General features: G+C 41.3%; 8 protein-coding genes across 13 annotated transcripts in view; 1 reads left to right on the top strand and 7 right to left on the bottom strand.

Annotated features, from left to right (window-relative positions):
• Positions 1-1,256: 1,256 nt before the first annotated feature.
• On the bottom strand, positions 1,257-44,334 carry LOC141556874 (zinc finger protein 519-like). Its single transcript, XM_074291777.1, has 6 exons — positions 44,125-44,334; positions 43,589-43,640; positions 20,847-20,897; positions 15,885-16,011; positions 3,786-3,870; positions 1,257-1,651 (listed from the first exon to the last, which is right to left on the bottom strand). Exons 2-6 carry the CDS (start codon positions 43,616-43,618, stop codon positions 1,609-1,611), a joined length of 336 nt encoding a protein of 111 aa, XP_074147878.1. The 5' UTR covers positions 43,619-43,640; positions 44,125-44,334; the 3' UTR covers positions 1,257-1,608.
• On the bottom strand, positions 6,567-15,398 carry LOC141552178 (uncharacterized). Its single transcript, XM_074284636.1, has 2 exons — positions 15,372-15,398; positions 6,567-11,875 (listed from the first exon to the last, which is right to left on the bottom strand). Exons 1-2 carry the CDS (start codon positions 15,396-15,398, stop codon positions 10,211-10,213), a joined length of 1,692 nt encoding a protein of 563 aa, XP_074140737.1. The 3' UTR covers positions 6,567-10,210.
• LOC141552177 (uncharacterized) lies at positions 39,365-43,526 on the bottom strand. Its single transcript, XM_074284635.1, is given in 3 exon segments — positions 39,365-40,380; positions 40,382-41,004; positions 43,517-43,526. Coding segments are annotated over 3 exon segments (1,146 nt in total). The 3' UTR covers positions 39,365-39,867.
• Positions 44,335-51,300: 6,966 nt separating the features above from the next.
• Positions 51,301-61,911, bottom strand: LOC141543290 (uncharacterized). The gene is made up of 8 exons (XM_074268328.1): positions 61,885-61,911; positions 60,850-61,040; positions 60,493-60,623; positions 59,850-60,393; positions 59,626-59,677; positions 57,535-57,661; positions 56,138-56,233; positions 51,301-53,690 (listed from the first exon to the last, which is right to left on the bottom strand). Exons 1-8 carry the CDS (start codon positions 61,909-61,911, stop codon positions 52,288-52,290), a joined length of 2,571 nt encoding a protein of 856 aa, XP_074124429.1. The 3' UTR covers positions 51,301-52,287.
• A 1,379-nt stretch (positions 61,912-63,290) lies between these two features.
• On the bottom strand, positions 63,291-92,328 carry LOC141556768 (KRAB domain-containing protein 5-like). 4 transcript variants are annotated; one of them, XM_074291516.1, is made up of 5 exons: positions 92,083-92,328; positions 91,184-91,235; positions 87,809-87,935; positions 86,041-86,136; positions 63,291-64,008 (listed from the first exon to the last, which is right to left on the bottom strand). In XM_074291516.1, exons 2-5 carry the CDS (start codon positions 91,211-91,213, stop codon positions 63,755-63,757), a joined length of 507 nt encoding a protein of 168 aa, XP_074147617.1. In that variant the 5' UTR covers positions 91,214-91,235; positions 92,083-92,328; the 3' UTR covers positions 63,291-63,754. The 4 variants fall into 4 exon arrangements, with proteins under 4 accessions (XP_074147617.1, XP_074147598.1, XP_074147607.1 ...); XM_074291497.1 differs by lacking the exon at positions 63,291-64,008 and adding an exon at positions 80,721-83,250 and having other exon boundaries at positions 92,083-92,320; XM_074291506.1 differs by lacking the exons at positions 63,291-64,008; positions 92,083-92,328 and adding exons at positions 80,721-83,250; positions 91,408-91,898.
• Positions 92,329-99,002: 6,674 nt separating this feature from the next.
• Positions 99,003-110,939, bottom strand: LOC141543226 (uncharacterized). Its single transcript, XM_074268193.1, has 9 exons — positions 110,835-110,939; positions 110,311-110,532; positions 109,739-109,937; positions 109,367-109,627; positions 107,790-107,839; positions 105,164-105,290; positions 104,087-104,194; positions 103,720-103,815; positions 99,003-101,297 (listed from the first exon to the last, which is right to left on the bottom strand). The coding sequence occupies exons 1-9, from the start codon at positions 110,937-110,939 to the stop codon at positions 100,063-100,065; spliced, it is 2,403 nt and encodes an 800-aa protein (XP_074124294.1). The 3' UTR covers positions 99,003-100,062.
• A 1,472-nt stretch (positions 110,940-112,411) lies between these two features.
• On the bottom strand, positions 112,412-131,278 carry LOC141556870 (zinc finger protein 28 homolog). Its single transcript, XM_074291763.1, has 6 exons — positions 130,991-131,278; positions 130,153-130,203; positions 128,027-128,153; positions 126,385-126,480; positions 116,718-116,809; positions 112,412-113,008 (listed from the first exon to the last, which is right to left on the bottom strand). The coding sequence occupies exons 1-6, from the start codon at positions 131,105-131,107 to the stop codon at positions 112,988-112,990; spliced, it is 504 nt and encodes a 167-aa protein (XP_074147864.1). The 5' UTR covers positions 131,108-131,278; the 3' UTR covers positions 112,412-112,987.
• Positions 131,279-141,413: 10,135 nt separating this feature from the next.
• LOC141556672 (uncharacterized) overlaps positions 141,414-142,989 on the top strand; it is a 10,848-nt gene continuing 9,272 nt past the window's right edge. The window contains exons 1-2 of one of the 3 annotated variants that reach the window (XM_074291217.1): positions 141,414-141,640; positions 142,468-142,519. In XM_074291217.1, the coding sequence (XP_074147318.1) occupies positions 142,490-142,519 (30 nt within the window). In that variant the 5' untranslated portion in view covers positions 141,414-141,640; positions 142,468-142,489. Of the gene's footprint in view, positions 141,641-141,821; positions 142,296-142,467; positions 142,520-142,989 lie in introns of those variants that run through there. The other 2 variants (XM_074291200.1, XM_074291208.1) reach the window with 2 other exon arrangements.

Below are 142,989 nucleotides of genomic sequence, written 5' to 3'. Positions count from 1 at the left end.
TTCCTCATATATATATTTTTTAAGTTAACGAAGGGCCTCTTATCTCCATCCTAGCTACTCTTGTTTCTATGTAATGAAATGTTATAATTAAGGAATATATGTCCCAGAAAAATAAAATCAATCATAAATAAATACATGAATTGTTTTGCCCAGAACCACATCATCTGCAGAGCAGTCTCGGGCCCTCAGTGTAATAAGAGAAAGCTCTATTTCATTTGTCTGGAAACTGCTGCCATGATAAAACTTTGTTCCAGCTTCTCAGGAAGCCAAACACATCTTTTCTTTATATCATCACACTAAACTTCCCCTCAGGATATGTTGTGCTTCCCAGCTTTTCACAAACTCTTGGCAATTTTTTTTTTTTTTTGCACATTATGTATCCTTTTCCTTTCTTTATGACCTTTTTGGGATACAGGCCTAGTAGATGAATCAAAGAGTATGTGCAGTTTGCTAGCCCTTTGAGCATAGTTCCAATTTGCTCTCCAGAATGGATGGATCAGTTCACAACTCCACCAACAATGTATTAATGTCCCAGTTTTCCCATATCCTCTCCTACACTTATTATCATTTCTTTTCATTTTAACCAATCTAAAAGTTGTGTAGTGGTATCTCAAAGTTCTAATATGCATTTCTCTAATCAATAGTGATATTGAAGTGGGAGGGAAACTGTTCTCTTTACTGATGCTATATTCCCTTTATTGAAACTGTATTTCCTTTTTATCTGTGATCCCTTTTGGAGTGTCAGCCCCTCCTGGAGAAGGCATATCCCCCCCCCCCAGATAAATTATCTTTCTGGGATGCCAGAGCCTTTGATTCAATTAGAAATCCTGGTCAAAAAGCACCTCTTTGAAGTGTTGTTAATTCCAATAGATCTGGCCTAGAAATTGATAAGCATCTAAGCAAGGGAATCTCGGCTCCTGAAGCCCAAGACTCCTTAAAAAGGGCAGTTTCTGGGTTCACTCTTTGCAGAAGCCAAAGCAATTTGCCTGCTGGGAAGGCATTCTTAGCACCAGATTCCATTTCTCTAATAGAAGTCAGTCTCTTAGAAAACTGGTTTCTATCCAACAATAAACTTTCATTTTTGCAATTTATAATTTGGGATAAGTGAATCCTTTCACTTTAAACCTGCGGCTAACCAAAAGGGAGATTTTTTTTAAATTTTATTTGTAAATTTTTTTGACATTATATATGCATGAGTAATTTTTTTTATAACATCCCTTGTATTCATTTTTCCAAATTATCCCCTCCCTCCCTCTACTCCCTCCCCTTGATGACAGGCAATCCCATATATTTTACATGTGTTACAATATAACCTAGATACAATACATGTGTGTAAATACCATTTTCTTGTTGCACAATAAGCATTAGATTCTGAAGGTACACGTAACCTGGGTAGATAGATAGTAGTGCTAACAGTTTACATTCACTTCCCAGTTTTCCTTCTCTGGGTGTAGTTGTTTCTGTCCATCATTGATCAACTGGAAGTGAGTTGGATCTTCTTTATGTTGAAGATATCCACTTCCATCAGCATACATCCTCATACAGTATTGTTGTTGAAGTGTACAGTGATCTTCTGGTTCTGTTCATTTCACTCAGCAACAGTTCATATTAGTCTCTCCAGGCCTCTCTGTATTCCTCCTGCTGGTCATTTCTTACAGAGCATTAATATTCCATAACCTTCATATACCATAATTTACCCAACCATTCTCCAATTGATGGACATCCATTCATCTTCCAGTTTCTAGCTACAAAAAGAGCTGCCACAAACATTTTGGCACATACAGGTCCCTTTCCCTTCTTTAGTATTTCTTTGGAATATAAGCCCAATAGCAGCACTGCTGGGTCAAAGGGTATGCACAGTTTGATAACTTTTTGGGCATAATTCCAGATTGCTCTCCAGAATGGTTGGATTCTTTCACAACTCCACCAACAATGCATCAGTGTCCCAGTTTTCCCACATCCCCTCCAACATTCATCATTATTTGTTCCTGTCATCTTAGCCAATCTGACAGGTGTGTAATGATATCTCAGAGTTGTCTTAATTTGCATTTCTCTGATCAGTAGTGATTTGGAACACTCTTTCATATGAGTGGAAATAGTTTCAATTTCATCGTCTGAGAATTGTCTGTTCATATCCCTTGACCATTTATCAATTGGAGAATGGTTTGGTTTCCTATAAATCAGGGTCAGTTCTCTATATATTTTGGAAATGAGACCTTTGTCAGAACCTTTCCTTTTAAAAATATTTTCCCAATTTGTTACTTCCCTTCTAATCTTGTTTGCATTAGTATTGTTTGTACAGAAACTTTTTAGTTTGATGTAATCAAAATCTATTTTGTGATCAATAATGATCTCTAATTCTCCTCTGGTCATAAATTCCTTCCTCTTCCACAGCTCTGAGAGGCAGACTATTCTCTGTTCCTCTAATCTATTTATGATCTCATTCTTTATGCCTAAATCATGGACCCATTTTGATCTTATCTTGGTATATGGTGTGAAGTGTGGATCCATATCTAATTTCTGCCATACTAATTTCCAGAAACTGGTATATTTTCTTAGGCACTTCGGCCCCACCCCCTATCTTACTAGTTCAGATTTATTTGGAAGTCCTTTAAACAGTCCTTTTCATTTTTTACTCCTTGTTTAAGTTTACTGGATTATCATTTCCTGGTTATGCTTTAACTTTGAAATCCCTTATTCTGCTGGAATTGCCCTGGCAGACTCAGTTTTGGGGATTATTTTTTAGAAACAACTAGAAATCAGACACCTGTCCTGGGACTGACAGTCTCTCTGATCTGTTTCTCCACTCCTGTAACCCCAGTTCCTTAATTAGTACTTCAGCATTCTTAAAAGGACCTTGCAGTTTGGTATCAGGCCTCTAAAAGTTCTAGGTTTGCCTGCCTTGGTCTAACTGGATAATCTGCTCAGAAATCTGATCCTTTCTGCAACTCTGTCTGTTCCTCTAGGTGGGAACATTCCTCCAAGCCTCACCCTTCTCCCCTGGAGAGGGTTGCCCTCTCTTGAGTCCTGCTCTTCTGCTAAGGCAGAGGCTCAGTTAAATGCACACATGACCACAGAGCTAACTCACAGTGAACTGTCCATCTCAAACTGAATTCTCTGGCTGAGATGCTCCCCAACTGCAGAGGACCTGACATGATTGCAATAGGGAGCCTGTGTATTGCTGATTAACTCTGGGGTTATCAAGGAGAGACTTGTCCTTGCTATAAGTCCTTGCATTGTTCTAGCTTTATTTTGGTTTTTATTTGGTTTATCTACTTCACATAGGGTTGGTCAAAATTAAGACCTTCTAGAGGAAGGTAATTCAAGGATTGGAAAAGTTAGGAGAGACTGTGGAATGTTGTGCCACAGTTCCCTTTTAATGTCCTGATATAGTTTCCCTAATTGTCCTACTCAGTTCCTCTGCCTCAGGTTAAAACCATTCCCTCTTAATGTCAGATAAGTTAAAGGTCTTACCTAAGATGTAAGACCATCATTAGAATATCAGGAGCCTCTCCAGTATCTCCCTCTATTATGTCATCCTAGATGCCTCCCCCCATTAGGTCATCATTCTTGTTACACTATAAAATAATCTCGTATTGGACATTCATTGCTGGATTCTTGGAGACAATACTCTCATTCAGCCCTAGGACCAAACCATGGATCAATTTGGTCCCAGGAAATCTCTCCTATTAAATAAATTATTAAATACTGCCTAATCTTTATCTTGCCTCATTTTCTCCAGCATTACAATTTTACTTCTCCTGTAATTTGCTTTCCCCTCTTACCTTAATTGTTGCTCTCTCCTTCGAGGACATCTAAAGGACCCTGTCTGTTCAGGTGCCACATGTTGGAGTCCAGGTCCAGTGAACACTGAGAGTGTGAATGAATACCAGAGGCCAGGTGGAAATTATGCTTTGTGATCTCCATTTATTAATCTTCATATTTTATATTATTTATAATAATTAAGGCTTAACATGCCTTGTAGGCTAGTGTCACAACATTACCAGCTATCTTCAAGTGATATCACATCCCTGCAGGGTTAATGCACAATCCATACTTAGACATTTCAGTATCCACCTTAACTATCAATTCCAAAATACTTATCAACACAGAATTGCAAATAGCCTAGTGTGATGCTCACCAACCTTAACAGAATTATAAGTAGTTGTGATGTGTTATCAATACCAAAGTACTTGCCAAAACAGAGTAGTAAATGGAAGAAATGATCATACTAATGTATTTGCTTCATGTCTGACCTTAATTCATTGTTAAAGGGTAGATAGTATGGTTAAAATGCCTTCTTCCTGTTGCAGGCATTCACCATCAGGATTATCCTGATTTTATGAAATATTCCTTAAAAATTAATAGAGAGATAATTTGCATTGCCAATAATTTGCATTGCTATGTAATGCCAGAAAAATAGAGGCAAGATAGAGATTAGAAAGTATTTTATTTGAAAGGGAGAGATTTACTGGAACCAAATGGCTGCATGGTTTGGTCCCAAGGCTGAATGAGACTATGGTCTCCAAGAATCCAGCACATCAATGTGAGTTCTGAATAATCTATATACATGTGGCTTAGACTGAGGGGTAGATGGCAGCAGGGGCAGAGTCAGGGTACTGAGAGCAGGAACAGGACTATAGATCTGCTTCTGACAGGATGGGGAGCCATGTCCATGCCCAGACCTTTTGAGCTCCCAGAGAAGGTATGATCTCATTTTGAGCAAAGAGAAGGCCCCTGAATACTGCACCCAGAAGGCCTGAGGAGCTGCCCTCCAGGTGAGTGAGGAGAAAGCAGGGTCATCAGAGCTGTGGTTACAGGAGGCTTCTAGGAGCTACCTTGACTTAAAAGCTGGGTTTAGGGGAGAAGGACCAGCCTGGGAATTTTTTTATCAGATGTCTTTTGGCAGTGGCTTCCCAGATTAGTCACTGAATCTTGTTTTTCCTTTTATAAAATGAGTGGTTGCGCGCTATGACCTTGAAGGTCCAGACTTCCAGGGATCATCTGTGATCCTATAAGAAGCCATTGTGAGGAATTTGGGAAGTGCCCCCTACCTTCCAGGCTCTGGGTAAAGCACCAGGAACAGAAAGGGATGCAAAGGACACCTGCTCTCATGGTGGTCACAGACTGGTGGGGCAGACAGTCATAGCAACTATGTAGAAACCCACTGTGGACCAGAAAAATTGGAAAACTTCAGTGCCTTACTAGGTCACTAATTAGTGAGAATAGTGGTTTAAGGAAAGCACCACTGGGAAGGAAATAGTCAAAATGAAATAAAGTAATGAGTTTTTATACAGCAACTCCTATGTATCATGCACTGTATGAATACTGTATCATTAGACCCATTTTACAGATAAAGAAACTGAGGAAAACAGACTGCCTGTAACTTGACTAGCAAGGAATTCTACTAAAAGTGTCAAATTATTTGTTAAGTACTGTTAAAAACATTTTTTTTTTGAGTCATGACAAGTGTTACATTAAATGACCAGTGTACTTAAAGGTCAATTGCAAGTATTGATTTATAATCTATTTTTAAAATAATGTTTAATATTGAATTTAATGTTGAATTTCTTCAGATATTACTTTTTTTTCTATCACTGAAATGCTACTGAATGACAAACCTATGTTGCCAACCAGTTCCTTTAAGAAACTGTCAGATAAAAGAAGAGTAATATAAACAGATGGTAAGTTCAAATTAGAAACAACCTTAAGATTTCAATGATTGGCACGTCAAAGTCAGTTTTGTAGAAAGGTTGGGGTCTTCTATGATGATTTCATGATGACCTCCACTGGGCATTCCTTGTGACCATGGTTTTCAAGTAGCCTGCCATCACTATGTAATGCAGACCCAGAGGGGCAGCTAGATGGCACAGTGGATAGAGCTCTGACCCTAAATTCAGGAGGATGGGAGTTCAAATGTGACCTCAGACACTTCTTTGCTGCATGATCCCTAGTCAGACACTTAACCTCAATTGCCACCAAAAATTAAACAAACAATAATGCAACCCAAATAACATCTAGCTCTGGTGATTACAAGTCTGATGAGATGTGATTACTGGGTAACCAAGGAATGAGAGAACTACTCTCTTGCAACGAGAGACAGCCACTAATGTCTTTTCATGCCTATGGCCATTTGCATATGAATGTCTAATCTTCCTGGAATTTTGGAAGCAATTTTGCCCTAAGTTGAGAAACTGAAAGATGTTGTACTTAGAAGCCTTGAGTTTGATGTAATCACCGCATGATCTCATAAAGCTGTGTATTCCTGGTCATGATACTTTGAAATCACTGCAGAAAGATAATTGTAAAGGAAGATAGATGCACCTAGAAATTGATCTAGAGGACAATTTACCACTTAAGGTAGCACTAACGAAAGTTTGGGTCAAATCAAGACAGGTAAAGAAGAACTCTAACCAAACTCACAGTTTAAGTAAAGTTGCAAATTACAAAATCGATCCTCAAAAGTTAATATTTCTAGATAATAATGAAAAAGAAAAAGTAGCAATAATTGAAAGAGAAATCTCTTTTCAAATAAATAAAATATATGCATAATATCTGGGGATTAACCTTCTAAAGAATCTCAAAGACTTGCATAGATTCAATGACAAGGAAATCATAAAAAAGAAAAGAAAAAAAAAGACAATCTAAATCTAAAAGATTATCCACAGCTCTTGGCCAGGATTCAATACAACAAAAATGACATTACTGCCCAAAAGAATATCCATTTTTAATATTATACTAATGTTGTGAATGAAATGTTACACATAGGGTGTTCCTGGGAAAGACCTTAGTACACATCAAACCTTAAACATTTTTTTCTTCTGGGTTTTTTTTTTTTGTCCTTTTTTTTTTTTTTATAATAGCTTTTTATTTTCAAAATACATGCAACGATGGTTTTCCACATTCACCCTTGCAAAACTTTGCATTACAAAATTTTCTCCCTCCCTTCTTACCTCCCACTTCTTCTAGACAGCAAGCAATCCCATACAGGCTAAACAAGTGCAGTTCTTCTAACCATATTTCCCCATGTAGCATGTTACCCAAGAAAATCAGATCAAAAGGGGAAAAAATGAGAAAAAGAAAAAAATCAAGGAAGCAACAACAAAAAAAAGTGAAAATCCTGTCTTAGGAGTACCCCATGGTACTCTCTCTGGGTGTAGATGATGCTCTCCATCCCAAGGCTGTTGGAAGTGGGAGAATCACCTCACTGGCCTTAAATACATATTAACTGTGGGACCCAGAAGCAATTCCTTAACATTTGTCTCAAATTATGAGAAATGAGGATAATGGCTTTGGAGTAACTGAGCCAAGTGATGAAGGAGAGAGAAAGACAGAGACAGAGTGCTGGCATCCTCAAGAAAGGAAATTTGGGAAGGGGTGGGGTGCAGTTTATGACTTTGAGGAGAGGTAAAAGGTTTTGCTTTGGACATGGTAAGTCCTTGTTGCAGTTGGGGTCATAATTCAAGAAAAATTTACTGGTTATACTCCTTACCCTCCCCACACTTATTATTTATTTACTTTTACAATTACATGTACAGATAGTTTTCAACACTCATTTTTATAAGATTCGTGTTCCATATTTTTCACCCTCTTCCTATTCCCCGTCCCTTCCCAAGAAAACAAGCAATCTAAAGTAGGACAACCATGTTAAGCATATTTCCTCATAAGTCATATCATGAAAGAGGAATTAGAACAAATGGGAAAATGATTGGGAAAAGAAAAAAATGAAAATAGTATGTTTGTGCTATATTCAGACTCTATAGTTCTTCCTCTGGATGTAGACAGCATTTTGCAACATGGATCTTTTGGAATTGTCTCAGATCACTGTATTCCTTAGAATAGCAAAGTCTATCAAAGCTGAATCAGCTCCCCAATGGAGCTATTACTGTGCACAATCTTCTTGTGGTTCTGGCATCAGTTCTTGTAAGCCTTTCCAGGTTTTTCTGAAATCTGTCTTTGTTCTCAAAGCATCCTGATGCCACCAGAGCCTCATGTCTTGCTCTGCAAGTGAATTGGTTTTAAGTGAGGCAGAACTTTGCAAAGTTACTAGCCTCACTCGATCCTTCAGTCAGCCCAGGGGCAAGAGATAGACCCAGACAACTGGTAAAGGCTCCCATTTCTGGCTAATGTACAAACCTATTGAGAATGACAGATTCTAGGGTCTCAGAGTTGTGTTTGTCCATTGGTAGAACAAAGAGATCATAAAATTAAAAGATTTTACAAGCTAATTTGTTGTAGTCCAGTTGGTATCATCTTTGGCAGTTGCCTCTCCAATTGTCAAGGGAGTCATATGCTGATCAAAGCATTTTCTGAAATTTCTTGGTGTCCTCTGTTGGGATAATTGACATTGCTCATAGTTCACATGAAAGAATTGTAGAACAAGGAAGATGAGATGGACACATGGGAAAGAAGAGCACTGATGAGTGGATAGCCAGAACAAGTGCCCTTCAGATGGTAGGAGAAAGTAAGGAAGGACTCCATCATATTGAATGGATCTTTTGTGAATTTATGTGAAACATAGGCAAGAAATACACAGGATGGATACAGACATGAATCTCCATGGTTGCAAGAAATTTCAAATTGAAAAGAGCACTGGTTTTTGAGGGAGTCACTGATGTTGGGTTTTGCTCCTTTCAATCCATCTCTATTCATTTCCATATTCCCAGGTTCCTCTGAATTCTTCCTATCCAGTTTTTCATGTGACATCATTAAAATATGTTCATCACCACAATTTGTTTAGACATTCTCCAACTAAACAACACTTATTTTGTTTCTTTTTTGTACCTACATTATGTTTTGCTACCAAAAAACCAAACCAAAACAAAACAAAAACAAAAACAAAGTAAAACAACACCTGTAACCTCTCCCTCAGAGGTTACTGATTGTCAGTCTTGCCTTAACCTAGGCCTTCAGAAATCTCTGGCTGTTATGGGCCAGAACTTCAAACAAAGGCTTCTTACAAGGTACTAAGTCAGTGGAATTGATAGACAATAGTGATCTAGTTTAGCATGCTTCAGTATGATAGATTTAATCTTACAACAAATAATGGTTTCCTAGTGACATAATGATTGGTGTATACTCAGTGTAGAACATATAAGCTAGGAGCCTCAAGCAGGATTCATTCCGGGAGATTCAGAGGCCAAGAGTTCAAGCTCTCGGAACCAAGGAGAGAGATAGGCCTCCAAGAAAACTAGCTGAGCCCCAAGTGAAGGAGACAAGATTTTGAAAGAGATAATAAAGGATTTGGACTTTAACACCTGGCTGCACTTGTGGTGATTACTAAACTGAAACAAAGACTCCTCCCAGACACCCCCAAGGAAACCAAAGAAAAAGAAAACATTACATCTAGCCACTGCCTCAATGAGCAGTGGTTCTCTTGTCCAACAGAGCACCCAAACAAGTGGCTTGTTAGCTTTATTCTAGGTGATCACATCCTGTACTACTCCTGCACTTTCCCACTGAACTCCTACTGCCTCCACCTACTTCCAGGTCCCCACTACTTGTATTGGGAATAGGAGGTCACACACACAGCCAATAAAAAAAGGAGCCATCTCCTGTTGATGATGCAGTTTCAATGTGACCAGAGCTTCCCTCTCCTGAGGCAGTCCCTACTAGCTGTAGAGGTTACATCTGGGTGCCTCAGGCATCAAAGCTTCTTGACTTCTTCATTATGCTATGCGAGGTTCCTCTCAAGACCCTTACAAACAACAACAAAAAAAGCCACCACAATGATTATTTTAGTGTAGCTAGAACCTTTGCTTCCCTCATTCCTTAGAGTTCAAGCCTTGCAGCAGAGTCTCTGTGTCACAAAGTCTGAACATTTGATCAACTTTCAATAAATCTTAATCAGATGGACCAATTCATAACTAAATACATTATATTATTGTGCCTCTAATTCTGTAACCCCCCCAACACTTTTTCTAGCTTTTAGGGTCATCTCTGCCTATTTGATGGATGTAAGCTGAAACTTCGGAGTTGAAACCTTTCATTCCTAAAGGAATCTTAATAAAAAAAAAACAAAACACATTTTCTGCCTGAATATGGCAAGAAATCTATTTCATGAGCTGCATAGTTATATATTTAGGAAGGATGTGCAAGTTTTCTCATTCAACAAAGCTCTAGCTTGATTGAGAATTTCCCATATTGTGCTGAGTCTCCCAAATGCCAATCATACCCAGAAAACTTAGTGATGTGACCTGAATTATTAGCCCTAATCTGAACCTGAGGACCCAGGAATAAGTGGCACATAAGTCTTTCCACATTGGTTATATCCATAAGGTTTTTCTCCAGTGTAGATTCTCTGATGCATAGAAAGATAACCCTTCTGAATAAAAGTTTTTTCACATTGGTTATATTTATAAGGCTTCTCCACAATATGGATTCTCTGATGTATAGTAAGAGCTCCTTTATGACTAAAAACCTTTCCACATTGGTTACATTCATAAGGTTTCTCTTCAGTGTGGATCCTCTGATGTACAGTAAGAGCTCCTTTATGAATAAAAGCCTTTCCACACAGGCTACATTCATTAGATTTGTCTCCAGTATGGATTCTCTGATGTCGAGTAAATGCTCGCCATCTTATAAAAGCCTTCCCACACTGGTTACATTCATAAGGTTTCTCTCTAGTATGGATTCTCTGATGTACAGTAAGTGCTCCCTTTCTTCCAAAAGTCTTTCCACACTGGTTACATTCATAAGGTTTCTCTCCAGTATGGATTTTCTGATGTCGAGTAAGCGCTCCCTTTGTTGTAAAAGCCTTTCCACACTGGTTACAAGTATAAGGTTTCTCTCCAGTGTGGATTCTCTGATGTACAATAAGAGCTCCCTTTTGTATAAAACTCTTTCCACACTGATTACATCCATAAGGTTTCTCTCCAGTGTGGATTCTCTGATGTACAGTAAGAGCTCCCTTTACTGTAAAAGTCTTTCCACATTGGTTACATCCATAAGTTTTCTCTCCAGTGTGGATTCTCTGATGTTCAATAAGCGTTCCCCTTCTTATAAAAGTCTCTCCACATTGGTTACATGTATAAGGTTTCTCTCCAGTGTGGATTCTCTGATGTCTAGTAAGAGCTGCTTTTTGTATAAAACCCTTTCCACACTGATTACACCTATAAGGTTTCTCTCCAGTGTGGATCCTCTGATGTAGAGGAATACTCTGCTTATATTTGAAAGTCTTTCCACATTGGTTACATGTATAAGGTTTCTCTCTAGTGTGGAGTCTCTGATGTAGAGCAAGAGATTCCCTTCTTATGAAAGCTTTTCCACATTGGTTGCATTCATAAGGCTTCTCCCCAGTGTGGAGTCTCTGATGTACAGTAAGAGCTCCCTTTTGTCTAAAAGCCTTTCCACACTGGTTACATTTATAAGGCTTCTCCCCAGTATGAATTCTCTGATGTACAATTAGAACTTCCCTTCTTCTAAAAGCCTTTCCACACTGGTTACATTCATAAGGTTTTTCCCCAGTGTGGATTCTCTGATGTACAGCAAGAGATTCCCTTTTTGCAAAAGCCTTTCTACACTGGCTACATTTATAAGCTTTCCCTCTAGTGTGGATTCTCTGATGTGTAGTAAGAGTTCCCCTTTCTGCAAAAGCTTTTCCACATTGGTTACATTCATAAGGTTTCTCTCCAATATGGATTTTTTTATATTTATCACAGATATCTTTCAAAGTGAAATTAGCAGAACCATCACTGATGAATCTTGGCTTGAGACTTTCTACCACAGAAAAGCTTTCTTCTGTAGCATGTTCCTTTATTTCTAGTCTGAATTCTCTTTCTGGAAAAAAAAAGACAAAGAATAAAACAAATACAAACACTACACACACATACAGGCATGTGCTCACACAGACACACACATTTATATCCCCTTCTCTCTATCAGCAGAACAGAAATTCAGTTATTTTCTAAATCCCCAGTTAAAGATAAAAATCCTAACTGGGCACAATCAATCACTTTAAAAAAATCCCATTAGATCGAATGCCAAGATGACTTCATTTCTAATGACCTTGGTGCACAAATATATTAAATCCTCACAATAAACCTGGGACAATATGCAAAGCGCCTTCCCTCTCCCTTGGCGCTCAGTTCTGACCATCAGTTCAGAATAGTTGAGTACCTTGATCCAAATCCCAGCATCTGAGACAAATTTACCCCTATGAATGGGCGATCTCGGCCTATAGTGCTTGACAAGTTAACTCCACTGTCAATTTTTCCCATCACTTACTGGTGATAACTATCATTTTTTTTTCTTTTACACTATTTGAGGTCACATTCAGAATACTAAAACTAATGGTTTTTAATGTGTTGATTTTTCATATTTTATCTAAGGCAAAAGTGATTTTCTTGTAGTGTATTACTTTTTTTTTTGATGTAATCACTACTTATTTAAAAAAAAAAAACAAAAAAACAATTATCATCATATTCCCCTACTAATCATTTTAACAAACAGAATTTTTAAAAAATCCATCAAAGGGATTTAACCCCAAAATTAGTCAGTGCCACCTTAAGTGGTAAATTATCCTCTGTGACATGTATGTGCATCTATCTATCTTAACAACTATCTTTCTGCAGTGATTTCAAATCATCATAATCAGGAATAAGCTGCTTTGGGGGATCATGCAGTAATTACATCAAAATCTGAAGGCTTCTCATCAGTTTCTCAACTGAAATTGCTTCCAAAATTCCAGAAAGTTTGGACATTCAAGTACAAATGGCCCCAGGTAGGAAAGGACCCTTAGTATCTGTCTCTTGTTGCACAAGAATAGTTCTCTCATTCCTGGGTTACCAAGTAATCACATATGATCAAGCCAGTAGCCACCAGATCTAGATATTATCTGGCTTTCCATTCTTGCAGCAGTGAGGGCAGGCTACTTAAAAACCATAGTCCCTAGCAATGCAGAGTAGAAGACATCATAGAATTGTAATGGAAGTCTACAACCTTTCTATAAAAATGGACCTTGAAATGCCACTCACTGAAATGCTAAGATCATGTTCTAATTTGGGTGTATCCTCTGTTTATGTTACTCTTCTATCTGGCAGTTTTTCAAAGGCATTGGTTGGCAACATGAATTGGTCAGTCATGATGTAGCCATTTTACCAGTGGTAGAAAAAAACAGAAAATATCTGATGAAATTCTCTTCTTTTAAAGGTTGCTTTGCATTATTAAACATCGTTTTACACACACACACACACACACACACACACACACACACACACACACACAAAGGAATACTTGCAAGTGACCTTTAAATGCAATTTGTACACTATTAGTGCTGGAAATGTCATGAGTCAATAGAAATTTAAATCTTTTTAATAATAATTAGCAAATAATTTTGACTGGTTAGAGTTTTACAAAGTGAAATTCCAGCTCTCCAGTGGTAGAAAAAACAAAGTAGTATCTGAAGAAATTCTATCTTTTTAAAGGTTGCTTTGCATTATTAAACATTGTTACAAAAAAGGAAAGGACAATTGGGGAGGAAATAGTTAAAATGAAATAAAACAGTGAGCATTTATACTACACTTACTGTGTGTTATGAAGAGGATAAATATGGTCTCATATTATCCTCACGAGAACCATAAGACTTAGGTGCTAGTATTAGGCTCATTTTAGAGATAAACTGAGGAAAAGAGATATTCTGTAACTTGACTAGCAAGTTTCTCAGATGGGAAGAAAACTCAGGTCTTACTGATTCAAGACCTAATCAGCATTTTTTTCTACTGTCCCCCCAGTTCTATTCTAATTCTGAAACTAATATGATGAAAATGGTCAAACATGTGGAAAATAGAAAAATCAGACATGCTTTCCTTAAACCACTATTAACCTCACTGATTAGTAATTTAGTAAGGCACTGAATTTAAACAATTTTTCCTGATCCACAGTTGGTTTCTACATAGTTGCTGGTAGATTATCTGCCCCACCAGTCTGTGACCTCCATGACAGCGGATGTCCCTTGCATCTCTTTCTGTTCCCAGTGCTTAGCCGAGGGCCCAGCATGGAGCAGGCCCACAGAGTTTGGTGACTGGAAGTCTTAAGAAATGGCTCACCTTGGACAACCTGAGCTCTTTTGGCTCTTTCTGGAGAATTCCACTGTCTCAGATTCCAAGCAGTGATTCTTATAGGATCACAGATGATCACTGGGAGTTGGGACCCACAAGGCCATGGAGTGCAAGCCACTCATTTTATAAATGGGAAACTGAGATTCAATGACTAGTCCAGGAAACCACTGCCAAAAAATATATCTAAAAAAGAATTCCAAAACTGAGCTTTCTACCCCAAACCAAGTTTTTATTTTATGGTAACTCCTGAAGGCCTCTTGTAACCACAACTCTTTTTTCCTCACTCACCTGGAGAGCAGCTCCTCAGGCCTTCTGGGTGCAGCAACCAGGCTACTTCCCTTTGCTTAAAATAAGAGATCACATCTTCCCTGGGAACTGGAAGCCCTGGGCATGAAAAGCAGTTAGAGATGAAGGACAGAAGTGTGAAATTTAGATCTCTTTATGGAATGGGGTGAGGATCCAGAGCTGCTCCATTTTAAGATTCATCCCGTTCTATTCAAACGTGAGTCTATGGTCACCAACTAGTGCTTATTATCCTAGTAACCCATGAGAGGGTTTGCCCCATCATACTGTTATACAAGGGATTCTGAGAAAGAAGCAAATGCTCTTCCCCCTGTTGGGTTCCATTGAGGCAGAAACTTCTAACCCCATACCTGGGTAAAAAGGGTTCTTGAGCCTGAGTGGCCTCGGCCAGATCAAGAGGGACCTTAGTACTGGAACCCCTTCTTCATAGAAGGACAGACTTATTCCATAGGTTCTATTATCTAGAAATTAGCTGCAGCTGGTAGGGCAATGGAGGGAAACATGGCCAGAGAGGCATGAGTACCACTGTTTAAATTAATCCTTGGATGGTCAATAGCTATATATCCTTTGCTCAGTATAATCAACTGTTTGCCTTAGTTTCCTCAACTCTCCAACAGGGATAACAACATCACCTAATTTTCAAGGTGAATATATTAAATAGACACAATATTTTGTTTTATCTTTAATCTTACAAACAAGCATTTCCACAATTTAGTAAAAAAAAAAAATGATTGAACACGAAATGATAAATCTACAATTTAAAACTTCCTGATCCTTTCAAATAGACAACAAAATTATAAATGTTTTTCCTTCACTTTCCTGCCCCCACCCTCGAGATGTCTGCCACTGTACACAAATATATATGGTACATGTATACAACCATGTAGATACACATATATGTCAAATTATGCTATACATATTTCTAGTCATCAGTTCTTCCTTTGGATAAAAATAGCATCTTTGTTCATTTGTGCTTTTTCATCAGTTTGGTTACTTAGAATAACAACTTACTTGCTGGAAGTTGTTCTTACACAACATTGTTGCCACAGTGTTGTACAGAAAGCAGGTGGCTCAGCACCTGGCAAAGGAAATGCTTCTTCCCTCCCATTTCTTTCCCACCACCTGTGCTAGAATTTGAGGGCAATAAGAAAGAAGATTAAGGACAACTTACTGGGGACAACTAGATAACTAGGGGATAAAATGTATGCCCATTAAAAAGAATAATATTCCAATTGCTAGACTCATCCCAAAGAGCAATGGCGCGTAAGGCAAAGCTGCCGGAGACATTTTCAGAGTTTGGCAGATGAATTTGTGTCCAGTTAGAGTCGGCCAAAATAACCTCTGAAATGTGGTCCTGAGATGTCGTCCAATGTAAAGACATACAGGACGACCCTGTTGCTTGGACACAGCAGACCAGCACTTTCTCCTTTCTAATTGGTACTGCTCCCCCAAATCCTGCACCCTAGTAAATGATGATATGCCCTTTGATTGCAGATTCAGATTTAGCAGGGGAAAAGTCCTTACCCAGGGACAGCAGGTTCCAGGCATTCTCCAGCATGACCCCCTTGTACAGCTCCTTCTGAGGAGGGTCCAAGAGGCCCCACTCCTCCTGAGTAAAGTCCACAGCCACATCCCTGAATGTCACCCACTCCTAAAGCAGCAAAAGTCATGAGATGTAGAGCTCAGAGACACTTCAGAAATAGGGTTGGGGGAACTCTAACCCTTAATTTACAGCAGGAAACAAAGCAGAGAAGGGATCTGCTCAAAGGTCAGACCATTTCTGAGTGTCAGATCAACTCTGGGAACCAGGGTCAGTAAGAGTCTGACTGAATTTTGCCAAAATCATTGTATAGTGTTGTGACTGATGGTGTGGAGTTTGTCTCCAAGGGACGGCAGGTACCAAAAGTGGGGGTCCAGACATGTGAAGAATTCACCATGGCCATTCTCTCTGAGAAAAGGAGGATTTATTGAGAGGAATAGGTTACAGACCAAGTGAAGGGATACGATAATGGTAAATGTGAAATAGAGTGGGAGAGCCTATGAGAGACAAGGTCCTCAGTGGAACTCACAATTACCCAGTAGAAAGGGAGCTCCCCCCTGAGGCTGGGGCCGGCCCTCAGCTGGCAGGCTAATCTTGAAAGGGTGAGTTATCTGTAAGGAGAAGTGGGGTTGGGAAGCAATGAGAATTAGAGGAGATAACATGTGACACAAGGTAGGGGGAAAGTAAGGAATAAGACATCAAAAGGCAGAGTGCCCCTCTGACTGAGGGTAGCCACTATAGGATGGCCCACAAGTAGGTCTTGTCTGATATAAAATGGAGACCACCCTAACTTAACCTGGGGCCATCTCTTGGAGCAAAGCAAAAGTTTATTATATGTTCTCGAGAAGATTATCTCCCATTTGGGATACAAAGTTTGAGAGTAGGTGTTACAGAGCTCCAGCACAAAAATTCCCCATCCACCCTGCTGACCTTTAATCCCATTGGCTGGGCTTCAGGCCTAAGGGAGCCCTCCAGAAAGCAAAAGGCAGCCAATTAATTCAGATCTCCCCTAACTAGACAACACCTGATTTGGCAATGGAGAGTGGAGAGATTTTCCAGTGAATTACTCGATTCTATGGGGGGTGAAACTTGGGCCTGTGTTAGCTTTGAGGTGGGAGGAGCTTTACTCAGTTTTCTGAAAGATCTCACCCCATGCCATTCAGAGGGATAACTGTTCTCTGATTCTTTCCCTCTCCCCCTCCAAGAGAAGCTACTACAAACCTCTTTCCTTTATAAGCATCCCACAGTCCCCCTTTACCAACATGAGGTGGGGCTAATGCACTCCCAACCTGCTTTGAAGGAGAAAGCTCAGTTACCTCCTCTTTACTCACTGCCTCTACTTCTTTGGGGCTTCTCTGGCTGAACTCTCCACTCTGTCTTTGAATTGAGGGTCTCCTTCCCCCCCAGTCCCCTGTCCATCCTTCTGGGCCCTGTGGCTTCTTCTATGAATTGCCATGTTAAGGGAATGAAGAACCTCCTTCCAAAGAAAATAAAAGAGAACAGGCAGGGAAAGAAAATACACAAAAGTGAAGTGAATTACAATTAACATTCAAAGAAAATCTGCCCCTGGCTTAAGGAAAGTGTACAGAAGGGAAAGAGCCTGCCCATGGACTTAGGCCCTAAGGATGACAGTGTGTGGGACAAGACCTCCGGCTCCAATACATCAAATAGATGAAGGAGAGTTCTCAAGGCAAAAGCAGAAAGGCATTTTATTATGATCTCCAGAGAAAGGGCATCTCCCTCCCCACAAACAGTTAGGCAAGGAGAGGCAGCCCAGTTAACAGACAAGAATGATAGAAGGGTCTGGGCTAACACTCTCTATAGGCTGGATCTTTGCCCTGATTAGCCAGGACAAATGGCCTCCCATTCTAAATCACAAATGAGGAAAACTTTCAACCCAACCACATCTTTAGGATTACTGAATTACCTTACATGGGAGGTTCAATGCCAAGGTGGCCCCAGCAATGTCTCACAAAGCAAAGATCCCATCCTTGTAAACCATGTGATCTCTGGAGAGAGAAAGCAGGCCCTGGGCCACAGCGGACCCTTGCTCACTGTCTCCATTTTGTGAAACAGCTTTCACAGTTCACTTCATTCCATCCCCCCTCTCTTCAGTTGAAAGCTTCTCACATCAAAATTTATACATTTCTTCAATTTCTTGATTACTTCATTTTGGGGGTCTTACCTATACTCCAGTTTTCTGAATGATATTAGTGAAAAGTTGCATTATGCAGGAGGGATATAACAGCTTTCACAGTTCAATTCATTCAATAGGGACCCCAGAAAGACAAGGTAAAAAAAAAAAAAAAATGGACCCAATCATGAAGGAAATTCTGGACAGAGAAAACGAAATTCCAAGGGGAAAAATCCACAGATCATCCACAGAAACACGAAACACAGAAACAAACAAACAGAAAAAACAAAACCTAGGGCTACAAACTGCAAGGCTGACAATGGTTACCTTTAACAATTCAATTCAGACTGGAAAATGAATGGATGCCCATCACTGGAGAATGGTTGGGTAAACTGTGGTTTATGAAGGTTATGGAATATTACTGTTCTGTAAGAAATGACCAACAGGATGAATACAGAGAGGCCTGGAGAGACTTACATCAATTGATGCTGAGTGAAACGAGCAGAACCAGAAGATCGCTGTACACTTCAACAACAATACTGTATGAGGATGTGCTCTGATGGAAGTGGATATCTTCAACATAAAGAAGATCCAACTCACTTGCAGTTGATCAATGATGGACAGAAATAACTATACTCAGAGAAGGAACACTGGGAAATGAATGTAGAATACTTGCATTTTTGTTTTTCTTCCAAGGTTATTTTTACCTTCTGAATTCAACTCTTCTTGTGCAACAAGAGAACTGTTCAGTTCTACATACATATATTGTATCTAGGATATACTATAACATTTTTTTTTTCCTTTTCTGAGGCTGGGGTTAAGTGACTTGCTCAGGGTCACACAGCTAGGAAGTGTTAAGTGTCTGAGATCAAATTTGAACTCAGCTCCTCCTGAATTCAGGGCTGCTGCTCTATGCGCTGTGCCACCTAGCTGCCCCTACTATAACATATTTAACATGAATAAGACTGCCTGCCGTCCAGGGAAAGGAATGGAGGGAAGGAAGGGAGAAATCGGAACAGAAGTAAGTGCAAGCAATAATGTTGTAAAAAATTACCTAGGCATATGTTCTGTCAATAAAAAATTATTTAAAAAAAATTCAATTCAGAAGAAAAAGGTCCTACACAATAGAAGATAGATCTTCTCATACAATGGAACTGACTAAGTTTGGAATGGTAGAAGACAAATGCAAACCAAGGGGAAGGGATAGAAGAATACGTTCCAGAGAGCAGTGGAGCTGAGGGTGCAGTCCAGGGTAACCTATCCTGCAGATGAAGAATAAGGGACAAAAAGTATATATTCCACAGTAAAGGGGAGTCTAACATCCAGTAAAGGAGACTGAGAAGGTGTCAAAAAGTAGAAGGAAAGCCAGGAGACAGTCATGTCCTAAAAATTTAAAGACAGAGTCCTAGAGGAAAGAGTGATCAATAGTGTGAAAGGGTGGAGAATAGGATAGAAAAATGGAAATTGAGAAGATGAGTTCCATGGACTTAGAAAGAGAAGACCAACTGGGAGAGGAAGGAGAAGAGATTGAAAAGGTGCAGAAAGGAAGGAGGCCTAAAGAGGTTCTACTGATGATATTCTTAGAGGAGATAGGGGACTTCACGCTGAGACTTAGGGGTTTAGTCGCTGAAAAGGCAGGATTGAGATTTTTAAGAGAATGTGGAAGAAAAATAAAGGAAGAAGAGAGAGCAAATATCAGGAGGCAATGTTCCCAGCTATGGAGCCATGTTCTCCCTGACACCCTCTGTGATACATGGTATTCTGAAAGGAAAACAGTATGGGAGAAAGAGGAATCAGTGGGGTTGACCTAGAGCCAGTGGCAGAAAGCATCTAGAGGGCAGAGCTCAGAGTGGAAACATTGGAGTGGAAACATTGATTGTGTGAAGTATACAGGGGAAAGAGAAAGACCAGAGGAGTAGAGGTGCTATTATTGAGAGAATGAGCATGTAGGTTAAACAGAAATGGAAAATAGACAGAGAGGAGAAGGGGAGAAATCCTCCTTGGAAAGAGAAAGAAAAATGAATGAAATTAAAAAACTGATGAACAGAACTCTAGTTGAAGAGCAAGAGAGGAAGGGAAACTACAAGAGAACTAAAAAGAAAAGGGAGATGGATAAATGTAGAATGAAATGAAAACAAAAGCGATGAACAAATGTCTAAACAAATTGGAGGTAAAAAGTTGTGACATCTTCTAAATGGGACAACAGAGAAATACGCATTTCTTTGTCACATATGGAACGTCTATAAAAATGAACCACTGGGATATAGAGATGCTGCAGACAAAGGTAAATAGGCAGAAATAATTCATACATCCTTTTATTCCCTAAAGAAATAAGAATAGAGATTGATTCAAGGATCCCTGAAAAAAGATATAAATATAAATGGAGAATTACCAGTGACATATTCAACAATAACTGGGTCAGAGAACAGATCTCAGAAATGATAACATTGCACAAAAAAAAAAAAAATTATAATGTTTAAACAATATTCCCAAATTTCTAGGATTCAGCTAAAGTAAACCTCAGGGGGGAAAGAGACACAATCACACATTAAGCATTTAGAAAAAAAGATTAATTAAATCTGTATTCAAAAAAATTGATAAATCTAAAACAAGGATAAATGACAAGATATTAAAATCTCAATGAATCAGTCAGAAACACAGAAGAGATGGGCAGGGTTGTTCCTACTGTGTTAACATAATAACTATTTGTGTAAAGGAAAAATCCATGGTATCGCCACATTCACGCACCATCCTCCATGTCAAGCCAAATGCTTGTGATGGTTGATGTCAGGTCTGGGTGGACCGCACTCACCTGAGGAGGTCGGAGGCTCCCGGGGCCCATTCCCTCTGGCTGCAGGCTCCTCTGTACAAAGAGAAGTAACCAAGGAGACCATTTTGTCAAGTTCCTCCCTCTGGTCCCCAGTCTTTCTTCACCTCAGAGTCCTGCCGTCCCACCTTTTATGGCCCCACCAATGTAGCCACAAAGGTCTGAATCGGAGACGTCACATCTAAGGTTCTAAATTCTAGGCTTTTCTGAGGGTGAGACAGCCTGTGTCACCTGGAAAGTCCAGAAGAATCCAGGCTGGGGGGCACTGAGCCTGGGAGGGCTGCGGGCTCGCACAGGTGGAGCTGGGGCCTGGCGTCCAAGTGCAGACAGGAAGCCCCAAGCGGGAGACCGGACGGGCAGCAGCCCAGGAGGCCCGGGTTCAGTTAAGGGGGAGCAGGAAAGAGCTTTGGTCACTGGGTCCGAGCGGGGCTCCTGGGGGTCGGAAGGCGGGACTCGGGGATCCTTCAGGGAGTGAGTCTGGAGGAGAATCTGAGTTTCTGAGCAAGAAGAGAGGCCAGGGAGAAGGGACGCCTGGGTCCTGATCACAAGGCAGAAATCGGGACTCCCGGAATTCCCGGGGCAAAGTCGGAGGTCTGGGAGGCAAATCTGGGCGGGGGGAGCCCGGAAGTGCGGCACGTGGTGGAGAACTCTCCAGCAGCAAAGTTTAAGGGGGCGCCCCGGTAGAGTTGGGGGATACTCTCCACGAGGTGAGAGGAGGAGGAGACGCAGAGGGCGGGACAGCCCGCGGAAGCCCGCAAGGCGGGGGGACGCCGGCTCCGACCTACCTGGGGGCTGCACGCACGGTGGCGGCTTCCCGAAGACAAAGCGATCGGAGCTCCCCGGGACAAGGAGAGAGCCCGGAGCTCCCCGGGAAGGGAGGACGACCCAGGGGCAGGCAGAAAGATCGCCGCTCCGAGACTTCCGGCTCTCCTCCACCCCCTCTGCAGGGTCCTCGGGCTCCTCCGAACCCGCCCCGTCCATCCCCCAGGAGGGTGGAGCCTTCTCCTCTCCCCAGCAGGGCCAGGACTGCAGGCCCCTGCTCCATGGCCTTTTCTGCTGCCAACTCCTCCCAGACCTCCCCACTTCCCCCTCCGCCCCGCCTTTTCCCCTTCTTTCTATCTTCCCCCCCTCTCCGGAGCTCCCTCCACTGACTCTCCCTGAATCACAGGCTCGTTCATATTTACTCTGCTTTTTTTGAAATGGAGCCAATTTTGACTTCATATTTTCCCACTTTTCTTCTTCTTTATCACTTTACTATCTTTTTATGGTCTGCTCTCGCGCGGGCGCGCGTGTGTGTGTGTGTGTGTGAGTGTGTGTGTGTGTGTGAGAGTGAGTGTGTGTGTGTGAGAGTGAGTGTGTGTGTGTGTGTGAGTGAGTGTGTGTGTGTGTGTGTGTGTGTGAGTGAGTGAGTGTGTGTGTATGTGTGTGAGTGAGTGAGTGTGTGTGTGTGTGTGTGTGTGTGTGTGTATCTATGCATTTTTCTAATCTATTCATGACTGCTAAAATTCATGTTAAAGTTGGGCTGTGATCTGGTCTAAGGGGACACTTGCCAAGCTTCTTGCCTTGGGGTTTGGGCCTGGCTGCTGACCCGGGGCGGCCGGAGTTCTCAGTCCTGCTTGGCTGGGGTGCAGCCTGCTCCTTCCTGGCCTTGGGGCCCCCTGTGCGGAACAGAACCTTCCCCTGATCCCAGGGAGACAGAGCTTTCCTGCTGAACTTCTGGGCTGGAAACATGTTTCACCGTGTGCTTATGTCGGTTCTCCCTCCCCCGGGGATTTCATTCTTAGGCATTATTTTATAATCTGAAGTGAAGCTGGTAGAGTCAAAGCCATGCTTGGCCATGTTGGCTCCACCATGTTGGTTATTCTTTGGACTGGGAAACAAGAGTTCTGGAGCATACATTGGGAGGGGAGGACAGAGTAGGAAAAGGGCCTTGGAGAGGTTTGGTTGGGATAAAGGAGGAAAGGAAGCCATTAGAAAAGAAGGGCATGAATTCATCATTAGTGATCAGAGTTTCGGAATAACGGGTAAGAATAGAGTAGTGTAATGCCAGAGAAAGTGAGGCAAGATAGAGATTAGAGAGTTTTAAATATTGTATTTGAATGGGAGAGATATATTGGGACTAAATTAGGATCCATGGTTGGTCCCAGGGCTGAATGAGACTATACTCTCCAAGAATCCAGCACCCAGCCAGCAGCCAGAAGCACCGGCCAGTTCTCAATGACATATTTATACACAGTAGCTAAACAAAGGCAGGGGGGTGGAGTCCAAACTGGTGAGTGGGAATCTCCAGGAAGGAACCATAAATCCGGTTCTGACAGGCTGGGGGGTAGGAACATAAATTCTAACAATCTAGGAGTTAAGAAAATGTCTGAATGCAGACACAAAGTCTGAAGTCCCCTTTCTGAGATTATACATTGACAATTTATAACTTTAGAGCAAATAGCCCTGAGTTATATCAGTCTTAATGAAGGGGGGGGGGGGAGTTGTAATTAAGGGGATTGAGGCAGAACACTTAAGGAAACTCAGGACAATAAAAGAGAACTGTGGCACAACAGCAGAAGGAGTGGAAATCGGGCTCCAACTGGGAGCAGTGGTGGGAGAAATGATCATTGAGGGAGACAGGAGCATTGATTGGAAAAATGATCATTGAGAGGATTGCTCAATGCTCTCCACCCAAGTCCATCTTAGTAGTAGGTGGTGTTGTGTATCGGGGGTTTGCTATCCAGGAAGCAGGGTTATAATCAGTGGAGAAGGGGAACATGTAGGGTCCAGTATGCCCTTCCCAATGAAATTTGGACCCTCCCCCAAACCAAGGAGCAGCCATCTCAGAAAGGGACATATTGATACTGAAGAAAGAGCTCAGGAGATTTATTATGATTATAAAAGTCCTTTTATAATTGTAACATTTACTTTCATAGGGACTCAGTGTGGGTGCCCAACAGATAATTCACTGAATACCTATTTCCCTAAATGTACTCTTATGCTCATGGGTCTCTTTATGGGGCAGCTCCTTTAATAACTACCCTCCAACCCTTACAAACCAATCTATCTCCACAGGGTGTTTTCTGTAGGGTAGCTATTCCCTACAAAGAGAAAAAAAGTAATATAGGAGAGAAACTAGAATGGAGAGAAATACAGAGTTGGTAATCATAACTGTGAATGTGAATGGGATGAACTCTCCCAAAAAAATGGAAATAGCAGAGTGGATTAAAAACCAGAATCCTACAATATGTACTTTGAAATTTGACACAGAGAGACATACAGAGTAGAGGTAAAAAGCTACAACAAAATTTATTATGTTTCAGTGAAGTAAAAAACCAGGGGTAGCAATTCTAATCTCAGATAAAGTAAAAGTAAAAATAGATCTTATTAAAAGAGATAAAGAGGTAAAGTATATAAATAAAGGGTGCCATAAATAATGAAGTAGTAAGGATACTAAATGTGTATTCACAAAGTGGTAGAGCAGGCAATTTCCTAGAGAAGATTTTAAGCCAATTAGAGGAATACACAACAAAACTATTCTAGTGGGGGACCTCTGTAATGTTCTTCTCTAAATATAATGTCCTCTGGGAGGTTTCTCGGGGAGTTTCTGGAGGCAGCCTTAGTTTCAGTCCAGATCAATAATCACCTCAAATTCAGCCAGGAGTTAAAGTCTTCTTTTTAAGTCTTGTCTCCTTCCTTGGGCCTGGTTAGCTTTCTTAGAGACCTATCTCTTTCCTTTGTTCCTGCTGCTAGTCCTTTGCCTCTGCCACCTTCAGCCTCTAGCTCCCTCTGAATCTGTAGCCAGCACAAAGGTGGTGGAATATGGAATGAATTTGACTCCACCTCCAAGAGTGGGCTTCTGCTTTTGTGGGCTCCTCCTTATATATGCTTTCTTAAAGGTGTGAATCTTGTGGAACTCTAATAAGTACCAAGTACATTAGTGAACTAGAGAACTGTTAAGTACCATGCTAAACTAGATAATTATTGTTTCTATTAATTCCAGTGACTTAGCACCTTGTAAGAATCCTAACAGACCTCAACCTTCCCCTCTCAGAATCAGACAAATCTAACCATAAAATAAACAAGAAACAAGAAAGAAACTAAGGAGGTTAATAGGATCCCAGTAATCCTAGATATGATTAATCTCTGGAAAAATTGAATAAGGACTGAAAGGAATACATCTTTTGTCAGCAGTTCCTGACACCTACACAAAAACTAACCATGTATTAGGGCATTAAAACCTCACAATCAAATGCAGAAAGGCAGAAATAGTAAATGATTCCTTTTCAGATCACAATGCAATACAATTATATTCAAAAAAGGCCAAATAAAAACCAATGGGAAATTAAATAATCTGTTGTGCTATGGCAACTACTTCCCAGTGGCTGCTGGATATCTAACTCAGACCTGTAGATCTTTTCATGTGAGATGATGATGATGATGATATAAGGAAACTGAAAGGCAGTTGTGTTCTCTGACGTCTCTCCTTTTCCCTCTTGCCTCCAATTCATTTCATTCCCAATAGACAAGGAACATCTGTAAAGGCTGCTTTGCAACCCTTTCAGGTGTTATGATTTACAGCTGTGGAAACTGTAGAAGAATTTATCTGTCCCTTAACTACACTTAGGCATGATCCTTAACAATAATCTAATTATAGAGACTGAGTAAAAGGACAAATCACAGAAATAATCCATAATTTCATCCAAGGAAATAACAATTAGACAACATACCATAACCTATGAGATATGACCAAAGCAGTTCTTGGAGAAAATTTTATAACTCTAAATAGCTACATAAATAAAATAGAGAAAAAGGAGATCAATGAATTAGGCAAGCAACTAAAAAAGAAAAGAATATTATTCAGTGGGCAGAGGCTCCTTGGCATGGCATGGCATAGCCTAGCATGGGATGTTTCGAACTTCTGCAAAGAGAGGATTTTAGATGGGCTGTTTTATAACAGGAGCTTTGGTTACAAGGAGAAGGGGGCTAGTGGGTGGAGTTCTACAAGCTGGGTTTCAGCTTGGGCTGGAATTTGAATAGAATTCAATGACTTTCAGGACTGGGGAAGACTTAGTACAAATCAAGCCATAAAAATTTTTTTTTTCTTCTGTTTTTTTTTCTTTTTTTATAATAGTTTTTTTTTTTTCCAAAATACATGCAATGATGGTTTTCCACATTCACCCTTGCAATACCTGTGTTTCAAATTTTTCTCCCTCCTTCCTTCACCTCCCACTTTCGTTAGACGGCAAGCAATCCCATACAGGCTAAACAAGTGCAATTCTTTGTTATGACCATCTTGATTGAGAGCTCAAAGTATATGAGCACTTTAATCTTAGAGGCAAGATGAGTGAGGTGGGAGAAAAAAGTTCCAATTTATTATGCCATACAGCCGTGCTAATATACATTTTTACATGATCAGCTCATGAACAGTAGGCAATCCCCAATCACCATTCAGAGAAGCAGCTCATGGATTTTGCATATGCATGGTATCAGCCAATGGGAGGAGAGCCAATGCAGCCACATCAGCCACTCACTCACAGGTGAGAGGCCATATCAAGGCACTCCTGCTTACTAGCAATTATGCTGTGACCCTCAGGCCAATCCCTTTCCCATGTCATGCATCACTGCTCCTGCTCAACAAGGGCATTTCTGCAACATGGCAGAAAACTGTGCACCAAAGGTCGAGGTGGCCTCTGAACTCCCTTCCAGCAGGATTCACTACCCTAGCAATTCCCCCTTTTTATCTGTTAGATAAAAAATCCTTTCTTGAGCTGCAATCTCTGAAAGGATGGTGGAGAAAGATCTATAAAGACATCCTAATATTACAGGGCAACAACAAAGCAGTAACCCACATAACAACACACAGGGCAATCCACGATTCTAATTTTAACCACCATGAAGAGGTTTTAGCAAACCACTGTATGATTTTTTTTCAGCACATTTATTGGGATTCAAATCTTTATGAGAATTTTCTCTATGTCAGATGCTAGTTTATATAAACTTTCTACATCACCTTCAATTGTGTTATTGAGAAATAAACCATTCAAATACCTCTAGATATTGTCCCAATCATAATCTTGTCCTGTATGATTATACAGCAAAGGGGTTACACAATCCTTTGTTTATCTGTAGTCACATTGTCATTGAGTCTGGAGTTTCAATAATTCTACTTCTGTTCCTATTTCCAATGATACTTCATTGGAAAGTCTTTTATCAGCTGATACAATTGTTCAGCTATCTTAGCTTATGGGGCAAAACCTGCTGAGCCATTCCTAGCTAGTTCCTCTCTCTCTCTAGCTTGTACTACACTGTTTTGTACATTAGATATGGACGTTGCAAGAGAGACGGGGGAAGCTACAAGTGAAACCCACAGAGTGATGCCTCATATCACCCAGCTGACACATCTCTTTTTTCTAATGGGACTGAGATCTGTTTCCTTCTTTTGTATTTATGGTATTGAACATGATACATTTCTCATTTGTGACAGGAAGCATTGATACATGAGCTCTAGTGACCACAAACACAGCCTGATTTTCAATTTCAGTATCCAAGCAATCACTGACTGTACAATTCCAACAAGTAACATTGTAAAAACCTAATGTTTCCTTGGTAACAGTTACAGTCTCCCCACATGAACAGATATTTCCCTCCCAGACAGGCTTTAGTGCAGAACTGGTATTCAATTCTCGTGCATTTGTGCAAGAACCGAGCCCAAGATGTTTTTCCATGTGCCAACTACCGGCCTAGTTCTTGAGTGACCAGAATGGGTCCCATGGAGGCTTGTGAGGGGCCAGCCTGATGATGTAGACACACCGCTGCCATCCTCCCATGAGTTTGAGGATGTCACTATGACAAGGTGTCCCCTGTATGTCCAGCATGTGTCACATGATACCCCACCCATGAGACAATCCTAGGCCATGGTGGGTCCAACCCACATTTTGGCCTCTGCTGTTTGTCCTGATTGTGTGTAACACAAACCCATATATAAAGAAAGCATCTTGCTAGGGTCTTGGGGGCCCGTCTTCTTCTCCTATTGGACAATTGCCTCTTTTTTTCTCTTCTATTCTATGGACAACTTTGAGATGTCTGGTGGGGATCCACTGCTGAAGGTTTTGTCCTGTGGAGAAACAAGCAGATTCTGGTCCCTACATAGAACCCTAGAGGGTCCCTCCCATCCTTCAGTACCCTTTTTCATTACTATGGTCTCATTCTTAGGGGCCTTAAGTAAGAAAAGTTGTTATTTTTTATGGGATCTCTGTCCCTGTTTACGAGAGAGTATTCATAGTTGGACTTAAATCACTTGAATCAAATTTTAAGTATTTTATTGTATACATTACTTTATCTTTCTGAGTGATCCTACCTCCATCTCCCTATTTTCATTTTTTGATAAATCTCTTGAGGCTTTGATTAGTCTTTTCTACAATGGCCTGTCCTGTGGGGTTGTAATGAATCCCAAAAATATGTTGTACAGAGAATTTCTGTAAGAACTGTTTTAATATGTTTGAGTTATATGAGGGTCCATTATCAGTCTTGTGTGGGATACCCATAGAGGCAAAACAGTGAAATAGGTGATTTATTACATGTGAAGCAGCGACTTCCGGCCAAGATGGCAGCGTGGAGGCAGACAGCTGCTTGAGCTCCTCGTTTTCTCTCAGAACTTACTTCATGACAAGCCTCTGACTTAATGCTTGACCCAGAAAGAAATCCACAAATAATCACCAAGAGAAGACATCCTTGAAAGTCGCCAGAAAAGGTCTGTGTTTGCTCGGGGGAGGGTCAATCAGACTGGGCGCAGACTGAGGGTAGGCAGCCAGAGCAAGACAGGCAGCTCACACAGCTCAGACCGGAGGGGGAGGGGTGTGATCTCTGCCCTTTCTGTGAAAGGGCTTTTGCCCCAGTGTGGATGCTCCGTCTTGGCAGCAAGCCAGGAGCGGCTAAGAGGGTGTAAACACCGGAGGTGAAGATTAAAACCCCAGAAAGCCAGCATCTCTCAGAGCCCGGCCACCCCCAACCCCCACCTGGACTGACTCGGTGAGTTCTCGGAACCTCAGAGCGCAGACTCACTACAGTCACTGCTGTTCTGTTAGTGGCTCTCTGCTGCCCTACCCCCAGTCTGTAGAGGAAGCTCATTAATACCATCCAGCCCCATCCCCCGCAAAACAGACCAATTGTTTCTCTTGTCAGTTTGTTTTCTTTGATTCCTACTCTGACAAAATGAACAAAAAATTCAAAAGGGCTCTAACCATTGACAGCTTCTGTGTGGAGAGGGAGCAGACTTCAAATGCTGAGGACACTAGGAACAGACTGTCCCCAGATGTATCCCCTGGGAGGGATATAAGCTGCTCCTCAATACAAAAGAACCTCATTGAGGAAATCAAAAAGGCTCTCACAAGAGAGCTGGAAGAGAAATGGGAAAAGGAAAGGGAAGCTTGGCAAGAGAGCCTGGAGAAGTCATCCCATGCATTCAAAGACAGAGTGGCTAAAGAAATCAAATCATTGAGAAACAAGATTAGTGAGCTGGAAAAGGTAAACAACTCCAAGGAAAACAGGATTAGTGAGCTGGAAAAAGAAAACAGCTCTCTAAAAAATAAAATGGATAAAATGGAAAAAAAATCCATAGAAGATAAAAACTCAATTGGGCAATTACAAAGAGATATAAAAAAAGTGAGTGAAGAAAATACATAATTGAAAATTAGACTGGAACAAGTAGAAATTAATGACTCAAGGAGAAACCAAGAGGTAGTCAAGCAAAACCAGAGAAATGAAACAATTGAAAAGAATGTCAAGTACCTTACCAGAAAGACAACAGACCTGGAAAACAGATCCAGGAGAGACAATTTGAGAATAATCGGACTCCCTGAAAAATGGGAGGAAAAAAAGAGCTTGGACACCATTTTCGAGGAAATTATCAAAGAGAACTGCCCAGACGTTTTGGAAACAGAGGGTAAAATAGACATTGAAAAAATTCATCGATCACCTACTGAAAGGGACCCTAAAATCAAAACGCCAAAAAATATAGTGGCCAAGTTCAAGAACCATCAGACAAAGGAAAAGATATTGGAAGCTGCTAGAAAAAAACAATTCAGATATGGAGGATTCACAATAAGGATAACCCAGGATCTAGCAGCGTCCACATTAAAAGAATGCAGGGATTGGAACATGATATTCCGAAAGGCTAAGGAACTTGGTATGCAGCCAAGAATAACTTACCCAGCAAGAATGAGCATCGTTTTCCAGGGAAAAAGATGGACATTTAACGAAATAAATGAATTCCAACTATTTTTGATGAAAAAACCAGACCTACATAAAAGGTTTGATCTTCAAATACAGAACTCAAGAGATTTCTAAAAAGGTAAAAAGAAATCTTGAGAACTATACTTCTGTCAAAAAAATATGTAAAGAACATATGTACAATTTGTCTTAGAAACTAGAGGTGAAAAGGAGATTATATCATAAAAAAGTGTAAAGTGGTGGTACTACATCTCATGAAGAGGCAAAGGTAACCTATTATATCTGAGAGAAAGAAAGGAGGGAGATGAACATAGCTTGTATCAATAGGCATATTCGATTTATGGTGAAACTTCTTCCACTTCATTGAAAAGTGAAAGGGAAGGAGTAAGCTAAGGGGAAGGGAATACAGAAATTTCGAGGAAAAGGGGTAAAATAAGGGGAGGAACTTTAAGGTGGGGGAGGGATCCTAAAAAGGGAGGGCTGTGAAAAGCAAGTGGTGTTCACCAGTTTAATACTGGGTAGGAGGGTAAAAGGGAAGGAAAGGGGAAAAGCATAAGCAGGGGTTAATAGGATGGCAAGCAATATAGAATTAGTCCTTCTAACCATAAATGTGAATGGGGCAAACTGCCTCATAAAGAGGAAGCAGTTAGTAGACTGGATTAAAAGTCAGAATCCTACTATATGTTGATTACAGGAAACACACCTGAAACAGGGTGAGACATTCAAACTAAAAGTAAAAGGGTGGAGCAGAATCTATTATGCTTCAGGCAAAACCAAAAAAGCAGGAGTAGCCATCCTCATCTCAGATCAAGCAAAAACAAAAATTGATCTAATTAAAAGAGATAAGGAAGGGCATTATATCCTGCTAAAGGACAGCATCAATAATGAAGCAGTATCAATATTAAACATATATGCACCAAGTGGTGCAGCATCTAAATTCTTAAAAGAGAAATTAAGAGAGCTGCAAGAGGAAATAGATAGCAAAACTATAATAGCGGGAGATCTCAACCTTGCACTCTCAGAATTAGATAAATCAAACCACAAAATAAATAAGAAAGAAGTCAAAGAGGTAAACAGAATACTAGAAAAGTTTGATATAATAGATCTTTGGCGAAAGCTAAATGGAGACAGAAAGGAATATACTTTCTTCTCAGCAGTTCATGGAACCTATACAAAAATTGATCATATACTAGGGCATAAAAACCTCAAAATCAAATGCAGTAAGGCAGAAATAGTAAATGCATCCTTTTCAGACCATAATGCAATCAAAATAACATTTAATAAAAAGCCAGGGGAAAATAGACCAAAAAATAATTGGAAACTAAATAACCTTATACTAAAGAATGATTGGGTAAAACAGCAAATCATAGACATAATTAATAACTTCACCCAAGAAAATGACAATAATGAGACATCATACCAAAATGTGTGGGATACAGCCAAAGCAGTAATAAGGGGAAGTTTTATATCTCTACAGGCCTACTTGCATAAAATAGAGAAAGAGAGGGCCAACGAATTGGGCTCACAACTAAAATTGCTAGAAAAGGAACAAATTAAAAACCCCCAGACAAACACAAAACTTGAAATTCAAAAAATAAAAGGTGAGATTAATAAAATTGAAAGTAAAAAAACTATTGAATTAATTAATAAAACTAAGAGTTGGTTTTATGAAAAAACCAACAAAATAGACAAACCCTTAGTAAACCTGATTAAAAAAAGGAAAGAGAAAAAGCAAATTGATAGTCTTGAAAATGAAAAGGGTGAACTCACCACTAATGAAGAGGAAATTAGAACAATAGTTAGGAGCTACTTTGCTCAACTTTATGCCGATAAATTCGATAACTTAAATGAAATGGAAGAATACCTTCAAAAATATAGCTTGCCCAGATTAACAGAGGAAGAAGTAAGTAGTCTAAATAGTCCCATCTCAGAAAAAGAAATAGACCAAGCTATTAACCAACTTCCTAAGAAAAAGCCCCCAGGACCAGATGGATTTACAGGTGAATTCTACCAAACATTTAAAGAACAACTAACTCCAATGCTATGTAAACTATTTGAAAAAATAGGGATTGAAGGAGTCCTACCAAATTCCTTCTATGACACAGACATGGTACTGATACCTAAACCAGGTAGATCGAAAACTGAGAAAGAAAACTATAGACCAATTTCCTTAATGAATATTGATGCTAAAATCTTAAATAAGATATTAACAAATAGACTTCAGAAAATCATCCCCAGGATAATACACTATGACCAAGTGGGATTTATACCAGGAATGCAGGGCTGGTTTAATATTAGGAAAACTATTAGTATAATTGACCATATTAATAATCAAATTAATAAAAACCATATGATCATCTCAATAGATGCAGAAAAGGCATTTGATAAAATCCAACATCCATTCCTACTAAAAACGCTTGAGAGTATAGGAATAAATGGACTATTCCTTAAAATAATAAGGAGCATATATTTAAAACCTTCAGTAAACATCATATGTAATGGTGACAAACTAGAACCTTTCCCTGTAAGATCAGGAGTGAAACAAGGTTGCCCACTATCACCATTACTATTCAATATAGTACTAGAAACTCTAGCCTCGGCAATAAGAGCCGAGAAAGAGATTCAAGGAATTAGAGTAGGAAATGAAGAAATCAAATTATCACTTTTCGCAGATGACATGATGGTATACTTAGAGAACCCCAAAGACTCTGCTAAAAAGCTATTAGAAATTATTCAGAATTTTAGCAAAGTCGCAGGATACAAAATAAATCCACATAAATCCACAGCATTTTTATACATTACCAACACAATCCAACAGCAAGAGATACAAAGAGAAATTCCATTCAAAATAACGGTCGATAGTATAAAATATTTGGGAATATATCTACCAAAGAAGAGTCAGGAATTATATGAGCAAAATTACAAAACACTTGCCACAAAAATAAAGTCAGATTTAAATAATTGGAAAGACATGCAGTGTTCTTGGATAGGTCGAGCGAATATAATAAAGATGACAATACTCCCCAAACGAATCTATTTATTTAGTGCTATACCAATCAGACTCCCAAGAAACTATTTTAATGACCTAGAAAAAATAACAACAAAATTCATATGGAAGAATAAAAGGTCGAGAACTGCAAGGGAACTAATGAAAAAAAAGTCAGAGGAAGGTGGTCTAAGTGTACCTGATTTAAAGCTATATTATAAAGCAACAGTCACCAAAACCATTTGGTATTGGCTAAGAAATAGACTAGTTGATCAGTGGCATAGGTTAGGTTCACAGGGCAAGATAGTGAATAAAAATAGCAATCTAATCTTTGACAAACCCAAAGATCCCAAATTTTGGGAAAAGAATTCATTATTTGACAAAACCTGCTGGGAAAACTGGAAATTAGTATGGCAGAAACTAGGCATGGACCCACATTTAACACCACATACTAAGATTAGATCAAAATGGGTCCAAGATTTAGGCATAAAGAATGAAATCATAAATAAATTGGAGGAACATGGGATGGTTTACCTCTCAGACTTGTGGAGGAGGAAGGAGTTTGTGTCCAAGGGAGAACTAGAGACCATTATTGATCACAAAATAGAACATTTTGATTACACCAAATTAAAAAGTTTCTGCACAAACAAAACTAATGCAAACAACATTAGAAGGGAAGTAACAAATTGGGAAAACATTTTTACAGTTAAAGGTTCTGATAAAGGCCTCATCTCCAAAATATACAGAGAATTGACTTTAATGTATAAGAAATCAAGCCATTCTCCAATTGATAAATGGTCAAAGGATATGAACAGACAATTTTCAGATGATGAAATTAAAACTATTTCCACTCATATGAAAGAGTGTTCCAAATCACTATTGATCAGAGAAATTCAAATTAAGACAACTCTAAGGTATCATTACACACCTGTCAGATTGGCTAAGATGACAGGAACAAATAACGATGAATGTTGGAGGGGCTGTGGGAAAACTGGGACACTGATGCATTGTTGGTGGAGTTGTGAAAGAATCCAACCATTCTGGAGAACAATCTGGAATTATGCCCAAAAAGTTATCAAAATGTGCATACCCTTTGACCCAGCCATACTACTACTGGGCTTATACCCCAAGGAACTACTAAAGAAGGGAAAGGGACCTGTATGTGACAAAATGTTTGTGACAGCCCTTTTCATAGTGGCTAGAAGCTGGAAGATGAATGGATGTCCATCAATTGGAGAATGGTTGGGTAAACTATGGTATATGAATCTTATGGAATATTATTGTTCTGTAAGAAATGACCAACAGGAGAAATACAGAGAGGCTTGGAGAGACTTACATCAACTGATGCTGAGTGAAACGAGCAGAACCAGAAGATCATTATACACTTCAACAATGATACTGTACGAGGATGTATGCTGATGGAAGTGGATTTCTTCAACATAGAGAAGAGCTAATCCAATTCCAATTGATTAATGATGGACAGAACCAGCTACATCCAGAAAAGGAACACTGGGAAATGAGTGTAAACTGTGAGCATTGGGTTTTTTTTGGTTTTGTTTTTGTTTTGTTTCTCTTCCCAGATTATTTTTACCTTGTGAATACAATCCTTCCTTTGCAACAACAACAACAACAAAATTCGGTTCTGCACATATATATTGTACTTAAGATATACTATAAGATATTTAATATGTATGGAAATGCCCACCATCCAGGGGAGGGGGTGGAAGGAAGGAGGGGAAAAACTCGGAACAGAAGGGAGCACAAGGGATAATGTTGTAAAAAAAAAAAAAATTACCTATGCATATGTACTGCTAAAGAAAATGTTATAATTATAAAAATTAATTTAAAAAATGCTTAATAAAAAAAAGACTATGTTGAAGCAGGAAAAAAAAGGAAAAAAAAAGGAATGTTGAAATTTGTTTTTACATGTATTTGGCAAAATAGAATATTATTGGAAAAAATTATCTTCAGATTCTGTGGCAACGTGTTAGCATGCTGGATACCTTAGAATCAGCCCAAGTCAGGATAAGCAAAATCTTTATTCTTGGTCCTTAGTGGTAGAAGTGAAGAGAGTGGACCCATAGGATCTCTGTGACCTCACCCCCTCATCTCTCTCTCGAAGTGATCCTGGCCAGTTTCCCTCCACCTCCTAGTCCCTCCCACAGTTCTCTGTATACACCAAACAACTGGGCTAGCACAGGATAGTGGGAAGGGCCATTTTCCAAGCTTATTCTTATATTGTCCAATTGGTAATTAGCCTCAAGTGCTCACTTGTCTAACCTCAGTGCATTAACTCAAAAGTTTTAGCCCTTTACAAGATCCCTTCATTCATTTCCCAGGTCTGAAAATATGTGCTTCCAATGGGAATTCATCTTTTTATTTGGAAGTGGACAGCATGCTTCACTATTGGTCCTTTCCCCCATTAGAGTTTCACAAATTCCAAGAAGGATTGAGACAATGATCCAAGGGAATTTCATCTAAAAATTTCAGTGCCACCTTAAGTAATAAGTCATTGCCTGACTTGGTAACAAGATATTTTTCTTCTGGAACAATATTTTAATCTAAACATCTGCCTTTCTGCAGTGAGTCCAAAGTATCATGATTATGAATACACTGTTTTGGGGAAGCAAGCAGTGAATCAAAGTCTGAATGCTTTTAAGTGCAACCAACATATTCTTTCATTTTCTCAATTTGACATCAAATTATTTCCAAAGTTCTGGGAAGGTTTTACATATTCAAGGGAAATAACCCCAGGCATGCAAAGTTCCTCAGTGGCTGTCCCCTAGTGCACCAGGATAGTTCTCTCCTTGCTAGATTCCCTAGTCATTGCATCTCATTAAACATGGACTCAGCTGAGTCCATGGTCTGAGGAATTCTCAGTGTAAATAAATCCATTTTTGCCAACAAACTTGAGCCTGTATTCATTGGGGTTTGCAAATTCTTTCCCAAAGCCTGCAAACTGACCAGGGGATCCCATTGCTATCAAGGGATCTCTCAACCCTCATTTCTCATTTAAGCTGGTATTACTCTTTATCCACTTAATTTTCTTTCTTTTTTTGTTTTTTTACAATCAGATAATACAGATAATATTCTGTAAGGGGCCTTTAAATGGGTGCCACAGTGCATCGGGAGATTGAGGCCCGGAAGTAATTTCTGTGGGTATTAGGACTGCCCTTGGGCGGGATCCTGGCCATATTGAGATAGCTTCGTAATGGGTGACTCTCTCACTGATTGGCTGTGTGTGTGACCTCACAGGCCCTATGTAAGCCCACTGCAGGCAGCAATCGCCCTCTTTAACCTGGCGTTCTTCACCTTGGCTTCCCAGCCTGGGTGGCCAAGCCAAGATGGGTAGCCAAAAGAGGTAAGGGTTTTGGTAGTGAACACATGGGTCTTCTGACCAGGTGTTCACTCGGGAACCAACAAGTCAGAGCATCAGTTAGGGCATTATGTGAGTAGGTATAATAAAGGCTTTTAAGATTACACGTGGTTGTTCTTGAGTGCGCTACTGGTTATTAAGCTATAGATTCAATAGATTGTGGCCAGAGACCTTTGAAGGCCTCAGAGGAGGCGAGCCGGGTAGAGTTCACACTGCAGAGGACAGTGGTCAAAGGTACTCTGGTGGGTCTAGGACAGACTAGTAATTGTAACTGCCAGGAGAGCACATTACAATATTCAATACTCATTTTTGTAAGATTTGTGTTCCAAATTTTTCACTCTCTTCCTATTCCCTGTCCCTGTCCAAGAAAACAAGCAATCTAATATAGGTTATACATGGACAGCCATGTTAAGCTTATTTCCACATTAATCATATTGTGAAAGAGGAATCAGAACAAAAGAAAAATTAAATGTTAAAGAAAAAATGGGGGAAAATTAAAGGGAAAATGTTTTTGCTATATTCAGACTCTATGTTCTTCCTCTGGGTGTGGACATTTTGCAACATGAATCTTTTGGAATTGTCTCAGATCACTGTTTTACTTAGAATAACAAAGTTTATCAAGGCTGATCATCTGCACAACAGTGCTGTTAATGTGCACAATGTTCTTGTGGTTCCAACATCAGTTCTTTTAACATTTTCCAGGTTTTTCTGAAATCTATCTTCTCAAACAGCCCTGACACCATCAGAGGCTCATGTTTTGCTTTACAAGTGAGTTGGATTTATGTGAGACAGAACTGTAAAGTCACCAGCCTCACTCTGTCCTTCAGTCAGCCCAGGGGCAAGAGACAGACGCAGACAACTGGTGAAGGCTCCCATTTCTGCCTAATGTATAAACCTATCAAGAATAACAGATTGTAGGGGCTCAAAGTTTTGTTTTTCCACTGGTAGTACAAAGAGATCATAAAATTAAAATATTTTACAAGCTAATTTGTTGTAGTCCAGTTGGTATCATCTTTGGCAGTTGCCTCTCCAAATCTCAAGGAAGTCATATGCTGATCAAAGCATTTTCTGAAATTTCTTGGTGTCCTCTGTTGGGATAACTGAAATTGCTCATAGTTCACATGAAAGAATTGTATAACACCGTCAAATAGGCTAGAATGACAGGGAAAGATAATGCACAATGTTGGAGGGAATGTGGGAAAACAGGGACACTGATACATTGTTGGTAGAATTGTGAATACACCCAGCCATTCTGGAGAGCAATTTGTAACTGTGCTCAAAAAGTTATCAAACTGTGCATACCCTTTGACCCATCAGTGTTACTATTGGGCTTCTATCCCAAAAAGATCTTAAAGAAGGGAAAGGGACCTGTATGTGCAAGAATGTTTGTGGCAGCCATCTTTGTAGTGGCCAAAACTGGAAACTAAGTGGATGCCCATCAATTGGAGAATGGCTGAATAAATTTTGATATAGGAATATTATGGAATATTATTGTTCTGTAAGAAATGACCAACAGGATGATTTCAAAAAGGCCTGGAGAGACTCACATAATCTGATGCTGAGTGAAATGAGCAAGAGCAGGAGGTTATTGTATACTTCAACAATATTATGTGATGATCAATTCTGATGGACGCAGCCATCTTCAATAATGAGATGAACCAAATCAGTTCCAATAGAGCGTTAATGAACTAAACCAGCTACAACCAGCGAAAGAACTCTGGGAGATGACTATGAACCACTACATGGAATTCCCAGTCCCTCTGTTTTTGTCCACTTGCATTTTTGATTTCCTTCATGGGCTAATGGTACACTGTTTCAAAGTCTGATTCTTTTTGTACAGCAAAACAACTGTTTCGACATGTATACATATATTGCATTTAATTTATACTTTAACATATTTAACATGTATTGGTCAACCTGCCATCTGGAAGGGGAGAGGAAGGAGGGGAAAAATTAGAACAAAAAATTTGGCAATTGTCAATGTTGTAAAATTACCCATACATATATCTGGTAAATAAAAACTATTAAATTTAAAAAGAAAGAAAGAGGGAAAGAATTATAGAACAAGGGAAGATGAGATGGACACATGGGAAGGAAGAGCACTTATAGGTGAATAGCCAGAACAAGTGTCCTTCAGATGGTAGGAGAAAGGACTCTGTCATCTTGGATCCTCTGTGAATTTATGCAAAACATAGGCAAGAAATACACAGGATAGGCACATTCATCTCCATGGTTGCAAGAGATTTCAAATTGAAGAGATCAGTGGTATTTGAGGGAGTCACTGATGTTAGTTTTAGCTCACTTCATCTCCATTCATTTCCATATCCCCAGACTTCTCTGAATGGTTCCTATCTGGTTTTTCATGTCACATCATTCAAATATATTCATCAAAATTTGTTTAGACATTCTCCAAATAACATCTTTTTTTTGCACCTATATTTAATTTTGCTACCAAAAAGAGAGAGAGAGAGAGAGAGAGAGAGAGAGAGAGAGAGAGAGAGAGAGAGAGAGAGAGAGAGAGAGAATATAACCAAAAAACCACTGCAATGGCTACATTAGTATAGCTAGAAGCTTTGCTTCCTTTTATTCCTTAGAGTTCAAGCCTTGAAGCTGAGTCTCTGTGCCACAAAGTCTGAATATTTGGTAAACTTTCAATAAATCTTAATATCAAATGCCTCTTCGTAACAATTGGACCAATTCATAGCTACGTTCATTATATTATTGTGCCTCTAATTCTGTAGCCCCCTGGTACGCACGCACGTGCACACACACATACACACACACACACACACACACACACTAATTTCAGCTTTTGAGGTCATCACAACCAATTTTATGGATATAAGCTGAACCTTCAGAGTGGAAACCTTTCATTATTAAAGCATCTTAATAAAACATATTTTTTACTTGAACATGGCAAGAAATCTATTTCCCAAGTGACAGATATTTATTTAGGAATGATACACAAGTTTCCTCATTCAACAAAGCTCTAGCTTGAGAGTTTCCCATATCTTCCTGAGTCTTCAAGTAGCCAGTCATACCCAGAATGTGATATCACCTGAATTATTATCCCTAATCTGAATATGAGGACACAGGAATATGTGGCATTAAATGATAGGGTTCATCTTCAAGCTCCTCTTGATCTTCTCAAATGGTTTGGAGCTTAAGAGACCCAACCCTAACTTCAATGGAAATTCAACCCCTTTCCTCTGGCTCCCAAACTAGGGAAATTCCCATTTTGTCATGCTGCCTTTCAAGTAGATGACCAGAAGAAAAGGAATGCTCCAATATGCCCAAGAAACTGTCTGCGAGCCAAAGGCAACTTTTACTTCCCTTCCCTTCCCTAATTTTCTTCCTTATTTTAATGCCTTTACATTTCATCACAGAACTGGCAAAAACCAATCAGATTTTTAAATAAAATCCTTTCCACACTAGTTAAATTCATAATGTTCCTCTCCAGTGTGGATTCTCTGATGTCCAGTAAGAGATGGCCTTTTTCTAAAGGCATGTCCACACTGGTTACATTTATGAGGTTTCTCCCCGGTGTGGGTCTTCTGATGTACAGTAAGAGCTCCCCGTTTTCTAAAAGTCTTTCCACACTGGTTACATTCATAAGGTTTCTCTTCAGTGTGAATTCTATGATAGTCAGTAAGAGGTTGCCTTCTTGTAAAAGTCTTTCCACACTGGTTACATTTATAAGGTTTCTCTCCAGTATGGATTCTCTGATGTATAGTAAGAGTTCCTCTTTGTCTAAAAGTCTTCCCACACTGGTTACATTCATAAGGTTTTTCTTCTGTGTGGATTCGCTGATGTACACTAAGAGTTTCCTTTCTCCTAAAAGTCTTTCCACACTGGTTACATTTATAAGGTTTCTCCCCAGTGTGGATCCTCTGATGTGCAGTAAGAGCTCTCTGATTTGTAAAAGCTTTTCCACACTGATTACAATTCATAAGGTTTTCCTTCGGTATGGATTCTCTGATGTACCGAAAGACTATGTTTATATTTGAAAGTCTTTCCACATTGATTACATTCATAAGGTTTCTCTCCAGTGTAGATTTTCCGGTGTCCAATAAGAGCTCCTATTTTTGGAAAAACCTTTCCACACTCGTTACATTTATAAGGTTTCTCTCCAGTGTGGATTATCTGATGTGCAGTAAGAGTTCCCTTTTGTGTAAAAGCCTTTCCACACTGGTTACATTCATAAGGGTTCTCTCCAGTGTGGATTCTGTGATGTACTGTGAGAGCTCCATTTTGTCTAAAAGTTTTTCCACATTGATTACATTTATAAGGTTTCTCCTCAGTGTGGGTCCTCTGATGTACCGTAAAAGCTCTCTGATTTGCAAAAACCTTTCCACACTGGATACATTCATATGGTTTCTCTTCAGTATAAATTCTCTGTAAATGTCTAGTAAGAGTTCCACTTTCTCTAAAAGCCTTTTCACTTCGGATATATTCATAAGATTTCTTTCCAATCTGGAAAGTATTTCCCCATTTGGGCAATTCACATGGGTAGACAAAGTGGATACAAAGGCATAGAGCAGGGCTTATACAGCTCAGCACAGAAATTCCTCACCACCCTGCTAATCTTCAAGCCCATTGGCTGGGCTTCAGGACATACAGTCAAGTGAGGCAATCTGCCTGGGAAGTCAAAAGGCAGCCAATTAATTCAAACCTCCCCTTACTAGAGAATACCTGATTTGGCAATGGAGAGTCAATTTGTTTTCCACTGAGTCACTTGATTCTAGGGAGTTGAAACTTGGGCCTGTGTTAGCTTTGAGGTGGGAGGAGCTTTGCTGAATTTTCTGAGATCTCACATCCCTTTGGGAAGGATAACTGATCTCTGATTCCTTATGTCCCCGTCCCAAGAAAAGCACAAACCTCAAGCATCCCACAGTCCCCCTTTACCAACATGAGGTGGGGCTAATGCACTCCTAACCTGCTTTGAAGGAGAAAGTTCAGTTACTTCCTCATTACTCACTGGTTTTACTTTGGGACTTTTCTGGCTGAGCTCTCCACTCTATCTTTGAATTGAGGGCCTCCTTCCCACCCAGTCCCCTGTCCATCCTTCTGGGACCTGTGGCTTCTTTTGTGAATTGCCAAGTTAAAGGGATAGAGAACTAACTCTTCGGAAAGAAAATAAAAGAGAACAGGCAGTGAAGGAAAATACACAAAAGTGAAGACCAGCCTGAGGGAAGTGAAGTAAACAACAATTAACACTCAAAGAAAATCTGTCCCTTGCTGGAAGCAAGTATGGAAGGGAAGACAGCATGCACATGGATTTAAACCCCAAGGATAACTGAAAGACACAACTGGCTAAAAAAAATGGTCCCAATCATGAAGGAAATTCTGGACAGAGAAAATGAAATTCCAGTGGGAAGAATCCACAGATCACCCACAGAAAAACCAAACCCAGAACCCAAAAACATAACCCAGGGCTACAAACAGCCAGGCTAGTAATGGTCACTTTTAGCAATTCATTCAGATGGAAAAAGTCCTACAAGCCATGAGACAGCCCTTCTCATACAATGGAACTGACTGACTTTGAAACAGTGAAAGACAAATGCAAATCAGAGACAAGGGGAAGGGATAGAAAAATGGATTCCAGAAAGGAGTGGAGCTGAGGGTGCAGTCCAGGATGACCTAGCCTGCAGATGGGAGCAGAAGAATAAGGCACAAAAAGGAAATATTCCACAATAAAGGGGGAAGTCTAACATCAAGTAAAGGAGACAGAGAAGAAGGGGTCAGATAATAAGACATAATTGTGTCCTAAAAACTTAGAGAACAGAGAATCATGGAGGGAGAGAATGAAAGGATGGAGAACAGGAGAGAAAAATGGGAATGGAGTACATGAACTCCATAGATTTGGAAAGAGAAGAGCACCTGGGGAGTGGGGGAAGGAATGAGGAAAGATTGAAAAGGGCAAAAGGGAAGAGCCTTGACTTTGGAGATGGGAGGGGGTTCCACTACAAAATATTCTTAGAGGACAAAAGGGACTTCTCCTGAGGCTTAGAGGTTTGGTGCCTGAAAAGCCAGGACTGGGATTTCTAGGAGAATGTGGAAGGAAGGTAAAGGAACAAGAGAAGGCAAATATCAGGAGGCAATGTTCCCAGCTATGGAGCTGTACTCTCCCTAACAGTTGCTGAGATACACAGTGTTCTGAAAGGAAGGCACCATGGGAAAGAGGAACCTTGGGGGTTGGCCTAGATCCAGTGGCAGAAGGCATCTATAAGTCAGAGCTCAGAGTGGATACCTTGGAGGCTTTGAAGTGTATAGGAAAAAGAGAAAGACCAGAGCAGTAGGGGGAGTATGACCCAGCAAAATAAATTAGGCAAAACAGAAAAGGAAAGTAGACAATGTCAAGAAGGAGCACAATTCTCCTTGGAAAGTGGAAGAAAAATGGATGAAATTTTAAAAATTAATGAAAAGGACTAGTTGAAGGGCAAGAGAGGAAAGGAAACTACAAGAGAACTTAAAGGAAGGAAAGAGATGAAGAAATGTAGAATAAGATGTAAGCAGAAGAAATGAACAAATCTTTAAAGCAATTGGAGGTAAAAGCCTTCAGGCATCTTTGAAATGGGGCAACAGGAATATGCCTATTTCCTTGTTACACATGGAACTTCTGTAAAGATTAACCATTGGGGTAAAGACATCCTGCCGACACAGGTAAATAGGCAGAAATAATTCATACAGCCTTTCATTCCTTAAAGAAATAAGAATGCAAATTGATTCAGGAATCACTGACAAAAGGCTGACCTAAATCACTGACCTAAAGAGAGATCTTCCACTGATATATTAAATAATAACTAGGTCATAGAATACATCTCAGAAACGATAATATTGAAAAAAATAAAAAGGACAATGATTAAATACTATTCCTAAATTTCTAAGAATCTGCTAAAGTAATCCTCAGGAAAATGAACTAATAAACTTAAAACAAGTATAAATGTCAAGGTGTTAAAATTAAAATCTCAGTGAATCAGTCACAAACCCAGAAGAGCAGGGCAGTGTTGTTCTCACTGTGCTGACGGAATGGCCACTTTTATAAAGAGACAGTCCATAAGTTATTGCGGCTTCCCACACTTTCCCCCATGTCGAGGGAAATGCCTGTGATGGTGGATGGTGGATCCAGCAGGTCTAGCGGACCGCACTCACCTGGGGAGGTCGGAGGCTGCCGGGGCCCATTCCCTCTGGCTCCAGGCTCCCTCTGTACAAAGAAAAGGAACCACGGTGACTCCAACTGTCCCTAGTGTTTCTGTACCTCAGAGTCCCGCTGCCCCCCCCTTAACTGCCCCACCCATGTGGCAGCCCCCAAAGGCCGGAATAACAGAGGTCCCACGTGAGGCTTTTAATTCTGCGCTTTTCCGAGCACAGGATACCTGCATCCCCCGGAAAGTCCAGACAAGATCCAGTCCGGGCCAGAGCTCCGAGGGTTCGGGGAGAAGGGGGCCAGGGACCCAGGGGAGGGAGGGCTGGGAGGCGAGCAGCCGGTGCTGGCGAGGAGTCCAGGCCACTAGAGAGACAGCAGAGCTCCGGGGGGGGGGGGGGGGGGGAGAAAGAGAGAAGGGGGGGAGCTCATCCAGCAGCAAGGCTTAAGGGGGCGACACTGTACCAGGTCAGAGGAGGAGGAGCCCCAGAGGGCGGGACACCCCGCGGAAGCCCGCAAAGGGGGGTCGCCGGCTCCGACCTACCTGCGAGGTGCACGCGCGGGTCTGGCTTCGGGGAGACAAAGCGATCGGGGATCCCGGGAAGGGAGGACTACCGATGGGCAGGCGGAGAGACAGCAGCTCCAAGACCTCCCAAATGTGGAGGGTCTTCCTGGTCCGCAGAGCCCCGTCCGGTCCGTCCCCCAGGAAGGTGGAGCCTTTTTCTCCGCACCCCCAAGGGCCAAGACTGCAGCCTCTGACCCCCGGCACAATGGTCTCTTCCGAACCCAACTCCTCCCAGGCCCGCCCACTTCCGTTACCGCCCTTTTCTCCATCTGCCCCACCCCGCCCCCCCTCCCTGGAGCTCCTTCCAGTCCCTCTTTCTGAGCCACAGACCCGTCCACATTTCAGCTTTGGTTTTACGCGTTGCCAACTTTGACTTCTTTAATGAGTACTACTTTTGCTTTGCTGAAATTCTGATTACTACCCCTGCTTTTTTTTTTTTTTTTTTCATATACTTCTAACAACACTATACAAACAAAAACATTTCAAAGACCAAGAACTTTGAAAATTGCAAGGGCTCTGTTCAATGCAATGACCAACCAGGATTCTAGGGGAGCAATATGAATGAATGAATGAATGAATGAATGAATGAATGAATACCTATTTTTCAACAGGACTGAAGTGAGAATTTCTTTTGCTTGACTTTGCATGTTTTCTATGAGAGTTGGATTTGTCCTTTGCTTTTTGCAATGAGTGAGAAGTGTAAGGGACAGAATACAAATGCTTGTGCATTGAAAAAAAAATGATAAAAAATAAAATGAATATAGGGGGAAAAAAAGATAACTTACATTTGTAAAGTCTCACACAAGTTTACCAAGAAGCAACTGCACAAATGTATCCCTAGGCAGGAAGTTGTTCTGAAAGAAGGATTTGGAAGTTTGAATGGACTGATCACAAGCTTAGCATGAAGAACCACTAGGATGCAGTTATCACTTTATTGCCATCTTGGGCTGCATGAAGACAGGCAGGGACAGGGAGGAGATGACAGCCCTGTGCTGTTGTCAGACATCATCTGGATTGCTGAATTCAGTTTTGGGTGCCAGGGTTTAAAGAGGCCTTCATAAGTTTTAAGGTATATAGCAGTGCATTTCCAGAAGTAAGAAGAATCTTGAGTTCAAAGTACATGAGGACTTGATTCCTGCTCAGTCTCAGAGGGCAGAGCTGGCAGCCATGAGGGGAAGCTACAAAGAGGGTAATCTAGGCCTGATATCAGGGAAGTTTGTAACAATTAAAGTGAGCCCAGAGAGGAATGGGCTATCCTGAGACATGGTGGGTCCCCCTCTGTTTGAGGCCTCCAAGAATTGTCAATGAGAAGCAAAGAAAAGAGAGCTGAAGCTCATGGGTCATCAGAATGGCGGGACCATTTATAGCATTTGTGATGGCAAAATGGGGAATAAGCTGGATAATAATAATAGCATTTGCTACTTTACTGAGAGTTAGTGAACTACCTGTTCTGTTTCTGAAGTTGAATTTGAACCCAGTCCTTTATGACTCCAAGCTCAGGACTGTATCTACTATGCCTCCTAGATGAACTTCAGTAGTTCATTTTCTAATTGTGGACTTCATGTTCCTGGCAGAAGACTGAAGCAGGAATGTCTAACAGATTGCTGGATTGAGGAAAGGGATTTCAGGCAAAGGGATATTAGTTATATTCATAAGATTTCTCTGTAGTATGGCTCATCTGATATTGAGAAAGAGAAGTCATATGTAAAAGCATTTCCACAGTGGTTATATTTATACTGTTTCTCTTTGGTATGGATTCTCTGATGTACAAAATAGCTCTTTTTTGCCTAAAAGCCTTTCCACACTGGTTACATTCAAAGTATGTCTCCAGTACAAATTCTCCAATATACAATAAGAGCACCCTTTTCTCAATAATACTTCACACATTGGTCATATAAGGTTTTCTTTCCAGCATATTTCTTAGGGAGCTTCTGGAGGCAGCCTTAGTTTCAATTCAGTTCAATAATCTCAAATGCAGCCAGGAGTTAAAGTCCAGATCCTTTATTTTCTCCTTCAAAATCTTGTCTCTTTTCTTGGGCCTGGTTAGCTTCCTTAGAGGCCTATCTCTCTCCTTGGTTCCGAGAGCTCTCTGAATGTCTCCATCCAGCACAAAGGTGGAAGTAGGAATGACTCTTCTCTATATCCGAGAGTTTCTGGGTTCCTATGGGCTTGTGGGAGCTCCTCTTTACATATGCTCTTGAAGGTGTGAAATCTAATAAGTACTAAGTACATAATTGTTAGGTTCTTACTAAATGCTAATGAGATAATGAGATATTAGGTTCTCACTAAGTGCTAAGTCGGTACTTAACAATTCTCTAGTTCTGGCCTTTAAAGGGAGTTTTATCCCTTTGAACTTCTGGGGAGGAGCTTAATGTTTAAAAGGAGCAAGTTCCTTGGTAGAAGTAATCTTCCCACAAGCCCTTGTGTTATCCCATGCCCAATCTCTGGAAAGATAAAAGAGAGTGGCACTCTGGAGGAGGAGGAGTCTACTCTAGGTCAGAGTTGGTGACTCTCTACAGGAAGAATCTGGCCGAGATTGAGTTGAGACAAACCCCCAACCAAAAATTAAACTTGAAATACAAAAATTAAAAGGAGAAATCAATAAAATTGAAAGTAAAAAAACTATTGAATTAATAAATAAAACCAAGAGTTGGTTTTAGGAAAAAGCCAATAAAATAGATAAACCTTTGGTAAATCTGATCAGAAAAAAGAAAGAGGAAAATCAAATTGATAGTCTTACAAATGAAAAGGGGGATCTTTCCACCAATGAAGAGGAAATTAGAGAAATAATAAGGAGTTACTTTGCCCAACTTTATGCCAATAAATTTGATAACTTAAGTGAAATGGATGACTTCCTCCAAAAATATAGGCTCCCTAGATTAACAGAGGAGGAGATAAATTGCTTAAATAGTCCCATTTCAGAAAAAGAAATAGAACAAGCTATTAATCAACTCCCCAGGAAAAAATCCCCAGGGCCAGATGGATTCACATGTGAATTCTACTAAACATTTAAAGAACAATTAGCCCCAATGTTATATAAATTATTTGAAAAAATAGGGGATGAAGGAGTCCTACCAAACTCCTTTTATGACACAGACATGGTACTGATACCTAAACCAGGTAGATCGAAAACTGAGAAAGAAAATTATAGACCAATCTCCTTAATGAATATTGATGCTAAAATCTTAAATAAGATATTAGCAAAAAGACTTCAGAAAATCATCTCTAAGATAATACACTATGATCAAGTAGGATTTATTCCAGGAATGCAGGGCTGGTTTAATATTAGGAAAACTATTAATATAATTGACCATATTAATAATCAAATTAATAATGAGATTGAGTTGAGACAGCAGATCTCCTCCCAGAGAGTGGCAGTTTCTGGAGACAACAGAACATTTACACATAATCACTTAGCACCTTGTTTCAAGTTCTGGCCCATAACATCTCCCATTTTCTTTTGATTTAGAACATAAGGTGGTCATGACCTCCCTGACTTCTCAAAGAAGTGAGAGCCCCCAAAAAGAAGGTGATCACACTTTCCCTGACAGCTCAAAAAAGAAGTTAAAACACCATAAAAAAGAGGTGGTCACACCCTCCCTGACATCTCAGGGAGATGAAAACACCAAAGGAATTGGGAAACCAAATCAGATTAGCAGGTTTCTGAAAGGGGCTCACACTTAAAACAGCTATACATAAATCCATCAATATGGGAGGTATTACACATAACTACATAAATTACATAAGCACATAGCAGTATAACATAGGCTAGAAGTGATGTAACAAATAACATCAATTAACATGAGGATTTATACATGTCTATAAGTCCTAGAAATAGTCCAAAAGGAATCTATTGTCATTTATTAGTTCATGTGTCAGGAATCCAATGATTCCTGCTGGTTTTCAAGTCCTGCAACAGTCTCATCTTGTGTTAGGGAATCCAATGATTTGTGCAGATTTTGTTCTTAGGTCTTCTCCTTTGTTTCCAGATTTTTCTATCTCTCTCTGATGGACTTGTTGGCACCCATCTGATTCCTTCTCCATCTGAATAAATACAAGCAAACCCTTTCTCTCAGTCAATCTATGTTGTCCCTTCTATTTACCACTTTCTAAATCTCTTCTCATCATCTGGCAATTACATTGGAGCTGCTTGCACTGGACACTTCCCTGTTGGTTTAAAAAACCTGTATTCTCCCCAATTGTAATCCCTTTCTGCCATGTGATTGCTTTTTGGCTGATAGATCACATCAGAGTCCTGACCTTCCCAAGACTCTCTGGGTATAAACTCAGATGACATCACGCCCCATCTGTCTTTTGTATGATATCTTGGAGCTGGACCCTATCCCTCATTTTCCTGGGTCAATCTACATTCTGAGGCCCAGTGGAAACCCTTGTGGCATTTTGGACATAGGGTTTTAGGTCTTCTCTCAACCTGTCTTCTCACTCTATCTCCATATCTACACTGAGCTCTTAGATGTCCAACTTTTCCACACTGAAAGCATTGATGAGTTTCTCTAGAAGTCCCTTGCCAAGAGAGACCCTTCACATGTTAATCATAGTCTAGATATAATAAGCATTTGTGCCCACTGTGGCACAGCATCTTATGATGTCCTCTAAAGGATCATCTTTGTGTAATCCCCATATAATTCTTCTGCAAACCTCATTGGCACTTTCCTTAGCCAGATGTCTGGTCATTATTTCTGTAGCTGCATTTTCTCCGATGGTTCTTGTGATAGCTATTTGCAAACATCCAATAAAATCAGTAAAAGGTTCATTGGGACCTTGCTCTATTTTTGTGAAGGCTTCCCTTCGATCTTTTTGTCCAGGGAAGGAATGCCAATCTTTTATTGTAGCCTTAGAAATTTGCTCATACACTGTTAAGGGATAATCTGTTCTGAATTCTCTCCATACTGACCTTCACTTGCTAGTTGGTTAAAAGTGACTTGTACATTAACTCCTGCTTGCCTATTGTGTTAGGCTTAAATCCTACATAATTCATGATACTCTGAAAGCCATAAGTTTTTTCCAGGTTCTAAACATCTCCTTGCTATGGATTCCAGTCACTAGGGGTTAGGATTTCATAAGACAAATTATCTAGTAATATATTAACATAAGATAATGTAGCTCCATAAAGAGTGCGACCTTTTTTCAAATCCTTAATTTTTTCCAGATCAAAAGGATGTAACTTATTTTTTGACCTAAAGAGTCAAGCTCTTCAATCACAGGGTATGCATTTATAAAATCAGATACATCCTGTCCATTTTTTGCTTTAACCAGTACCTTTTGTAATCTTGTCATAGACTGCTTAATAGTTGATTCTATTTGTGTCACTGCCTCTCCTCCTCTTCCTTCTCCCTCCACCCATGAAGGGTTAATTGAGGGAGGTAAGTCATAGGATTGGAAATGATTTAATTTCTTCTGCTGTGAATTCTTATCTGATTCTTCATCCTTTTCACCTAGTTTAGTTGGATCCTGCCCCTCCTGCTCTTTCTTCTTTTTCCCTAGTCTAACACATATAATTTCCTGAAACCAGTTGTATTAAATTGTATATATTAAGCATATCTTTGGAAATTGAGTCAAGTCCATTTTTATTGTAGTATTGACAAAGTTGCTCTCCTAATTTCTACTCCTCTAGATCCAATTCTTTTTCCAGAGAACCAAGGAGATGTGTACTGTACAGTTTCTAAAACTTCAGTGATCTACTCCCAACTTATAATCAAACCTTGGCTTTTCATAACCTTGACAATGCTCTCTACACATTTTCCTTGAAGAGAAACAGAAGGCTGTTTTCTAAACATCGGTCCCATTTCAGCTGAATTTCTACTTTAGCTCTTTAACAAAGTTTCCTTGTTATACTCACCCTAATTTCTGGATCACAGATGAAAGTTCTTGGTCCCACATTCAGGTGCAAAAATGTAATGTTCTCTTCTCTAAATTATAATCATTCTCTGGGAACATGTTCTTGGAGGGATTCTGGAAGCATCCTTGGTTTCAGTTCAGTTCAATAATCTCAAATGCAGCCAGGAGTTAAAGTCCAGATCCTTTATTTTCTTCTCCAGAGTCTTGTCTCTTTTCCTGGGCCCGGTTAGCTTTCTTAGAGGCCTATGTCTCTCCATGGTTCTGAGAGCTCTCTGAATGTCTCTAGCCAGCACAAAGGTGAAAGTTGGAATGAATCTTCTGTGCCTCTGAGAGTGGGCTTGTGGGAGATCCTCCTTATATATGGTCTCTTAAAGGTGTGAACTCTAATAACTACTAAGTACATATCACTTAGCACCTTGTTTCAAGTTTTGCCCCTAACAGTTGACTAGTAAGTTGACTTTCCCTTTTTTGTAAAATTTTTGCATATTGAATTACTTTTATAAGATTGTTCCCTAGTGTGTAAGAGTTCTCTGTTCTGGATAACTATTTTGGAATTGGTTACATTTATAAAGTTTCTTGCCAGTGCATTCTCTGATGTCTAGTAAAAGATTCCATTCTTAATAAAAGCCAGTCCCCACTAGTTACATTTATAAAGTTTCTCTTCAGTGTGGATTCTCTGATGTACAATAAGAGCTCCCTTTTTCCTGAAAGTCGTTCCACAGTGGTTATACATAATAAGTTTTTCTCTGCTGTTGATTCTATGATGATCAGTAAGAGTTTTCCTTTTTATAAAAGCTTTTCCACACTCGTTAGATTCATCAAGTTTCTCTCCAGTGTGGATTCTCTTAGGAACAGTAAGAAAGCAATTCCTTTCTTCTAAAAGCCAATCCAAACTGGTTACATTTAAAAGATTTTTTTCCAGTGTGAATTTTCTCATGCATTAAAGAAATTCTCTTTCTGTAAAAGCCTTTCCACACTGCTTATATTCAGTTTCTCTCCAATACGTATAACCTTATATCTAGCAAGAGCTCCTGTTTCTCTGAAGTGCCACTTATTGAAATGGTAAAGTTATTTTCTAATTTGAGAGTATCTTCTGTTTATGTTACTGGCAGCTTCCCAAAAGAATTGGTTGGCAACATGAGCTGATCATTCCAAAAAAGTTTCAGTGATAGTATTGCAACTTTACCAGTGTAATACCAAAGTAATACCTAAAGAAGTTCCATCATTTTACAAGTTATTTTATGTATTAAACATTATTTTTAAAAGTCCAACATTAAGCAATATTAGTAATAGACCTTTGAGTACATCTGCCATTTAATGAAATTCTTGTCATGAGCCAATAGAAATATAAACATTTAAATAATAGCTGTAATGGGCCAGAATTCTGGAGAAATTCTTACAACAGGGTGTTAACTCAGTGGAACTCATAAGACAATGGTTATCTAGTTTAGCATAGTGATTAATAGTTCTCTAGTTCAGTACATGTATTTAGTACTTAATATAGTTCTCATAGATTCACACCTACTATGATGTAATGATAATAGAGTATATAAGTTGGGACAAACTCAGGCAGAGACATGCATTCCATCTCCCACCATGATGGTGGCTAGAGGTCAGAGCAGAGCACAAGCCCTCGGACTCAGACATGCATTCCATCTCCCACCACCACGGGGAACTGGAAGGGAATGAGGGAAGACAGAGGACTGGAGGTTGAAGCACAAGCTCCCAGACTCAGGGAGACTTCAAGACAGAGACCATTGTGGCAGTCCTCCTGCCTCCCCCACAGAAATCAAGACACATTCCAGAGGACCTCCAGAAAGCTAGGCCAGGCCCCAGGCAAGGAGATAAGACTGTGATGGAGACAAAGATTTTTGCACTTTATCTCTCACTATTCTCTGCTGAAATGAAGGCTGCTCCAGGAACCTCCAGAAAGCTAAACAGAACCTTATAAACTCTAACCTGAATGCACCTTTAAAAAGTTAAATTACTTTCCCAAGGCCATAGGGTACAATACATAAATTCAATCCATGTCCTCTGACTCCAAAAGTAGTGATTTTCCCATTGCACCAGCATGCCTTTCAAGCAGGTGAACAGAAGAAAAGGAAAGCTCCAATATGCCCAAGAAGCTGTCTGCTATCCCAAAGCAACTTTTATTTTCCTTTCTTGACCCTCCCTATAGCATTACAGCAAGACAAGGCTAAGTAAGGAAGGCATCAGCACCACATCTTCTCTTAATATTCTGTCCCTGATTCATTTTCCTTATTTTAATCCCTTTACATTCCATCACAGACTTGGTAAAAACCAATCAGATTTTTCTATAAAAGGCTTTCCACACTGGTTATATTCATAAGGTTTCTCTCCAGTGTGGATTTTCTGATGTCCAATAAGAGATGCTTTTTTTCTAAAAGCTTTTCCACATTGGTTACATTTATGAGGTTTCTCTCCGGTGTGGGTCTTCTGATGTACAATAAGAGTTGCCCTTCTTGTAAAAGCCTTTCCACATTGGTTACATTCATAAGGTTTCTCTTCAGTGTGAACTCTCTGATGGTCAGTAAAAGGTTGCCTTCTTGTAAAAGTCTTTCCACACTGGTTACATTTATAAGGTTTCTCCCCAGTGTGGATTCTCTGATGTATATTTAGAGCTCCCCTTTGTCTAAAAGTTTTTCCACAGTGGTCACATTCATATGGTTTCTCTTCAGTGTGGATTCTCTGATGTACACTAAGAGTTTCCTTTCTCCTAAAAGTCTTTCCACACTGGTTACATTCATAAGGTTTCTCCCCTGTGTGCATCCTCTGATGTGCAGTAAGAGTTCTCCGATTTCTAAAAGCCTTTTCACATTGATTACATTCATAAGGTTTCTCTACAGTATGGCTCCTCTGATGGGCAATAAGAGCTACCCTTTGTCTAAAAGTCTTTCCACACTGGTTACATTCATAGGGTTTCTCTCCAGTGTGGATTCTCTGATGTATAGTAAGAGGTCCCTTGTCTCTAAAAGCCTTTCCACATTGATTACATTCATAGGGTTTCTCTCCAGTGTGGATCCTCTGATGTACAATAAGAGCTCCCCTTTTGGGAAAAGCCTTTTCACACTGGTCACATTTATAAGGTTTCTCTCCAGTGTGGATTCTCTGATGTTCAGTAAGAGGACCCTTGTCTCTAAAAGCCTTTCCACACTGGTTACATTCATAAGGTTTTTCTCCATTGTGGATTCTCTGATGTACAGTAAGAGCTCCCTTTTGTCTAAAAGTCTTTTCACAATGGTTACATTTATAAGGTTTCTCCCCAGTGTGAATCCTCTGATGTACAGTGAGAGCTCCGTTTTGTCTAAAGGTCTTTCCACACTGGTTACATTTATAAGGTTTCTCCCCAGTGTGGATCCTCTGATGTACAGTAAAAGCTCTCTGATTTGCAAAAGCCTTTCCACACTGGTTACATTCATACGGTTTCCCTCCTGTGTAAATTCTCGATAAATGTCTAGTACGAGCTCTACTTTCTGTGAAAGCCTTTCTGCTTCGGTTATGTTCATAAGATTTCTCTCCAGTGTGGATCTTCTTAGGTTCATCACAGGTCTCTTGCCAAATGAAGTTAGCAGGACCGTCACTGACAAATCTTTGCATGAGAGATTCTACCACTGAAAGGCTTTGCTCTGTAGTATGTTCCTTCATTTCAAGTCTGATCTCTTTTTCTGGGGAGAAAAAAAAAGAAAACAAAAAATAAAACAAAGACAGACACTCCACATGCACACACATGCATGCAGGCATGTGCCCACAGAGACACACTCAGACCCACACATTTATTCATTTATTTCACTTTCCCTCTGAGTAGAAGAGAAACTCAATTGTTTCTTATTTCCTCAAATAAAGAGCAAAATCCTAACGGGGCAGAATCAATCATTTAAAAAATCCCATTACCTGACATCCTAAAGATGATTGCATTTCTAATGAGCTTCATGCACAAATAAAATGGATCCTCACAATAAGCCCATGACAACAAAGAAAAGGCCTTCATTCTCACTGGGTGCACAGCTCAGGCCATCAGCTCAGAATGGTTGAGTGACTTTAACTCAAATCCCAGCAGCAGAGACTGGAATTTGTACCTTGTGATTAGAAATGCTCTGCCTATAGCACTTCACAAGTTAAATCCATTGTTAATACTTCCTACAATTTTTTGTGATCACTTCTGATTTTATTTTCTATTACATTGTGTGAGGTCACATTCAGAATACTAACACTTTTTTTTTATGAGTTGATTTCTCACATTTCATCTAAGGGGTGAGTGACTTTGTTCTGATCGATTACTTTTTTTTCATGTAGCCACTAATTTTTTTTAAAGCCTTAGTTATCCTTTTAACAAACACAATTTTTAAAAATTCCCCAAGGGATTTAACCCAAACATTTGTCAGTGTACCTCTTACATTGTAAATTGTCCTCTGGGACTTGTATGTGCATCTATCTACCTTACCAAGTATTTTCTACAGTGATTATAAACTGCCATGATCAGAAATACACACCTTTATGAGATCATGCAGTGATTAAATCAAACTCTGACAGCTTCTAAGTGAAACACATTCTTTCAGTTCCTTAACTTGACATGAAATTGTTTCTAAACTTCCAGGAAGTTTTGGACATTCAAGTACAAATAGCCAGAGGTATGAAAGGACTCTTAGTGTCTGTCTTTTATTGTATCAAAATAGTTCTCTCATTCCTGGGTTACCAAGTAATCACATCTCATCAAACCAGTAGCCACCAGATCTAGATATTATCTGGCTTTTCATTCCTGCAGCAGTAAGAGCAGGCTACCATGGTCCCTAACAATGCAGAATAGAAACAGATCATGAAATCATCATGGAAGTCTACAATCTTTCTACAAAAATGGCCATTGACATAGCACTCACTGAAATGCTAAGGTCATTTTCTAATTTGGGTGTATCCTCTGTTTATATTACTCTTCTTCTATCTGGAAGTTTCTCAAAGGCATTTATTGGTAATATGGATTGGTCAGTCATAATGTAGCCACTTTACCAGTGGTAGAAAAAACAAAAATATCTGATTAAATTCTACCCTTTTAAAGGTTGCTTTGCATTATTAAACATTACTACAGAAAAAAAACATTTGCAAGTGACCTTTCAATGCATTTGTGTACATTATTAATACAAAACTTGTCATGAGCCAATAGAAATATAAATCTTTTTAATAATAATTAGCAAAAATTTAATTGGTTAGAGTTTTAAAAAGTGAACCTCCATCTTTCCATGACACCTTGCCTGATTCTTCTATTTTCCACATGCGTGAAATCATATCAGTTTCAGTATCAGAATAGAGCTGGGGGGACAGTGGAAAAAGTGTAGATAGGGCCTGGAATCAGCAAGAACCAAGTTTTATTCACATCTCAGAAGCTTGCTAGTCCAGTTACAAGACCTCTGTTTTCCTCAATTTATCTCTAAAATGAGCCTAATACTAGCACCTAAGGTCTAGGGTTTCATGAGAATAACATGAGACCATATTTATCCTCTGCATGAACTACAGTAGGTGCTATATAAATGCTCACTGTTTTATTTCATTTGACTATATTTTCTTCCCAATTGTGTTCTCCTAAAACCACTATTGTCCTTAGTACTTAGTGACCTCCTCATGCACTAAATTTAAACAATTTTCCTGGTCCACAGTGAGTTTCTATATAGTTGCAGGTAGATTGTCTGCCCCACAGTCTGTGATCTCCATGAGAGCAGGAGTCCCTTGCACTTCTTTCTTTCCCAGTACTTAGCCCAGGGTCCAGCATGGAGCAGGCCCACAGTATTTGGTGACTAGAAGTCCTAAGAAATGTCTCACCTCAGACAACCTGAGCCCTTTTGGCTCCTCCAGGAGAATTCCACTGCCCCAGATTCCAAGCAATGATCTTATAGGATCGCAGATGATCATTGGGAGTTGGGACCCACAAGGCCATAGAGTATAAGCCACTCATTTTATAAATAGGAAACTTTGATTCAGTGACTAGTCCAGAAAGCTACTGCCAAAACATCTGAAAATATTCCAAGGCTGCTCTTCCCCCCCAAAACCAAGCTTTTACTTCATGGTGGGTCCTAGAATTCTCTTGTAAGCACAACTGTCATGTCCCTGCTTTCTCCTCACTTACCTGGAGGGCAGCTCCTCAGGCCTTGTTGGTGCAGCATCCAGGGTACTCCCCTTTGCTCAAAATAAGAGATCACATCTTCTCTGGGAACTGGAAGCCCTGGGCATGGAAAGCAGTTAGGGATGGACATGGAGAGAAGTTGTGATTTAGTTCTCTTTAGGGAATGGGGTGAGCATCCAGAGCTGCTCTATTTAGCAATTCACCCCTTCTATTCAAACATGAGAGTCCATGGTCACCCACTAGTGTTTGAATGATAGTTACCCATGAGAGGGTTTGCCCCATCATGCTGTCGTACAAGGTGTTCTGAGGAAGGGGCAAATGCTCTTCCCTCAATTCTCATCCTGTTACATTCCATTGTGGCAGAAACTTCTAACCCCATACCTGGGTACAAAGGGCTCTTGGGCCTGAGCAGCCATGGCCAGATCAAGAGGGACCTTAGTCCTGGAACCCCTTCTTCACAGAAGGACAGACTTGTTCCAGAGTTTCCATTATCTAGAAATCAGGTGGAGCCCGTAGGGGAGTGGAGGGAGACATGGGCATAGAGGCAGGAGTGCCTGAGCTTAAATGAAGACTTGGATATTTAATAGCTTAATCACCTGGGAAGTATATTAAATTGTTTGCCTCAGTTTACTCTCAACAGAAAGTAACAACAACTAAATTATAAGGGTAAAATGTTGAATAGACATAATATTTAGAAACAAGCATTTCCACAATATAGTAAAATTTTAAAAAATGAAATGCTAAATCTACATATACAAATTGCTGTTACTTTCAAATAGGCAACAAAATTCTAAATGTTTTTCCTTGACTTTCCTGCCCCCACCCTAGAGGTGTCTGCCATTAGAGAAATAGATATAGTATACCTATGCAACCATGCAGATACACATATGTCAAATTATGCTCTGCATTATTTCTAGTCATCTTTGTTAATTTGTCCTTTTTCATTAATTTTAAAATTTGTATTTTTAAAGAAAGCGTATGCACAGCACCTGGCAAAGGAAATGCTTCTTCCCTCCCATTTCTTTCCCACTACTTGTGCTAGAATTTAGGAAAATAAGAAGGAAGATTAAGGATAAACTTTCTGTACTGAGGACAACTAGGTACTAGGGGCTAAAATTTATGTCCATTAAAAAGAAGAATATTCCAAACACTAGACCCATCCCAAAGAGCAAGCTTCCAGAGCTTTGGCAGACAAATGTGGGTCCACTTAGAGTTAGTCAAAAGAATCTCTGGCATTTATTCCTATCATCCAATGTAAAGACATACAGAAGGACCCCATTGTTTGGACACAGCCGACCAGCACTTCTCCTTTCTAACTGGTTCTGCCCCCCCCAAACCCTAGTAAATGACGATATGCTCTTTGACTGCAGATTCAGAGTTAGCAGAGGAAATGTCCTTACCCAGGGACAGCAGGTTCCGGGCATTCTCCAGCATGACCCCCTTGTACAGCTCCTTCTGAGGAGGGTCCAAGAGGCCCCACTCCTCCTGGGTAAAGTCCACAGCCACATCCCTGAATGTCACCCACTCCTAAAGCAGCAAAAGTCATGACATATAAAGGTGAAAGACACTTCAGAATTAGGTTTAGGGGAACCCTAACTCTTAATTGACAGCAGGAATTGAAAGCAGAGAAGGGATCTGCTCAAAGGTCAGACCATTTCAGAGTGTCAGAGTCAGCTCCTGGAACCAGGGTCAGTAAGAGTCTGACTGAATTTTCCCAAAAGCATTTTATATATATGAAATTCCAGTGGGAAGAATCCACAGATCACCCACAGAAAAACCAAACCCAGAACCCAAAAACATAACCCAGGGCTACAAACAGCCAGGCTAGTAATGGTCACTTTTAGCAATTCATTCAGATGGAAAAAATCCTACAAGCCATGAGACAGCCCTTCTCATACAATGGAACTGACTGACTTTGAAACAGTGAAAGACAAATGCAAATCAGAGACAAGGGGAAGGGATAGAAAAATGGATTCCAGAAAGGAGTGGAGCTGAGGGTGCAGTCCAGGATGACCTAGCCTGCAGATGGGAGCAGAAGAATAAGGCACAAAAAGGAAATATTCCACAATAAAGGGGGAAGTCTAACATCAAGTAAAGGAGACAGAGAAGAAGGGGTCAGATAATAAGACATAATTGTGTCCTAAAAACATAGAGAACAGAGAATCATGGAGGAGAGAGTGAAAGGATGGAGAACAGGAGAGAAAAATGGGAATGGAGTACATGAACTCCATAGATTTGGAAAGAGAAGAGCACCTGGGGAGTGGGGGAGGAATGAGGAAAGATTGAAAAGGGCAAAAGGGAAGAGCCTTGACTTTGGAGATGGGAGGGGGTTCCACTACAAAATATTCTTAGAGGACAAAAGGGACTTCTCCTGAGGCTTAGAGGTTTGGTGCCTGAAAAGCCAGGACTGGGATTTCTAAGAGAATGTGGAAGGAAGGTAAAGGAACAAGAGAAGGCAAATATCAGGAGGCAATGTTCCCAGCTATGGAGCTGTACTCTCCCTAACAGTTGCTGAGATGCACAGTATTCTGAAAGGAAGGCACCATGGGAAAGAGGAACCTTGGGGGTTGGCCTAGATCCAGTGGCAGAAGGCATCTATAAGTCAGAGCTCAGAGTGGATACCTTGGAGGCTTTGAAGTGTATAGGAAAAAGAGAAAGACCAGAGCAGTAGGGGGAGTATGACCCAGCAAAATAAATTAGGCAAAACAGAAAAGGAAAGTAGACAATGTCAAGAAGGAGCACAATTCTCCTTGGAAAGTGGAAGAAAAATGGATGAAATTTTAAAAATTAATGAAAAGGACTAGTTGAACGGCAAGAGAGGAAAGGAAATTGCAAGAGAACTAAAAGGAAAGAGCTACCTCTTCTACACAACGAAATGTAAGCAGAAGAAATGAACACATGTCCAAAGCAACTGGAGGACAAAGCCGTATGGGATCTTCAAAGTGGGGCAACAGAGGAATATGCTTATTTCTTTGTCACACATGGAACTCGTATAAAAATTAACCATTTGGATAAAGACATCCTGCCGACAAAGGTAAATAGGCAGAAATAATTCACACATCCTTTCATTCCCTAAAGAAATAAGAATGGAGATTGATTCAGTGATCACTGAGTAAAGATATAAACCTAAAGGGAGAACTACCGTTGACATATTAAATAATGACTAGGCCATAGGACATAGGTCATCTCACAAATGATAATATTGGGGGGGGGGAACAGACAATGATTAAACAATATCCCCAAATTTCTGAGAATCGGCTAAAATAGTACTCAGAAAAATAATTTAATAAACCTAAAACAAGTATAAATGTCAAGATGAATCTCAGTCACAAACCCAGAAGAGCAGGGCAGTGTTGTTCCTACTGTGCTGACTGAATGCCCACTTTTATAAAGAGATACTCCATAAGTTATTGCGGCTTCCCACACTTTCCCCCATGACGAGGCAAAAGCTTGTGATGGTGGATCCAACAGGTCTAAGGGACCGCACTCACCTGGGGAGGTCGGAGGCTGCCGGGGCCCATTCCCTCTGGCTCCAGGCTCCCTCTGTACAAAGAAAAGTAACCACGGTGACTCCAACTGTCCCTAGTGTTTCTGTACCTCAGAGTCCTGCTGCCTCCCCCTTAACTGCCCCACCCATGTGGCAGCCCCCAAAGGCCGGAATAACAGAGGTCCCACGTGAGGCTTTTAATTCTGCGCTTTTCCGAGCACAGGATACCTGGATGCCCCGGAAAGTCCAGACAAAATCCAGTCTGGGCCAGAGCTCCGAGGGTTCGGGGAGAAGGGGGCCAGGGACCCAGGGGAGGGCTGGGAGGCGAGCAGCCGGAGCTGGCGAGGAGTCCAGGCCACTAGAGAGACAGCAGAGCTCCGGGGGGAGACAGGAAAGAGCTGGGGAGGGCGGCGGGGCCGCTCCGGCGGGGCCCGGCCTGGGAGTCCCTGAGGGAAAAGCGCAGCCGGAGCCGCGAGCCGGAGCACGGGAAGCAGCCCGGGAGCCGGGTCAGTGAAGGGCGCGCAGGAGAGAGCTTGGGTCACTGGGTCCGAGCGGGCTCCGGGGGGTAGGAAGGCGGGACTCGGGGACCCCTCCGGGAGTGAGTGTGGAGGAGGAGCTGGATCTCTAAGCGAGCTCCCGGGGACGGGGGGACGGGCCCCGGCTGAAATCTCCACTCCCGGGTTCTCAGGGGCAAAGTCTGAAACCCGGGAGGTAAATGGGGGCAGCGGGAGCCGGGAGGGGGGGGGAGGGGGGAGCTCATCCAGCGGCAAGGCTTAAGGGGGCGACACTGTACCAGGTCAGAGGAGGAGGAGCCCCAGAGGGCGGGACACCCGCGGAAGCTCGCAAAGGGGGGACGCCGGCTCCGACCTACCTGCGAGGTGCACGCGCGGGTCCGGCTTCGGGGAGACAAAGCGATCGGGGATCCCGGGAAGGGAGGACGACCGATGGGCAGGCGGAGACACAGCAGCTCCAAGACCTCCCAAACCACTCTGGAGGGTCTTCCTGGTCCTCAGAACCCGGTCCTGTCAGTCCCAGGAGGGTGGAGCCTTCTTCTGCGCAGGTCCAATGGGCAAGACCGGAGGATCTGACGCCCGGCACTGTGGTCTCTCCCAAACCCAACTCCTCCCAGGCCCGCCCACTTCCGTTACCGCCCCTTTTTCCCCCCGGTCTTCCCTCCCCTCCCCGGAGCTCCCTGCAGTCACTCTCCCTGAGCCACAGACCCGTCCACGTTTCAGCTTCGTTTTTACGCGTTGCCAACTCTGAGTCCATGTTGTCCCGCCAGAGGAGCTGAGGCAAGAAGAGCCGGGTTTTCGGGCTTTTGTTCGTGGAGAGTTTAGGCCAGCGACCGGCTCCTTCCTGTTCAAATCCGAACTCCTGCTCAAAACTCGTGCGGTCCAGAGCGACCGAGGGACAGCGTCTCTATAGGGGATACAGAAGTCACAAGAAAGCGGGGGCGGGGGGGGGTCCCCGGGAGCTGTTGCACCAAAACACTTCTGTTTCTCACAGCCTAAAGCAAGAACCGCGTGCACACGGTGATGGGGATGGGCTTGGGATGCATACAGTGGTGGGAATAACGGGATGCATACAGTGGTGGGAATAACGGGATGCATACAGTGGTGGGAATAATGGGATGCATACAGTGGTGGGAAAGGGCTTAAGGGGACCGTCCAGGAGCAGTATTTTCGGGAACAATAACTGATCTTGTCTGTAGAAGCACCTCCCGTGTGTGCTGCCCAGGTAAGCAGAACAGAAACAGGCAAGGTCACTAGGGTCACCTCCATCTGGTGTGTGAGGCTAAGTTCAGGTTCTCATGAGAAACTTACAAGGTCCTTTTTAATTCAGCAATCTTTTCCCACTTTCCTCTTCTCTCTCACCTTACTGGTTTTCTATGGTCTCCTTTTTGGGGTGTGTGTGTGTGTGTGTATCTGTGTATTTTTCTAGTCTATTTCATGACTTCTAAAATTCCATTAGAGCTGGGCTGTGATCCTGGACTAAGGGGACAATTTCCCAAGCTAATTGCCTTGGGGTTTGGGGTCTGGCTGGTGGCCTCTCTGTGGCCTGGGCCTGCTTTGCCTCGGGTGCAATCTGCTCCTTCCTGGCCCCAAAGCCACCTATCCTGGACAGTACCTTCCCATGATCTCAGTGAGACAGAGCTTTCCTGCCAAACTTCTGTTTGTCCTTGTCCTTATGTTGGCTCTTTCTCCCCAGAATTCATTCTGAACCATTATTTTATAATCTCAGGTAAACCTGGTAGAGTTCTTGCCATGCTCAGCCATATTGGCTCCACCATGTTGGTTATTCTTTGAACTGGGAAGCAGGCATTCTGGAGCATGCATTGGGAGAGGAGGACAGAGTAGGAAAAGGGCATTGGAGAGGTTAGGTCAGGATAAAGGAGGAATGGAGCCAGTGGAAAAGAAGGGCATGAATTCATCATTAGTGATCAGAGTTTCAGAAAAATTTGTGAGAATTCTCACTTTGTTCTCCAATATCAGGCTCCAAGAAGGAGCACTGGTGGGAGAAATGATCATTGAGGGAGACAGATCATTACTGCTTAGTGCTCTCCATCCAAGTTATCCTTGTAGTAATGAGGTCCAAAACTGAGCTTGGAGAAGGAGGAAAAAGAAGAGAGACAAAAACAGGGAGCCAGAGAAGTCCCCACTACAAGAATTCACAATCCCAAGTTTTCTCTGGCAAAGAATAGGAGAATTTATTTCTGAATATCACTAGGAAAGAGACTCTCTTAGTGGACAAAAGCCCTTAGTACAATCAGGAGATTTTGTAAAGAGATTTGTTGATGATACTTAGTTTTATGGGAAGATCCTATAGCTTGGGATAATTGAAATTGGGCTGGAATCTTTGATTTGAATAGAGAATTTTAGAATTGAATAGGTGTCTGTGGACTACTCTTTAACTCTATAGAGAACTTAATCAGTAGTGAGTGTTATCCATGGGGGTGGTGCTTCATTGCTGGAAACAGTTTTGTAATTTTTACTACATCTAATGCCCAGGGAGAAACTGAGTCCAAGTTCTTATTGCAGATGGAATGTTGATAGTGTTTGTTTTTTTTAAATACAGAAGGGTGACAGTACTGTATCCCCAGTATCTTCTTTTTAAATTCTAATTCAATCAATTTAATTCAATGGGGTAATTATAACCCATGCTGGATGTATTTCTTGTAATGATCTCAAGAGTACTTTCTTAATATCTATGTCCCTAAATGTACCCTTCTGTTCTGGGCGCAGGGGTCTCTATATGGGACAGCTCCTTTATTGACCACCCACCAACCCTTACAAATCAATCTACCTCCACAGGGTGTTTTCTGTATCTCCTCTACCCCCCACTCCCAGCACTGGGGGAAACTGAGGAAAACATAATTTTTATGAATGATTTTAAGGAAGAGTGGCAACCATCTTTGTCCCATAACTTGCTTATTTGGATCATTGGTAGTGATATCATTGGTAATCTTAAGGAAGCTTTTGACAAACCCCAGACCATCCAAGATCTCCAAATGTGCTTTGATTTCTTGGACAACGTAGTCCTAAACAACTGCATTGCTTTGGACTACCTCATTAATGAGGGAAAGGAAAGGGGAAACCCCATTTCTTGGCACATAGATAATCCCATGAGGCACAGTGTCCCCTGTAAAATGAATATACAGGCCCAAAAACCTAGATTGATAAATAAAAGATTTATTGTAGGAATCTGGAAGTAAAGTTCAGTTACAAAGACGCCAGGGCCAGAGGTGGCCGCTGAGCAAGCAGGAACCCTTACATGTCTGGAAGGATACCATGTGTTGGCTGGGAGGGGTCCTGCCAAGAGGGCTCCGGCTTGGCCCTTTTTATATCTAGAAGATGATGGGCGGTACCCCTAAGTTCTCGGCAGGCTTTTCAGTTAGCTCAGATCAGGTGAGGGCTGGGGGAAGCTGAGCTGATGGTGGGGAGTGGGCCCAGATATTCAAAGGGTGCCTTTGACCAGGATTTGTGAATCAAGGGTTGGGCAATTAGAAAGGAATCTCAACTCCCATCAGTTCCCCCCTTAAACAGTTGAGACTTAAATTGATTTAAGAAAAAAAAGAAAAATATGGGACAGTGTCCTTCATTTAAGGAAAGATTGAAGATTTTCTCCAAAGATCTTCAGAGTAGCGGGGTCCCCTTGTCTTGTTCCCCCCTCAAACCATCGCTTCCAGATGCATGTGGGAAAAGGGGTGTCGATCTCCTCTTTAACTGCTTCAAGCTGACAAGGGTTGTAGAGATTTGGGGTTCCATGCCAGGAGGTGAGGCATGAGGTGTGGGGGATGGCAACAGGCATCGAGAAGGTGTCCCAGTCAGTTGTCCCCAGTCAATGTTCTCCAGGCTGAAAGGCCAGCTGAGAATCCAAAGTGTGAAGCCTAGAGAAAACAGATCTCTGGAACAGTTAAAAGTGGGGTAGAGAAGGCGACATTCAGGAAAATGGGGCTTTTAGCAAGAAATGCATCAGGTCCCTTCTGTGGGCTGCTTGTCTGATAGCCCATCTAATTATCAAAGAGAAATAGGAGAAAATACTGAGGAAAAGATTATTTGTAGCCTAGCTCTTTCACCCTTAATTTCCAGGAAAGCTAATTTCTCTTGGGGTTGGGATTAACGGGTGTGGACCAGAAGCCAGGGGAGGCAAGAGGCCTTGATATCTAGTAGATTTAATGAACCACTGCTCTTCTGTAAGGCAGGGTCCAGGGATCGGCATATCCCCAGTTGTCAGAGCTGCAGATCAAGATAAGAATGCAGTTTAAGCTCTTGGAAATGTTGGAAAAACTGCTGTTCTTGAAGAGAGTTAGTTATTCAATAAGCAAAGATCCTGAATCTTTTCCTTCCTAGTTTCCCCACTCTTTATGGAGGAGGGGTGAAAAGTATCAGCCTACCCACCTTACTGGCCCCTGAGGTGTTCGGGCTGTCCTGGGATAAAGGGAAACAAGGCCAGACCTGAAATTCCTACCAGGGAGCAGGACGCTGGGGGCCAGGTCTGTGGTGGTGAGAAGGCAGTTCTTCCTGCTCAAATTCAGGGCAGAGACTGGGGTCTTCTAAGGCTTAAGTCTAGAAGAGATTTGCATTAAAAAAGACATCTCTGCTTCTTTCTGAGTGTCTGCAGGCAGGAGTTGCCTTGAGAAGAGAACTGAGTCTCAGGTTATCGAGATAAAGGGAAACCAACAGGTGTTAGAAATCAGTTTTGGTCTTACAGATCTCTATTAGTTGTACAGTACAAGATAGATGACCAGGCTAAATACTTATTTGGCCAAGCATTTAGGATACAATGATTACATATAATCAGGCTAGAAACAGCAAGGTATGACATAATTGAATTACATTAACAATTTCTATTGACTATTGCTCTGATCTTAAAATCAGTTACATGAAGAAAAAAATGCAAGAACATAAATTCTAAACAAATATTTATCATAACCTTATATTGATAACAATAAGGAATTTGTCCCAATGAGTTCTTATCCAAGTAGATATAAATCAGTTTGCTTTAAAATACCTAATGTAAACACAATCATATACAGAATGTCTAATTCCACGTAAGAGAATTCAAGAAGTTAGCAGTTAAACTTTTAGAAATAATTCCTACCGAAGTATGGATGGCATTCACAGAAACCCAGGCTAAGTTTGAATATTGCTCTTTTCCCAACGTTTTCGATTCAAAGGGGCTAGCTTTGCTGGGTGTATCCTAACAGCAAGGAAGCCCTATTAAGGTGGGTGGAGAGAGATTAGTTAATCTTTTCAGTGGAGTTTATTGAGAGGCAGTAACCAGACCAACTCTATAGCTTTCATTCCCTTTAGGCTTCCCTAAGAGAGAAAGAAATACAACAAAAACACTTTCATTTTGCCAGAACTGTGCAATGACATCTCAATGAGCAATGCTTGGCTTGAGCGTAGAGCTCCAGACAGAGTTAATCAAGTCCCAGGAAATTGAGCTGTCCCACCTCCCTGATAGAGTGTGGGGGGTTTGTGTTACCTAATAAAGGTGAGAGCAATATTGAAGTAGGTTTCTAGAGAGATGACATAATCAGTGGAGACAGCATCTTGATAAGGCATTCCCATAGCTTGGGATGGGAGAGGCATTCTGCTATTCTGAAACATAAGATCTTATCAAGTATTCTGATAAAGAGGCAGAGCGAGGTTTTGCAGAACTAAGATGCAGGGAAACTGAGGCAGGACTGAGTCAGGATAACTAGAGAAACTGAGTCAGGACAATAAAACAAACCAGACTAAAACTAGAAAGTGCAAGGACTTGTGGCAAGGACCAGTTTCTCCCCAATAACCCCAGAATTATTAGCATAGAACAGCACTCCTTATTCAGAGAGACACACACCTCCCTGTTTGAATCTCTGCAGTTGGGGGGCATATCAGCCAGAGAAGGAAAGTCTTTAGGTCTGTGGTCATTTATGCACTTAACTCAGTGTCTGCTGTGTAACAGTGCTCAGGCAGTCCTGCTGCCCTGAGAAGGCACCCCAAGTCAGGGGCTTTGAGAGAGAGAGACAAAAAATGTAGTTTGAGAGCTTCATTCTCTCTCTCTCTCTCTCTCTCTCTCTCTCTCTCTCTCTCTCTCTCTCTCTCTCTCTCTCTCTCTCTCTGGAGGAGCAATTTCTGAGTAAATTATGCAATTAGACCAAGATGTTCCACCCCAACCATTAGAGTTCTGATGTCGAAATGCTGAAATAATAATTAAGGAATTGGGGTAACAGGGGTGGAGAAACAGATCAGAGAGACTGCTAGTCCTAGGATAGGTGTCTGATTTTGGTTGTTTTTAAAGAATAATCCCAAAGACTGAATAAGGGATTTCAAAGTTAAACATAAGCCAGCCAATCATAGTCTAGCAATTTTAAGCAAAGAGTAAAATAGTTTCCAATTCGGCCTGAACTGAAATAAGACATCAGTTTTTCCCAATTTCCTGACCAGTTGAAATCTCAGTTTCCTTCCTCCCCTGTTTACAGAAATTATCAGATTATACATAACAGACTAGTAAATTTCCTGAAATAGCAATAGTCAAACAGTTTTATGCAGCAATAGTTAAACAGGTTTATACAGCAATAGTTGAAAAGTTTCTCATATAGAACAATAGTCAAACAGTAGTCCCCCAGTTTTAACAGAGTCTTAAAAAAATAGATGGATTAATTTGAAAGTCGGCCTATCTCACTCAGAAACTTTTTGGTGGAAGTTGGGTGGAGAAATCCTACATGGCCCCTCCCTACTCTGTTAGAAGAGGCAGAGGGAGGGGAAGGCAGCTAGCATTAGTGAGTCAAAGACAAAAGACCCTACCCCCACCCATCTTCTAGTGATTAGGGTGTGGGGGTGTTTGGGGCATTTAGAAAGGTCAGACCCTAATTGGAGATAAGTGACTCCTGAAGCAAGTTGGGGGTTGGGTGAGTAGAGAGAGATTAGAACTCTATATAGAATTCAGGTGTTAATGTAGCCATTTTCTAAATGGCAGCTTGAGGGAGAGTCTATTCTTATTCTATATCCCTGGCTTCCTGGACTAAAGCCAGAGAAGTTCAGTCAAGAAAGAGACAGTTTAAGGAAACTGAGGCAGTGAAATAAAAAAAAGAACTGTTCCACACCAGAACAGAGAAAGATTCTAGCGAGGCACCAAATTAAAAGTAGTTAAGGAGTGTTTTGTTTTTTAAATAGTTTCAATCTCTTAATTCTCCTCCCGCTGCCGTCAGGATGAGAGAAAGATAAAAGAAACTATTTTCACTCTCTTAACAATTAATTTGCCTGGATTCAGAATTTTGTTCCCCAGCTCAAATTACAAAGATGTCCGTTTTGAAGCTCTAGCCTGGCCAGGACCAGAACTTAGAAAGGGCATCTTTTAATTGTTGGGAGTGGGCATAAGATGCCAATCCAGAAGAATAGGAGAGAGCTGAGACAGAGAAAAAGGCTTGAGAAGCTAGTTTCTAGGCTTTAGAGAGCAGGTAAGTATGCCCTAAGGCTTAGAAAGAAAATGGGCAGTTTTAAAATCCAGCCTAGAGATCATGGTCTAATGCAGGAAACCGAGTCCCATTTTAAAAGGTATGGGACAAGCTAGTTCTCTGAGAGCACTGGAAGTCTTGGCTCCTTTAAAAGCCAGGTAAAAGCAATGGGAGGGTGTTTCTAGAGATCTTGAAAAGAGTCCCCAAATCTCCCCACTGTACCCCAAGAAGGGGACAGGATGGGAGCATTTAAATGGCAGGTTAAGCCACATGGGAGAGGTTGGAAAAGAGAGAGGATATTATCTTACCCAGTGTTTCTTGGGTGGTGAAGGTGAAAACTTAGGCAGTTGGGTAGAGACACATCTCCAAATTTGCCCGATACATTGACCTTCTCCTCGTGGCTACAGCCTGACCACTATGGTGGAGTGTGAGAGGGGCTCAAACACAGATATCTCCACCAGAAGAGATCAAAGAGACTGCTGGCCTGGGACTCCCGAGAGGGATGGGGTCCTCAGAATGAATGGCCATGTGGTGGGGGGAGGGGTGAAGAGACACTCTCCCATGTGTCAAAGTTGCAGCCTGTGGACAGGCTTTTCTGTCGAGATAAAGGGATTAAAAATGCCTTGGCTCTAAAAGCGGCCTCTAGAGACAGAGTGAGACGAAAAGAGAAGTAGTCTCCACGGGAGACTTTGCTCGCATCCCAAACCTGGTGTGGGTGCTCTATGTTTTAGATTTAGAGTGAGACGAGGGTAGGAACACAGATATTCTTCCTGGAAGCTGCTCAAGCTGCTAAGGATGAAAATTGGTTCTAAGAGACCTGAAAAGGTTAAGGTTAGTTTTCGGGGTAACAATTTTCAATGTCCCAGGCAGGCCACCAATTAATGATGGAAAGGAAAGGGGGAACCCCATTTCTTGGCACATAGATAATCCCATGAGGCACAGTGTCCCCTGTAAAATGAATGTACAGGCCCAAAAACCTAGATTGATAAATAAAAAGGTTTATTGTAGGAATCTGGAAGTAAAGTTCAGTTACAAAGACACCAGGGCCAGAGGTGGCGCTGAGCGGGCAGGAACCCTTACATGGCTGGAAGGATACCATGTGTTGGCTGGGAGGGGTCCTGCCAAGAGGGCTCCGGCTTGGCCCTTTTTATATCTAGAAGATGATGGGCGGTACCCCTAAGTTCTCGGCAGGCTTTTCAGTTAGCTCAGATCAGGTGAGGGCTGGGGGAAGCTGAGCTGATGGTGGGGGGTGGGCCCAGATATTCAAAGGTTGCCTTTGACCAGGATTTGTGAATCAAGGTCAGCCATGGGTTGGGCAATTAGAAAGGAATCTCAATCCCCATCATCATGACCAACTGGTCCTGTTGTGCTTACATCAACACCTCCCATCAAAATGAACTACAGGTTGGAATCCTTCAGAAGGCCAAATGGACATGTGATTTTCATCAGCAGCTTATTTTTCAAAAATTTTATTTTGTTTTTCCAAATGCATATATAGTTTTAAACACCCCTTTTTAATAATGGCTTTTTATTTTCAAATATATATAATGATAGTTTTCAAAGTTCATCCCTTCAAAACCTGGTGTTTGAAAATTTTTTCCCTTCCTTAGACAACAACTAATCCAATGCATGTTAAATATCTGCAATTCTTTTAATGATAGTTCCACATTTATCATGCTGCACAAGAAAAATCAGATCAAAAAGGCGAAAAAAGAGAGAAAGAAAACAAAAATCAAGGAAACACCTCTAAATGTGAAAATACTATGTTATGATCCACATTAAGTGCCCACAGCTTTCTTTCTCAGTGCAGATGACTCCAGCACAAGTTTATTGAAATTGGCTTGAATCATCTCATTGTTGAAAAGAGCCTTGTCCATCAGAAGTGATCATCCCATAATCTTGTTGTTGCTATGTATAGTGTTCTCTTGGTTCTACTTACTTCACCCAGCATCAGTTCCTGAAAGTCTCTCCAGATCTTTCTGAATTCATCCTGCTCATCATTTCTTGTAGAACAAAATATTCCTTAAAATTCATATACCATATTTTCTTTAGCCCAACTGATGGGCTTCTCTTCAGTTGACAATCCCTTGCCTCTACAAAAAAGAATGCCATAAGCACTTTTGCACATGCAGGTCCCTTTCCCTTTTTTTTTTTTTTTTTTTTTTATGATCTCTTTGAGATACAGACCCAGTAATATACAGCTGGATGACAGGAAACGCACAGTTTGATAGCCCTTTGAGCATAGTTCCAAATTGCTCTTCAGAATGGTTGGATCAGTGCACAACTCCACCAACAATATATATTTTCCTGTCATCTTGATTAATCTGAGAGGTCAACACTTACTTTTGTTAAATTTTGTATGCTAAATTTTTCTCCCTTCATCCCTTACCTTTGTCTTCCCCAGACAGCAAGCAATCTGATATATATTAAATATGTGTAATACTTTTAAACATATTTCCATATTTGTCTTCTTGTTTAAGAAAAGCTCTACCAAAAGAGAAAAAAAGATCAGGAGATAGAAAACAAAGAAACTAAAATGTGAACATACTAGCCTTTAATCCACATTCAGTCTTTATAATTCTTTCTCTAAATGTAATTGGCATAGGGGCAGCTAGGTGCACAGTGGATAGAGCACCAGCCCTGAATTCAGGAGGACCCGAGTTCAAATGTGATCTCAGACACTTAACACTTCCTAGCTGTGTGACCCTGGGCAATTCACTTAACCCCAGCCTCAGGGGGAAAAAATGTAATTGGCATTTTCTTTCCTAAATCCTTTAAAATTGCCCTGAATAAATATAAATTAAAAATAAAAGATTAGAGGGCCTGGAATACTATATTCTGCAATTCAAAGGACCTGAGGTCACAACCAAGAATTTATTATCCAACAAGATTCAGCCTCATCTTTCAGGGGAGGAGATGGAGCTTCAATAAAGTAAGACACATTCAATCATTCCTGCTGAAAAAACTACAAGTAAACAAATTTTAATTTTCACAGACACAGGACTCAGGAGGATCATAGAAAGATAAATGGGGGGAAATATATATATATATATATATATATATATATATATATATATATATATATATATATATATACAGTTTAGATGAGAAAATAGTATATGTAACCCTTGAGAACTGTTATCTGTCAGTAAGGCAGACAGACAGGAGTATCCCATGGACTGAAGGTGTGATTGTGAATGATCCCTAATATGATGACATCAAAGAAAAAACAATAAGAGGTGAGAAAAGGTCCATACTAAAAAAAAAGAAATGGGGAAGTATAATAGGACAATTAATTCACATGAAGAGTGCAAAAGGCCTACTATAACTGAGAGAAAGAAGGGAAGAGCCTGAACAATATCTGAAGTTTAATCTCATCAGTTTTGGCTTTAAGAGGAAATAATTTAATCATTCAGTTTGCTATAAAAATTTATATGATCTTATAAAGATGGAGTAGAAAGAGGAAAAGACTAGGAAGGGACAGAATGGAAAGGAGGTCAGAAACAATAGGGGAAAGGAATGGGGGAAAGTTTGATAGAAGGGTAGTGGGTGGAGTGAATTTAAAAAACATTACTACAAGAATGGGAAGAGGTTATAGGAGATAAGGTAGTAGGTGGGGTAGGTAAAAAGAAAACATACTCAATTGAGGGCAAGGTGGAAAGAGAGAACAAAAGTATATATAGGAGAGAAACTAGGGTGGAGGGAAATACAGAGCTGGTAATCATAACTCTGAAAGTGAATGAGATGAACTCTCCTATTAAAATGGAAACAAATAGCAGAGTGAATTAAACAGAATCCTATACTATGTTATTCACAAGAAAAATGTTTGACACAGAAAGACAAATCAAGGTAGAGGTAAAAGCTTGGAACAGAATTTATCATTTTGTCAGCTGAAGTAAAAAGCAAGGTTAGCAGTCTTAATCTCAGATAAAGCAAAAGTAAAAATGCAAATTTATTAAAAGAGATAAGGAGGGAAAGTACATAAAGGTTGCCATAAATAATGAAGTAATAATGATACTAAATATGTAGGCATCAATTGCTAGAGCAGGCAAATCCCTAAAGAAGATTTTAAGCTGATTATAGGAATGGACAACAAAACTATTCTAGTGGGGGACCTCAAAACTTCCCCTCTCAGAATCAAACAAATTTAACCATAAAATAAGCAAGAAAGAAATCAAGGAAGTCAGAAGAGTCCTAGGAAATCTAGATATGATAGATCTCTGGAAAAAAATGAATATGTTCTAAAGGGAATACATCTTTTTGTCATCAGCACATGAAACCTACACAAAAACTGATTATGTATCAGGGCATAAATACCTCACAATCAAATACAGAAAGGCAGAAATAGTAAATGCTTCCTTTTCAGACCACAATGCAATAACAATAATGGGTCAGGGGAAGATAGACTAAAAACCAATTGGATATTAAATAATTTAATTATAATGACTGAGTGCATCCAAGAGTGGATCAGTGGAGTAGATTAAATACACACAATACAATAATCAAGACCTATAGCTATCTACTATTAGATCAACCCTCAAACTCTAACTTCTAGAATAGGAGCTCACTATTTGACAAAAAATGCTGGGAATGCTGAAAAATATGTCAGAAAATTGGCACAGACCTCTATCTCATGGTTCAAAGTGTTTTGCACAAATAAAAATAAGATTAAGAGGGAAGTACAAACCTGGGGAAAAGTCTTTACAGCCAGTATTTCTGATAAAGGTTTCATTTCTAAAATTATAAATTTTAGAATTATAGTATAATTATATAGAATTTAGAATTATATATTTTATAAAGAACTGTCAAATTTATACGAATGCAAGTCATTCCCCAACTCATTAATGATGAAAGGATATGAAGAATTTTCAGATGATGAAATTCACACCATTAATAGTTAGATGAAAAATGCTCTAAATCACAAATGATTAGAGAAATGCAAATTAAAACAACTTTGTGGTACCAGGTCACACTTCAAAGATTGTTTAAAAAAAAAAGTAATGATAAATGTTGGAGAGGGTATGGGAAAAGTGGGGCACTAATGCATTGTTAATGGAGTTAGATGATGGTGATCCATCCATTTTAGAGAGCAATCGGGAATTATGCCCAAAGGGCTATAAAACTCTGCATATCCTTTGACCAGCAGTACTATTACTGGGTCTGTATCCCAAAGAAATCATAAAGAAGAGAAAACGATCCACAGGTGCAAAAATATTTGTAATAGCTCCTTTTGTGATAGCAAAGATTTGGAAAATGAGTGGATGTCCATCAGTTGGGGAATGGTTGAACAAGCTATGGTAAATGAAGGTAATGGAATATTATTGTTCTATAAAAAATGATGAACAAGCTAATTATGGAAAGGCCTGCAAAAATTTATCTGAATTGATGCTGAGCAAAACAAGCATTAACAGCAATACATAGTATACGGTCACAGTCAGAATGTGCAATGATCAGCTGTGAAAGACTTGGTTCTTCTCAGTAGTTCGGTGATCCAAAGCAATCCCAATAGACTTTGGACAAAATGCCACCTGCATCCAGAAAAAGAACTAGGGAGCCTGAAGTAAATGAACACATGCTATGTTTCCTCCTTTTTTCTGTTTTTTTTTTTTTTTTTTAATCTCTTCCGTGGTTTTTTCCCTTTTGCTCTTATTTAAAAATAAATTTGCTGTTAAAAAAAAAAAAGAAAGAAATTGGCTTAAATCACCACATTGTTGAGAAAACTGATCACACTTGAGCATCACATAATCTTGTTACTGAGTATAATGTTCTTCTGATCACTTCTAAAATCAGCCTGCTCATGCTGCTTTCCTTCTTCTCTTCCCTTCTCCTGCCCTCCCTTCATTCCTTCCTTTGTCTTTTTCTTTCTTTCCTGTTTTCAGGAAAGTATACTATTGAATCTACAAAATCAATAGATAAATTAGGTCAGCAGGTGAAAAGAAAAAACACATATAAGCTATTCAAGAATCATCATTCGTACCTTCAAGAAAAGAGAGATAGATATTTATTGAATTTCACATATGCTGGGTCTAAATTCTTATTAGTCTTAGGATGATTTCCTGAGTGTTGTCTATAACTAAGCTATTATTGTATTTTCTAAGCAAGTATAGGTACAGTCTATTGTTTTGTAAATGTGAGAATTTGTTATCCAGAACTTGCCTTGACTTATTGGTACCAGTTAGCAATATTGTTAAATGATTCCTTCAAAATGAAATCGAAAAGTATTCTTTAAAAACATTTTTTCTCAAAATCTTTCAAAAGCCATCTGGATCCATCTGGTTTTCAGAAACCATTTCTAACTTGGCTATTTGTCAGCATTTGCTTCTCTAGTTCTTTTGTTTCTAATTTTCTTTTTTACTTTTTTCAAGTTGTATTTATTTGTTATTTATTATCTAATTTAGTAGAAAAGAGAAAGACAGAAAAGAAAAACAAAACAAAACAAATCAGAACATTCTCATGTGCCCAGAAGAATTACAATTACAATTACTTTTCCACTGAACTCAGGATCATGTCAGTCTGGACTGCTGAGTGTAAATCCTTAGTTCCACATTTGGGCACTAAAATATAATGTTCTGGTTAGTTATCTGGAGGTCTGTGGACTAGCTTTCGTTTCAGCTGAGTAATCACCAGGAGAAGGGCCAGAGATAAAGTCTAAAAGTCTTTCTTGTCTCCTTCACAGTCTGTCTCCTGCCTGAGGCTCGGCTAGTTTTCTGGAGGCCCTTCAGATGGGCCTTGGTCTCAGTGGTAGAATCAAGAGGACAGGACAGCCACCATGAGGCTGATGAAGATGAAAAGTCTCTCTGAGTCTGAGACCTTGAGCACCAGCCTCCTACCCTCTGCCTTCTCCGAGTCTGCACCAATCTCTCAGGAGAGCCATCAGGAGCCTGACCAAAGACGGAATGTCTCTCTCCCAGCCCTTGTTGGCTCTAATGTGTTTTATTACAATTACACGATGGTAGGTGTGAATCTTTTAGAACTATATTAAGTACTAAGTGCATGTATTGAACTAGGGAACTATGAATCACCCTGTTAAACTAGATAACCATTGTCTTAGCAATTCCTCTGAGTTAACACCGTCTTTCAAGGACACTTCTCCAGAGTTCTGCCCTTTACACACCTTTACTTCCTTGCAGGCTGTTTTTTGTTTTGTTTTGTTTTGTTTTGTTTTTCTGTTCTCTGATATACACTTTTTAAGCTTTGTTCTATTTATTCATTTTCATCCTCACCATCTCTCCCAAGCAGGCAATAGTTAAGCACAGTTGTATTTAATAGATACACACACACATATATCACAGAGCCACAAACAGATACATACATCTCTATATACACACACACAATAGAGTAATATGCATACTTATCTACATATACTTAAACACACACACATATATATGTATCTGTGTATAAATATACATACACCCATTTATCCATATGTAAACATGCACCTAAAACAATATTAGTGTGGGTGTTTATGAAGATTTTTAAGGGCACACAGTAAAGGTGTCATCTGCCTCAGTTTCTCTAAGGATAGCAGTCAAATCCTTAGTGCCTCCTTTGATCAAACAATCAGAATACACAACTTAAAATCTGGGAAAACCCTGAAGGAATTTCGTGGTCACTCTTCATTTGTTAATGAAGCTACTTTTACTCAGGATGGACATTTTATAATCAGTGCATCATCTGATGGCATTGTAAAGATTTGGAATATGAAGACCACCGAATATTGAAATACTTTCAAATCTCTTGGCAACACTGCAGGTACAGATATCACAGTCAACAGTGTTGTCTTCCTTCCTAAAAATCCTGAGCACTTTGTTGTGTGTAACAGATCAAATACAGTGGTCATCATGAACATGCAAGGCCTGATTGCCAGAAGTTTCAGCTCTGGTAAGAGAGAAGGTGGTCATTTTGTCTGCTGTGCCCTCTCACCACGTGGTGAATGGATCTACTGTGTGGGTGAAGATTTTGTGCTATACTGTTTTAGCACAGTAACCGGCAAACTAGAACGAACTTTGACAGTTCACAAAAAGGATGTTATTGGCATTGCTCACCATCCCCATCAGAATCTTATTGGTAACTACAGTGAAGATGGGCTCTTAAAAGCTCTGGAAACCTTAATTTCATGATTTCATTTTTGTTAGCCAGAGAGCATGCAACTTAAATGGAAATATTTATGTGTTGCTTTTTTTGTTTTAATTTTTTTAAGGGGAAATTGCCTAAAAATGCTATGAGAGTAATTTTACTAAATTTCTCATTTAAGTAGAAGTTACCCTTTTTTGTATATTTTTTAAAATATTAGCAGATCTGCTTATAAAGAAGCAGATATTTAGTGGACAGTATATTTTCAGTAATCCTGTACCAAAAGAGTGAAACAATGTCATTACTATAACAGGTTCCACTCCTTTTGATTATTTGTAATGTTAGTTAATATGTGCTTTCCAAAGGGAAACTTGCAAATAATGAGTGAGCTCTGATTTTCCATTATTGTTAATTAACCATTTTCAGTTTTTGTTTCTTTGAAATCCTTTGATAGAATAAAATTTGCCACTTGCATAAGGGAAAAAAAAAAAGATTTCTGGGAAACCCACAATCCCACACTCTTGGAGGTAGAGTGATTCATTCCCTTGACTACCTTTGTGCTGGCTGGAGACTTTGGATTCAGAGGGAACTGGAAAGAAGATTTGGAAAGAGACAGTAAAGGACTAACTCCTGGCTGCATTTTGGTGATAATTGGAACTGAAGTGAAACTAAGGCTGTCTCCAGAAGCTCTCCAAGAAACCTCCTCCCAGAGAATGATTGTATTCTAGAGAAATAGAACACTACATTTTGGCGCCCAACATGGGAGTGAAATGGGGCTAAGTCCATACTTAACAATTCTCTAGCTCAGGGTTCACACTTTTAGTTCACACCTTTAAAAGTAGTTTACACCTTTAAAAGGAGCAAGTTCATTGGTTGTAAGTAGTTCCCACAAGCCCCTGGAGTACCCACAAGCCCATTCTCTGGGAGGATAAAAGAAGTTAGAGTCTGGAAGAGTCAATCTGGTGAAGGTCAAGGAGAAGACTTCCCACACTCTTGAAGGCAGAGTCTGATTCCCACACTCTAGGAGATTCAGAGTCAAGATTTCATTCTCATGTTAACCTTCGCTCTGGCTGGAGGCTCCAGAAGCCTCCTAAGAAACCTGCTCACAGAGAAAAGGATTTACAGAAAAGAAAACTCCTCCCAGAGAAGGATTATAATTGAGAGACAACAGAACATTTACAAAGCTTGACTGTATCTAAGATCAGTGACTACTAGCTGTACTTTTTTCTCTATTAAATTTGACTCCTGATCTGTCTTAGTATTTATGCACATCTCTTCTTTTCTGTCTCTGCCATGTCTTCTACTTTAATTCTGCTCCTTAACTTGTCTTGCTATTACTTAATCTCCCATGGATCCCAACTCTATCTCCCCCTTCCTTTTTTTTTGCATTCCCCTCCACCTTTCCCTTCTCTTTATTTCTTTAGATTTTGAAGGATGCTATGCTCTTCAGGGTGTGTGTGTGTGTGTATGTGTGTGTGTATAATTGTCTATTTAACCCATTCCTGATATGAACAGGTCTTCCTCCCCCCTCTAATGCTTCTGAGTCTATTCTTTCTCGGCACTTTAATTGTATAAATTTTTCTTTTGAGCTACACAATTCTTGATGTCAGTTGTAAATATATAGTATACATTTCCCATGTAGTAAACATAATTTGTCCATGTTAAGTTCCTTTAATTTAATCTTGGATATTGGCTTTTATATGTAAAATTTCCTTCAAGTTCTGGTTTTCTACTAAAAAGTCCTAAAAATCTGCAAGTTGGTAGAATGTTTATTTTTATTCATTGAATATTATAAATAATTTTACTGGCTATAATATTTTTGGCCACAGGCCTAGTTCTTTGGATTACCAGTAAATCCCCCTGGATTGATGAATATTCTAACAGGTGATAAGATACCTCATCTAAAGACTTGGAGATTTAGCATCTGAAAAGACTACTAGTCTTGGGGTTGGGGCAGTTGGCACCCTGGGGGGGTGGGAACTAGCACCTAGAGGATTAGGAGAGCATGAATATAGGTTTGAGAATGTGAAAGAAAAATAAAAGGACAAGAGATAGCAAATATGAGGAGGCAATATTCTCTTCAAACATCTCTGTTACCTGCAGTAATACACAGAATTTTAAAAGGAAGGCACCATGGAAAAGAGAAATCTCTGGGATTAGCTTAGTAGTAATGGCACAAAGCATCTACAAGGCCATTCTAACAATGGAGGCCTTGGAGGCTTTTGATTATATGAAGTGTAGAGGGAAAAGAGGAAGATTAAAGGAGTAGAAGAGCTATGAATCAGAGAATGAGTAACTAGGTGAAACAGAAAGGGAACATGGACAATGAGGAGAAGGACAGAAATCTTCATTAGAAAGGGGGAGGAAATGGATGGAATTAAAAGTGAATGGACAGGACCAGTTGAAAGGCAAGAGATGAAGGGAAACTAAAGAGAACTAAAAAAAAAAAAGGGGGGGGGAAATGAAGAAATGTAGAATGAGATAGAAGCAGAGATGCCATGTGCCATCGAGAAAAAGATATATTTGTTTCCATTCCCATGCATTTTCACCAGAAATTTATCTTAACTTTTCTAAAATGTTATAAATCTTCATTCATTGTGTCATATTTATCTAGTTCTGAGAACAAAAATTTAAGACCCCTTACTAATGTGGTTTTTCTTATTTCCTCGCTCAACTCATTTAACTTTTAAAATGTGGATGGCATCATTTGGTGCCTTTATGCTTATTATAGATATATGCTTCATTGTCTGTGATACCTTTTAGCAAAATGTAGTTTCCTTTCTCATCTTCTTTAATTGCTATTACTTTTGCTTTGCTGAAATTCTGATTGCTACCCCTGCTTTTTTTTTTTTTTCCAAATAGATCTAACAACACTAAACAAACAAAAACATTTCAAAGACCAAGAACTTTGAAAATTGCAAGGGCTCTGTTCAATGCAATGACCAACCAGGATTCTAAGGGAGTAATATGAATGAATGAATGAATATCTATTTTTCAACATGATTGATGTGAAAATTTCTTTTGCTTGACTTTGCATATTTTCTATGAGAATTTGATTTGTCCTTTCCTTTTTCCAATGAGTAAGAAGTATAAGGGACAGAATAAATATGCTTGTCAATTTAAAAAATGAAAAAAATAAAATATAGGGGAAAAAGGATAACTTACATTTGTAAAGTCTCACACAAGTTTACCAAGAAGCAACTCCACAAATATATCCCTACGTAAGAAGTTCTGAAAGAAGGATTTGGAAGTTTGAATGGACTGATCACAAGCTTAGCATGAAGAACCACTAGGATGCAGTAATCACTTTATTGCCATCTTGGGCTACATGAAGAGAGGCAGGGACAGACAGGGGATGATCCCACTGTGCTCTTGTCAGACATCATCTGGATTGCTGAATTCAGTTTTGGGTGCCAAGGTTTAAGGAGGCCTTCATAAGTTTTAAGGAATATAGCAGTGCATTTCCAGAAGTAAGAAGAATCTTGAGTTCAAAGTACATGAGGACTTGACTCCTGCTCAGCCTCAGAGGACACAGCTGGCAGCCATGAGGGGAAGCTACAAAGAGGGTAATCTAGGCCTGGTGTCAGAGAAGTTTGTAACAATTAAAGTGAGCCCAGAGAGGAATGGGCTATCCTGAGACATGGTGGGTCCCCCTCTGTTTGAGGCCTCCAAGAATTGTCAATGAGAAGCAAAGAAAAGAGAGCTGAAGCTCATGGGTCATCAGAATGGCGGGACTATTTATAGCATTTGTGATGGCAAAATGGGGAATAAGCTGGATAATAATAATAGTATTTGCTACTTTACTGAGAGTTAGTGAACTATCTGTTCCATTTCTGAAGTTGAATTTGAACCTAGTCCTTTATGACTCCAAGCTCAGGACTGTATCTACTGTGCCTCCTAGATGAACTTCAGTAACTCATTTTCTAATTGTTGACTTCATGTTCCTGGAAGAAGACTGAATGTCTAAGATAGCTGGATTGAGGAAAGGGAGCTCAGGCAAAGGAATATTCACAAGATTTCTCTGCAGTATGGATTATCTGATATGGACAAAGATAACTCATATTTAAAAACCTTTCCACACTGGTTATATTTATACTGTTTCTCTTTGGTATGAATTCTCTGATGTACAATAAGACCTCTTTTTTGCCTAAAAGCCTTTCCACACTGGTTACATTCATAAGGTTTCTCTCCAGTGTGAATTCTCTGATGACTAGTAAGACTTTCCCTTTTTTATAAAATTTTTGCATATTGAATTACTTTATAAGATTGCTCCCTAGTGTGTAAGAGTGCTCCTTTCTGGATAAGCATTTTGGAAATAGTTACACTTACAAGGTTTTTCTCTGGTGTGGATTCTATGATGGTCAGTAAGTTTTCCTTTTTGTTAAAGCTTTTCCATATTCATTACATTCATCAAGTTTCTCTCCAGTGTGGATACTGTGAGGAACAGTAAGAGTTATCCTTTCGGTATAGCATTTCCCCATTGGTCAAATTTATAAGGTTTCTCTCCACTGTGGATTCTCTGATGTAGAATAAGAGTATCTGTTCTTACAAAAGTCTTTCTACACTCATTACATTTATAAGGATTGTCTCCAGTGTGGATACTCTGATGTACAATAAGAGCCCCTTTTTGTCTAAAAGTTTTTCAACATAGGCTTCATAAAATTTCTCTCTAAGGGTAATCCTGATATTCAGTAAGAGATTCCTTTCTTGTAAAAGCCAATCTAAACTGGTTACATTCAAAAGATTTTTTTCTAGTGTGAATTTTCTCATTTTATCAAGAGATTCTCTTTCTGTAAAAGCCTTTACACACTGGTTACATTCATAGTTTCTCTTCAATATGCATAACCTTATATCTAGTAAGAGCCCCTGTTTCTCTGAAGTGCCACTTATTGAAATGGTAAAGTTATTTTCTAATTTGAGTGTATCCTATGGTTGGTTATATTACTCCTCTTCTGACTGGCAGCTTCTCAAAAGAATTGATTGGCAAGATGAGTTGATCATTCAGAAAAGTTTCAGTGACAGTTTTGCAACTTTACCAGTGTAATACCAAAGTAATACCTGAAGAAATTCTATCATTTTACAAGTTATTTTATGTATTAAACATTATTTTTAAAAGTTCAACATTAAGCAATATTTGTAATAGACCTTTGAGTACATCTGCCATTTAATGCAATACTTATCATGAGCCAATAGAAATATAAATCTTTTAAATAATAACTGTAATGGGCCAGAATTCTGGAGAAATTCTTACTACAAGGTGCTAACTCAGTGGAACTCATAAGACAATGGTTATCTAGTTTAGCATGGTGAATAATAGTTCTCTAGTTCAGTACATGGACTTAGTGCTTAATATAGTTCTCATAGATTCACACCTACTATGATGTAATGATAATAGAGTATATAAGCTGGGACAAACTCAGTCAGAGACATGCATTCCATCTCCCACCATGATGGTGGCTAGAGGTCGGAGCAGAGCATAAGCCTCGGACTCAGACATGCATTCCATCTCCCACCACCACGGGGAACTGGAACAGACTCAGGGAAGCCAGAGGACTGGAGTCTGGAACACAAGCTCCCAGCCTCAGGGAGACTTCAAGACATCGTGGTATTCCTCCTGCCTCCCCCACAGAAACCAAGACACATTCCAGAGGACCTCCAGAAAGCTAGCCCAGGCCCCAGGCAAGGAGACAAGACTGTGATAGAGACAATAAAGATTTTTGCACTTTATCTCTCACTATTCTCATGGTGATTACTTTGCTGAAATGAAGACTGGTCCAGAGACCTCCAGAAAGCTAAACAGAACCTTATAAACCCAAACCTGAATGCCCTGTTAAAGTTACTTTCCCAAGGCCATAGAGATACAGAACATAAATTCAACCCATGTCCAGACTCCAAAAGTAGGGATCTTCCCATTACACCAGGATGCCATTCAAGCAGAGGACCAAAAGAAAAGGAAGGCTCCAATATGCCCAAGAAGCTGTCTGCTAAGCCAAGGCAACTTTTATTTTCCTTTCCTCACCCTCCCTCTAGTGTTATAGCAAGACAAGGCAAAGTATAGAAGGCATCAGCACCACATCATTTTCTCCCAGTATTCTCTCCCTAATTAATTTTCTTCATTATTTTAAAGTGTTTACATTTCATCACAGAAGCAATCAGCTTTGTGTATAAAAGCCTTTCCAGACTGGTTATATTCATAAGGTTTCTCTCCAGTGTGGATTCTCTGATGTCCAGTAAGAGATGCCCTTTTTCTAAAAGCCTTTCCACACTGGTTACATTTATGAGGTTTCTCTCCGGTGTGGGTCTTCTGATGTACAGTAAGAGCTCCCCTTCTTGTAAAAGCCTTTCCACACTGGTTACATTCATAAGGTTTCTCTTCAGTGTGGATTCTCTGATGTACAACAAGAGTTTCCTTTCTCCTAAAAGTATTTCCACACTGATTACATTCATAAGGTTTCTCCCCAGTGTGGATTCTCTGATGTATAGTAAGAGATCCCTTGCTTCTAAAAGTCTTTCCACACTGGTTACATTCATAAGGTTTCTCTTCAGTGTGGATTCTCTGATGTACACTAAGAGTTTCCTTTCTCTTAAAAGCCTTTCCACACTGGTGACATTTATAAGGTTTCTCCCCAGTGTGGATCATCTGATGTGCAGTAAGAGCTCTCCGATTTCTAAAAGCCTTTTCACATTGATTACATTCATAAGGATTGTCTCCAGTGTGGATTCTCTGATGTGAAGTAAGAGCTCCCCTTTGTGTAAAAGCCTTTCCACACTCATTACATTCATAGGGTTTCTCTCCAGTGTGGATTCTCTGATGTACAGTAAGATATAACTTTTGTCTAAAAGCCTTTCCACATTGATTACATTTATAAGGTTTCTCTCCAGTATGGATTCTCTGATGTGCAGTAAGAACTCCCTTTTCTCTAAAAGCCTTTCCACATTCGTTACATTTATAAGGTTTCTCTTCATTGTGGATTCTCTGATGTACAGGTAGACTAGACTTATATTTGAAAGTCTTTCCACATTCATTACATTCATAAGGGTTCTCTCCAGTGTGGTTTCTCTGATGTACAGTAAGACATAATTTTTGTCTAAAAGCCTTTCCACACTGGTTACATTTATAAGGTTTCTCCCCAGTGTGGATTCTCTGATGTACAGTAAAAGCTCCCTGATTTGTAAAAGCCTTTCCACACTGGTTACATTTATAAGGTTTCTCCCCAGTGTGAATCCTCTGATGTACAGTGAGAGCTCCGTTTTGTCTAAAAGCTTTTCCACACTGATTACATTTATAAGGTTTCTCCCCAGTGTGGGTCCTCTGATGTACAGTAAAAGCTCCCTGATTTGCAAAAGCTTTTCCACACTGGTTACATTCATATGGTTTCTCTCCAGTGCAAATTCTTAATAAATGTTTAGTAAGAGATCCACTTTCTGTGAAAGCCTTTCTACGCTTATCTTCATAAGATTTCTCTCCACTCTGGATCTTCTCAGGTTCATCACAGATCTCTTGCCAAGTGAAATTAGCAGAACCTTCACTGATAAATCTTGGCATGAGTGATTCTACCACTGAAAGGCTTTGCTCTGTAGTATGTTCCTTCATTTCAAGTCTGATCTCTTTTTCTGGGGGAAAAAGAAGACAACAAAGAATAAAACAAAGACAGACAAAACACAAGCACAAATGCATGCATGCAGGCATGTGCTCACAGAGACATACTCAGATCACACACTTATTTCACTTTCTATGAAGAGAAACTCAATTATTTTCTATTTGCTCAGATAAAGAGCAAAATCCTAACTGGGCAGAATCAATCATTTAAAAATCCCATTACCTGACGTTCCAAGAATGATTGAATTTCTAATGAGCTTCATGCACAAATATATTGGATCCTCACAATAAACCTGTGACAACAAAGGAAGTGCCTTCATTCTCACTGGGAGCATAGCTCAAGCTATCATCTCAGAATGCTTGAGTGACTTTAACTCAAATCCCAGCAGCAGACAATGGAATCTGCACCCTCTGATTGGAAACGCTCTACATACAGCATTTGACAAGTTAACTCTTTTGTCAATACTTCCTGTTACTTTTTTGTGATCACTTTCAATTTTATTTTTTTTCTATTTATTACATGGGGTCACGTTCAGAATGCTAACAATTTTTTTTTTGCATGTTGATTTTTCATATTTCATCTAAGGCATAAGCAATTTTGTTTGGATCCATTACTTTTTTTTTTTTTTTTATGTAGTCACTAATTATTCTTTTTTTTTTTTTAAACAATTATCATCATATTACCTTACTTATCCTTTTAACAACCATAATTTTAAAAAAATCCCCAAGGGATTTAGCTCAAACATTTGTCAGTGGCACCTTAAGTTGTAAATTGTCCTCTGGGACATGTATGCCCATCTATCTACCTTAACAACTATCTTTCTGCAGTGATTTCAAAGTATCATGACCAGGAATACACAGCTTTATAAGATCATGCAGTGATTACACCAAACTCTGAGGGCTTATAAGTGCAACATCTTTTTTCAGTTTCTCAACTTGGGACAAAATTGCTTCCAAAACTTCAGGAAGTTTGGACATTCAAGTACAAATGGCCACAGACATGAAAGGACCCTCAGTATCTATCTCTTAATGTACCAGAAAATGTGGCAACTGGGCTAGCACCCTGGATACCTTAGAATCAGCTGAATGAGGATACCCAAAAGTCTTTACTCTTGGTCTTTAGCAGTAGAAGTGAAGAGAATGACCGTGTAGGATCTCTGCAACCTCACCACCTTGTCTGTCTCACAGAAGTGACCCTGGCTAGTCTACTGCACCTCCTAGTCCCTCCCACAATTCTCTGTATACATCAAATGATTGGGCCAGCACAGGGTGGGGGAAAGGGCCATTTTCCAAGGATAATATTGTACTGTCCAATCAATAATTGGCTTCAATTACTTGATTGTCCGACCTAGTGCATTGACATAAGAGCTCCAGCCCTTTACAAGAACTGTTCTCTCATTCCTGGGTTACCAAGTAATCGCTTATGATCCAACCAGTAGCTACCAGATCTAGATGTTTCCTTTCTTGCAGCAATGAGGTCAGGCTACCTTTAAACCATAGTCCATCATGAAATTGTCATGGAAGTCTACAACCTTTCTACAAAAATGGCCCCTGACATACCACTCACTGAAATGTTAAGGTCATTTTCTAATTTGGGCTTCTCCTCTGTTTATGTTACTCTTCTTCTATCTGGCAGTTTCTCAACATGGGTTGGACAGTCATAATGTAGCCATTTTAGTCATGGTAGAAAAAACAGAAAAATATCTGGTGAAATTCTACCCTTTTAAAGGTTACTCTGCATTATTAAACATTACTAAAGGGGAAAAAAACATCTGTGAGTGACCTTTCAATGCATTTGTGTACATTATTAATGTAATACTTATTATAAGCCAATAGAAATATAAATCTTTTAAAATAATAATTAGCAAAAATTTAATTGATTAGAGTTTTTAAAAGTGAACCTCCATCTCTCCATGACACCTTGCCTGATTCTTCTATTTTCCACATGTGTGACCATTTTCATCATATCAATTTCAGTATCAGAATAGAGCTGGGAGGACAGTAGAAAAACTGTAGATAGGGCCTGGAACCAGTAAGAAATGAGTTTTATTCACATCTCAGAAGTTTGCTTGTCCAGTGACAAGATCTCTGTTTTCCTCAGTTTATCTCTAAAATGAGCCTAATACTAGCACCTAAGGCCTAGGGTTCTCATGAGGATAACATGAGACCATATTTATCCTCTGCATGAACCACCGTAGGTGCCATATACATGTTCACTGTTTTATTTCATTTTGACTATTTTCTCCCCAATTGTCCTCTCTTTAACCACTATTATCCTCACTAATTAGTGACCTCCTAAGGTACTAAATGTAAACAATTTTCCTAGTCCACAGTGAGTTTCTACATAGTTGCTGGTAGATTGTCTGCCCCACAGTCTGTGACCTCCAAGAGAGCAGATATTGCTTGCACCTCTTTCTGTTCCTGGTACTTAGCCCAGGGCCCAGGATGGAGCAGACCCACAATGTTTGCTGATTCGAAGTCCTAAGAAATGGCTTAACTTGGACAACATGAGTTATTTTGGCTCCTTCAGGAGAATTCCACTGCCCCAGATTTCAAGCAATGACTCTTATAGGACCACAGATGATCATTGGGAGTTGGGACCCACAAGGCCATGGAGAGCAAGTCTCTCATTTTATAGATGGGAAATTGAGATTCAGTGACTAGTCCAGGAAGCCACTGCCAGAACATATTTGAAAATATTCCAAGGCTGAACTTTCTCCCCCAAACCAAGCTTTTACTTCCTGGTGGGTCCTAAAAGTCTCTTGTAAGCACAACTCTCATGTCCCTGCTTTCTCCTCACTCACCTGGAGGGCAGCTCCTCTGGCCTTCTGGGTGCAGCATCCAGGGTACTTCCCTTTGCTCAAAATAAGAGATCACATCTTCTCTGGAAACTGGAAGTCCTGGGCATAGAAAGCAGTTAGGGATGGAGATGGAGAGGAGTTTGAAATTTAGTTCTCTTTAGAGAATGGGGTGAGGATCCAGAGCTGCTCCATTTTGAGATTCACCTCATTCTATTCAAACAAGTGAGTCTATGGTCACCTATTAGTGCTTGTAATGTTAGTTACCCATGAGAGGGTTTGCCCCATCATGCTGTTGTACAAGGTGTTCTGAGAAAGAGGCAAATGCTCTTCCCCCACGTCCTATCCTGTTGGGTTCCATTGTGGCAGAAACTTCTAGCCCCATACCTGGGTACAAAGGGTTCTTGGGCCTGAGCAGCTTTGGTCAGATAAAAAGGGACCTTAGTCCTGGAACCCCTTCTTCATAGGACAGACTCATTCCTGAGTTTCCATTATCTAGAAATTATGTAGAGCTGATAGGGTGGTGGAGGGACACATGTGTAACGTTCTGATTGTCTCTCAGTTGTAATCTTTCTCTGGGAGAAGGTCTGAGAACCAAATAATGCAAGGGCTTCTGGGAAGAACCACTTCAACCAATGAGCTTGTTCCTCCTAGAATTCCTAAGGTGTAAACTCCCTTTAAAGGCCCGAACCAAAGGTCTGACCCAGAGAACTGTCAAGTCAACCTGAATTCTCACCTTGTCACTGTCCAGACAACCTGAATTCTCTGCTGGTAATCCTAACACACATGTGCATAGAGGCAGGAGTACCTGAGCTTAAATTAGGCCTTGGATATTTAGTAGCTTAATCCCTTGGTAAGTATATTAAACTGCCTCAGGTTCTTCTACTCTCAAAAGGGAATAACAACATCACCTAAATTACAAGGGTAAGATGTTGAATAAACACAATATTTTATCTTTAATTTAGAAACAAGCATTTCCACAATATAGTAAAATAAAAAGATAATGGACCATGAAATGCTAAATCTACATATACAAATTGCTGTTACTTTCAAATAGGCAACAAAGTTATAAATGTTTTTCCCTCACTTTCCTGCCCCCACCCTAGAGGGGTCTGCCATTACAGAGAAATATATATGGTATACCTATGCAACCATGCAGATACACATATATGTCAAATTATGCTCTTCATTATTTCTAGTCATCAGTTCTTTCTCTGGATGCAAATAGAATCTTTGTGCTTTTTCATTACTTTAGTTATTTAGAATAACAACTTACTTGCTGGAAGTTGTTCTTACACAACATTGTTGCCACAGTGCTGTACAGAAAGCATCTGGCAAAGGAAATGCTTCTTCCCTCCCATTTCCTTCCCACCACTTGTGCTAGAATTTGAGAGCAACAAGAAGGAAGATTAAGGACAAACTTTCTGTATTGGGGACAACTAGGTACTAGGGGCTAAAAATTGATGGCCATTAAAAAGTAGAATATTCCAAATGTTAGACCCATCTCAAAGAACAAGCTGGGTAAGGAAAAGCTGCCTGAGCTATTTTCAGAGATTTGCCAGACAAATTTGTGCCCAGTTAGAGTCAGCCAAAATAACTTCTGAGATGTGTTTGTATTATCCAATTAAGGACATGTAGGAGGACCCTCTTGCTTGGATACAACCAACCAGCACTTTCTCCATTCTGACTAATACTGCTTCCCTCCCCCCCAAAACGCTGCACCTTAGGGAATGACCATATGCAGATTCAGAGTTAGCAGGGGAAATGTCCTTACCCAGGGACAGCAGGTTCCGGGCATTCTCCAGCATGACCCCCTTGTACAGCTCCTTCTGAGAAGGGTCCAAGAGGCCCCACTCCTCCTGGGTAAAGTCCACAGCCACATCTGTGAATGTCACCCACTCCTAAAGCAGCAAAAGTCATGAGATGTAGAGCTCAGAGACACTTCAGAATTAAGGTTAGGGGAACCCTAACCCTCAATTTACAGCAGGAAACAAAGCAGAGAAGGGATATGTTCAAAGGTCAGACCATTTCTGAGTGTCAGAGTCAGCTCCTGGAACAAGCCTCAGTAAGACTGTGAATGAATTTACCCAAAAGCATTGTATAGTGTTGTGACTGATGGTGTGGGGTTTGTCACCCAGGGATGGCAGGCACCAAAAGTGGGGGTTCAGCCACATGAAGAATACACCATGGCCATTCTCTCTGGGAAAAGGAGGATTTATTGAGGGGACCAAGAGAAGGGATACAATGGTAAACGAGAAATAGAGTGGGAGAGCCTATGAAAGACAAGGAACTCAGTGGAACTCACAATTACCCAGTAGAAAGGGAGCCCCCCGTGATGTTGGGGCACACCCTCAGCTGGCAGGCTAACCCTGAAGGAGTGAGTATTTGTAAAGAGGAGTGGGGTTGGGACACAGTGGGAGTTAGGGGAGATAACGCACGGCATTGTGGGTAAGGAATAAGTCACCAAGAGACAGAGTTTCCCTGCTGACTGAACAATGGGCCGTCATAGGATGTCCCAAAGGAGGTTTTGTCTGGTTTAAGACAGAGATGACCCTAACCCAATCTGGAGCCATCTCTAGGAGCAAAGGGAAAGTTTCTTATATGTTCTCCAGAAGAGTATTTCCCAATCTGGGCAATCCATGTGGGCAGACAAAAGTGGATACAAAGGCCTAGAGTCAGGGTTTATAGAGCCCCAGCACAGAAATCCCCACACACCCTGCTGACCTTCAAGCTCACTGGCAGGGCTTCAGGACATACAGTCTAAGTGAGACAATCTGGCTGGGAAGCTAAAAGGCAGCCAAATAATTCAAAACTCCCCTTACTTGGCAATGGAGAATGGAGGGGTTTTCCGGTGAGTCACTCGATTCTATGGCAGATGAAACTTGGGCCTATGTTAGCTTTCAGGTGGGAGGAGCTTTGCTCAATTTCCTGAGAGATCTCAACCCATGCCATTCACAGGGACAACTGATCTCTGATTCCTAACCTCCCCACCAAGAGAAGCTACGACAAACCTCAAGCACCCCACAGCCCCTCTTTACCAACATGAAGTAGAACTTTGAAGGAGAAAGTTCAGCCGTCTCCTCATTACTCACTGGCTCTTCTTTGGAACTTCTCTGGCTGAGCTCTCCACTCTGTCTTTGAATTGAGGGCCTCCTTCCCACCCAAACTCCAGTCCATCCTTTTGGGCCCTGTGGCTTCTCTTGTGAATTGCCAAGTGAAGGGGATAGAGAACTTACTCTTCCCAAAGAAAATAAAAGAGAACAGGCAGGGAAGGAAAATACATAAAAGTAAAGGACAGCCTGAGGAAACTGAAGTAGACTACAATTAACATTCAAAGAAAATCTGCCCCTTGCTGAAAAGCCAGTATACTGGAAGGAAAGACAGCATGCACATGGATTTAGACCCCAAGGATGACAAGTTTCCCAGAAAGACCCAACTGGTTAAAAAAATGGACCCAATCATGAAAGAAATTCTGGACAGAGAAAGTGATATTCCAATGGAAAGAATCCACAGATCACCCACAGAAAAACCAAACCCAGAAGCCAAAAACATAACGCAGGGCTACAAACTGCAAGGCTTCAAGTGGTCACCTTTAACAATTCATTCACAAGGAAAAAGTCCTACAAGCCATGAGACAGACCTTCTCATACAATGGAACTGACTGAATTTGGAAGACAAATGCAAACCAAGGAGATAAGGGGAAGAAATGGAGGAGAATGGGTTCCAGAGAGCAGTAGAGCCGAGGGTGCAGTCTAGGATGACCTATCCTGCAGATGGGAGTTGAAGAATAAGGGAGAAAAAATAATATTTCACAAAAAAGCGGAGAGTCCAATATCCAGTAAAGTAAAACAAAGAAGGGGTCGCCAGTAAGAGAAAGTTGTATCCTAAAAACTTAGAGAACAAAGAATTCTGGAGGAAAGAATGAAAGGCTGAAGAACAGAATCGAAAATTGAGAATTAAGTACATGGATTTGAAAAAAAAAAAGGGGGGGCACCTAGGGAGTGAGGGAGGAATGGGGAAAGATTGAAAAAGTGAAAAAAGGGAGACGCTTGACTTTGGAGATGAGAGAGGGTTCTACTGATCACTATTCTTAGAGGAGAAAAGGGACTTCTCCCTGAGGCTTAGGGGTTTTATGCTTGAGAAAGCTGACAGCTTTTTCGTTACACAATATCCTGAAAGAAACCCACCATGGGAAAGAGGAATCTAGAGGTTGTCCTAAAGCCAGTGGCAGAAAGCATCTACAGGTCAAAGCTCATATTGGATACTTTGGAGGCTTCTGACTGTATGAAATATACAGGGGGAAAAAAAGAAAGACCAGAGGAGTAGGGTACTATGAGCCAGAGAATGAGAAATTAGGCAAAACAGAAAGGGAAGATGGACAATGAAAAGAAGTAGTGCAATCCTCCTTGGAAAGGAAAAGAAAAATGGATGAAATTTTAAAAATGAACAGAATAAGTTGAAGGGCAAGAAAGGAAAGGAAACTACAAGAGAATTAAAAGGAAAGAGCTACCTCTTCTACATGAAGAAATGTAGAATGAAATGTAAGCAGAAGAAACGAACAAATGCCTAAAGCAACTGGAGGTAAAAGACTTATGGCAACAGAGGAATATGCCTATTTCTTTGTCACACATGGAACTTGTATAAAAATTAACCATTGGGATAAAGACATCCTGCCGACAAAGGTAAATTATTCACACATCCTTTCATTCCCTAAAGAAATAAGAATGGAAATTGATTCAGGAATCACTGACAAAAAACATAAAACCTAAATTGATATTAAATATCAATTTAAATATTAAATAATGACTAGGTCATAGAACAGATCTCACAAATGATAATATTGGGGGGGGAACGGACAATGATTAAACAATATTCCCAAATTTTAAAAAATCGGCTAAAATAGTCCTCAGAAAAATAAATTAATAAACTTAAAACAAGTATAAATGTCAAGGTGTTAAAATTAAAATCTCAGTGAATCAGTTAAAAACATAGAAGAGCAGGGCAGTGTTGTTCCTACTGTGTTAACATAATAACCACTTTTATAAAGAGACAGTCCATAAGTTATTGCGGCTTCCCACACTTTCCCCCATGTTAAGGGAAATGCCTGTGATGGTGGATTGGTCCAGCAGGTCTAGCGGACCGCACTCACCTGGGGAGGTCGGAGGCTGCCGGGGCCCATTCCCTCTGGCTCCAGGCTCCCTCTGTACAAAGAAAAGTAACCACGGTGACTCCAACTGTCCCTAGTGTTTCTGTACCTCATAGTCCCGCTGCCCCCCCCCTAACTGCCCCACCCATGTGGCAGCCCCCAAAGGCCGGAATAACAGAGGTCCCACGTGAGGCTTTTAATTCTGCGCTTTTCCGAGCACAGGATACCTGCATCCCCCGGAAAGTCCAGACAAGATCCAGTCCGGGCCAGAGCTCCGAGGGTTCGGGGAGAAGGGGGCCAGGGACCCAGGGGAGGGAGGGCTGGGAGGCGAGCAGCCGGTGCTGGCGAGGAGTCCAGGCCACTAGAGAGACAGCAGAGCTCCGGGGGGAGACAGGAAAGAGCTGGGGAGGGCGGCGGGGCCGCTCCGCGGGGCCCGGCCTGGGAGTCCCTGAGGGAAAAGCGCAGCCGGAGCCGCGAGCCGGAGCACGGGAAGCAGCCCGGGAGCCGGGTCAGTGAAGGGCGCGCAGGAGAGAGCTTGGGTCACTGGGTCCGAGCGGGCTCCGGGGGGTAGGAAGGCGGGACTCGGGGACCCCTCCGGGAGTGAGTGTGGAGGAGGAGCTGGATCTCTAAGCGAGCTCCCGGGGACGGGGGGACGGGCCCCGGCTGAAATCTCCACTCCCGGGTTCTCAGGGGCAAAGTCTGAAACCCGGGAGGTAAATGCGGGCAGCGGGAGCCAGCGAGGGGGAGGGGGGGGGTCGGCGGGGGGGGGGGAGAGAGAGAGCTCATCCAGCGGCAATAAGGGGGCGCTCTCGGTAGACCTGGAGAACCTCCACGAGGTCTGAGGAGGAGGAGGAGGAGACCGAGAGAAGCCCGCAAAGGGGGGATCACCGGCTCCGACCTACCTGCGAGGTGCACGCGCGGGTCCGGCTTCGGGGAGACAAAGCTATCGGGGATCCCGGGAAGGGAGGACGACCGATGGGCAGGCGGAGACACAGCAGCTCCAAGACCTCCCAAATCACTCCGGAGGGTCTTCCTGGTCCTCAGAGCCCGGTCCTGTCCGTCCCCCAGGAGGGTGGAGCCTTCTTCTCGCACCCCCAAGGGCCAAAACTGCAGCCTCTGACCCCCGACACAATGGTCTCTTCCGACCCAACTCCTCCCAGGCCCGCCCACTTCCGTTACCGCCCCTTTCCCCCCCCCCCCGGTCTTCCCTCCCCTCCCCGCAGCTCCCTGCAGTCACTCTCCCCGAGCCACAGACCCGTCCACGTTTCAGCTTCGTTTTACGCGTTGCCAACTCTGAGTCCATGTTGTCCCGCCAGAGGAGCTGAGGCAAGAAGAGCCGGGTTTTCGGGCTTTTGTTCGTGGAGAGTTTAGGCCAGCGACCGGCTCCTTCCTGTTCAAATCCGAACTCCTGCTCAAAACTCGTGCGGTCCAGAGCGACCGAGGGACAGCGTCTCTATAGGGGATACAGAAGTCACAAGAAAGCGGGGGCGGGGGGGGGTCCCCGGGAGCTGTTGCACCAAAACACTTCTGTTTCTCACAGCCTAAAGCAAGAACCGCGTGCGCAAGGTGATGGGGATGGGGTTGGGATGCATACAGTGGTGGGAATAACGGGATGCATACAGTGGTGGAAAAGGGCTTAAGGGGACCGTCCAGGAGCAGTATTTTCGGGGAACAATAACTGATCTTGTCTGTCGAAGCACCTCCCGCGTGTGCTGCCCAGGTAAGCAGAACAGAAACAGGCAAGGTCACTAGGGTCACCTCCATCTGGTGTGAGGCTAAGTTCAGGTTCTCATGAGAAACTTACAAAGTCCTTTTTAATTCAGCAATCTTTTCCCACTTTTCCTCTTCTCTGTCACCTTCCTGGTTTTCTATGGTCTACTCCTTTTGGTGTGTGTGTGTGTGTGTGTGTGTGTGTGTGTGTGTGTGTGTGTGTGTGTGTATCTGTGCATTTTTCCAGTCTATTTCATGACTTCTAAATTCCTGGTAAAGTTGGGCTGTGATCCTGGACTAAAGGGACACTTTCCAAGCTTCTTGTTTTGGGATTTGGGGCTTGACTGTTGGCCTATGGGGGCCTGGGCTCTCCATCCTGCTTTGCTGGGGTACAGTCTGCTCCTTCCTGGCCTCAGGGCTGGATTTCAATGAGACAGAGCTTTCCTGCTGAGCATCTGGGCTGGAAAAAATGTTTCACCTTGTCCCTATGTTGGTTCTCCCTCCCTGGAATTCATTCTGAGGCATTATTTTATAATCTGAAGGGAATTTGGTAGAGTTTCGGCCATGTTGGCTCCACCATGTTGGCTATTCTTTGGACTGGGAAGCAGGCGTTCTGGAGCATGCATTGGGAAGGGAGAACAAAGTAAGAACAGGGCATTGAAGAGATTTGGTCAGGATAAAGGAGGAATGGAGCCAGTGGAAAAGGAGGGCATGAATTCATCATTAGTGATTGAGATTCAAAATAATGAATTGAGAATGTTGAGAATAGAGTAGAAGGGGTAGAATCAGGCTCCAAGAAGGAGCACTGGTGGGAGAAATGATCATTGTGGGAGACAGGAGCAATGGTGGGAAATATTATCATTGATGGAGACAGATCATTACTTGTAAAGTTCTGTCGTCTCTCAATTATAATCCTTCTCTGGGAGGGAGTGTAGGAGAATGGAAAGGAAGGCAAGCTGTGCAGCTTTTTACTCTGCTCCTAGCTTCCTCTCTTGTTATTCCAAATTGTAAACATAAAGCTCGAGCAGCCTGATGATATTTAGAATGAGATTCTTGAGCTTCCTGAAATAAAGAGTAACATAGTTAAAAGGCTATACAAACACTATACAAACAAAAACATTTCAAATACCAAGAATTTGGAAAATTGCAAGGGCTCTGTTCAATGCAATGACGAACCAGGATTCTAGGGGAGCAATATGAATGAATGAATGAATATCTATTTTTCAACATGACTGATGTGAGAATTTCTTTTGCTTGACTTTGCATATTTTCTATTGGATTTGTCCTTTGCTTTTTCCAATGAATGAGAAGTGTAAGGGACAGAATACAAATGCTTGTCAATTTAAAAAATGATAAAAATAAAATTAATATAGAAGAAAAAAAGGATAACATATTTGTAAAGTCTCACACAAGTTTACCAAGAAGCAACTGCACAAATGTATCCCTAGGTAGGAAGTTGTTCTGAAAAGATTTGCAAGTTTCTTTTTTTATTATTATTAATTTTATAATTTTAACATTTTTTGACAGTACATATGCATAGGTAATTTTTTACAACATTATCCCTTGTACTCCTTTCTTTTCAGAATTTTTCCCCTCCTTCCCTCCACCCCCTCCCCTAGATGGTAGGCATTCCCATACATATTAAATATGTTATAGTATATCCTAGGTATATGTGCAGAACCGAATTTTGTTGTTGTTGTTGTTGTTGCAAAGGAAGAATTGGATTCGGAAGGTAAAAATAACCTGGGGAGAAAAACAAAAAATGCTAATAGTTTACACTCATTTCCCAGTGTTCCTTCTCTGGATGTAGCTGATTCTGTCCATCATTGATCAATTGGAATTGGATTAGCTCTTCTCTTTGTTGAAGATATCCACTTCCATCAGAATACATCCTCATATAGTATTGTTGTTGAAGTGTACAATGATCTCCTAGTTCTGCTCATTTCACTCAGTATCAGTTCCTGTAAGTCTCTCCAAGCCTCTCTGTATTCCTCCTGCTGGTCATTTCTTACAGAACAACAATATTCCAAAACATTCATATACCATAATTTACCCAACCATTCTCCAACTGATGGGAATACATTCATTTTCCAGTTTCTGGCCACTACAAAAAGGGCTGCCACAAACATTTTGGCACATACAGGTCCCTTTCCCTTCTTTAGTATTTCCTTGGAATATAAGCCCAGTAGTAGCACTGCTGGATCAAAGGATATGCACAATTTGATAACTTTTTGGGCATAATTCCAGATTGCTCTCCAGAATGCTTGGATTCTTTCACAACTCCATCAACAATGCATCAGTGTCCCAGTTTTCCCACATCCCCTCCAACATTCATCATTATTTGTTCCTGTCATCTTAGCCAATCTGACAGGTGTGTAGTGGTATCTCAGAGTTGTCTTAATTTGCATTTCTCTGATCAATAGTGATTTGGAATACTCTTTCATGTGAGTAGAAATAGTTTCAATTTCATCATCTGAAAATCATCTATTCATATCCTTTGACCATTTATCAATTGGAGAATGGCCTGATTTCTTATAAATTAGAGTCAATTCTCTGTATATTTTGGAGATGAGGCCTTTATCAGAACCTTTAATTGTAAAAATGTTTTCCCAATTTGTTACTTCCCTTCTAATCTTGTTTGCATTAGTTTTGTTTGTACAAAAGCTTTTTAATTTGATATAATCAAAATTTTCTATTTTGTGATCAATAATAATCTCTATTTCTCCTTTGGTCACAAATTCCTTCCTCCTCCACAAGTCTGAGAGGTGAACTATCCTATGTTCCTCTAATTTATTTATGATCTCATTCTTTATACCTAAATCATGGACCCATTTTGATCTTATCTTAATATGTGGTGTTAAGTGTGGATCCATGCCTAGTTTCTGCCATACTAATTTCCAGTTTTCCCAGCAGTTTTTGTCAAATAATGAATTCTTATCCCAAAAGTTGGGAAATTTGGGTTTGTCAAACACTAGATTGCTATTTTTATTCACTATCTTGTCCTGTGAACCTAACCTATCCCACTGATCAACTAGTCTATTTCTTAGCCAATATCAAATGGTTTTGGTGACTGCTGCTTTATAATATAGTTCTAGATCAAGTACAGCTAGGCCACCTTCCTTTGATGTTTTTTTCATTACTTCCCTTGAATTTCTCGACCTTTTGTTCTTCCATATTAATTATGTTGTTATTTTTTCTAGGTCATTAAAATAGTTTCTTGGGAGTCTGATTGGTATAGCACTAAATAAATAGATTGGTTTAAGGAGTATTGTAATCTTGATTATATTCGCTCAGCCTATCCAAGAGCACTTAATGTCTTTCCGGTTATTTAAATCTGACTTTATTTTTGTGGCAAGTGTTTTGTAATTTTGCTCATATAATTCCTGACTTTCCTTTGGAAGATATATTCCCAAATATTTTATACTATCGACTGTTATTTTGAATGGAATTTCTCTTTGTATCTCTTGCTTGGATTGTGTTGGTAATGTATAAAAATGCTGAGGATTTATGAGGATTTATTTTGTATCCTGCAACTTTGCTAAAGTTCTGAATTATTTCTAATAGCTTTTTAGCAGAGTCTTCAGGGTTCTCTAAGTATACCATCTTATCATCTGCAAAGAGTGATAATTTGATTTCTTCATTTCCTACTCTAATTCCTTGAATCTCTTTCTCGGTTCTTATTGCCGAGGCTAGAATTTCTAGTACTATATTGAATAGTAATGGTGATAGTGGGCAACCTTGTTTTACTCCTGATCTTACTGGGAAAGGTTCCAGTTTACCACCATTACATATGATGTTTCCTGATGGTTTTAAATATATGCTCCTGATTATTTTAAGGAATATACATTTATCCCTATACTCTCAAGTGTTTTTAGTAGGAATGGATGTTGGAGTTTATCAAATGCTTTTTCCGCATCTCTTGAGATGATCATATGGTTTTTGTTAATTTGGTTATTGATATAGTTGATTATGCTAATAGTTTTCCTAATATTGAACCAGCTCTGCATTCCTGGTATAAATCCCACTTGGTCATAGTATATTAACCTGGGGATGATTTTCTGTAGTCTTTTTGCTAATATTTTATTTAAGATTTAAGTAAGCATCAATATTCATTAGGGGGATTTGGAAGTTTCAATGGACTGACCACAAGCTTAGCATGAATAACCACTAGGATGCAGTAATCACTTTATTGCCATCTTGGGCTACATGAAGAGAGTCAGGGACAGGGAAGGGATGATCCCACTGTGCTCTTGTTAGACATTATCTGGATTGATGAATATAGTTCTGGGTGCCAGGGTTTAAGAAGGCCTCCATAAGTTTTAAGGTACACAGAGATGGATTTCCAGAAGTGTGAAGAACCTTGAGCTCAAGGTACATAATGACTTTTCTCCTGCTCAGCCTCAGAGGACACAGCTGGCAGCCATGAGGGGAAGCAACAAAGAGGGTAATCTAGGCCTCATGTCAGGGAAGTTTGTAACAATTAAAGTGAGCCCAGAGAGGAATGGGCTATCCTGAGACATGGTGGGTCCCCCTCTGTTTGAGGCCTCCAAGAATTGTCAATGAGAAGCAAAGAAAAGAGAGCTGAAGCTCATGGGTCATCAGAGTGGTGGGATCATTTATACCATTTGTGATGGCAAAATGGGGAATAAGCTGGATAATAATAATAGAATTCACTATTTTACTAATGAGAAAGTCAGTGAACAACCTGGTATATTTCTGAAGTTGAATTTGAACCCAGTCCTTTATGACTCCAAGCTCAGGACTGTATCTACTGTGCCTCCTAGATGAACTTCAGTAGTTGATTTTCTAATTGTTGACTTCATGTTCCTGGCAGAAGACTGGAATAGGAATGTCTAACAGATAGCTAGATTGAGGAAAGGGAGCTCAGGCAAAGGGATATTAGTTATATTTATAAGATTTCTCTGTAGTATGGATCATCTGATATTGAGAAAGATAAGTCGTATATGTAAAAGTCTTTCTACACTGGTTATATTTATACTGTTTCTCTTTGGTATGAATTCTCTGATGTACAATAAGACCTCTTTTTTGCCTAAAAGCCTTTCCATACTGGTTACATTCATAAGGTTTCTCTCCAGTGTGAATTTTCTGATGACTAGTAAGACTTCCCTTTTTTTTGTAAAAGCTTTTGTATATTGAATTACCTTTATAAGATTGCTCCCTAGTGTGTAAGAGTGCTCCTTTCTGGATAACTATTTTGGAAATAGTTACATATGTAAGGTTTCTCACTAGTGAATTCTCTGATGTCTAGTAAAAGATTCCATTCTTATAAAAGCCAGTCCCCACTAGTTACATTTATAAAGTTTCTCACCAGTGTGGATTCTCTGCTGTACAATAAGAGCTCCCTTTTTCCTGAAAGTCTTTCCACAGTGGTTACACTTATAAGGTTTCTCTCTGGTATGGATTCTATGATGGTCAGTGAGAGTTTTCCTTTCTCTAAAAGCTTTTCCACATCGATTACATTCATCGTTTCAATCTAGTGTGGATTCTCAGTAAGAGTTCACCTTTCTGTATACCATTTCCCCATTGGTTACATTTATAAGGTTTTTCTACACTGTCGATTCTCTGATGTAGATAGGAGAATCTGTTCTTATAAAAGTCTTTCCATACTCATTACATTTATAAGGATTCTCTTCAGTGTGGATACTTTGATATACAATAAGATCTCCTTTTTGTCTAAAAGTCAACATAGGCTTCAAAAAATTTCTCTCCAGGGATAAGCCTCTGATATTCAGTAAGAGAGTCCCTTGAAAAAGCTAATCCAAACTGGTTACATTCAAAAGATTTCTTTGCAGTGTGAATTTTCTCATGCACTAAAGAGACTCTCTTTCTGTAAAAGCCTTTCCATACAGTTTTCTCCAATATGCATAACATTATATCTAGTAAGAGCCCCTACTTGTCTGAAGTGCCACTTATTGAAATGGTAAAGTTATTTTCTAATTTGAGTGTATCCTATGGTTATATTAATCTTTTTCTATCTGGCAGTTTCTCAAAAGAATTAATTGGCAACATGAATTGATCATTCAGAAAAGTTTCAGTGATAGTGTTGCAACTTTACCAGTGTAATACCAAAGTAACTTGAAGAAGTTCTATCATTTTACAAGTTATTTTATATGTTAAACATTATTTTTTAAAAGCCCAACATTAAGCAATATTTGCAATGGACCTTTGAGTACATATGCCATTTAATGTAATACTTGTCATGAGCCAATGAAATATAAATCTTTTAAATAATAACTGTAATGGGCCAGAATTCTGGAGAAAATCTTACAACAAGGTGTTAACTCAGTGGAACTCATAAGACAATGGTTATCTAGTTTAATATAGTGATTAATAGTTCTCTAGTTCAATACATGTATCTAGTACTTAATATAGTTCTCATAGATTCACACCTACTATGATGTAATGATAATAGAGTATATAAGCTGGGACAAACTCAGTCAGAGACATGCATTCCATCTCCCACTTTTGTAGTGGCTGGAATCTGGAGCAAAGCACAAGCCCTCAGACTCAGACATGCATTCCATCTCCCACCACCACGGGGAACTGGAAACTCAGGGAAGCCAGAGGACTGGAGTCTGGAGCACAAGCTCCCAGACTCAGGGAACTTCAAGACATCGTGGTGTTCCTCCTGCCTCCCCCACAGAAACCAAGACACATTCCAGAGGACCTCCAGAAAGCTAGCCCAGGCCCCAGGCAAGGAGACAAGACTGTGATGGAGACAATAAAGATTTTTGGATTTTATCTCTGGCTATTCTCCTGGTGATTACTCTGCTGAAACAAAGGCTGGTCCAGAGACCTCCAGAAAGCTAAACAGAACCTTATACCCTAACTTGAATGCACTGTTAAAGTTAAATTACTTTCCCAAGGCCATAGAGGTACAAAACATAAATTCAACCCACGTCCTCTGTCTCCAAAAGTAGGGATCTTCCCATTCCACCAGGATGTCTTTCAAGTATGGGACCAAAAGAAAAGGAAGGCTCCAATATGCCCAAGAAGCTGTCTGCTAAGCCAAGGCAACTTTTATTTTCCTTTCCTCACCCTCCCTCTAATGTTACAAGGCTAACTATGGAAGGCATGAGCACCATATCAGCTTCTCCCAGTCTCCTGTCCCTAATTCATTTTCTTCATTATTTTAATGCCTTTACATTTCATCACAGAATTGGTAAAAACCAATCAGATTTGTATATAAAAGCCTTTCCAGACTGGTTATATTCATAATGTTTCTCTCCAGTGTGGATTCTCTGATGTCCAGTAAGAGATGCCCTTTTTCTAAAAGCCTTTCCACACTCATTACATTTATAAGGTTTCTCTCCAGTGTGGGTCTTCTGATGTACAATAAGAGTTCCCCTTCTTGTAAAAGCCTTTCCACACTGGTTACATTCATAAGGTTTCTCTTCAGTATGAACTCTCTGATGATCAGTAAAAGGTTCCCTTCTTGTAAAAGTCTTTCCACACTGGTTACATTTATAAGGTTTCTCCCCAGTGTGAATTCTCTGATGTATAGTAAGAGCTCCCTTGCTTCTAAAAGTCTTTCCACACTGGTTACATTCATAAGGTTTCTCTTCAGTGTGGATTCTCTGATGAATACTAAGAGTTTCCTTTCTCCTAAAAGTCTTTCCACACTGGTTACATTCATAAGGTTTCTCTTCAGTGTGAATTCTCTGATGTACACTAAGAGTTTCCTTTCTCCTAAAAGTCTTTCCACATTGATTACATTCAAAAGGTTTCTCTCCAGTGTGGATCTTCTCATGTACAGCAAGAGCTCCCATTTTTGGAAAAGCCTTTCCACACTGGTTACATTTATAAGGTTTCTCTCCAGTGTGGATTCTCTGATGTGCAGTAAGAGTTCCCTTTTGTGTAAAAGCCTTTCCACACTGATTACATTCATAAGGGTTCTCTCCAGTGTGGATTCTCTGATGTGCTGTAAGAGGTCCCATTTGTGTAAAAGCCTTTCCACACTGGTTACATTTATAAGGTTTCTCCCCAGTGTGAATCCGGTGATGTACAGTAAGAGCTCCCTTGTCTCTAAAAGCCTTTCCACACTGGTTACACTTATAAGGTTTCTCCCCAGTGTGGGTCCTCTGATGTACAGTAAAAGCTCCCTGATTTGCAAAAGCCTTTCCACACTGGTTACATTCATACGGTTTCTCTCCAGTGTAAATTCTCTGTAAATGTCTAGTAAGAGCTTCACTTTCTGTGAAAGCCTTTCCACTTGGGTTACGTTCATAAGATTTCTCTCCAATGTGGATTTTCTTAAGTGTATCAAGGACATCTTTCCAAGTGAAGTTAGCAGGGCCACCACTGATGAATCTTGGTTTGAGGGATTCTACCGCTGAAAGGCTTTGCTCTGTAGTATGTTCCTTCATTTCAAGACTGATCTCTTTTTCTGGGGAAAAAAAACACACTGAAGAATTAAACAAAGACAGACATTCCACATGCACACATGCATGCAGGGATGCACTCACAGAGACACACTCAGACCCATACATTTATTTCACCTTCCCTCAATCAGTAGAAGAGAAACTCAATTATTTTCTATTTGCTCAGATAAAGAGCAAAATCCTAACTGGCAGAATCAATCATTTAAAAATCCCATTATCTAACATCCTAAGGATGATTGAATTTCAAATGAGCTTCATACACAAATATATTAGATCCTCACAATAAACCTGTGACAACAAAGAAAGTTCCTTCATTCTCACTGGGTGCACAGCTCAGGCCATCAGCTCAGAATCCTTGAATGACTTAACTCACATCCCAGCAACAGAGAATAGAATCTGCACCCTGTCACTGGAAATGCTCTACCCACAATATTTGACAAGTTAACTCCATTATCAATATTTCCTGTCACTTTTTGTGATCACTTTCAATTTTTTTTTCTATTACATTATATGGGGTCACATTCAGAATACTAACACTTGTTTTTTTGCATGTTGATTTTTTATATTTCTTCTGATCCATTAATTGTTTTTCATGTAGACACTAATTATTCTTTTTTTTTTAAACAATTATCATCATATTCCCTTATTTATGCTTTTAACAAACACAGTTTTTAAAAATTCCCCAAGTGATTTAACCCAAACATTTATTAGTGGCACCTTAAGTGGTAAATTGTCCTCTGGGACATGTATGCGCATCTGTCTATCTTAACAACTATATTTCTGCAGTGATTTCAAACTACCAAGATCAGAAATACATGGCTTGACGAGATCATGCAGTGATTACATCAAACTCTAAGGACTTCTAAGTGCAACACATTCTTTCAGTTTCTCAATTTGGAACAAAATTGCTTCCAAAATTCCAGGAAGTTTGGACATTCAAGTACAAATGGCCACAGGCATGAAAAGACCCATAGTATATGTCTCTCCAGAATAGTTCTCTCATTCCTGGGTTACCAAGTAATCACATGTGATCAAACTAGTAGCTACCAGATCTAGATGTTGTCTGGCTTTCCATTCTTGCAGCAGTGAGGCATGGTCCCCAGCAATGCAGAGTAGAAGCCATCATGAAATTGTCATGGAAGTCTACAACCTTTCTACAAAAATGGCCCCTGACATACCACTCACTGAAATGTTAAGGTCATTTTCTATTTTGGGTGTCTCCTCTATTTATGTTACTCTTCTTCTATCTGGCAGTTTCTCAAAGGCATTGGTTGGCAACATGGGTTGGTCAGTCATAATGTAGCCACTTTAGTCGTGGTAGAAAAAAAACAGAAAAATATCTGGTGAAATTCTACCCTTTTAAAGGTTACTTTGCATTATTAAACATTACTAAAGAAAAAAATTGTGAGTGACCTTTCAATTCATTTGTGTATATTATTAATGCAATACTTGTTATAAGCCAATAGAAATATAAATCTTTTAAAATAATAATTAGCAAAAATTTAATTGGTTAGAGTTTTAAAAAGTGAACCTCCATCTCTCCATGACACCTTGCCTGATTCTTCTATGTTCCACATGCGTGAAATCATATCAGTTTCAGTATCAGAATAGAGCTGGGGGGACAGTGGAAAAACTGTACATAGGGTCTGGAACCAGTAAGAAATGAGTTTTATTCACATCTCAGAAGTTTGCTTGTCCAGTGACAAGATCTCTGTTTTCCTCAGTTTATCTCTAAAATGAGCCTAATACTAGCACCTAAGGTCTAGGGTTCTCATGAGGATAACATGAGACCATATTTATCCTCTGCATGAACCACAGTAGGTGCCATATACATGTTCACTGTTTTATTTCATTTTGACTATTTTCTCCCCAATTGTCCTCTCTTTAACCACTATTATCCTCACTAATTAGTGACCTCCTAAGGTACTAAATGTAAACAATTTTCCTAGTCCACAGTGAGTTTCTACATAGTTGCTGGTAGATTGTCTGCCCCACAGTCTGTGACCTCCAAGAGAGCAGATATTGCTTGCACCTCTTTCTGTTCCTGGTACTTAGCCCAGGGCCCAGGATGGAGCAGACCCACAATGTTTGCTGATTCGAAGTCCTAAGAAATGGCTTAACTTGGACAACCTGAGTTTTTTTGGCTCCTTCAGGAGAATTCCACTGCCCCAGATTTCAAGCAATGACTCTTATAGGACCACAGATGATCATTGGGAGTTGGGACCCACAAGGCCATGGAGAGCAAGTTTCTCATTTTATAGATGGGAAATTGAGATTCAGTGACTAGTCCAGGAAGCCACTGCCAGAACATATTTGAAAATATTCCAAGGCTGAACTTTCTCCCCCAAACCAAGCTTTTACTTCCTGGTGGGTCCTAGAAGTCTCTTGTAAGCACAACTCTCATGTCCCTGCTTTCTCCTCACTCACCTGGAGGGCCGCTCCTCTGGCCTTCTGGGTGCAGCATCCAGGGTACTTCCCTTTGCTCAAAATAAGAGATCACATCTTCTCTGGGAACTGGAAGCCCTGGGCATGGAAAGCAGTTAGGGATGAAGGAGAGAAGATTGAAATTTAGTTCTCTTTAGAGAATGGGGTGAGGATCCAGAGCTGCTCCATTTTGAGATTCACCTTATTCTATTCAAACATGTGAGGCTATGGTCACCCACTAGTGCTTGTAATGCTAGTAACCTGTGAGAAGGTTTGCCCCATCATGCTGTTGTACAAGTTATCCTGAGAAAGAAGCAAATGTTCTTCCCCCAGTTGGGTTCCATTGTGGCAGAAACTTCTAACCCCATACCTGGGTAAAAAGGGTTCTTGAGCCTGAGCAGCATCTGACAGATCAAGAGAGACCTTAGTCCTAGAACCCCTTCTTCATAGGACAGACTCGTTCCAGAGGTTCCATTACCTAGAAATCACGTGGAGCCGGTAGGGTGGTGGAGGGAGCCAAGGGCATAGAAGCAGGAGTATTGGACCTTAGATTAAGTTTTGGATATTTAGTAGCTCAACATCTTGGTAAATATATTAAAATGTTTGCCTCAGTTTACTTTCAAAAAAAAGTAACAACATCACCTAAATTACCAGGGTAATATATTGAATAGACATAATATTTTATCATTAATTTAGAAAGAAGCATTTCCACAATATAATTAAAAAAAAAAAACTAATGGACTATGAAATGCTAAATTTACATAAACAAATTGCTGTTACTTTCAAAAAGACAACAAAAGTATAAATGTTTTTCCTTCATTTTCCTGCCCCCACCCTAGAGGGGTCTGCCATTACAGAGAAATATATGTGGTATACTTATACAACCATGCAGATACACATATATGTCAAATGATGCTCTACATTATTTCTAGTCATCTGGATGCAAATCTTTGTCTTTTTTCATTAATTTCAAAATTTGTATTTTTAAAGAATGCATATGGCACCGAACCTGGGAAAGGGAATGCTTCTTCCCTCCCATTTCTTTCCTACTACTTGTGCTAGAATTTGAGGGCAATAAGAAGGAAGATGAAGGACAAACTTTCTGTACTGGGGACAACTAGGTACTAGGGGCTAAAAATTGATGGCCTTTAAAAAGAAGAATATTCCAAACAGTAGACCCATCCCAAAGAGCAATGGTGTATAAGGGAAAAGCTGCCTGAGTCATTTCCAGAGCTTTGCCAGTCAAATTTGTGCCCAGTTAAAGCCAGCCAAAATAATCTTTGAAATGTGTTCCTATCATCCAATGTTAGGACATGTAGGAGGACCCTCTTGCTTGGACATAGCCAATCAGCACTCTCTCCATTCTGACTAATACTGCCCCCCCAAACCCTGCACCCTAGTAAATGACCATATGCAAATTCAGAGTTAGCAGGGGACATGTCCTTACCCAGGGACAGCAGGTTCCAAGCATTCTCCAGCATGACCTCCTTGTACAGCTCCTTCTGAGAAGGGTCCAAGAGGCCCCACTCCTCCTGGGTAAAGTCCACAGCCACATCTCTGAATGTCACCCACTCCTAAAGCAGCAAAAGTCATGAGATGTAGAGCTGAAAGACTTCAGAATTAGGGTTGGGGGAACTCTAACCCTTAATTTACAGATGGAAACAAAGCAGAGAAGAGATCTGCTCAAAGGTCAGACCATTTCTGAGTGTCAGAGTCAATTCCTGAAATTCAGAGTCTGACTGAATTTTGCCAAAAGCATTTTATATGTTGTGACAGATGGTGTGGGGTTTGTCACCCACGGATGGCAGGCACCAAACATGGGGGTTCAGCCACGTGAAGAATTCACCATGGCCATTCTCTCTGAGAAAAGGAGGATTTACCAAGGGGAAGAGGTTACAGACCAAGTGAAGGGATACAATAATGGTAAATGTGAAATACTGGGAGCACCCATGAAAGACAAGGTCCTCAGTGGAACTCACAATTACCCAGTAGAAAGGGAGCCCCCCATGAGGTTGGGGCCTACCCTGAGCTGGCAGGCTTATCCTGAAAGGATGAGTTATCTGTAAGAGAAATGAGGTTGGGAAGCAGAATAGAGTTAGGGGAGATAATATCTGGCATGGGGTGGGGATAAGGAACAAGACACCAAGAAGCCAAAGTGTCCCTGCTGACTGAACCATAGGATCTTCCAAAAGAGGTTTTGTCTGGCGTAAGACAGAGATGACCCTAACCCAATGTGGAGCCATCTCTAGGCAAAAAGGGAAAGTTTCTTATATGGTTTCCAGAAGAGTATTTCCCCATTTGGGTAGTCCACGTTGGGGGACAAAAGTGGATACAAAGGCGTAGAGTAAGGCTTGTAGAGTCCCAGCACAGAAATCCCCCATGGACCCTGCTGACTCTTTCCATCCTTCTGGGACCTGTGGTCTTCTTTTGTGAATTGCCAAGTTAAGGGAATAGAGAACTTACTCTTCCCAAAGAAAATAAGAGAGAACAGGAAGGGAAGGAAAATACACAAAAGTGAAGGACAGTCTGGGGAAAGTGGCATAGACTACAATTAACATTCAAAGAAAGCCTGCTCCTTGCTGAAAGCAAGTATACTGGAAGGGAAGAAAGCATGCACATGGATTTAGACCCCAGGGATAACAAGTTCCCCAGAAAGACACAACTGGTTAAAAAAATGAACCCAATCATGACAGAAATTCTGGACAGAGAAAATGAAATTCCAATGGGAACAATCCACAGATCATCCACAGAAAAACCAAACCCAGAACCCAAAAACAAAACCCAGGGCTACAAACAGCCAGGCTGGCAATGGTCACCTTTAGCAATTCATTCAGATGGAAAAAGTCCTACAAGCCATGAGACAGACCTTCTCATGCAATGGAACTGACTTGAGTTTGGAACAATGGAAGACAAATGCAAACCAAGGAGAAAGGGGAAGGGACAGAAGAATGGTTACCAGAGAGCAGTGGAGGAGAATGTGGAAGAAAGGTAAAGGAACAACAGAGGGTAAATATCAGGTATCAAAGTTCCCAGTTATGGAGCCATGCTCTCCCTGACATTTGCTGTGACACACAGTATTCTGAAAGGAAGCCACCATGGGAAAGAGGAATCCTGGGGGTTGGCCTAGATCCAGTGGCAGAAAGCATCTATAGGTCAGAGCTCAGAGTGGATACATTGGCAGCTTTGGATTGTATGAAGTGTACAGGGAAAAGAGAAAGACCAGAGGAGTAGGGGGACTATGAGCCAGAAAATGAGAAATTAGGCAAAACAGAAAGAGAAGATGGACGATGACAAGAAGGAGTGCAATCCTCCTTGGAAAGGGGAAGAAAAATGGATGAAATTTTAAAAACTAATGAATAGGATTAGTTGAAGGACAAGAGAAGAAAGGAAGCTACAAGAGAACTAAAAGGAAAGAGGGAGATGAAGAAATGTAGAATGAAATGTAAGCAGAAGAAATGAACACATGTCTAAAGCAACTGGAGGACAAAGCTGTATGGGATCTTCAAAATGGGGCAACAGAGGAATATGCCTATTTCTTTGTCACACATGGAACTTGTATAAAAATTAACCATTGGGATAAAGACATCCTGCCGACAAAGGTAAATTATTCATACATCCTTTCATTCCCTAAAGAAATAAGGATGGAGATTGATTCAGTGATCACTGAGTAAAGATATAAACCTAAAGGGAGAACTACCATTGACACATTAAATAATGACTAGGTCATAGAATACATCTCACAAATGATAATATTGAAAAAAATAAAAATAAAAAGGACAATGATTAAATACTATTCCTAAATTTCTAAGAATCTGCTACAGTAGTCCTCAGGAAAATGAACTAATAAACTTAAAACAAGTATAAATGTCAAAATGTTAAAATTAAAATCTCAGTGAATCAGTCACAAACCCAGAAGAGCAGGGCAGTGTTGTTCTCACTGTGCTGACGGAATGGCCACTTTCATAAAGAGACAGTCCATAAGTTATTGCAGCTTCCCACACTTTCCCCCATGTTAAGGGAAACGCTTGTGATGGTGGATGGTGGATCCAGCAGGTCTAAGGGGCTGCACTCACCTGGGGAGGTCGGAGGCTGCCGGGGCCCATTCCCTCTGGCTCCAGGCTCCCTGTGTAAGAAGAAAAGTAACCACGGTGACTCCAACTGTCCCTAGTGTTTCTGTACCTCAGAGTCCTGCTGCCCCCCCTTAACTGCCCACATCTAATGTAGTGTTCCCATGGGTTTTCTGGAGGTCTCTGGACCAGCCTTCATGGCAACAGATGAATCACCCCGAGAATAGCCAGGTGTTAAAGTCCAAATGTCTTATTGTCTCCTTGCCTTGGGCCGGGCTAGCGCAGTCTCAGAGGAGGAAACACAGGCCCGCCCACGGGGGTGTGATGTGGAGTGAATGAATCTGGCTGAGTTCGTCCCACCTGAAATACTCTCTTATAATGACATCGGAGGTATCAACCTCATAGAATAGGTGTGAGTCTGGTGGGACGACATTAAGCACTAAGAGCACGGACAGAACTGGAGAACCCTGAATCCCCAGGCTAAACTAGAGAACTACAGAACTGGAGAACCCTGAATCCCCAGGCTAAACTAGAGAACTACAGAACTGGAGAACCCTGAATCCCCAGGCTAAACTAGAGAACTACAGAACTGGAGAACCCTGAATCCCCAGGCTAAACTAGAGAACTACAGAACCCAGGCTAAACTAGAGAACTACAGAACTGGAGAACCCTGAATCCCCAGGCTAAACTAGAGAACTACAGAACCCAGGCTAAACTAGAGAACTACAGAACTGGAGAACCCTGAATCCCCAGGCTAAACTAGAGAACTACAGAACTGGAGAACCATGAATCCCCAGGCTAAACTAGATCGCCACGCTCTTCGTCAATTCCACCACTGACAACCACTGTGTAAGGATCCTTGTTTCAAGCACAGAGTTCTGTCCCATAATTACTAAGGCTTTTAATTCTGCGCTTTTCCGAGCACAGGATACCTGGATGCCCCGGAAAGTCCAGACAAAATCCAGTCCGGGCCAGAGCTCCGAGGGCTCGGGGAGAAGGGGGCCAGGGACCCAGGGGAGGGCTGGGAGGCGAGCAGCCGGAGCTGGCGAGGAGTCCAGGCCACTAGAGAGACAGCAGAGCTCCGGGGGGAGACAGGAAAGAGCTGGGGAGGGCGGCGGGGCCGCTCCGGCGGGGCCCGGCCTGGGAGTCCCTGAGGGAAAAGCGCAGCCGGAGCCGCGAGCCGGAGCACGGGAAGCAGCCCGGGAGCCGGGTCAGTGAAGGGCGCGCAGGAGAGAGCTTGGGTCACTGGGTCCGAGCGGGCTCCGGGGGGTAGGAAGGCGGGACTCGGGGACCCCTCCGGGAGTGAGTGTGGAGGAGGAGCTGGATCTCTAAGCGAGCTCCCGGGGACGGGGGGGACGGGCCCCGGCTGAAATCTCCACTCCCGGGTTCTCAGGGGCAAAGTCTGAAATCCGGGAGGTAAATGTGGGCAGCGGGAGCCAGCGGGAGGGGGGGGGGGAGGGGGGAGCTCATCCTGCGGCAAGGCTTAAGGGGGCGACACTGTACCAGGTCAGAGGAGGAGGAGCCCCAGAGGGCGGGACACCCGCGGAAGCCCGCAAAGGGGGGGATCGCCGGCTCCGACCTACCTGCGAGGTGCACGCGCGGGTCCGGCTTCGGGGAGACAAAGCGATCGGGGATCCCGGGAAGGGAGGACGACCGATGGGCAGGCGGAGACACAGCAGCTCCAAGACTTCCGGCTCCCCCCAAACCACTCCGGAGGGTCTTCCTGGTCCTCCGAGCCTCGGTCTGTCCGTCGCCAGGAGGGTGGAGCCTTCTTCTCCGCACCTCCTCAGGGCCAAGACTGCAGCCTCTGACCCCCGGCACAATGGTCTCTTCCGACCCAACTCCTCCCAGGACCGCCCACTTCCGTTACCGCCCCTTTCCCCCCCCCCCCCCCCCCCCCGGTCTTCCCTCCCCTCCCCGGAGCTCCCTGCAGTCACTCTCCCGGAGCCACAGACCCGTCCACGTTTCAGCTTCGTTTTTACGCGTTGCCAACTCCGAGTCCATGTTGTCCCGCCAGAGGAGCTGAGGCAAGAAGAGCCGGGTTTTCGGGCTTTTGTTCGTGGAGAGTTTAGGCCAGCGACCGGCTCCTTCCTGTTCAAATCCGAACTCCTGCTCAAAACTCGTGCGGTCCAGAGCGACCGAGGGACAGCGTCTCTATAGGGGATACAGAAGCCACAAGAAAGCGGGGGGGGGGGGGTCCCCGGGAGCTGTTGCACCAAAACACTTCTGTTTCTCACAGCCTAAAGCAAGAACCGCGTGCACACGGTGATGGGGATGGGCTTGGGATGCATACAGTGGTGGGAATAACGGGATGCATACAGTGGTGGGGATAACGGGATGCATACAGTGGTGGGAATAACAGGGTGCATACAGTGGTGGGGATAACGGGATGCATACAGTGGTGGGAATAACAGGGTGCATACAGTGGTGGGGATAACGGGATGCATACAGTGGTGGGAATAACAGGGTGCATACAGTGGTGGGGATAACGGGATGCATACAGTGGTGGGAATAACAGGGTGCATACAGTGGTGGGAATAACAGGGTGCATACAGTGGCGGGAATAACGGGATGCATACAGTGGTGGGAATAACGGGATGCATACAGTGGTGGGGATAACGGGATGCATACAGTGGTGGGAATAACAGGGTGCATACAGTGGTGGGAAAGGGCTTAAGGGGACCGTCCAGGAGCAGTATTTTCGGGGAACAATAACTGATCTTGTCTGTCGAAGCACCTCCCGCATGTGCTGCCCAGGTAAGCAGAACAGAAACAGGCAAGGTCACTAGGGTCACCTCCATCTGGTGTGTGAGGCTAAGTTCAGGTTCTCATGAGAAACTTACAAGGTCCTTTTTAATTCAGCAATCTTTTCCCACTTTTCCTCTTCTCTCTCACCTTACTGGTTTTCTATGGTCTCCTTTTTGGGGGGGTTGTGTGTGTGTGTGTGTGTGTGTGTGTGTGTGCATTTTTCCAGTCTATTTCATGACTTAAAATTCATGTTAAAGTTGGGCTGTGATCCCAAGCTAAGGGGACACTTCCCAAGCTTCTTGCCTTGGGGTTTGGGGGTCTGGCTGCTGGCCTCTCAGGGCCTGGGCTCTCAGTCCTGCTTTGCTGGGGTGCGGCCTGCTCCTTCCTGGCCTCATCATGCTCGTCCATGTTGGCTCCACCATGTTGGTTATTCTTTGGACTGGGAAGCAAGTATTGTGGAGAATACATGGGGAGGGGAGGACAAAGTAAGACCAGGACATTGGAGAGGTTTGGTTGGGATAAAAGAGGAAAGGAGCCAATAGAAAGGGAAGGCATGAATTTATCATTACTGAGCAAAGTTTCAAAAAAAAAAAAAAACTGGTGAGAAAAGAGTAGGAGGGGTGGAATCAGAAGGAGCATTGTTGGGAGAAGTGATCATGGAAGGAGACGAGCAAATTGGTGGGAGAAATGATCATGAAGAGAGACAGTTTTGGCTAAAGTTTTGATTTACTGCTCAGCACTGGACCTGGTTCTAGAAGCTGCATGCAATGCTGTGCTATTGAATACTGGCCTAAACAAAGAAGGCTGTGTTCTGACCACGGTGTCCCTGCTAGGACTGCTACCTCCTTGCTATGGCTTTCATTGATAGAGATCCCACAAGGCAGGTCGGTGGCTGCCTGTGGTCACAGAGGGGCTGCTTGGTTCTGGTGCTGGAGGCAGCCCTAGGTGATGGAGTCCGGATTAAGTGGCAGGGTAGATGCAAAGAGCAGTTTTAATTGTTCAGTGCCGACATGCCCTACAGAGACTGCCTTATCCCAGATTTGGAGACTCCCTTCTGGAGCTTCTTCACCACCAACGGCCTTAGCTTCACTGCTGGCAACAGTTTTGTAATCTCACTACATCTAATGCCAAGGGGAAAACTGAGTCCGATGTTCTTATTTCAAACAGAATGTTGGTGGTGTTTTAGTTTTTTTTAACCATAAAAGACAGCACTGTGACCCTACCATCTCCTTTTAAAATTCTAATTCAATTAATTTAATTTAATGGGGAAATTATAACCCATGTTGGATGTATTTCTTGTACAGATCTCAAGAGTACTTTCTTGATATCTACGTCCCTAAATGTATCCTTCTGTTCTGGGCTCAGGGTCTCTATGTGGGGCAGCTCCTTTAATCACCACCCACCAACCCTTACAAATCAATCTACCTCCATAGGGTGTTTTCTGTATCTACCCTATCCCCCACTCCAAGCCCCCACTGGGAGAAGCGTTATTTTTATGAATGATTTTTAGGGAAGAGTGGCAATCATCTTTGTCTTATACCCTGTTTATTTGGATCATGTAATGATATCATTAATAATCTTAAGGAAGCCTTTGAAGAACTTAGTGGGGACAAACCCCAGACCATCAAAGCTCTCCAAATGTTCTTTGAGTTCTTGGCCAATGTAGTCCTAAACAACTGCTTTGCTTTGGACTACCTCCTGACCAACTGATCCTGTTATGTTTACATCAACCCCTCCCATCAAATTAAACCACAGGTTGGAATCCTTCAGAAGGCCTATTGGATGTGTGATTTTCATCAGCACCTTATTTTTCAAAATTTTTATTTTGTTTTTCCAAATGCATATAAAGATAGCTTTCAACACTCATTTTTAATTTAAAATTATTTTTTAAAATAATGGCTTTTTATTTTCAAAATATGTATAATGAGAGTTTTCAATTTTCATCCCTTCAAATCCTTGTGTTTCAAATTTTTCCCCTTCCTTAGACAATAACTATTCCAATGCATGTTAAACATCTGCAATTCCTCTAAACATATTTCCCCATTTATGCTGCACAAGAAAAATCAGATCAAAAAGGGGAAAAAAGAGAAAAAAAAGAAAACAAAAAGCAAGCAAACAACAACTCTACAGGTGAAAATACTATGTTATGATCCACATTAAATCCCCACAGCTTTCTTTCTCATGCAGAGGACTCCAGCAGAAGTCTATTGGAATTGGCCTGAGTCATCTCATTGTTGAAAAGAGCCTTGTCCATCAGAAGTGATCATCCCATAATCTTATTGTTGCTATGTGTAGTGTTCTCTTGCTTCTACTCACTTCATGCAGCATCGCTTCATGTAAGTCTCTCCAGACCTTTCTGAAATCATCCTGCTCATCATTTCTTGTAGAACAATAATATTCCATAACATTCATATACCATATCTTCTTCAGCCATTTCCCAACTGATGGGCGTCTCTTCAATTGACAATTCCTTGCCTCTACAAAAAAAAAAAAAAAAAAAAAAAAAAAAAAGCCATAAGCATTTTTGCACATGTAGGTCCCTTTCCCTTTTTTATGATCTCTTTGAGATACAGACCCAATAAGATACTGCTGGATGACAGGATATGCACAGTTTGATAGCCCTTTGAGCATAGTTCCAAATTGCTCTTCAGAATGGTTGGATCAGTTCACAACTCCACCAACAATATATTGATATGCATGTTTTCCCACAATCCCTCCAACATTTATCATTATATTTTCCTGTCATCTTGGTCAATCTGAGAGGTCAGCACTTAATTTTGTAAAACTTTGTATTCTAAATTTTTCTCCCTTTTTCCCTTACCTTTGTCTTCCCTAGACAGCAAGCAATCTGATATATGTTAAATATGTGTAATACTTTTAAACATATTTCCATACTTGTCTTCTTGTTCAAGAAAACCCCTACCAAAAGGGGAAAAAATAATTAGATAGAAAACAAACAAAGAAATAAAACTGTGAACATACTATCCTTTGATCCACATTCAGTCTTTATAATTCTCTCTCTGGATGTAATTTTCTTTCCCAAGTAATTTAAAATTGACCTGAATAAATATAAATTAAAAATAAAGGATTGGAGTACCTGGAATACTATATTCTGGAAGGACCTGGGGTTATAACCAATAACTAATTAGCCAACAAGATTCAGCATCATCTTTCAGGGGAGGAGATGGAGCTTCAATGAAGACACTTTCAATCATTTCTGTTGAAAAAATTAAAACTAAACAGAAAATTTAATTTTCAAACACAGCACTCAGGAGAACCATAGAAAAATAAATGGGGGGAAGTATATATATTATGACCAAAGAGGAATTAGACAGCATTATGAAAGGCAAATTGAATAATTTTTGTTGCATTTAATTAAAATATTTTTTGCATAAACAAAACCAATTGCAGCCTAGAATATAAGGGATGCAATTAGTTAGGGAAAGTTTTTAGCCAGGGTTGCAGAAATAACTTCCTTATTTCTAAAATCCATAAAGGATTAACTGAAATTTATAAGAATTTAAGGCATTTCCCAATTCATAAATGGTCAGAGGATAAGAGCCATTTCTAGTTTTGAAAAAAATAAAAAATGCTCTAAATAATACTTGAGTAGAGAAATGTAAATTAATATGACACTTGGATAAGGTGGCAGGAAAAAAATAATGAATGTTGGAGAGGAAGTGGGAAATCAGGGACACTAAGGTATTATTGATGGAGTTGTGAACTGATTCTGGAGAGCAATTTGGAAGTATTCCCAAAGAGGTATAGAATTGTCCAGACTTTTTGATCCAGCAGTGTCATTGATGGGTCTGTATCCCAAAGAGAACATAAATGAGGGCAAAGGACCCACATGTGCACAAATGTCTGTGGCAGTGCTTATAGTGGCCAGAAACTGGAAACTGAGTGGATGCCCATCAGTTGAGGAATGGCTGAGGAAGTTATAGTATATAAATGTAATGGCATGTTATGTTCTATAGGAAATGATTAACAGAATGATTTCAGAGAGGCCTGGAGAGACTTACATAAACTCATGCTGAGTGAAGTGAGTTGAACCAAGAGAACATTGTACAGAGCGACAAGAAGACTATATGATGATCAATTCTGATGTACATAGCTATAAGGGGCAGGATCTTTGGAGAAATATACTTAAGGCTCAGTATTATAATGTCTGCGTTAGCTCTCTGGAGGGCCTCAGGATCAGTCAGAGTCAGGATCAAAGTCATTGATCTTTAGGAGGAGAAGTAAAGGAGGCAGGCAAGCTTCCATGCAGCTCGCCAAAGATGAATACTGGACTCTGGAGTCTGAATTCTCTCTCCTCCTCATCCTTCTGCAGAGTGACTCTGATCCTCTCTCTCAGTCCTCCAATCCCTGCCTATGGTTACCTCACTACCACATATTCAGTAAGCACCAATGGTGAGGAGAGCCATCACATCACTATTTCATATATATATATAGATATAGATAGAGATAGAGATAGATAGATAGATAGATATAATATATATAGATATATACATATATATAGAGAGAGAGAATATGTATATACTATATATATATATATATATATGTATATGTATATAGTATACACACACACACACATATATATAGAGAGAGAGAGAAAACCATTATCTCACATCAAATAAGTAATAAGCACCAATGGTGAGGAGAGCCATCACATCACTATTTCATCTAAATATATATATATATAGAACCATTATCTCACATCAAATAGGTAATTAGCTTTAAGTGCTCTGCTGTCTGATTTTCAGAGTTTCATCCCTCTACAGAGTATGATAAATTTAATCCTACAACAAGGTGTTAATTCAATGGTTACCTAGTTTAGCATGTGAATTCTCTAGTTCAGTATGATTTAATCTTACAACAAATAATGGTTCCCTAGTGATATAATAATTGGTTTATAATCAGAATACTGTAATGATATAATTGTAAAAGAGTATATAAACTGGGGACAAACTCAGCCAGGGACAGACTTCAAGACAGAGATTCTCCTGGTGACTCTCCTGCCTCCTGCACTGAAACCAAGACCTATTCTGGATGTTGTCTAGAAAGCTAGCCTGGGCCCCAGGAGAAGGAGACGAACTGTGAAGGAGACAATAAAGACTTTGGACTCTTATCACTAACTATTCTCCTGGTGACTATTCTGCTGAGACCAAGGCTAGTCCTGAGATCTCCAGAAAGCTAACCAGAACCTTATACATAGCTCTTTTCAACATTGAGATAGTTTAAGGCAATTCCAATAGACTTGTGATGGAGAGAGCCATCTCCAGTCAGAGAGGACTATGTGAACTGAATGTGGACCACCACATAGTATTTTCACCTTTGTGGTTAGTGTTTGCTTGCTTTTTTTCTCATTTTTCCCCTTTTTGATCTATTTTTCATTTGCAGAATGATAAATGTGGAAATATGACTAGAAGAACTGCATATCTTTAACATACATTGGATCATTTGCTGTCTAGGGGATGGGAGGGGAAGGGAAGGAAAAAAATTTGGAACAGTTTTGCACAGGTGAATGTTGAAAACTATCTTTGCATGTATTTTGGAAATAAAGTTATTTAAAAAGAAGAAAAATAAACCTGTAAACTGTCATTTGCAATTCATTTTGACTGGTTAGAAAAAATAATCTCCTGGTTAGATAAAATGAGACAATATTTATACAGAGCATGATGCATAAGAGGTACTGTGTAAATGCTATTATTTTTTTGGATTCTGATTATTTCTTCCTCAATTCTGCCCTTTTAAAACCATTATTGTCCTTACTAATTAGTGAGGCATTACATTTAGTTCCAATTTATTCAGTTCAAAGTAGGTTTCTCCATAGGTGTTGGTATATTGTCTGCCCACCAGTCTGTGACCTCTGTGAGAACAAGGAGATGAGAAAGAGCTCGTCTTCCATAGCCTAATTAATCCCTTTTGACACTGTAAAGAGACTTTTATGTCCCCAAATTACAAACAATGATCACAGCTAAAAGTTCATGGAATCCAACTTCCTTATTTTGCAAATGGGAAAAGGGAGATTCAGTGAATAGCCCAGGACACCACTGCCATGAAATATCTGAAAAGGAACTCTATGGAAGCTATTTCTCCCCTGCTCCTGGCATGTCCCTTATAACAATACTTAGAGGCCTCTTATAATTCCAACTTTCATGTCCCTACTTTCACCTCACTCACCTGGAGGGCAGCTTCTTGGTCTGACAACCAGGGTACGTCCTTTTGCTTAAAATAAAAGTTCACATCTTCTCTGGGAACTCGAAGTCCTGGGCCTGGAAATCAGTTAGGAATGAAGAATGAGAGAAGCTTTTAATTTAGTTCGCTTTAGGGAAAGGGCTGAGGAGCCAGAGCTGCTCCATTTTGAGGTTCATTTCATTATGTTCGCGACTGAGTCCATATCATCTATTAGTGAGGTGTACCTCATTATCCTGTTGCACAGCTTATTCTGAGAAGGAATTAAACCCTCCACTCCCGACCTCAACCAGTTATACCCCATTCTTGTAACCTCACAAAAACTGCATAAAATGGTTATTGGACTAGAGAAGCCTTGAGCCTGATCAACAAGAAACTTAGAATAAGACAATCTGGTCTTGGGGCCCCTTCTCCATAGAAGAATGGACTTGATGCATAGTTTCCATTGTCTAGAAGTTAGAGGGAGCTGCTCATGCAGTGGAGAGAGACCCAAGTATAGAGTCAGGTGTGTCTGAGTTTATATTAAGTTTCAGAGAGTTCTTGGCTGTGTGACCCTTGGTAAGTCACTCAAACTGTGTACCTCAGTTTCTTCACCTCTCAAATGGGGGTATCAGCTAATTTCAAAGGTTACTTTGAGAATAGTCACATTATTTTATTTTTCATTTATGGAATAAAACAAGCATTTCCATAACACAGTACAATAAAAAGGATGATTGCACATGAAACTCTTAATCTATTGTCCCACAACTTTCTATTCCTTTCAAATAGACAGGAAAACTAGGATGTAATTTTTCCCCTAACTTTTGCTCAATGTCCCACTCTAGGGATGGCTAGCATTACATAGAAAAAGTTGTGAATGTAGTGTGCTTTTTAAAGCCTCCAAGCTGGGGCCAAAATATACCATCCGGACTAGCTCTCTGGAGAATCTCAGGACCAGTCGGAGATGGAGTGATGAGGCAGGGATTCACATGGATGGTCAGACATGGAGCCTGTTTATTTCAAGTTCTCTCAGCCCTAAATATCTTAGTACAATTACATCACTACAGCACACTGAGCATGGGCTACTATAAGCACCCTGCTATTAATATATAAATGCCTCTGACTCCAAGTGTCTGTTTCAAGTAGAACACAGGTTGTCACGTGCCCCACTCCCCCTTCTCAGGAAGGGTGAGACGCCCCAAGGGGATATGAGAGTAGAACCAGACATTGTCAGCAGGTTTCCTCTGGGCTGAAGGATCTCACCTAGAGTTCCCTCATTGTCTGTGCCTCTCTACATATGTGCCTCTGTGTGTGTACATGTACACGTATGTAGATATGGAGTAGAGTGTGTTCTAGAAAGACTTTGATGTGAAGGCTTCCAAGCCCTTGACAGGGCTGCTTTTCACCTTTGGTGTCCACCTGATCCCCCAGTTCTCACCTGCAGCTTCAAGGAGCTGGAGCTTGCACAGGGGCCACACCTGGCAAACTGTGGCCACATGGGTTAAACCAGGCTGAGGGCCATCAAAGAGTTTCCAACTCCAGGGTAAGTTGTAGGAATGGGCATCCATCCTAGCCATGTAAAACCTACCCCTGGTGGAATGGGCAGGTGAAAAGAATTCATTCCACTGGGCATGAAGGCTGACACAGGCATTGTAGAAAGCTTAGAGCTTGGATAGACACTGAAGATATAGTTAATCAAATCATCGCCCATCACCCTGACTCTATCCTGTCACTGGATGGTAATAAGTGATTTCAGAGTGAGCATGATGACGTTGTGCAACTCTGCCTCCCTCAGATGCAATTAGGCATGAATCCAAAGCCATCACTACACACACACACACACACACATTGTTCTTTCTCTGAATGCAGACAATGGCTTTCTTATATACTTTATAGTTAATTTGGCCGTAAAAACTAGCTGTAAAAATAGTGCTTTCTGTTTCCCTTTTAATCTTGGTAGCATTGGTTTTATTTGTGCAAAAAAAGTTTTCATTTAATGTAATCAAAATTATTGTTTTGCATTTCATAATCTTTTCTAGCTCTTCTTTGGCTATAAATTCCTCCCTTCTCCACAGATCTGACAGGTCCCTCATTCTCTTAATTTGCTCATACTATCACCCTTTATGTCTAAATCATGAATCCATTTCAACCTCACCTGGATAGAGGGTGTTAGATGCTGATCAATGCCTAGTTTCTGCCATACTACTTTTCAACTTTCTCAGCAATTCTTGTGAAACAATGACTCCTCAAACCCCAAAAGCTTGGGTTCATTGAACACTAGATTACTATAGTTATTGACTTTTGTGTCTTGTGTACTCAACCTCTACCACTAAGCAGTATTCCTTTTCTTGGCCAGTACCAAAGAGTTTTGATGACAGCTACTTTATAATTGTTTTATGTCTAGTGTGACTAAGCCATATTCCTCTGCTTTTCCATTAATCCCCTTGAAATTCTTGACCTCTCCTTTTCGCTATCATTTTTTCTAGCTCCATAAAGTAACTTCTTGGCAGTGTCAAATGGGATTTAAACCAGGGATGCAAGGACACATTATGAATACAATGAACATAATTAACCTTTCCCCCCCCCCAGGCTCGGGTTAAGTGACTTGCCCAGGGTCACACAGCTAGGAAGTGTTAAGTGTCTGAGACCATATTTGAACTCAGGTCCTGCTGAATTCAAGGCTGGTGCACTATCCACTATGCCACCTAGCTGCCTTCCAATTAACCATATTTTAAACCAAAATGTCAAAAAACCACACAGCAGTTTCAATAGATGAAGAGAAGGCTTTCAGCAAAGCCCGTCTCTCTGATAGTAAAACTATAATGAGACATATCAGCCTGGTGGGACCATTTTCAATATCATAAAAACATCTATCTAAATCCAAAAATATCACAGGAAATAGGGCTGGAAGCTTTTCCAATAAAAGCCATGATGATTACTCACCCTACTTTTCTAAAAATACTAGCAATAGCAGTAAGACAGGAATGAAAGGAATAAAGACAGATAAAGAACTCAAACTAATGCGACCAATAGCTTAAGTAAAGTTGCAGATTACAAACTGGATCCTCAAAAGTTAATAATATTAAGTAATTGTAAGAACTCCCCTTTTTGCAAAAGCCTTTCCATATTGGTTAATTTTATAAGGTTTTTCTCCAGTGTGGATTTTTTGATGTACAGTAAGAGATTCCTTTCTCATAAAAGCCTGTCCACACTGCTTGCATTCATAAGGTTTCTCTCCAGTGTGGATTCTCTGATGTCGAGTAAGAGTTCCCCTTTCTGCAAAAGTCTTTCCACATTGGTTACATTTATAAGGTTTCTCTCCAGTATGGATTCTCTGATGTACAATAAGACCTCCCCTTTTTCTAAAAGCCTTTTCACATTGGTTACATTTATAAGGTTTTGCCCCAGTATGGATTCTTTGATGTTCAATAAGAACTTTCTTATAACTGAAAGTCTTTCCACATTGGTTACATTCATAAGGTTTCACACCAGTGTGGATTCTCTGATGTATAGTAAAATATCCCTTATTGCTGAAAGTCTTTCCACATTGCTTACATTCATAAGGATTCTCCCCAGTGTGGATTCTCTGATGTATAATAAGATAATTCCTTTTTCTAAAAGCCTTTCCACACTGGTTACATTCATAAGGATTTTCTCCAGTGTGGATTCTCTGATGCATAGAAAGACTAGACTTATAAAGAAAAGTTTTTTCACACTGGTTACATCCATAAGGTTTCTCTCCAATGTGGATGCTCTGATGTCCAATAAAACTTTCATTTCCTGCAAAGTGGTTATATTCATAAGGTTTTTCCCCTATGTGGATTCTCTGATGTACACTAAGACCTCCCTTTTGTCTAAAAGTCTTTCCACACTGGTTACATTTATAAGGTTTTTCTTCAGTGTGGATTCTCTGATGTACAATAAGAGTTTCCTTTTTCCTAAAAGTCTTTCCACATTGGTTACATTCATAAGGTTTCTCCCCAGTGTGGATTCTCTGATGTAGAGGAACACTATGCTTATATTTGAAGGTCTTTCCACATTGGTTACATTCATAAGGTTTCTCTCCAGTGTGGATCCTTTGATGTCCAGTAAGATCTCCCCGTTTTCTAAAAGCCTTTCCACATTTGTTACACTCATAAGGTTTCTCTCCAGTGTGGATCCTCTGATGTATAGTAAGAGTTCCCTTTTGTGTAAAAGTTTTTCCACACTGGTTACATTTATAAGGTTTCTCTCCAGTGTGGATTCTCTCATGTAGAGGAAGAATCTGTTTATATTTGAAAGTCTTTCCACATAAGTTACATTCATAAGGTTTCTCTCCAGTGTGGATTCTTTGATGTACAGTAAGAGCTCCCTTTTGTCTAAAAGTCTTTCCACACTGGTTACATTTATAAGGTTTCTCTCCAGTATGGATTCTCTCATGTAGAGGAAGAATCTGCTTATATTTGAAAGTCTTTCCACATTGGTTACATTTATAAAGTTTCTCTGCAGTCTGGACTCTCTCATGTTTTGTAAGAGCTCCACTTTCCATAAAAGCTTTTTCACATTGCTTACATTCATAAGGTTTCTCCCCAGTGTGGATTCTCTGATGTCTAATAAGAAACCCCTGTTTTCTAAAAGCTCTTCCACATTTGTTACATTCATAAGGTTTCTCCCCAGTGTGGATTCTCTGATGTGTAGTAAGAGTTCCCCTTTCTTCAAAAGCCTTTCCACATTGTTTACTATCATAATGTTTCTTTCCAGTGTAAACTCTCTGTAAATGTCTAGTAAGAGCTCCATTTTCTGTGAAACCCTTTCCACTTCGATTATTTTCATAAGATTTCTCTTTAATGTTGATTTTCTCAGGTTCATCACAGATCTCTTGCCAAGTGAAGTTAGCAGGACCATCACTGATGAATCTTGGTTTGAGAGTTTCTACCACAGAAAGGTTTTGCTTTGTAGTACATTCCTTCATTTCAAGTCTGATCTCTCTTTCTGGGGGGGGGGGGGAGGGAAAGACAACAAAGAATAAAACAAATATAAACACTACACACACACACACACACACACACACACACACACAGACAAGTGCTCATAGAGGCACCCTCAGACCCACACATTTATTTCCCCTTCCCTATATCAGTAGAACAAAAACTCAGTTATCCTCTATTTTCCGAAATAAAGAGCAAAATCTGAAATGGGCAGAATCAACAACTTAAAAATCCCATTACCTCACATCCCAAGGATGGTTTAATTTTTATTGAGCTTCATGCCCTAATATGTTGGATCCTTACAGTAAACCTGAGACAACACAGAAAGTGTCTTCAATCTCACTGAGTGCACAGCTTGAGTCGTCAGCTAAAAATGGTTAAGTGATTTGACCCAAATCCCAGTAGCTAAGACTGGAATTCACCCCCTGTGAATGGGCCTGCTCTGCCTACTGTACTTGACAAGTTAACTCAACTGTCAATTTTTCAGTCACTTTCTGGTTATCACTTTCAATTTTATTTTTCTATTACATTATCTGAGATGACATTTAGAATACTAACACTATTGTTTTTTACATGTTGATTTTTCATATTTTATCTACAGCAAAAATGATTTTGTTCTGATCAATTTTTTTTTGATGTAGACACTAATTATTCTTTTTTAAACAATTAATCTCATATTCCCCTACATATCCTTTTAATTAACATAATTTTTAAAAAATTTACTGGAAGGATTTGACCCCATAATTTTTCAGTACTATCTCTAGGACAACATGTATGTGCGCCTATCTATCTTAACTACTATATTTCTGCAGTGATTTCAAATTATCATGATTAGAAATACACTGCTTTGGGGGATCATGCAGTGATTACATCAAACTCTGAGGGCTTCTAAGGGCAACATCTTCTTTCAGTTTCTCAACTGAAATTGCTTCCAAAATTCTAGGAAGATTGGACATTCAAGTACAAATGGCCATAGGCATCAAAGGACACCCAGTATCTGTCTCTCATTGCATTAGAGTAGTTCTCTCATTTCTGGGTTTCCAGGTAATCACATCTCATCAAACCTGTAACTACCAGATCTAGATGTTATCTGGCTTTCCATTCTTGCAGCAGTGAGGGCAGGCTACCTGAAAACCATGGTCCCTAGCAATGCACATTATGAAATCATCATGAAGGTTTACAACCTTTCTACAAAAATGAACCTTGACAAAGCACTCACTGAAATGCTAAGATCATTTTCTAATTTGGGCGAATCCTCTGTTTATGTTACTCTTCTTCTATCTGGCAGTTTCTCAAAGGAATTGGTTGGCAACATAGGTTGGTCAGTGATAACATAGTGGTAGAAAAAGCAGTATCATCTGAAGAAATTCTATCCATTTAAAGGTTGCCTTGCATTATTAAACATTATTACCAAAAAAAAAAAAAGGTAATATTTGCAAGTGACCTTTGAATGCATTTGTGTACATTATTATTAATACAATATGTGTCATGAGTCAATAGAAATATAAATCTTTTTAATAATAATTAGCAAATAATTTTCATTGGTTAGAATTTTTTAAATTCTCTAATTCTTTTATTTTCCACATGTGTGACTATTTTCATCATATCTGTTTCAGAATCAGAATAGAGTTGGTAGTACAGTAAAAAAAAAAAAAATGTAGATAGGGCTTTGAATCTGTAAGATCCGAATTTTCATCTCTTCTCAGAAATTTGTTACTCAATTACAGAACCTATGTTTCCCTGTTTCTGTATCTAAAATGAGCCTGATCCTAGCACCTAAGTCTTAGTGTTGTCATGAGAATAAAATGAGATCAAGACACACAGTAGATGCCTTACAAATGCTCACTGTTTTATTTAATGTTGACTGTTTCCTCCTTAAACCACTATTATTCTCAGTATTTAGTGACCTCCTAAAGCACAATTTAAACAATTTTCCTGGTCCACACTGGGTCTCTATATAGTTGCTGGTATATTGTCTGCCCCACCAGGCTGTGAACTCCATGAGAGCAGATGTCCCTTGTACCTCTTTCTGTTCTTGGTGCTTGGCCCAGGGCCCGGCATGAAGCAGGCACATAATTTTTCTGCCTCGAAGTCCTAAGAAATGGCTCACCTCGGACAACCTGAGCCCTTTTTGCTCTTTCTGGAGAACTCTCATTGCATTAGAGTAGTTCTCTCATTTCTGGGTTTCCAGGTAATCACATCTCATCAAACCTGTAACTACCAGATCTAGATGTTATCTGGCTTTCCATTCTTGCAGCAGTGAGGGCAGGCTACCTGAAAACCATGGTCCCTAGCAATGCACATTATGAAATCATCATGAAGGTTTACAACCTTTCTACAAAAATGAACCTTGACAAAGCACTCACTGAAATGCTAAGATCATTTTCTAATTTGGGCGAATCCTCTGTTTATGTTACTCTTCTTCTATCTGGCAGTTTCTCAAAGGAATTGGTTGGCAACATAGGTTGGTCAGTGATAACATAGTGGTAGAAAAAGCAGTATCATCTGAAGAAATTCTATCCATTTAAAGGTTGCCTTGCATTATTAAACATTATTACCAAAAAAAAAAAAAGGTAATATTTGCAAGTGACCTTTGAATGCATTTGTGTACATTATTATTAATACAATATGTGTCATGAGTCAATAGAAATATAAATCTTTTTAATAATAATTAGCAAATAATTTTCATTGGTTAGAATTTTTTAAATTCTCTAATTCTTTTATTTTCCACATGTGTGACTATTTTCATCATATCTGTTTCAGAATCAGAATAGAGTTGGTAGTACAGTAAAAAAAAAAAAAATGTAGATAGGGCTTTGAATCTGTAAGATCCGAATTTTCATCTCTTCTCAGAAATTTGTTACTCAATTACAGAACCTATGTTTCCCTGTTTCTGTATCTAAAATGAGCCTGATCCTAGCACCTAAGTCTTAGTGTTGTCATGAGAATAAAATGAGATCAAGACACACAGTAGATGCCTTACAAATGCTCACTGTTTTATTTAATGTTGACTGTTTCCTCCTTAAACCACTATTATTCTCAGTATTTAGTGACCTCCTAAAGCACAATTTAAACAATTTTCCTGGTCCACACTGGGTCTCTATATAGTTGCTGGTATATTGTCTGCCCCACCAGGCTGTGAACTCCATGAGAGCAGATGTCCCTTGTACCTCTTTCTGTTCTTGGTGCTTGGCCCAGGGCCCGGCATGAAGCAGGCACATAATTTTTCTGCCTCGAAGTCCTAAGAAATGGCTCACCTCGGACAACCTGAGCCCTTTTTGCTCTTTCTGGAGAACTCTCATTGCATTAGAGTAGTTCTCTCATTTCTGGGTTTCCAGGTAATCACATCTCATCAAACCTGTAACTACCAGATCTAGATGTTATCTGGCTTTCCATTCTTGCAGCAGTGAGGGCAGGCTACCTGAAAACCATGGTCCCTAGCAATGCACATTATGAAATCATCATGAAGGTTTACAACCTTTCTACAAAAATGAACCTTGACAAAGCACTCACTGAAATGCTAAGATCATTTTCTAATTTGGGCGAATCCTCTGTTTATGTTACTCTTCTTCTATCTGGCAGTTTCTCAAAGGAATTGGTTGGCAACATAGGTTGGTCAGTGATAACATAGTGGTAGAAAAAGCAGTATCATCTGAAGAAATTCTATCCATTTAAAGGTTGCCTTGCATTATTAAACATTATTACCAAAAAAAAAAAAAGGTAATATTTGCAAGTGACCTTTGAATGCATTTGTGTACATTATTATTAATACAATATGTGTCATGAGTCAATAGAAATATAAATCTTTTTAATAATAATTAGCAAATAATTTTCATTGGTTAGAATTTTTTAAATTCTCTAATTCTTTTATTTTCCACATGTGTGACTATTTTCATCATATCTGTTTCAGAATCAGAATAGAGTTGGTAGTACAGTAAAAAAAAAAAAAATGTAGATAGGGCTTTGAATCTGTAAGATCCGAATTTTCATCTCTTCTCAGAAATTTGTTACTCAATTACAGAACCTATGTTTCCCTGTTTCTGTATCTAAAATGAGCCTGATCCTAGCACCTAAGTCTTAGTGTTGTCATGAGAATAAAATGAGATCAAGACACACAGTAGATGCCTTACAAATGCTCACTGTTTTATTTAATGTTGACTGTTTCCTCCTTAAACCACTATTATTCTCAGTATTTAGTGACCTCCTAAAGCACAATTTAAACAATTTTCCTGGTCCACACTGGGTCTCTATATAGTTGCTGGTATATTGTCTGCCCCACCAGGCTGTGAACTCCATGAGAGCAGATGTCCCTTGTACCTCTTTCTGTTCTTGGTGCTTGGCCCAGGGCCCGGCATGAAGCAGGCACATAATTTTTCTGCCTCGAAGTCCTAAGAAATGGCTCACCTCGGACAACCTGAGCCCTTTTTGCTCTTTCTGGAGAACTCTATTGCCCCAGATTTCAAGCAATGACTCTTATAGGATCGCAGATGATCACTGGGAGTTGGGACCCACAAGGCCATCGAGTGCAGGCCACTCATTTTATACATGGGAAACTGAGATTCAATGACTAGTTCAGGAAGCCACTGCCAAAAATATCTGAAAATATTCCAAGGCTGGTCATCTTCCCCAAACCAAGCTTTTACTTCATGGTAACCCCAAGAAGTCTCTTATGAGCATAACTCTCATGTCCTTGTTTCCTCCTCACTCACCTGGAGGGCAGCTCCTCAGGCTTTCTTGGTGCAGCATCCAGGGTACTTCCTTTTGCTCAAAATAAGAGTTCACATCTTCTCTGGGAACTGGAAGCCCTGGGCATGGAAAGCAGTTAGGTACGAAGGAGAGAAATTTGAAATTTAGATCTCTTTAGGGAATGGGGTAAGCATCCAGAGCTGCTACATTTTGAGGTTTACCCAATTACATTCAAACATGTGAGTCTATGGTCGCCCACTAGTGCTTATTATCCTAATAACCCATGACAGGGTTTGCCCCATCATGCTGTTGTACAAGGTGTTCTGAGAAAGAGTCAGATGCTCTTCCCCCACTTCCTATCCTATTGGGTTCCATTGTGGCAGAAACTTCTAACCCCATACCTGGGCAAAAAGGGTTCTTGGGCCTAAGCAGCCTTGAGCCAGATCAAGAGAGACCTTAGTCCTAGAACCCCTTCTTCATAGAAGGACAGACTTGTTCCAGAGTTTCCATTATCTAGACATTAGGTGGAGCTGGTAGTGCAGTGGAGGGAGACATAGGCATAGAGACAGGTGTACCTGAACTTAAATTAAGCCTTGTTCAGTTAGTAGCTATTTACTCCTTGGTAAGTATATTAAACTGCCTGCCTCAGTTTCCTCAATTCTCAAACAAGCATAATAACATATATAACGACCTAACTTGCAAGGTTAATATGTTAAAGAAACAATGTTTTGTTTTATATTTATTTACAAACAAGCATTTCCACAATTTAGTAAAATTAAAAAGATGATTAAACATGAAATGGCAAATTTTTACAGTATACAACTTGCTGTTCCTTTCAATACAAAAAATTATAAATGTTTTTCCTTCACTTTCCTGCCCCAGCACTAGAGATGTCTACCATTACACAGAAACATACACAGATATATCTATACACAGATATGTGTCCGTGTACACATATAGGTTAAATTATGCTATGTGTATTCCTCGTCATCAGTTCTTTCTCTGGATGCAAATAGCATCTTTGTGCTTTTTCATTACTTTGGTTATTTAGAATAGTAATTTAATTGCTGGAAGTCATTCTTACACAACATTGTTGCCTCAGTGCTGTACAGAAAGCATGTGGCACAGCACCTGGCAAAGGAAATATTCTTCTTTCCCATTTCTTTCCCACCACTTGTGCTAGAATTTGAGGGCAAGAAGAAGGAAAATTAAGGACAAACTTTCTATACTGGGGACAACTAGATGCTAAGGGATACAAATTTATGCCTATTAAAAAGAATATTCCACATATTAGACCCATCACAAAGAGAAAGGGATTGTAAGGGAAAGCTGCCTGAGTCATTTGCAGAGCTTTGTGTCCAGTTAGGGTCAGCCAAAATAATCTCTGAAACTAGTTCCGTGCTTGTGATGCTTCCTTATGGATTTGTTCTTAGACTTGAAGTTACCTAGAATTGGTAAGAGACAGCTTCAGGAGCAATTAAGGACCCCTTCAGGTTTCTATCATCCAATGTAAAGAGACCCGGGGGTAGTCAGTTGCTTGGACACAACCGACCAGCACTTTCTCTATTCTAACTGATACTGCCCTCTCCCCAAACCTTCCACCCCAGGGAATGATTATATGCCCTGTGATTGCAGATTCAGAGTTAGCAGGGGGCATCTCCTTACCCAGGGACAGCAGGTTCCGGGCATTCTCCAGCATGACCCCCTTGTACAGCTCCTTCTGAGGAGGGTCCAAGAGGCCCCACTCCTCCTGGGTAAAGTCCACAGCCACATCCCTGAATGTCACCCACTCCTAAAGCAGCAAAAGTCATGAGATGTAGAGCTCAGAGACACTTCAGAATTAGGGTTAGGGGAACCCTAACCCTTAATTTACAGCAGGAAACAAAGCAGAGAAGGGATCTGCTCAAAGGTCAGACCATTTCTGAGTGTCAGATCAGCTCCTGGAATCAGGGTCAGTAAGAGTCTGACTGAATTATCCTGAAAGCATTGTATATGTTGTGACTGATGGTGTGGTGTTTGTCACCAAGGGATGGCAGGCACCAAAAGTGGGGGGTCAGCCATGTGAAAAATTTACCATGGCCATTCTCTCTGAGAAAAGGAGGATTTATTGAGGGGGATAGGTTACAGACCAAGTGAAGGGACACGATAATGGTAAATGTGAAATAGAGTGGGAGAGCCTATGAAAGACAAGGTTTTCAGTGGAACTCACAATTACCCAGTAGAAAGGGAGCCCCCCGTCAGGTTGGGGCAAGCACTTAGCTAGCTAAATCCTGAAAGGGTGAGTTATATGCAAGATGGAGAAAATGGTTTGGGAAGCAGCCTGAAGTTAGGGGAGATAACATATAACTCAGGAAGGGAGGAGGGGCCCAAGGAACAAGATACTGAGAATCAGAATGCCCCTGCTGACTGACCCAAAGGAGGGTAACCAGTGTAGGATGACCCCAAAGTAGGTTTCTCTGAAACCAGATGGAGATAGCCCTAACCCAAAACAGAGGCATCTCTAGGAGCAAAGTGAAAATTTATTACATGCTCCTGAGAAGCAAGTGTCTCCCCAGTTGGGCAGTCGGATACAAAGGTCCAGAGTAGGGGTTACATAGCCCCAGAAGAGAAATTCCCCACCCACACTGCTAACCTTTAAACTCATTGGCTGGGTTTCAGCCTTACATTCTAACTGAGGTAATCTGCCTGGGAAACCAAAAGGCATGCAATTAATTCAACCCCGCCCTTCCTAGGTAATATCGGATTTGGCAATGGAGTGAGGAGGGGTTTTCTATAAGTCTCTTGATTCTGTGGGAGGTGACACTTGGGCCTGTGTTAGCTTTGAGGTTGCAGGAGCATCACTCAATTTTCTGAGAGATCTCAGCTCATCCCATTCAGATGAATAACTTATCTGATTCCTTACCTCCCCCTCCCAAGAGAAGCTACTACAAACCTCTTTCTTTTACAAGCTCCTCACAGCCCTCCTTTACCAACATGAGGTGGGACTAATGCGCTCCCAACCTGCTTTGAAGGAGAAAGCTCAGCTATCTCCTCGTTTCTCACTGGCTCTTCTTTGGGAGTCCAGTATGACCTATCCTACAGACGGGAGCTGAAGAATAAGGAATAAAAAAACAAATCTTCCATAGCAAAGGGAAGTCTAATATTCAATAAAGAAAACAGAGAAGAAAGGTCAGATAGTAAGAGAAAGTAATGCCCTAAAAACTTAGAGAACAGAGAATCCTCGAGAAGAGTCATCAGGAAAGCCAAAGGCTGCAGAACAGACAAGAAAAATGGGGATTGGAGAGATGAGCTCTGTGGACTTGGAAGGAAAAAACCACCTAAGGAGTGGGGAAGGAAGGTGGAAAGGCTGAAAAGGTCCAGAATGGAGGTGGCCTTATGGCATCTTCTAAATGGGACAACGGAGGAACATGTGTATTTCTTTGTCACATATGGAACTTCTATAAAAATTAGCCACTGAGAGATGGAGATTTTGCAAAGCTAAATAGGCAGAAATAATTCATACATCCCATACATGTTAAATATGTTAAAGTTAAATCTAAACTCTTTTTTTTTAAATAGAAAAATAAATGAATAAACCCCAAACAAGTATAAATGATAAGATATTAAAATTTAAATCTCAATCAATTAAAAACACACAAGAGCAGGGCAGTTCCTACTGTATTAACCTAATACCAGTTTTGTAAAGAGACAATCCATAAGTAAGGCCTTGACAGCTTCACACTCCATCCCCCATGTCGAGGGAAATGCTTGTGATGGTTGATGTGGGTCAGGTCTGGGTGGACCGCACTCACCTGAGGAGGTCGGAGGCTCCCGGGGCCCATTCCCTCTGGCTGCAGGCTCCTCTGTACAAAGAGAAGTAACCAAGGAGACCGTTTTGCCAAGTTCCTCCCTCTGGTCCCCAGTCTTTCTTCACCTCAGAGTCCTGCCGTCCCACCTTTTATGGCTGCACCAATGTAGCCACAAAGGTCTGAATGGGAGACGTCACATCTAAGGTTCTAAATTCTAGGCTTTTCTGAGGGTGAGACAGCCTGTGTCACCTGGAAAGTCCAGAAGAATCCAGGCTAGGACTGACTTCTGAGGGTTCGCAGAGAGGACGGGTGGGGGGGGGGAGGGGGTGTCTGGGAGGCCAGACGGACAACATAGATGGGGCTGGGTTAAGGCCACGAGGGGAACAGCTGGGCTGGGAAAGAGCTGGGAAGGGCTGTGGGCTCTATTCCGAGGCGCTTGGGCCCGGCGTCCCTAAAGGAAAAGTGCAGACAGGAAGCAGCCCACGAGCCCCGGCTTCGATTAAGGGGGCGCAGGAGAGAGCTTGGGTCACTGGGTCCGAGCGGGCTCCGGGGGGTCGGAAGGCGGGACTCGGGGATCCCTCCGGGAGTGAGTGTGGAGGAGGAGCTGGATCTCTAAGTGAGAGGTGGGGACTGGGAGGCGGGACGCCTGGGTCCTGACCAGAAAGTTGAAATCAGGATTCCCGGATCCAGGGGAAAGTCTGAAGTCTGGGAGGTACATGTGGGCAGGGGGAGCCCGGAAGTTTGGGAATTGGGGGGAGCTCCCCCAGCAGCAAGGCGTAAGGGGGGGCACCCGACAGCCCACCGAAGCCACCAAGTGCGGGGAACGCCGGCCCCGACCCACCTGGGAGCTGCGCGCACGGCGGCGGCTTCCAGAGACAAAGCGATCGGAGCTCCCGGGACAAGGACGGGGCCCGAAATTCCCGGGGAAGGGAGCGATCCGACGGGCAGAAAGAGACATTACAGCTCCAAGACTTCCGGCTTCCTCCCACCCCTCGGGAGGGTCCCGTCGGTCCTCAGAGCCCCGCCCTGTCCATCTTCCCGGAGGTTTGAGCTCTTTCCTCCGATCACAACCAGGGACAGCTCCTCCACTTAAGTCCTCTTCCTCTTCTGGGTACACAAATATCCCCCTCCTGCCCCCAACTCCCTCCTCCCCACCCCCATCCCCCGGCTCACCCTGGCCCGTGGCCCACAGGCCGGTCCTCGCTGAGAGCTCCTCCTCCCGGAGCCTCGGGTTAGTTACTTTATTCCTTACAGTTGCTCTTCATTTGCTTCAATGCTACATTTTGAGGGTGTCTTGCTTAAGGTCTGGCCTGCTTGGAGAGGTTCACGGACAGGGGGAGAACCGGCACCAGCCGACCTGGGCTTACAGATCATGTCCGGCGTCCGCATTTCCAGGAGCCGCCTGCTTCCATCCCCGGAGGAGGGGGTGCGCTGTGTTGGCTCAGTCTTTGGGCTCGGAAGGAGGTGAGTCTGGGAGGGAAGGAGCGGGCGGAGGCGTCGGGGAGGAGGAGCTGTCCGGAGGAGCTGTCCTGGAGGAGCTGTCCGGGAGGAGTTGTCCGGGAGGACCGGCCCGCGGGGGCCCCCGGTGGAGCGAAAACTCCGGGGGTGGAGTGTGGAGGCCTGGGAGGAGTTTGGGGCAGCGGAGTGTGATGGGAGGGAGGGACAGGACGTAGGTGGGAGGAGCCGTGAGAGTCCTGGCTCCCCTTGTGATTGGAGGGAAGAGCTCAATCATCCTGGGGGATGGCAGGGCGGGGCTCGGGGACTGGGAAGAGCCTCCCAGACTGGAGGGAAGGAGGAAGTCTTGGGGCTGAGATCCCTCTCTTCCATAGAATTCAGATAGATGCCTCTCCTTTTTTTCCTTGGAACTTCTAAAGGTTTGTCTTGTAGAGGACAGAGCTGTGCTTGCAGCTCCCAAGCAGGTGTGCCCCAGCATCCCTCATATTTCCCGGCTTCTGTTGGCTGTCCTGCTCATTCGGTCCTTTCCTTCCTCTCCGATCTTGTTGTGAATGTCCTCCCAGTCGACCAAAAAGCACTCCCTTCTACCAAGCCTCCCTGTTGGATGAGCTCCCCTCCCCTAAATGTTTCCCAGGCTCCCAGCCCCTTCCCCAACTTCCTGGCTCCCCCTGCCCACATTTACCTCCCAGACTTTGCCCCTAGTAATCTGGGAGTCCTGATTTCAGCCTTCCCATCAGGACCCAGAGGGCCCCTCTGTTCCCACTTCTTGCTTAGAGATTCAGATCCTCTTTCAGACTTAATCCCCTTTAAGGTCCCTTGAGTCCTGCCTTCCTACCTCCAGCACCCCAACTTGGGCCCAGTTTCCAAAGTTCTTTCCTGCTCCCCCTTAACAGAACCCTTGTGGCCCTTGGGCTCCTTCCCATCAAGCCTTAGGCTTGGGACTCCTTGTCTGCACTTTCCCATTATGAACTCCAAGACCAGGCTCTACCAAAGCTTCCTTCCGCAGTTCCTAGTCAGGCCTCAGCACGCAGAATTCCTGCTTTCCCAGGCTCAGCTTCCCACTGGAGCACTACTGTCACTCCGATATTCCTGACTTCCCTGCCTTTAACTATATTGGTTTGTTTTACTTTCCAGACTCTAATCCTGCTCCTCACACCTGCTTCCCAGCCCCTCTTCCTTCAGACCCTCAGGGCTCAGTCCCAGGCAGGATTTTACCTTTCTTGTCTTAAATTTCTCTTGGTCATTTGGTGGCTCCAAGCCAGGACTCTCGTCATCCCCCACTTTTCCTGGCTTCCCTCTCCCTACAACAAGCAGTCTATCGTCTAGAATTTTATATATGTGTTAGTTGGGGAGAGAGGATAGAGGGAGGGCAGAGGATCAGGTGGAAGGAGAGCTCTGACTCAGGAATCATTAAAGCTCTCACTGGTCTCCCATCTGGGGTGGGTCCCAAGCCCCTTGTACTTCTGGGGTCTCGAGAATGGGGAGAGGAGGAAGAGACAGAGGGGATGGGTTTTCACCCCACCTTTATTTCCAATCCTGACTCTCCCTGCTGCCTGCAACCTTCTGTAGGGGGGAGTTTTTACTCTGAGGGCAGGACCAGGGCCTTTGAAACTCCCTGTTGGGGTCTCACTCCCAGTATATCTCTGTGGGCTACCTTCCTGCCTATAGAAGCCCCTTCCCCTTCAAGGATGGTTCCTTCTCCAGGGGAACCAGGCCTGACCCAAGCAAATATTGGGTCAAATGTAGATGCCAAAACTTGGAGGAAAATTAGACTGGTTTTATCATGAGGGTTCCAAAGAGCAGTCACCTAGAGGATGATGAGCACAAAGGCACTCAGTCTGGAGGAAGATGGTGGCAAGTCCTGGGCACTCTAGGACTCTCTCTTGGCTATCAGAAAGATGAGAGTGAAAGCCTCCCATGGTTCACTGTGACCACTGTTGATAAGAGCTTTGGCTGTTGCTTCATTTCTGGGGCCAGAAAGGGTGGGAGAAGCCCAATTGTGAGATTTAAAGATTAGGACCAGGAAGAACTTGACTAAGTGGAGTCGCTCTGGGTGTTTGCTACCTCCACAGGGAGCCTGGAGCTCAGCCATGGGCCTGGGAACCTCAGATCTCCTCCTCAGGTGACCATCAGCAGTCACAACCATTGCCATGGACAGGAGGATGGGCTGTGAAGCTGGCAGTGTCTCATGTATGGATCAATTCTTTACCAACATGGATATCAATTATAATACAGTAGGTTAAATTCCATCTCCTCACAGCTGACACACAAGGATGACTGTTGAGGGCGGTAGCCCCTGATGTTCCTTGTTTGATCTACAACTTCCTTTGGGACTTGGACCTTTGATACAAGATCTGGTCAAACTAGTCTGGGCTTGTACCCAGCCCCCCACTGGATCTGAGCTGGCTTGGATAAAGCCCGCCAAAAATCTGGCCTTCTAGGAATTAACCTGAACTCTGCCCATTACTTCTTCAAGCAGATAAAAAGAGCAAAGCTAGAACCATCTTGGGTTCAGAGATTTGAAAGATGCCAGCCAAGATGCTTGCAGCAGAGATTCTCTGTCCCCGCCGCTTTCGGCGTTTATCTTCCTCTATCTAATGCCTTTTACTAACCAGACCTGAACCTTGCTTCCAAACCCTGCAATAAACATCTTTACCCATCTAGGTTTTCGGGCCTGTAAATTCATTTACAGGGGACTCTCGCCGCCACTAGACCTGATTTAACTTTGTATCCTTGCGCCGAATCCCAAGGGGGTTGCAGGGGAGCTCCATGTGACTCCCTGTACCCCGAATCCTGCCACTAGACCTCACTTAATCCTATTGAGGTATATACCTCATTATTAGGTATTTATCTCATGATTTGGTTCAAATTACCTCATCATTTTGAGGTTCCCTATTACCTCATCATGACCACTTCCCTCATTACTCTTTATTACCTAGGGGACATGTCTTTGCTCTCTGAATGGCATGCGCGCAGGGGCGCACACACACACACACACACACACACACACACACACACACACACACACAGAGCTTCTCCCATTTCTCTTTCTTGTGGCCAAGCTCTTCCTTATAGCAACCCAAGATCTGGGAAAGATCAGGCTTCCCCAGCCTTGGCTTTTGCAGTGCTGTCTCCAGAGCAGAAACTGTCCTCCTGATGCTGCTCAGTCACACAAGCCTTCCCAGGTGTCTCTGAAACTCTCCCCTTTACCATTTCTTGGGTCAAGTCAATAAGCATTTAGACAGGCCCTAGAAGCCAGCCAAAGAGTTCTAGGACCTAGAGATCTGGGCCATCCTGCTGCTCTTACGCTTCTAAGCCCTTCCTGGCCCAGAGATTGATCTCTCCTGTGCAAAGGAGGCTATTGGGATTTTACTCCACATCAGGCTACTAAACAAACTGGCTTCCTGGCGGTGTAATTTGGGTCTCCCCATGCAGAGTGCCAAGCATTGGCAGAGACCATGAGAGCAACAGGGAGAAAAGGAAGACTTGGCAGAGCCAGGGTTGGGTGCCATGTACTTCAGACAGTTTCTTCAGTATGTGACTCTGCTGGGAGCTGGAGAAGGTTCTAGCTTTACCTGGAAGAATATAATGGATGGAAATGACTTAAACCAAAATTCAGTTTAGATGCTAAGCAAAAACCAGATATTCCTAGGGAATGCCACAAATAAAAGGAGATGTATTTAATTATAGCATTGACAGGACATTCAGTAAAGATGCCAGTGTTCTTAAGCTTGAGTAGACAAGGCTGATCTTGGTCCCATATAGAAGCTCATCTGGTCAGTAGAGATGGGTGTGGCAATGTAGCATCTTGGGAAATCTATCATATCTGATGGACTCTCACTTAACAAGGGTTTTTGTTAGGCCTTTAGATTGCCAGGAAGCCACACTAATTTGTCCTGAGGTTCTCAGAGTACAGCTTTCAGGAAAGCGCATGAAGCCTTTCCCATTATGTGACAGCTTTGTCAGTTTTCAAGGAAACAAACAAAAAAAACTAACCTCACTATTTTATTGACTGGTTTTTCTGGTTTTTGTTTTTGTTTTTTTTAATCAGATTATTATTAATCATTTCAAAGAAGCCATTTATCATTGTAATTTTTTTATTTACAATTTATCTATTTCCCTTCTAATTTTAGTATCTTGTCACTTATGCTTATTTTTGGTCCAGTCATTTATTTTTTGATTTTTTAGAATGCAGATTTAAATGATCTGCTCTTTTTGTAAATGCTTAATGTGAGACTTGTAGAGATAAAGAAACTCCAGGTCACTTTGATGAGACAGGCCCTGACTTTTGCCCCATAAATGTGCTTTCAGCTGCTCTTATCATAACCTTGCACAGCCAAAAGAACATTTCTTTCCCAGATAAAAGTGACTACCTTAGAGGTCACAGGCATCCTTGATCCCTTTCCAGTTCCAGTAGCTTTGGAAAAGTGCCAACATTTCCCAATATGGGCAACTCTGTTTGGTCTCTCACCCAGCTAGCCTCTCCATGATTAGCCTGTATGCTTTTCTATGTATAGAGCTCCTGATGGCCAAAAGGAAATCTCAAAATTCTTTTTACATTTGCCTCCAAGCACATCAAGTGTCTGAGAGAGATCTCAGAATGAGAACTCCCAGGAACATCATATCCAAAATACAGAGCTTCCAAGTAGATGAGAAAAATCCTGCAAGCACCTGGAAAGTCCAGTATAGTTTAAGTACCAAGGAACTACCATGAGAACCAGACACTATTTAACAACTTCTTTCTTTTTTTTGAGGTTGGGGTTAAGTGACTTGCCCAGGGTCACACAGCTAGGAAGTGTCAAGTGTCTGAGACCAGATTTGAACTCAGGTCCTCCTGAATTTAGTGCTCCATCCACTGAGCCACCTTGCTGCCCCCACAACTATTATTAAGGAGCAGAGAAATAAAGACAGGCCAGAAGGCAAAAGACATGACCTTAAGAACAAGAGTCATTCATGAAGCAAAACAGAATAAAACACTAGGAGGGAAAAGGGACCTTTAATGAAAGTCCTTCCAAGCATTCCTAATGAAAATACCATAGATGCAGAAAACATAAAGAGAAATACAAAAAATAACAATAATAAAGTCCAGTATAGTCCAGGTCTTACTTGAGACCTACCGTACTCTCTGTCAGGGTGATGGATTCAGACATGTTGGCTCTCCATCCTCCTAAGAACCAATTGTAAAGAAAGACCTGGTAAACCTTGATGAAGAATGCCTGTTACTGGAACAAAAGCATTCTCTACAAAGAATCAGAGACATACTTGAGGTAAATACATCAGTGTGATCATTTCTGCCATGACTTCAGCTTTCTGAGCAGAAGTCTGGTGGGGGAGGGGGGAGCAGGGCTCATGGTTTGTTTCTTGGTGCCACTGAGGCTCACCAGAGTCACCTGTCTACCTTCTCCCGTTGTCAAGAAAACTGGTCCCATCAGTAAAGTGTAGAGGGCCAGGGTTGAGTAAGTCCACGTACAGAAAGAATCCGGTTCAGGTCTTACTTGAGACCCTCTCTGTAAGGGCTCAAAGTTCAAAGAATTAGCTCAGCATTTTCCCGTCAATGATGAGAAACAAGCTGGAGAGAAATTTAGGGTATCTCGCTGGACAATGCATGATGAAATATGCCATTGATGACTCCAGAAGTAGATTGTTACTGCTAACTGCCCCCATTTGTGACTCTTACCATAAGCAGTTTGTTACAACTCCGTTAGAAAAGCCCATTGTTATTGCTAACTGACCCAATTTGTAACTGTTACCATGAGCAGTTTGTTACAACCCTGTTAGAGAAGCCCATTTTTACTGCTAACTGCCCCCATTTGTGACTGTTACCATAAGCAGTTTGTTACAACTCTGTTAGAGAAAGTGATTGTTACTGCTAACTGCCCCCATTTGTGACTTTGTTACTATAAGCAGTTTGTTACAACTCTGTTAGAGAAGCCCATTTTTACTGCTAACTGCCCCCATTTGTGACTGTTACCATAAGCAGTTTGTTACAACTCTGTTAGAGAAAGTGATTGTTACTGCTAACTGCCCCCATTTGTGACTTTGTTACTATAAGCAGTTTGTTACAACTCTGTTAGAGAAACCCATTTTTACTGCTAACTGCCCCCATTTGTGACTTTGTTACTATAAGCAGTTTGTTACAACTCTGTTAGAGAAACCCATTTTTACTGCTAACTGCCCCCATTTGTGACTGTTACCATAAGCAGTTTGTTACAACTCTGTTAGAGAAAGTGATTGTTACTGCTAACTGCCCCCATTTGTGACTTTGTTACTATAAGCAGTTTGTTACAACTCTGTTAGAGAAGCCCATTTTTACTGCTAACTGCCCCCATTTGTGACTTTGTTACTATAAGCAGTTTGTTACAACAGAGTGCTACTACAGCTTGTTAGACGAGCAGATTGTTACTCCTAGTTACTGTTTAATGTTAATGTCAAGCTGGAAAGTGGGAAATGAGGTACATCTGTAACCTTGGAAGGTACACTAAGTAGCCTGAAAATTCTCCCATATTCGTTTCACTTGGCCCACCCTGTGCAGAGTGCCATTATCTGGCAGGGACCATGAGACCAACAGGGAATAAAGGGAGCACTGACAGTCACCTTAGTGTGCCACCATGCCTCAGACACTTTCCTAGAAATTGTGACTGCCATAGGCTGCAGCAGGGCCTCGGCAAACGTATAATGATGGAAGCTCCTCAAGTCAATATTCAGGTTAGATATTAAGCAATAATGACAGTCTGGGGTTATTTCACAAGTAAAGGAGGTTTACTTAAGTGTAGCCTTAAAAGGACCTTTTGTAAGGTCACTAGAGTTCCTTAGGTTGAGTACACAACTCCTCTTGCTTCCATGGGAGAGCTCTTCTGCTCAGTACATCAAAGGTATGGGCCATCTTGGGAAATCTGTCTTAGCTGAAGGAACCTAATTTCACAGGCGTAGATTTCTTAGCCTTTTAGTTTGCCAGGCAAACATGCTAGCTTGTCCAGAGCCCCTCAGAATACTGCTCAGAGAGGGGCATGTGGATCCTTCAGTCTCTGTGTAAGTCTGTCTCTGTGGCCAGCTTCGTCGTCACCTTCCAGGGAAGAAAACTAAACAGACCTACGTGGCAGAGGAAGAACAGAACTCCAAGGGATGGTGGCTCTTTCACCAAAGCTGATGAGCACAATAAGGAGGGTACTACTGCCTTTGGCAGCTGGCAAATGAGTGGTTAATCTAGTGCCAAGACTGAAGGAAGAAAACCAGCCCTGAGTCAAACATCTTATCAATATCTCCCTTGATCCTTATAGTAAACTCTGGTATCATTATCCCCATCTTATTTTTGCTTATGTAGTCAGGGAGATTTGGAGCAGAAAATATTGATTTACTTCATTTTTTTCAATTCAATTTTTCTTTTTTTTTTTAAACAAGAAAAAATAGATTTCTCTCCCTCCCCTCTCTGCCATGCCATCCTATGGAGAAAGCAAGAATATACAATATATGTAGCTATAAGTTAGCCAATTGTTCTGAAAAGACATTTAGTATTAGGATTTATTAAAACATTATCAAATGTCTATATTTTACAACAGACTCTGCTGCAAAGCATGAGCTCTAAGTAAATGAGGGAAGAAAGGTTCTAGCTAAAATATTCATTGCAGTAGCTATTTTTGTTTTACTTTGTGTTTTTAGTAGCAAAATATAATGTAGATACAAAAAAGAAACAAAATAGATGGCCTTTTGTTGGACATGACTAAACAAATTTTGATAATGAATATATTGGAGTATTTTTCTTTTTAATAACTATCAATTTGTAGCCCCTAACATCTAGTTATCCCCAGTACAGGAAACTTGTCCTTAATCTAATGCTATTTGCATTCCGAGGAATAGCTGATGACTAGGAATACATATAGCATAATTTGACATATATGTGTACTTGGATACATGGATAGATGTATATTTCTGTATAATAGTAGACATCGCTAGTGTGGGGGCAGAAAAGTGAAGGAAAAACATCTATAATTAATCTTAGTACCCAGTTTCAAGTTCTGGCCCATAACAAGTAGAACCAAGAGAACACTATACATAGCAACAACAAGATTATGGAATGATCACTTCTGATGGACAAGGCTCTTTTCAACAATGAGATGATTCAAGCCAATTTCAATAGATTTCTGCTGGAGTCATCTGCACTGAGAAAGAAAGTTGTAGGCACTTAATGTGGATCATAGCATAGTATTTTCACAATTAGAGTTGTTGTTTCCTTGATTTTTGTTTTCTTTCTCTCTTTTTTCCTCCTTTTGATCTGATTTTTCTTGTGTAGCATGATAAATGTGGAAATCTGTTTAGAAGAATTGCAGATGCTTAACATGCATTGGATTAGTTGCTGTCTAAGGAAAGGAAAAAAATTTGAAACACAAGGATTTGAAAGGATGAAAATTGAAAACTCTCATTATACATATTTTGAAAATAAAAAGGCATTATTTTTAAAAATAAACAGGCATTATTAAAAATGAGTGTTGAAAACTATCTTTATATGCATTTGGAAAAACAAAATAAAATTTTTGAAAAATAAGCTTCTGATGAAAATCCCATGTCCATTTGGCCTTCTCAAGGATTCCAACTTGTAGTTCAATTCGATGGGAACCAACAAAAGGACAAGGTGAAATATTTTTCCAGCCCAAAAGTTTAGCAGGAAAGCTCTGTCTCATTGAGATCAAGGAAGGTTCTGTCCAGCACAGGTGCCCCAAGGTCAGGAAGGAGCAGGCTGCACCCCAGCAAAGCAGGACTGAGAGCCCGAGCCCTGACAAGCCAGCAGCCAGACCCCAAACCCCAAGGCAAGAAGCTTGAGAAAGTGTCCCCTTAGCCCAACTTTAATACTAACTTTAGAAGTCATGAAATAGACTGGAAAAATGCACGCGCACACGCGCACACACACACACACACACACACACACACACACACACACACACACACACACACCAAAAAAGATAGTATGGTGACAAAGAAGAGAGAAAGTGGGAAAAGATTGCTGAATTAAAAAGGACCTTGTAAGTTTCTCATGAGAACCTGAACTTAGCCTCACACACCAGATGGAGGTGACCCTAGTGACCTTGCCTGTTTCTGTTCTGCTTACCTGGGCAGCACACGCGGGAGGTGCTTCTACAGACAAGATCAGTTATTGTTCCCGAAAATACTGCTCCTGGACGGTCCCCTTAAGCCCTTTCCCACCACTGTATGCATCCCATTATTCCCACCACTGTATGCATCCCGTTATTCCCACCACTGTATGCATCCCGTTATTCCCACCACTGTATGCATCCCGTTATTCCCGCCACTGTATGCACCCTGTTATTCCCACCACTGTATGCATCCCGTTATTCCCACCACTGTATGCATCCCAACCCCATCCCCATCACCGTGCGCACGCGGTTCTTGCTTTAGGCTGTGAGAAACAGAAGTGTTTTGGTGCAACAGCTCCCGGGGACCCCCGCCCCCGCTTTCTTGTGGCTTCTGTATCCCCTATAGAGACGCTGTCCCTCGGTCGCTCTGGACCGCACGAGTTTTGAGCAGGAGTTCGGATTTGAACAGGAAGGAGCCGGTCGCTGGCCTAAACTCTCCACGAACAAAAGCCCGAAAACCCGGCTCTTCTTGCCTCAGCTCCTCTGGCGGGACAACATGGACTCAGAGTTGGCAACGCGTAAAAACGAAGCTGAAACGTGGACGGGTCTGTGGCTCAGGGAGAGTGACTGCAGGGAGCTCCGGGGAGGGGCGGGAAGACCGGGGGGAAAAAGGGGCGGTAACGGAAGTGGGCGGGCCTGGGAGGAGTTGGGTTTGGGAGAGACCACAGTGCCAGGGGCCGTAGCCTGCAGTCTTGGCCCTGCGGGGGTGCGAGAAGAAGGCTCCACCCTTCTAAAAGGGGGGATGAACGGGAGGACCAGGAAGAGTGGTTTGGGGGGAGCCGGAAGTCTTGGAGCTGCTGTGTCTCCGCCTGCCCATCGGTCGTCCTCCCTTCCCGGGATCCCCGATCGCTTTGTCTCCCTGAGGCCAGACCCGCGCGTGCACCTCGCAGGTAGGTCGGAGCCGGCGTCCCCCCTTTGCGGGCTTCCGCGGGGTGTCCCGCCCTCTGGGGCTCCTCCTCCTCTGACCTGGTACAGTGTCGCCCCCTTAAGCCTTGCGGCTGGATGAGCTCCCCCCTCCCCCCTCCCCCCCTCCCCCCCCCCCCCCCCCCGCCGCCGGCTCCCGCTGCCCGCATTTACCTCCCGGGTTTCAGACTTTGCCCCTGAGAACCCGGGAGTGGAGATTTCAGCCGGGGCCCGTCCCCCCGTCCCCGGGAGCTCGCTTAGAGATCCAGCTCCTCCTCCACACTCACTCCCGGAGGGGTCCCCGAGTCCCGCCTTCCTACCCCCCGGAGCCCGCTCGGACCCAGTGACCCAAGCTCTCTCCTGCGCGCCCTTCACTGACCCGGCTCCCGGGCTGCTTCCCGTGCTCCGGCTCGCGGCTCCGGCTGCGCTTTTCCCTCAGGGACTCCCAGGCCGGGCCCCGCCGCCCTCCCCAGCTCTTTCCTGTCTCCCCCCGGAGCTCTGCTGTCTCTCTAGTGGCCTGGACTCCTCGCCAGCTCCGGCTGCTCGCCTCCCAGCCCTCCCCTGGGACCCTGGCCCCCTTCTCCCCGAGCCTCGGAGCTCTGGCCCGGACTGGATTTTGTCTGGACTTTCCGGGGGATGCAGGTATCCTGTGCTCGGAAAAGCGCAGAATTAAAAGCCTCACGTGGGACCTCTGTTATTCCGGCCTTTGGGGGCTGCCACATGGGGGGGGCAGTTAGGGGGGGGGCAGCGGGACTCTGAGGTACAGAAACACTAGGGACAGTTGGAGTCACCGTGGTTACTTTTCTTTGTACAGAGGGAGCCTGGAGCCAGAGGGAATGGGCCCCGGCAGCCTCCGACCTCCCCAGGTGAGTGCGGTCCGCTAGACCTGCTGGATCCACCATCACAGGCATTTCCCTTAACATGGGGGAAAGTGTGGGAAGCCGCAATAACTTATGGACTGTCTCTTTATAAAAGTGGCCATTCCGTCAGCACAGTGAGAACAACACTGCCCTGCTCTTCTGGGTTTGTGACTGATTCACTGAGATTTTAATTTTAATAACTTGACATTTATTCTTGTTTTCGTTTTATTAATTTATATATATTTAGAATTCAGATTAGTTCATCTCTTTTTCTAAATGCTTAATGTGTGTTTATAAATCTGTGTTTCTCCCCTAAGGACTACTTTAGCAGAATCTTAGAAATTTGGGAATATTGTTTAATCATTGTCCTTTGTTTCTTTTTTACAATTTTATCATTTCTGAGATCTGTTCTCTGACCCAGTCATTATTTAATGTCACTGGAAATTTTCCCTTTAGGTTTATAACTTTTGTCAATG

Source organism: Sminthopsis crassicaudata, chromosome 1, assembly GCF_048593235.1.
Source record: "Sminthopsis crassicaudata isolate SCR6 chromosome 1, ASM4859323v1, whole genome shotgun sequence".
Taxonomy (NCBI): Eukaryota; Metazoa; Chordata; class Mammalia; order Dasyuromorphia; family Dasyuridae; genus Sminthopsis; species Sminthopsis crassicaudata.
The sequence above is the reverse complement of the archived record's forward strand: the minus strand, read 5'-3'. Positions and strand labels throughout refer to the sequence as shown.

Bases quoted from the DNA above. Each gene is read 5' to 3' on its own strand.
- LOC141552178 (XM_074284636.1), bottom strand. From the start codon at position 15,398: ATGTTGTGTAAGAACAACTTCCAGCAA. The intron at 11,876-15,371 runs GTAAGTTGTTAT...TTCTGCTGATAG, and splicing joins GTAAGAACAACTTCCAGCAA to AGAGAAGGGGATATAAATGT.
- LOC141556874 (XM_074291777.1), bottom strand. From the start codon at position 43,618: ATGGGCCCCGGCAGCCTCCGACCTCCCCAG. The intron at 3,871-15,884 runs GTAAGGACTTTT...TCACACTCTCAG, and splicing joins CTGGAACCTGCTGTCCCTGG to TGTTCACTGGACCTGGACTC. The intron at 1,652-3,785 runs GTAAGAGGGGAA...ATGCTCTGTAAG, and splicing joins AGGAGAGAGCAACAATTAAG to AAATGACCAGCAGGAGGAAT.
- LOC141543290 (XM_074268328.1), bottom strand. From the start codon at position 61,911: ATGGTGGAGCCAATATGGCTGAGCATG. The intron at 60,394-60,492 runs GTAGGTCGGAGC...CGCCCCCTTAAG, and splicing joins CCCGCGCGTGCACCTCGCAG to CCTTGCCGCTGGATGAGCTC. The intron at 57,662-59,625 runs GTGAGTGCGGTC...TTGCTGCTTTAG, and splicing joins GCAGCCTCCGACCTCCCCAG to GAGTGGGTGACATTCAGGGA.
- LOC141556768 (XM_074291497.1), bottom strand. From the start codon at position 91,213: ATGGGCCCCGGCAGCCTCCGACCTCCCCAG. The intron at 86,137-87,808 runs GTAAGGACATTT...TTCTATGCCCAG, and splicing joins CCGGAACCTGCTGTCCCTGG to GACTTCCAGTTTCCAGAGAA. The intron at 83,251-86,040 runs GTGAGTGAGGAG...TTTTTCCCCCAG, and splicing joins CCAGAGGAGCTGCCCTCCAG to AAAAAGAGATCAGACTTGAA.
- LOC141543226 (XM_074268193.1), bottom strand. From the start codon at position 110,939: ATGGACGAGCATGATGAGGCCAGGAAGGAGCAGGCCGCACCCCAGCAA. The intron at 107,840-109,366 runs GTAGGTCGGAGC...CTTCTTACACAG, and splicing joins CCCGCGCGTGCACCTCGCAG to GGAGCCTGGAGCCAGAGGGA. The intron at 105,291-107,789 runs GTGAGTGCAGCC...TTGCTGCTTTAG, and splicing joins GCAGCCTCCGACCTCCCCAG to GAGTGGGTGACATTCAGAGA.
- LOC141556870 (XM_074291763.1), bottom strand. From the start codon at position 131,107: ATGTCTCTTTCTGCCCGTCGGATCGCTCCCTTCCCCGGGAATTTCGGG. The intron at 126,481-128,026 runs GTAAGGAGATGC...TTCCATGCCCAG, and splicing joins CCGGAACCTGCTGTCCCTGG to GGCTTCCAGTTCCCAGAGAA. The intron at 116,810-126,384 runs GTGAGTGAGGAG...ACTGATTTCCAG, and splicing joins CCTGAGGAGCTGCCCTCCAG to GCCCAGGACTTCGAGTTCCC.